The following is a 107,374-nucleotide window of genomic DNA, read 5'->3' as shown; positions in this document are numbered from 1 at the left end:
TGTCTTGTGGTCCCTGCAGGATCACTCATGGAGGCATAATGTATATAAGATGTTAAATAAGCTGTGCATTGAATGCAGTGGACAAGTTAGTTAAGCAGCTCAAGCACACTTGGAAGAAAGATGACCCTGACATCGTTTCCAAGGAGATTCAATGGAAGTTGCTCACTTTCAGTAAAAAGAATAAAAATAAATCTGTGTTTAAGTAGACTAGTAGATGAAATCTTCCACCCTCATATGCACGCACACAGTGGGGACATTGCTTCTATTCCTAGGCTGCAAATCATGTGTGTAAATCTTGCCAAGCTGTTCAGGATGAGGATTGAGGAGGTTTAGGCACCACTTGCCTGCATAAAGCCAACCTGCCAGGGTGTCCAAATGGTCTTTCCTAAATGGGGGTGGTGGAAGAGGGAAAGTAATAACAAAATCCTGGACCATGGCCCCTCCAAAGAAACCTTAAGGTTCAATTTGCGAGCTCTCCTGGCTCCTTGTAGGCACCACATGGCTCCTGGCATGGGAGGTTGGGTGTGGTGTGGGTTCAGGCAGCTGCCCTGGACTTGTTTTCTCCAAAATCAGCATCCAAAGCCTTGTGGTTAGGATTGACGTGTTGTTGTGTATTTGTATATTTGCATGAGCAAAGGTCAGGAACTGTCAGACCCTGGTAGCTTGTTTTATTTCTTATAATCAAAGATAAGCTTAAGAAACAAAGTATTTAGTTGATTTGGTGACACTTGACATTTAAGAAACACTTGAACTTGTGCAAAAGAGGTGCCCTGAGCTCCATATTTTAGTCATAAAAAAAAATTCTTATGGTGTTAGCAGTCAATTTGAGTCTATGGGAAAGATTACTCAAGAGAGACTTGAATATAACCACCACCAGCACCCACTGGAAAACTGCCCAAATATAACCAGCCCCACACCCTCCACCAGATTGTGGCTCTTTTCTGCCAGCCCAAAAGAAATGTGTACATGGACAGTGCTTCTCCAAAAAAAAAAAAATTTTAAAAATCTCAATTTGTTTCTATTAAAAATAAACAGAAAAAGTCACATTCTTTGTGTGGTTTTCTTTCCAGTTGTCATTGGGAATTGGTGATTTCAATTTACCCATGTCCTAAAACAAGAGCAAAAATAGCTTGAGATGTCATTGGGAATTGGTGATTTCAATTTACCCATGTCCTAAAAGAAGAGCAGAAATAGCTTGCCACCATTTCACCAGATAACAGGGACAAGCTCAAAATGTTGCAGGTTGAATTCTTTAAGAAAACAAATCACCCACCCATCCCCATCAAAGATGGAAAACTTTAGTGACAGGGTTTGTGCCTGGAAAAGAGCCTGATCCTGCTGGTAATGTTGGGCAATTGAATGGCAGACACAGCCTTTTTGTATTGCTGATGTGTCCTCGTTTGAAATAATCAGTAGAAGTATCAGAATTTAATTACCACGAGTTCAGGAGTAAAGTAAATTGAAGATCATTTTCAAGAGGCAAGTTTGGGAGGCTTGTTCCCTGTGGCTCTGCAGTGCACAGCAGAATGGTGCTGCTCACTTTCACATTTGCAGCACAGGGAAAACATGGCCTGACTTGAGGAATCAGAAGAAATAATGGGAAAAATAAAGCTACTAAAAAAAACAATAAAACTCAACAATGCTAAGAAGCTGTGCACATGCTGTGTGTGTGTGTGCATTTGTGGGGGAAGGCTTCAACCCTGTAGCACAAGGGAGCACGATACACACTGTTCCTAAATGTACCTGCTTCTGCAGCTGAGATGTTAGGAAGAGTTGAATTTGTTTTTCAATATATAAAGAAAAAAAAAAAAAGAAAAAAAAAAACAAAACAAAACAAACAAACAGTGGCAAAATTATGTTGAGAGGCTGATAAAACAAACAAAACCTGAGGGGGCAAGTTGAGTTAGTTCATGACCTGCTCCTGTCCTGGAAGCCAGCGCTGGTCTCTCAGCATCGCAGCATCCCAGTACTGTTCTGAAGTGCTCGTTGTTCAATAGGATGTTATTTTTCTCCAGTGTAATGTTGTGATTGTTACCTGATAATGTTGCCAGGGACTTCACATTGTAAGAGGTGATCCATCTTGTTTGATGTGTTTGGCTAAAAAACAGTGGTGTTTTTTTAATTATTTAAATTCCTAGCAACTGTGACTACAGTAATGTGATAATGAGTAGCACATGCAGCGAGGAGGCGAGGGCAATGATAGCCTCCTTAAAAATGTCATCTGAACTTTTTTAAAGAAAAAAAAACCTTAAAAATATTTTTAAAACATTTTAAAACATTTTTTGTGTGTTCCAAACCAGAATATTTGTATTTGAAAAAAACCCCTGGAGTGTAATTTAATCCTAAAACCCCCTAGCCTTTGTGTATATGGTAAATGTTTGTATTTTGCAGTTTCTGTTTTGCTTTTTAGATAAATAAAATGTATATGGATATTTTTAAGTCATCTTTGCTTTTTTAGATGAGTTTGTAATCACCTTATAACTGAAAATAAAACTTTCCTTTATAAACCAGCTGTGCTCTTGGATGGGTTTTTTTTTTGGTCTTTGAGTAGCTCAGTTTTTCCTTTAAACCTATTACTTATTTTGGGGTTGTTGGTGTGGGGGTTTTTTGCCCTTATAAAATACTATATATATATGAAACGTGTAATCACTGTATATATATGAAATATGTGTAATCACTATCTAACTTCACCCTGGTTGGCAGCAGAGCCCCACACACAGCCACTCACTCACCCCCTCATTCCATGGATGGGGAGAGAGTCAGAAGGGTAAAAGTGCAAAAATTCATGGGATACAAGTTAATAAGTAGCAAAGGAAAAAGGGGGTGTGGGAAAAAACCCACAACAAAATACATCAAAGAGATAAAAAACAAAATTAAAGAACCCAAGTGATGCAAAAGAAAGCCATTTCTCACCAGCCAGTGCCCAGCCCATGCATGGCACCACTACTGTGAGAGTCCAAACATGTCAGAAAAGCCCAATAGGAAGACAAAGAAAGGGAAAAAACCCACCCCAACATTTCTTTTTCTAGTGAATGGGACTGGTTATTTCGCTGACCTCTTGACCTCTTTGGCCTCTTCAGTCAAACAGATGGAGGTTAAACCAGTGTCTATTCCTGGAGTCCTGATTTGAGGTAGGGAAAGAAAAAACCATCCTGTAGGTGGCTACTCCTTGTGCAAATAAAACATTTGAGTATCACTGCTGGGCCTCCAGCAGCCCATGCCCAGGATCAGTCCCCAGGTGCCTTTGGTTGGGATTTTTTGGCTTGGTTATTTTGCCTGGGCTAAGCAGGCTCATAAGAGCACACACAGCAACTACAGCGTGTCTCAGGTTAAAATAAAATAAATAAAGAGGAAATTTAAAAAGTCACTAAGTGCCACAAGCTGCTGCTGAAGGGTTTTGGCTACCTGCCCTGGTGGCCATCACCTGCCCAGGGCTGCAGCTGCTCCCATCCGCCAAGGCCGCTGGGATGAGAAGGACATCAGCAGGGGGATGTGCTGCCCACTGAGGCACAGCCCAGGGAGCAGATCCATTCTAACCTTTTCCCTGGGACACACAGGAACCCCTGGACCCACACAGGAACTCCTGAACACACACAGAGCCCCGAGGGCCCTGTTCCATGGGTGCTCCTTCAGCCTCCTGCAGCCCCCGTGCCCCGGTTGGCTCCAGGTTTGGCAAGGCCTCGGTGCAGGGCCCTGTTCTGAAGTGTTCACCCCAGGAGGGCAGCCAGAGATGGCAGATAAGGGGTGTTTGTGTGGCAGTGTCTAAGGAGGAGCATTCCCATACCCTGCTCAGTCTCTGAAAATTCCTGCATTACCCACTTGGCCATGAAGGGTTGTAAACCCCAGCTCAGCCTCTCTGTGCTGGTGAGCAGAGATTCCCTATGGCCAGGGAACATTCCAGCCTGTGCTGCCCACACTGGGAGCATAGGGAACAAATCCTTGATGCATGGACACAAGAGCTGTGTTCTGGCTTCATGGCAGTCAGTTCTTGGGACGTCTAGTTTCAGAGGTGGGGTAATTTGGCGATGGGGGTGCAGATCCCCAAGAGAACAAGAGAACCCCCCAGCTAGAGCTGCAGGGTTCTGAGCACCAGATGGGACATCTCCTGCCAGCACATCATTCTCCAGGAGTTTTCTAACCCATCCCCAGGGATTAACCACAGCTTTGCAAATGCTGCCACTGTCACGGCTGCCACGTGCTTTGCTGCGTCAGTGTTTTGTCACGGAGCAGCCCAGCTTTAAGCCAAGATTCCCAGTGTGGAAAAGCTGCAAGCAGTGCTGGAACCACATGCGTGAGCATCTCCAGATCTTCCTGTTAACAGCTGCAGCAAAATTGTCTCTATGGGCACAGGGAAGGGAGCAACCCAAGTCCTGCTGCTTATGGTGGGTGGGAAGGGACGACACTGGTAGCGCTACAAACAGCCTCCGCCTTGTCCTGCAAGGTGTCTTACAAACAGCGTCCCCTGGCAAGTTAAATTGTTGCTGGAAGCAAAGCATTGCCTCACTATTATCCTCCAGAAGAAAGCAACACAAACCAAAATAAATGCATTTCATTTGCTTTTATTTAATTAAAAAAAAAGTCAAAGTCATTCCAATCCCATTTAAATACAGAGATTTACAAATAGGTCCAAAACAGGACTAAAATATTCTTTGAAATGCTGTACTTTTAAATATTGTGCTTTCATAGATACATAAGAAAATTAGCATATAAAAATACTTTACAAGGAATACACTCTAATATATGGATAAAAATACACATTTAAGTAATGCATTTCATCTTCATATCATTCAAAATGCATAGGAAGGGATACAAGGACCAAGTTTTTCTTCCTCTTTTTTTTTTTTTTTTTAAAGCCTTTAATAAAAGTCTTCATTAAAAACCTATGAGAAGCCCCAGTGAGCTTCCACTGCTCAGAATATTGCATATAAAAACACTTTCGGCTGCACTGTCAATGCTCCACAGTATCAATTATGGCACATTATCTAGCTGTGGCAGCAATGGTATGGGATATTGCATACTCAAAGAGAAAATGGCTACAACGACAAGGAGCTGGATGGGGCCGTGCCTGGGAGGAACACCCGGATACATTTGTGCTGTCACAGGGGCTGGAGGGGACAGACAGCGGCTCAGCAAAGCGACAGACGTGCTGCACACCCACCCAGCTCCCTCCACACAGCCCGGCGTGCAGGTGGGATGGAGGAGCTGGAAGGGCAAGCAGGGAACGGGGCAGGGGGCTCTGCAGCCGTGTCTGACCAAGGGAGCTCTTGGACTCCATGGCCAGGCCTTCCCAGGGAAAGCAAAGCTGCACGGCACCAGGACAGGGACATCATCATAAAGTGCTAACGTGGGAAACGGGGCAGGCAATGCAAACGCCACAGCCCCTCTGCACGCGGGGCCGGGGCTCTCGGGCAGGAGGGAGCAGCCACAGAGCTACAAGAGGCCAGCAGCAGGCAAAGGGGCACACACACCCAGCCCACAGGGACACAGGCCACCACCCCACCCAACCAAGGGCTCGTCATTGCCCTGCTTCAGGGGAGACAGCAAGTTTCATTGATCCAAACCATCAGGGACAGCCCTGGGAATTTTGCTACTCTGCTATTTGCTTCCAAGCACAGGCCAGGTTTGCAAGCAAGACATCTCTGTAAAGCTCAGACAAACAAGGGGGATTTAGGCAGGTACTCAGGGCCTTTAGCCTTGGGTATGGCCTCTACTCTGCAGTCACTACTGAGCACAGCTAACAACACTGCTCATGGGAATCAGCCACACAAGGTGCCTAATCCCACTATGGGGTGAGCCAGACCTAGGGGAGAGTGTGGATAGGGCTGGCAGGAGACAGCTGCAAATACCAATTTCTGCACAAGAATTGCATTTAGCCACTCTCAAGCACATTTTAAAGTGTTTTTTAACTGGCTCTCTCCACAGCCCTGCACTGGAAGTGCAAGGGGCTGCAGGAATTGATTTGCCAGGAGTGTTGAAAGGATGGAGCTGGGTGCAACATAAAAGGAAAGGCATTTCAGTCTCGCTGTATGTGATTAACTGAGCAAAGAAAGAACATAATAGCACCATGTGTGTTTGTAGGATGGCCAAGGCCTTTCAGGGTGAGAAGAATGTCGGAGGCAGGACCCTGCACACTCGATGGCAGAAGCACAGGGGGATGCCCTGCCATGGGGGATGGCTGTGGATGCTCCTTCCTCCTGTTGGCAGTTTGTCCTGCTGCCATCGCTGCCACAGCCCCAGATGCATACCCAGCTCTGACCTTCCCAGAAACAGTTGGCGGTCTACAGGATCAGTGAAGACCCACCTCCCCACTTGCAGGTTATGGTACACAGAGCATTTACAAATACCAGTGCAAAAAAACAGTAAAAACACCCCAAATACCACAAGAGCTCAGCAGAGGCATCATCTGCTCTGCTCCTGCTGCTCAGAGTGTCTGGACACTCGCCTTGACCTCGGCGCTGTGGGGCACCTGTGCTGGGAGCTCTCTGTTCCCCTCCGAGGGAGCATTGGCAGCCAGTGCCAAGGGGTTCCGGCTAATCACCAGGTCCAGCTTATCTCCAGCCTCTGAAATCAAGGGAACGGCCAGACAGCAGTCAAAGTCTCTCGTTCGGATGCGGTTTACCTGCCAGGATGGATTTAGGACATGCCATGGGAAGGAACAACAGAAAGATCATGTTTGTTAGTCAGCAAATGCAAGATTAGTGCTAAACCTCAGCTGGAAAAAATACACAACTCTTGGGGGTCCCTGATTCCAGGTTAACAGTGGAGAAGAGCAGAAGCACCCCTTCAGAATGAGCATCCATGCTTAGCTGAGGAACAATGCAGTGGCTGATAGAGGAAAGGGGAAAAAGTCTGGAATGAACCCTGTTACAAGTATCAAACACTGCAGGGCTCAAAACCAGTTCTCCTGTTCAAGCCAGTAGAAAAAAAGTTGCCATTTTCCATTTTTTAATCTTTTTTGCCATAATGGCTTTTACTGGCCTTAAATTTGTGGTGCCAAGTATCCAGCACATAGAAAACAAATAAAGGCCTGAGGCTTCTGGCAACCATTTTCCAGCTCAGCCAGAGGTAAACCCAGACTATACCAAACAATTTCTTCTTCCCCTCTCCTCATTTATATCCATCATTTCACAGAGTCTGGATGCATTTCATGTCAGCTCAGGAGGCAGCTGCAAATTCTCTCTGTAGGATTCAACAGTGAAAGCAGTTTCTGCTGGCTCTTGCAGACCTTCAAGCACATTTCTAGGCTGGGTCATCTGGAGAAACCACTCCAGCTCTCTCACCTACAGCTACCAGAACACTTGGGCTTGGTGCCATGACAGCTCTGGGACACAGCAGGCTGGCAAACGGGATGGGAAGTGGGGAAGGGGAAAAGCAATTTCCCATACACCTTTGGAGTGAACATAACCCCTGGGGCCAGGTGGTGCTTCCTTCTTTGGGTAAGGGCTGGGTATTTGGCTCCATACAACCCTTCCATGCCAAGCCCCTTCCCAGAATTAATGCATGCCCACAGTGCTGGGTCTGTGAAAGCAGCAGTGTCCCCCCACCCTAGCCAGTGTCTGCACGGAGACCCCAGTACTGCCCCTTACAGCAGGGGGACAATTTCTAGCCCGCTTGTGAACAAGGAGAGACAAACCACAAGCTTGCTCTGCCCCTGCTCTGTGCCAGCCAGGGAGCTGCAGTGCAGAAGTGCCACTAGAGCAATGCCATGCTCCAGTTAATCCATGCAGCCAAGAGGCAGAGGGTCTGTGACAGCAGGGACGAGGAGTTTCGCTGGCCTTCGGACACATCACCGTGCCCACAATCAGCAGCACTGTGCAGCATCCTCAGCAATGCAGCTCTGCACTTCTTGAAGGGAGTCACCTATAGCACATCTGCAATCCCTCATTCCCAACTCCACGTGACAACGTGACGGCAGCTGCCTCATGTGCCCGTAGGTGTGAGCTGTGTGGCACAGCATGTGGAAAAAGGGTGTCCAAAGTCTCCATGCCACTCTGTTTAGGATTTTGGGCACATCTCCCAGAGCACTTGGCACTTGCAAAAAGCAGCACATCCAACACTGAACAGAAAGGCAGCCCAGAGCCTAATTAGCTTCTTGTTCATTCTTGCACCATCTTTTATTTGAAGCTGAGAAGGAATAATTGTATAGCAGCCAACTGGCGAGAGACCATAACAAGCTTAAACAAGGTTCCCCACAGTGCTGCCAGTCCTCCAGTTACCTGATGTACATAAAGTATTGGCTTTAATCCGACTGCTAAGAACCCCCACCTAGAAATTAGTACAACTAAACATCTGAGTGTTTCCAAATATGGTGACAATATCTGCATTTCCAAATGGTAGCAATTTTTCCACAGAGGTTGCACTTCCTTCAGTTGCTGTTTGAGTTGTCTCAAAGCTAAAATAGTTGGTTTTCATTCACACAGAGCTTCTCTCCAATCTCCAAAACTCACCAGGTTTTTTCTGTCCCTCCAGAAGTTGATATGCCCAGGGCACATTTATTACAGACTGTGCTTTTGACCAGAGTTTTGATTCTGTTTCTGCATCGGCTATTTCAGATGAAGCATTTTTCAAAGAAAAATATCCATAAAAAATACCTTGCTTGAAGGATGTGTTTCCTAGAAAACTTTTCTAGTTGTCAAAGGCATGCACAGAACTTCATGAACTTCACTTAATTCCACAAGGGGCTTCACAGGAACACATATTGGTCAATACAGTCTGGTTCATCCAAAAACTACGAGTAGGATTGAGGGTGAGGAAAGGAAGCAACACAGCTTTTCACTTGTTTTGAGCCATCCAAGCTCAAAAAGGCCATTGCCAGAACAGGCTGTGCTCTGGACCAGTGTAACCCGGGAGTACCACCTGGGGTACCACCTGAAGGTACTACCTAGTGATTTCTCATGATAAAACACAGGTCCCATTGAGTGTTGGTGGCTAAGAGCCAACCTAGTTGGCTAACTATTACCTTTCATTAAAGTTAGTGCTGCCATGGATGGGTTTCACTTCTCTCTTCCTCTCAGCCACTCATTCACTCCGTCCCAGCCTCCAGAACTGCATTTTGCATTTATTACCTGAAGGACTCTGTCATATGGCTTGAGGCCACACTGATCTGCTGGCCCATCCGGACGGACCATATTTACATAGACACCTTTTTCTAACAGGCCATCCGACAAACTGAATCCAAAGTCTTCACTCTCTGGGTCTTTGTGGAGTGTCATCTGGAGAGGCAGAAAGAGAAGAAGCAGGTTTCAATGCAGCAAAGTAAGGAGGTGATGTACAGGGGTGCCAGGATGGGAGCAGCATGAGTAATGTGTGCAGACCTACAGCAATTCTGCTCTGGGTCTCCTGGGCAGGTTTTTCATAGCCTGGGCAGATAACACAGATTGAGCCTTATTTACCTGACACCATCATCACAAGAGAGTTACTTTGGTGACTGGCATAAAACCAACCCCATGACAGTCCCTCACTCTTGGATGTGGAAGGAAACCCAGGCAGTGTAATACAGACAGCACTCATGTTTCACCCAAAGAGCAGCAAACAAGTGTTTGTAAGAGAGCATTGCCTTCCCTGGCTCAGGTTATGCTGTGTATCCTCTGGGTGTGCCAGACCAGCACATGAAAAATCAACATATTTACTGGGAATTTTTGATGTAGTGAGTCAAATGTGAAGACAGCTCATTTTTAATACATCACTCAGCAGGAACAACTAAAATTATCCATATTATTTACAAGCTGTTTTTAGAAAATTCATATCAGTAAGTGCTGACACTCTGAGGACAAGAAATGGGCAACCTCATCATCCTTCTCTTGGGCACATTACATTTTGGCTTTGCCCAAAGGAGAATAGCACTGGTGGAAGTGTCTTACCATGGGGTAACACTGGGAACCAGGGACAACTGATTCCCCAAGACTAGCAAAATCTCCCATTGCCTCCCATGAGCTGGGAGTGAATCTCTACCATGACTGTGTCCCAGGCTGGGTGAGCCTCAGGGATCTGCAGTCCTGGGGAAGGACAATGCTCAGCATGACACACAGGAGCATCCCACCTGGCCTCAACCTCATTTCCAACCACAGCCAACACCAGATGCTCCAGCAGAATGAAGAGTCGCCCTATAACATGCCTAATTACATATCTCTTCTCCTTCAGGTACCAAGGAGTTTTATTTAAAGACACATTTGCCATGCCCTGAAGGACAAAAGCAGATCAAACATGAAAAAGTTGTTTTTTCCAGCTAGCACAACTGCAGGTTTCATTCTGAAGTCACATTAGGAAAGAAAAAGGCAATCAAATTTTTGAAACCTCTCCAGCTCCCTTCCCTGCTTGCATTCTACATCAGCAGCTTCTACAGTTAATTACTTTTCCTAATTACCATTGCCTTGCACAATGGTTAAACTGGCTACATTCAGCTGAATGCTAAAATCAAACCAGTACCCCATCACTGAAGTGGAGTGGAAGCAGAGGGGAGTAGTTTTTTTTATTTGAGAAGTGTTTTACTAAATGGAGTGTACCACAGGAAAAGAGCTGATGGGTCTCCAGGGGGCCATACTTGGAGCTCTCTCACTTTTATCTGTAGCACCAATTAACAAGTGCCAAAACACAAGGACCTGGAAATCTTACATATAAAGAGAAACAGCAAAGCCCAGGCTTGAACCCTGCTGAATGATGGCAGCTAAATCCCATTACTCTTCTGAAGGGGCTCCTTCATCTTAATGTGACTTTCTGGAAACCTTTGCTGCAGACCTTGGTGAGGGCCAGCTTTAACAAGGACCAATTTCTGGGGGTCTCTCTGAGCAAAGCAGATTTCTTACAAGGCTGCAAAGGTTCTACAGCTTTAACCACGGAGGTACTGCAGTGCCACAGTTACACCCACCCTTGGCGACACAAACCTTGTGAAACTCAAGGGGGGTCGGGGACATGATTTCCTGCATCTCCTTCTCCATTTTCTTCATGTCCAGGTTCCTCTCGTTCTTCTTGGCAGGGGAGCTGCTGCCCTCAGTCTGTCCATCGGTGCAGCTGGAGTTGGCTTTCCTCAGTGGGCTCATTCCCGAGGGGTTGACAGAGTCCAGGAGCAGCTTGCTGCCCTCCAAGCCCAGGTTGTGCACGCTCCCTGTCATGATGGACGCCTGCAGGGCGAAGGCACAATGTCACTGCCGAGTCAGCAGCAGGAAGAGGGGGACCAGGCGGCCACTAAAGCGCCGCAGACAACACGGCGGCACACTGCTCTCATTAATCAGAAAATGAGTACCAAGAAGCTCTTCCTGTTGGCTCTAAGAGGCGTTCCCAGACCTTGGGAGCTTGCTTCCAGGTCTACGGCTGAGCCACTTCGTGCTCTCCACCCCCAGCCCAACAGGGAGCTTAATCTCAGAAGGAAGCATTTGTGAAGCACTGCCTTATTTTTCCATGATCCTTTCTACACCAACTGGGCCAGGCAGGCCTCATTTTGTGCCTGAGCCATCTTGAGTCAAGGAGGATGAATACACCGTTCTCAGGGAGCTCCCAGAGGAGCCAGTGTCAGCCTGGTTCTCCAGCCTACCTCTGCAGGCTGCAGCTCCTCTGCAGCATCACACAGTGCTGGCATTCACCCAGGGAGTCAATGCCTTGGACTCCACTGAAGGCAATTCAGCACAAAAATTAGGATTTTATCTCTCAGTAAATAGGAGCTGTCACTGAGCAAAATTGAGTTAAAAATATGAAATTAAGTAGTATTTAAGCCTGGTCATCCTTGATAGCATCCATTAAAAGATGCCCCTAAGTAGACTCGACTCCATTTGGCAATGCTTTCCACTAATGAGATTATGTTGATCAAAGCTAACGAAGGAGTCAAAAATGCAGGCTGTGGAACCTCAGCTGGCTCCAGGTCATGGAGTCCACTTAAACAGTGTAATGAAACCTGTAATTCCAAAGTTCAAGTTCAAAGGGTCTGCAGTGCCAGTAAATGTCAAAAGGGAGAAGAAATTAAAGGAAAGGTATGGAGCAGAGCAAAATTCTTCAACACTAAATGTGGCAAGTCAAAGAGCAATTGCTCCTGTGCACAGGGGAAATGTCATCCAACTAAATCTCTAATCAAGACCCTCCAAGGTGGAACAAAGGCAAATAAAGTGAATTATGGTGGCAGTAGGAAAATGCCAGCACTACCCACATTATCCTAAAAAGGGTTGGATAAAATAAAGAAAACCTTTCATCTTTGCACTTTTCAGGTCTTCACACATGACTTGATCAGCTCAAGTTTGGGCAAAACTCAAATACCTGTTACGTGGAAGGACACTGACTTACCACATACTTGAAAGGTAGACTAACAAACAAGAGCACAGCCAGCCAGGGTACATTTGGTCACTGCCCTTGGGTAGCCTCTGCACCCAGGGTGTTGTGCTGTGCTGTCCCAGAACTGCAGAGCCAGGGAGAACAGAAAGGTCTGTGCATACCATGCCACTGCTCTCTCCCACAGGCCACAAATACCACAACCAACCAGGACCCAGCAGCACTGGACTCCTTTTCCATCTTCATGGCATTTAAATTTTCCTTGCAGCATCATAAGCAATTTCCTAAAGTTTTTCCATAAGCTTTAGGTTTAATGCAAACAGCAAAAAGGGCAATTCCAGACTTCTCCAGCCTGTGGCTGCTCTGCATTATTTTTCCCATGTTTTGGCTGCCTCAAAGCAAAGTAGAGACACACACTTTACTGGAAAAAGCCTGTTTCTTCTCATACTCATTGCCTGGATTTGGATTCCCACTGTGTGTGAACCTGTTTCTAGGCTATCATGGGTCACCTTGCATGACTCCTTATTTAAAAGCAAATTATGAAAGGACAATTTTTAAAAAAAAATACAGATGAATCCAATCTCTGATGGTCATAAAACCATGGGAAGCTGAATGTGGGGTAAGAAAGCTGCAATACAGCAAAGGACCCAGTGAGCTCTGCACATCCCACAGCACACTTAACAAAGGCTGAGCACATGGAGAGGGAGGAATGGATCAGTAGTATTTTGGATTTGATAAAAGGGGAGTTGAACCCAGCAGATTCCTGCTAAAAACAGAGCACTTCCCTTCTGTCCTCAAAATTTTCAAAATATTCTAGAAATATGCTTAATACACAGAAACCCTGGAGGTGGTCAGCTTTCAGTAAGATTCCTTTACAAGTTCAAAAACATTTATGTAACTGTCAAAACTCCAAACAGCATAAAACAACAATTGCACCACGGATCCCTGGAAAACAAATGAGAGTCCAACAAATCCCATCTTTTGCATTTAGATACCAGCAGAAAATAAATATTTATGCATCATTTTAGGAGGTACTCTCTCTCAAGCAGTCAACAACTGCTGTTTAGAAAGGTTGAGAACAGCTGCTGAAACTCGTTTCTAAATACATTCAGATCCAGGAAATAAGTGATCAAGGGAAAAAGTTATAGTCTGAGAGGGCTGGGGATTTGGGATTTTTGAGTATGTTGTGGGGTTTTTTAAGTCAGCATTTTCTTAAGCAGTTAAGATAATAAAAACAGCATTCCATGCTTCAGCACAATAAATTTAATTGAGATTTCCTCCTCCACTTACAGTTGCTAAGGATCAAGGAGGAAAGAACAATTAGCAAGTCCCTTATCACAAAACAAACCAAAACAGGGCTTTCCTCTTCGACCTTCAATTAGTCAGAAGTTGCCTTTTTTTCTCTGAAGCCTCCGCAACATGCAAGTGTACATAAAACCAGTCCCACTGGGAGTGATGGAGGGCATGACCCAGAGAGTTCTCCCCAGTCCTCTGCACCTGGAGGGCACAGGGAGAAATGGTCTTATGGGGTCCTCCTCCTTCCAGGCTGAGGAACTAGGGAAGGGAGCAGCACAGGCCCCATCCTGCCAGGCAGGTTTGCTTCCTGCTGCTCACAGTCTCAAGGGGGCCCTTTATTTGCATCCCATGACTTAGAAATCCAGGCTCCTCATCCTATAACCGGACACAATAACATGACCTCCAAAGCATTTTGGATAAAGAAAAGAGAAAGTGGTTTGTGAAGAGAGGAAACACCTTTATTTCTGCAGGAAGCAATTACTTTCTCAGATTTTTCCATGGGGAAGGCTGGCTGAAAAGCTTCCAATTACCTATTCCACTGAAAGAGTTTCCGGCAGAGTGACAGCTGAATGCAAGGTACGTGTGCCTGTCAGCACTTGAAGCAAGCCAAGGCTTCAGTCCCAGTGGGGGTCTGTGGTGCTCCTTTTGCTTGGCCTTCAAGTGCTTTGGACAGACAACATCTTTCCAAGCAGAGGGTTTACAACTGGATAGGGAAGGCTTGCCAAAAGTCATGTGAAGATTATTGGCCAGCAATGGTTCATGAAAAAGGCGTGGAGTTCCTGGCGCAAGACATGGGCTCAGGGAAAGAGCACATGCAAGCAGACCTCTAATGAGACAGAGTTACCCATTAGCACAAAGCCTGACAGGAATTAAACCCAAACCCTTCTTCACACTACCGGCAGCTCAGAGATGTTATGGGCAAGTAACATCTGGGGAAACGGTCTAACATTTATGGAGAGAGCAAAACAGTCAGGTCAGCAACAAATTCAGAAAGTGATTTACCTCAATCTCCCTCAAAAGTTCAGACTGGCCGCATGTTTCCAAATCCTCCAAAGCTTCTCCAAAAACACGCCAAAAATTGTCCTCATGAGTGGTCTCAAGGCCATTTTGGCGGTTGGGGTATCTGTTGTAACGTAGGAACCAAATATTGTCAGCACTCTTCTGCAGCGGGGTGAAAGCTGCAAGGCTACAGCAAGTGTCTCACCAGTAAAAGCAGACTTGAAGAATCTTCATATACAAAAGCAAACAATATGAACTTTTCAAACAAGAGTCCACATACGAGACCTCCATGCATTTACTAACGGGGCAAGTGTCCTTCAAAGGAAGCATTAAGTTGGTGTAGCAATGTCAAAGTTCAAAGGGTAAATTAAAAAGTGCCTGTAGGAAGATTGTAGGTTTAGGAAGACCTTTTGGTGAAATAGAGAAGTGAAAGAAAAAAGGATGCATTATGGGTAAACCAGGAGCCTCAGAGACTGTTAGTACAAAGGCTGATGGGATAGAGCTCAGATCTGAGACACAGAACACCTGAGAAGAGAGAGAAAAACACAGAGGGTAACAGACATGGTGAGAAAATGATAAATACATTAGGTCTCTATGAGAGTAAATAATGCAAAGATGTATATAAAATGACTGCCCTGGGCTGGACAAGCACACTACAGCCAGCAGTATCAACAGTGTCATGTACAACCCATACAAACCGAGTTTCATTTGCTTTGGGATGGCCAGGGAACTGAACTGCTACTTTCAGGAGGTCTCTCTTTTTTTTTTTTTTTTTGCTGTATAGCAGTCTTGGCACTTACAGCTGTGTAAAGTTTGCCACCAGTTCTGTCTACAACAGAGAGTAAGGTTAGAGAGAACCTCTCTCATGCTGGTACAAACACGCGTTAACATGACCACTGTGTGCTAGGGTTCTGCAATTCCCCACCTTGGCAGTTGCAGCACTTTTTATCTCAGACCACAAGCCAGGGTCAATTCTCATATCTCTAAATCAAACAGCAATTAAACATGGTGAAATCCTCTGAACAAAAAAGCAGGTGATGCTGGACACTGCTTTACTGAACACCAGACTGCAAAACTCAGACCAGCAGTGCTCTGTTTAACAGAAGCCTATTGAAGGAAACTCTGTAGTGTTAAATCAAGATCACAACAAACCCAATAAGGAGTCATGGGAAGAGCCCCAAGGGGACAGTGATATTGGAATGGCCCTAATGCATCTTATACATGTCTTATAAGGAGCTGCACGGATGATGCTCCAGCTCAGCACCATGTGGTAGTACCTTGCACAGTTTAATGGTCTCCAGCTCCACAGACAGGAAGGGACACTCATTCACCACAGCCACTCAGCAAAGTCAAAGCATTTTACTTGAGTACATGTCACAGAGAGCTAGGCCTCCATTAGATATATAATGACCCCTTGTCTTTTTCCAGATGTTTAACGACTGCAAAGTCTTTAGCACACACTTTCCCTTTGACCCACTGGTTTAAATGGGGTCTGCAGCAGGCAGAAACTCACTCACACACCCTTTTGCTCCTTGTGGGATCATGGACTTCCTGAAGAGAACAGTACATGACATGGCTTATTGTATTTTAAATTCACCCCCTATCTTTAATCAGCTTTTAAAGGACAGTAGCCTTTATGCCAGGCAGAAAGGTCAAATAAACACCCAGCAAGACTTTATAAAAACAAACCAAAATTTCCCCCAAAAAGGAATTTTTTTTTATTTTTTCCCCTTACTCATTTCCTTCCTCTGCTCCCAGGTTCCCAAAGAGGCAAATGTCCTTTCTAGTTACCAGTCTTGCCTCTCAGAGCAGCATTACACAAACACATCCAGGACACAGATGAATCAGAATGGGCTCCCACTTCACTGGGTCAGCAGGTTCTTCCAGGCTAAAGGCTGTCAGTGTTTGTTTTTCTCTTTAATAAAGAGGGCTCAGCAGCATGAACCATCTCACTTGCACTTTGACATCAGGGCTTGGAGTCCTCATTAGGGACACGGGGGTTTCGAGGGCTCAGATTTGCCAACTTCAGCTGCCAGCAGCCTCTCCGGGAGGGATCAGTGACCTCTGTGAGCTGGCTCTCACTGAGAGGCAAAACAAGAACAAAGTCTCCAGCGCTGCCAGCCTTCCTGCCAGCTTGATCATCTTTAAATAGGTGGAAATGGCCATGAGATGTTCTAAGGGTTTTGTTGGGACAAACAAAAGTTAAGGAAAAAAAAATAGGAGAAAAAAGAACCGACAGTAACAACACAACACACACAACTGTGGGGACTCTGGAGGATGTTGAGGGAAGGGAAGTTTTGAAGCAATGGGGCTTTTCCATTATGTGTAGCTCAAAGGAGGGCAGCCTGTGGCCAAGGCAGATCCAGCAGGATTTTCACCCAAAGCACGGGGCAGCTGCAGCTGCCTCCCTGGCCTCAGGAGGTGTCACAGCATTTTCCCCATGCTGACTGAGCTGGGGGATTCATTTCACATGTTCACACAGTGCAGCTTTGTTTGAGGTGTTGGAAGGGCCAAAGTGTGATGGAGAGAGAATCCAGCCACAGTTTTGGTAGATTTTAACATGAATATGCAACCTCACACTTGTCCTCCAAGAGTCTGGTTGGCCTCTTTTGCTTTGTGGCACTGAGCTGGTGTGAAGCTGCATCCTTACTCAAAAAAATCTGGCCAACACATACAGGGACAGTCCTGACCATATCTGTTTATTACACCTAAACTACAAAAATACTGCAGCCTTTACATGGCAGAAATAAGAAACGTGGTAGGAACATGTGGTCCATGCAGCTGAGACCACCCTAACTCCAGACACAAAATGTCACCTGGCCATGGCAGAGCTGTCACACAGCTACACTCAGAGTAACCTGGCAATGTGGAGGCAGCCCAACACAGCCAGTGCACTACCAGCATCCTTCCCCATGGCTGTCTGATGCCAAGTGGGACATTCCTGGCCACTCCATCATATTCCATTGCCCCCCTTGTCCCTGTGCCTTGACATCCGTACTTCTAAATACCTCCCTGCCTCCTCCCACCTCTCCGTACCTGCTGGGCTTGTCCCAGTCATCTTCACTGAAGCTTCCATCCATGTAGGGGTAGTTTTTCCTGGGGTCTGCTGGAGGGGTGCTGCTCTTCTGCCTGCTGTGTCTCCACTCATGTGGATGGAGGGCTATGCCAGCAGCCTGGGGTATGTACGTACCTAGGGAAGGCAAGAAGGAGTGGAAGAAGAGAGAGGGCAATACCTGGTCAGAAACCCTAAATGGAGCAGGACACGCAGAGCCAGGAGAGCCTCCTTCCCTAAGTCCCAAAAGTGAGGTCACATGGACTGCACACTTTCCATCTCAGTCACCCAAAAGCAGTTCTTCCAGTCTCTTCTGTCTTTAACCAAAGCAGCTTCTCAGGATGTTGACATGGGATGCCCCATTTCTCCTTTTCTCCCCTGCTTCTTGGTAGTTTTACGGTGTGGGTCTGGGATCCACAGACCTGGGAGTACACATACACACCGATGTAGATCCTGCCTCCAGCCAGTGCCAGCTGTGGTTAATAGCTCCTGTTTCCACACTGAACCCAGGAGAAATTATGTAGTTGAATCAGTCACCTTTCAATACAACAAGTTCTTCAAAGGGCAGATCCTGACAAGCTTCCCTCAGCGGTGGTAATGAGGAAAAATCAGCTCTTATCCTAAGAGCTGCCAGCCAGTGCTCCCAGAATTCCCAAGCCTTTGGGATCAACTGGTGCAGGTACAGGAAGCTGTGTCAGGGATGTGTGTGTGAAAGGCAAGGAATAGGATGGAAAGCTCTGCTGGCTTGAGAGCAGAGGAGGCTCATCTATATCACATTTGACAGGAGATCAATACAGACTGTTAGTATAAAATCAGACAAGTTTCACTACATCTGCCCCCATGGGCTTTTCCAAATTGCAGTGTCTTACTCCAGAAATGAAAATCCATCACTACCAAGTCACAAGATCCTCAAGTCTCATGAGAAGATGCCTAAACAGAAAACTTCCAAAACAGACCATTCCTCAGCAGTGGCAGTGTGCAGTAGAAATACATCTCCTGAGTCCCCTGCCCACCTCCTACTGCCCATTCAGTGTTTCAGAGAAATCCTCAGAGCCTTTCCAAGAAGCACCATATGCTCCCATCACATGCTGTGCCAAGCAAACAGGAAGAAGTAATGGAGAAACATGTAATTAAGGGAGACTTGACGTCCTAAACAGCTAAGAGCACTGGAAATACCCAAAGACAATGCCAACATTTTCTCTGAAAATGCCAAGGCCTGTTATTTCATTTAACGGATTGTTTCCTCTGTGTGTTTTTAAAGGTTAGACTTCTCTGGAGAAAGCCCCAGGAAAATTGCTTGCCAACATCTTACAGCAGTGGGAAGCACTCACTGCCTGCCAGAGCAGGACAAGGGCCCTGGATGCAGGTCCCTGCAGCGGGTGGGCAGCAGGTCTGGGCTGGGCACAGGGGCACGTGTCCAGAGCAGTCACTTGGAATCATTATAGATTCATCTCCTCCTTCCAGAGAGAAGGGTGGGATCCCTGGGATTCAGAGCCACCTGGTGGCATGTTCCCACGAGGCCCAGCACAGCTTCCCTGCCAAAATTCTTCCTTGAGCAATCTCCTACTGCTGTGAATGAACCTAAAACCTACAAGGCAGCAGAGCCTGATCTATAGTTCTCCATTTGGGGGGTAACCTCCAGTCTCCAGGCTCTTTGATTCACAGGTTTCCCTGCACCCTGCCTTCTGTGCCATCCCATGGGCAACCATCCATGCCCTTCTCCCTACCTTCCAGCACCCCCCTTCCCAACCAGCACCACTGCACCACCATGCAGCCAAATGCAATTACCAGGGAAGACAAGAGAGCCCCTGAAGCAAAGTTGCAGTGTGGGGATCTTGGGCAACTTGGCACCAGCCCCACTCCCTGGGGCGCTGTGCTCAATTACTTGTTCTCAATTTACTGGCAAAGCAATCACTTCCCAGTGTCCAACTTGTGTTAACATTCAATTAGATGGAGAAGGATTGCAGCATTATGAAGGCCAGGGGATTCCTCCTTAATGAAGCCTCCAGTCCCAACTGTGCTCCCAAATTAAGACTTCAGATGAACAGAGGCTGAAGGAAGATGCAGGGATGGGGAGTGCTGGGGCAGTGCTGTCCTTTGAACTCAGTCAGAGTGCAGTGAGCACAGCACACTCACACTTTGCAGCAGCACCCCTCCCTGGTTTCACATTCTGCCCTGGACAGGAGCCTTTCCACCAGTTTCCTGTTCCACGTTGCTTCAGGATTTTGGGTTGTTTCAACACTGGCTAATGCTAGCTTACATCACTAAATCTGAACTGGTATAACTATTTTCCAGGGCTTTTCTCCAAGTAAAAATATATTCCCATGACTAGAGTATCCTCCATTCCAGTTCCACATCTGCTACAAGCTACAGCTGAATAAACCTGACCTTGAAGATATGTGTTCATCTGATCACTCACTAGAGAGAGATACTTTCTTGTAGTATTACCTTAATTATTTTGTTAAGCAAGTGCTTCTAGTCACAAGACATTCTAGTGGATTTTAAAACATCCTGAAGAGGATTATTATGTCCTACAAGGCCTCTCTGGAGAAATAAAAGTAAGCTATGGATCAAATACTCTGTAAAACATATGGCCAGTGAATACTGTCTCTGATTATGAGAATTATAAAGTGCTGTAATGGTTTTGAAAATGATGAGAACAGTATGATGCCATATAAGCCAGAACAAATGTGCCAATAAAAGCCTAAACAGATACACCAACTCAAAGCACCACATGAGTGCATTCTAAAATATATTTTGTTCCCTTCTGGAAGCAAGAGGCCATACAAATGTGGTCAGGCCACAGGCTTTGGCTCATGCTCAGAGATAATACCCAGACAGAGCAGCAACCCCTAAGAAAACACAACTCTGGCTTACCTTGGCTTCCATACCCAGCATCAATGGCAGAGCCATCCCAGGACTCCACAGTATTGTCCACACTTGGAATTGTGGTGGAGTATATCTCAGAGAGCTTGCTAGTTTTCTGGGAGTCTGTCAGCTCATCTTCTGGGTCACTCACTTCGTTTATGCTCCCCGACTTCTTGGGGTAGGATTCTGCAACCAGAACATCCCGCTTTAGCAGGCAGGAAGAGCAAACCTCAGGGAAAAGCTTTTGCTGACATGGGAGCAAGCCCAGGTACTGTAAGTCTTTAAAGTACCTCTTTAGTGCTTCAAAAGTAGCTGAGAAAGGCAAGTGCAATGAAGCTGAAAGGATTTAATGCATTACTCTTATCTCAAGCTGAATCAAGAAAAAATGCCTTTCTGAGTTTTTAGCACATGGAATACAAGAAGCAGCCATGGGGATTTGAGGATTACCACATATGAGAGAGTTGGGACCTAATCTCAATTCACGAGCACATCTTCCTGTGCCTTTGGAAGCTTCCTCCAAACAGCCCTGCCCAGAGAAGTGTTGGCTCCTGCAAGCAATACCCTGTAGCTTCTCTGGACTCAGAGGGCTTCCTTTATACTCAGAGCAGCACCAGGGCAGCTGCTGGCTGCAAACTCAGCTACAAACAGGTGTTTTAATTAGACTCCAGTGACAACCACCACTGCTGAAGTTACAGCCCTCTTCCACAACTGTACAACCTCAGAAGAACTCCAAGGTAAACACCACCTCTCCAGAGTGTCCCATGCCATGTGACAACAGTGGAATTCCTGGGTGTGGTATTTTGAGGCAGAATTTCCCCTGATCAGTGATTGGAAAATGGGAGTTGAATGTGAATGGTGAAACTCAGACCTTCCCTTTCATTATTTTAGTGCTAACAGGCCCTTATTATCATTATATCAAATTTCCTTTCAGGCAAAAGCTATGCAAAGAATGGTTTCTCAGCACAAGCACTTCTTTGTACTGAATATTTTAAAGTCCTTGTTGATTAGATATCTTGTTAGCCATCCACACCCTGGATCTCTGACCTGAGGGATAAAAAGCCCTCTGAAAGTATGCATTTGTCAGTGAGGACAGATTATTTTACCAAACAAAGCCTGGTGTCCTGAAAGTCCCTATTTTCCAAGCCTTCAGAAGATTGCTCACCATGATTAACTCAAGATTACCTTGAAATTTCAATTACACCTGCTTCATTCTCAGAATGATTAACGAGTTTCCAACAGGCACTTGCATGTCAATTATTTCACCAAGTGCCTGTGACAATGCTAAGTGTCAGCAGGGGGAGAAAAGAGCATTTCAGACCAAAGACTATTTGGCTACAGGGGAAGAGACTGGGGCTTCTTGAAGAGGAATCAACTCCTCAGCTCTATCTCTATTTGCCATATCCCTACTCCCTGCCCAGTCTTCATCCATTTGTAAAACAGGTGCATTGCCACATATCTGCAAACTGCTTTGAGGTCTATAGAGGTTCTATGTTTAAGAGTGATACCACTTTTTCAGATGCAGGACAGGCATCCTAAGGGCTACAATTGCTTAGGAAAGGTTTATCTCTTGATTTCTTCTAATTCCCACAGCACTGTGGGCCATTGGCTGGGTAAGTCCAGCCAAATCCACAGACTGCAGAAGCATGGCACCAAAAAATAAAAGGAAAATACTGGGGGTAGGAGAGACTGGAATGAAGCCAGGCACCTGGTACTTTCTGAATTTAATGGAAAAGCCTCTCTTTGGCTGTGGTTATGCAGTCAGGGAGAAAAGTTTGCATGATCCCTCTTTTTTTTTCAATCACCCTTCTGTCCCCAAAAAACAGTGACCCACCAGTACTAAGTATGCTTCTGCTTTTTTATACTATGTCAACAACAGATTCAAAGCCACAGGGAGCTTGGCAGGGAAACCAGAAGGGGATCCCTAGAATGAAGCTAGATGCTTTGAAAGGTGATCTTAGAACCCCAAGTCAGGAAAAGAGGTGTAACACATTTATTGCAAATTGTTTTCAAAAAGTTGAATTAAAGACTGGGGGGGGAAATTCATGGATTCTACCAACTCAAAGTCTCCTTGCTCATTTAGCAGTGTTTTTTTTAAAAATCCCACATTCTTATACTTCTAAAAGTAACTTCAGCTTCACTTCTGCAGGAAATACCAACACAGACAGGGAATGGCAACAACAATACAAGTTGTCAATCTGAATTAAAAATTACTATTGCAAATAAACCTGCTGTTTCACGTCTTCCCATTACCACAGAGAGGCTTTGGGTTGCCTTTCTTTCATCTGTGAGTCTGAATTTCAAGAAACACACAGGTTTTCCCACTGTGCCCAGCCATGCCCATGACCACACTGCCTCATCCCACCTTCCAAAGGACAGGTACCCCCCAGCAGTGCCTGCTCCATGGCCTCAACTCACTCTCTGTCTGCTTCTTGATCTTGAGGGTGACGGTCTCTCCTGCCATCTGCAGCAGGTGAATGGCCTCGCTCAGCGGTTTGCCCTTGAGGCTCACGTTGTTGATCGCCAAGATCCGGTCCCCAACGTGGATGGCTCCAGTTCTGGAGGGAAAAGGCACTGTCAGAGAACTCCAGAGAAGCACTTCCTCTGGAGGACAGGACATTCGGCTCTTGCTGGAAGAAATTAACTCTCAGCACTTCAAAACATGTCTTTGTCCCCTCTTGGTACATTCTACAGCTGTGACTTCCCCTTCACCATGTACCAGGAATCCAGGTCCTCTCCAGCTTCCATGTGCACAGACATACAAACACGCAGGAACACATGACCTCCTCAAATCCCAAGCCCCTCAGGAACTGGGAATGCAGACCAGCTTAGAGACAAAACACTTCAATGCAATGGTGTTAAAAGCACAAGCATTTTCAGTATGTGCAGTCCAACACAGTCATCAAACATGGAACTGAAGGACATGATCACCCTGGTGGAAAGAAATAATGAGACAAACCTAGAAACCTATTGGAAAAAACCCAAACCAAAATAGCTCAAAAAATTGCTCATATATGTGCAAGCATGAGCTGAACCAGCTGCAGTTAAAGACATGCTTAAATCTCACCCTACTTAGCCACACCCCTGTGACTTTCTCCACCAGCTCAGGAAGAGGTTGTGTTTTATTGCTCTGCCACCTTCCAGCACTGGCTACTGCTCTCACCTAGACAAATCCTCAGGCTTCAGCAACAGGCCTGAGGAAACTAACAAGTCATGGCAATTCTCCCCCTTCTCCATCCTTCCCCTCTGTCACAGACAAAGGGAGCCCTTTACCTCTTCCCAGTAAAGCTCTGGGACGAGCAGGCAGGGCAGGATGTGTCCACTGCCACAGCCACTGCCAAGCCTGGAGCTCACACTCGCCACTGGCTGGACTGAGCTTCCCAAACTCACACTCCAGCTCCCAAATGCCAGCACACAAGAGCAGCAACCACCTCCTCCTCCAGTACTGTGGGAGGTTCTGCTATCAGGAGATGGAGTCAGGAGGAGACATAAATCTGGACTGCAATATCTTTTTGTCCTTTTTGGCTTTTTGGAAACTTGTCTCCCGCAAGTTGCATCTCCAAACGGGACTGCAGACACTTCCTGCAGAACTGGAATTTGATATATCAAGGCAGGCAAAACAGCTGCTTGGCTTTCCCCAAAACATCAAAGTTCTGTAGACACATTGCTGTGAAACTTCCACTATAAGTACATCAAATCAGGAAATGCAGCCAAGCAGCAGGCAGGACTGCTAAGGCTTCTGCTGCTGCTGAGGTACTCAGCAGTGCCATGATGGTCCCACCAGCCACTAGATGTCCGTCTTGTCCCACACAAATCAGCCTGGAAAAGCTGTCAGGGAAACAAATATTTCTGCATTCAAACAAATTACAGATGAAACTGGGACCAGAGGATTTGTCTTAAAAGTTTCATCTATTGCAGTCAAGAAAATCAAGCTGAACTGCTGACAGTTTACAGAAGATCCTTTTCTCACTGCAGTGCTTCAGCATTCAAGGGCTTCCTGCTGTTCTCTGAAGCCAGCATGGGGACACATCCATCCAAGACACCAGCCCAACCACCCAGCCCTGAACAACAGGATGTCCTGCAGTAACTGTGAAAGTCTCTCAGCAGGGAAAATACAGGAACAATTAAAGAGAAAGGTCACATTCAGCCAGGTATTTTTCTTCAAAGGGGAGAAAGCAAACCAAATTCCAGTCCTCTCAGGGTCCCCCCTCTGAGGCCATGCAGAGAGAAGCTGAGCAGGACTGACAGAGAAAGCAGTTTCCAGCTAGTGACTTCTCCATTCCTACCAACAGTCTTTAACTCACCTCAAACACAAAGCAGCCCAAGGAGCCATTGGCTGCATGTCAGGTCTTGCTCAGAGGGGACATGCAAGAACAGAATTGAGTAGCAGGTAAGTGGAAAGGTGTAAAAGGGGCTGATCAAATTTCTCAGCAAGCACTGGGGAAGAGGTGGGTGCATGCATGTTGTAGGGATTAATGTGGCATCTGGGCCGGGTCACCATCCTTTTTGCTCCCTGCCAACATGGCTTGGTGCTGGATACTCCTAGACCAAACTCTCCTACAGCTACCCCCATCTACTTGAGCAGGTGGCACTAAAGGAGCCTGGCACTTTAAAATGTCAGCAATAGCCAAAAATTGCTCTTGGAGAACCATTACACGTCAACCAGAGTTCAGTCTTCAGGAACCCTCCCCTTGGTCAAGAAGAAGGAAAACACAAGTCCTGTGGCACAGGCTTAAGCCATCTGCAGGCACTCAAGCAGGGGACACTGACAGTAACAAAAGAGAAAACCACAGCCACACCAATCTAACAGCCTAAGCTGCTTTTGTAGGTTTCTGTAAGATCAGACATGAGTAAAAAAAAAAGTTCAAGGTCAAGATAAAACCTAAATCATCTGACTCTGGAGCCTTTTTGACTTAGGCAGCCAGTCACCCACAGACAGATGTGTGACAGATCCTAGAGGACAACCTGCCTCCCCCACTGCCAGCAGCCCAAAATGCAGTGCAGACTTTCACTTGTGCCTCTACAAGAATGGCCTGTGGAATCCTGTTATCAGACACTGGGATCAGGTCCCAGTGTCAGTGCTGTTGAACCATGTCCTGGGCTCCAGTAAGAGCATGGATTTGGATTTAAGTCCCCATCCTTCAATCAGAGCCTAGCTAAGGGCATCTGTGGTAGAGACATCAGGAAAGGGACAATTTAGGATAGCACTAGGAGCACCCCTCTTCCCTTGACAAGGTCAAGTCATCTCCTTCTCTCACTCACAGGAGAAAAAAATGCACCTTTCCTGCAAGCAGCCTTCATCCCAACGCTGCTCGCTCTCCCCACAGGGAGCCAAGGTTACCCAGAGACATCCCTGTGCTGCCCTGTCTCCATGCTGTTACCTGCTACTCAGCCACAGTGAGCATGCTGAACAGCTCCATCACTCTTCTCACAAGGCTTTTCATTCCTCACTGGCTGCTCGCTCCTGATCAAAATTCAGTGGTACTGCAGCTCTCGCCTGCACTGCATTTCTGGACGCAGCAGTCACGGATGTGCATCCGAGTTCAAAGGAGGAGCAGCCATGGAATTGCAAAAGGAACTGAGATCAACAAAGGTACAATTCTGTCTTCTGACACCTGACAGCATTTGAGCTGGCTGTTCTTAACCTCTCTTGTGCTGGGTTGCAGGTAAGTACAGAAGTGCTACATAGAAAAACCTTGGATACTCTGTGGCTACTATTTTACAGGGAAGAAAACCAAACCCTACAGCGACAGGCAGTGACATAAAGTCCCCAGTGAGAAGAATCACTAATGACAAAGTCCATCTCCTTCCTTCTGAGGAGGCACAGACCTTCTGCATTCTGCACCAAAGGGAAGCAATGGAAATGCACAGCAGTGTGCTGAAAGCTCTGGGGACCCAATGCAGTAAAGGACATGGAGCTGTTTCACAGTCCAGCTAAGAGGGAGCATGGTCTTGAAACAGAAAAAAACAAAAGGCCAGATCTGCTGTCAAACATCCCCAAGGTCTTGCACTTTACAGCAGTTTGTTCAAGGTTTTCTTGTTGCTGTTCTGCCTGTCAGCAGCACAAAGTAAGAGACCCTCAGAGAAGCATGAGTCAAGGCTGCTGAAATGATATATTTACAAGTCACAGCTCCCATATAGAAAGATTAATTAAGATAGAGTGTATGACTCAGTCCCACCTTATATTCTCAGGAATGTCCTGATCCTTTAAAGCCCACACATCCACATATATTCAGACCCAGGCACACAGTAACCTCCCCGGAGCTGGAAGGTAAATCTGCTCCTACATTTATTCAGTATAAATGTCTGATGCTTGGCACGCCAGCCTGCACTGACATACCTCACATGTAACACAGTGAGCAACAAGCAAGGACAGGTCAGAGTACACCTGAGATCCCTGCTTTCAGCAGGACACACCAATCAATAGCCATAAGCCAGTTTAGCAACAGGGGGGTCCTGGACAAAGTCTACGGTGGTTTCACAGACAGGCTGGGCACTCTCCTGACACAAGGTATGCATGGCAAATCCCAGACCAGGAAGCACCTCTGTGGAAGAGGGGCAAATAAATATGTATTCCTGGCTGCAGAATTCACCTGACTCACTGGGTCTGACTTTTCCAGAAGTGTCTCTCTCATTGCCCCAGCAGCACAGCCTCCAACACCCTGCTTCATGTCACTTGGTACCTTCAGAGCAGAGTAAGACACCAAAGAAGAGTTTATGACAGCAGAGGAAACTTGGCATGGTTCAAGACCCCTTCTCAAATCAATTCAACTGTTCTCTCCCCAAACCTCACCTCTCTGCCAGCCCTCGTTTAGTCAAGCCTGAAATGACAATGGGATCAAAAGGTTCCTCTGTCCCAGAGATGGTTATTCCCAAGGGGCCTCCATATCGTTTCAGCTCCACTGTGTAGATAATAGCACCAGTTGTCTCCTGCTCATCTGAAAGAGAAAACAGGAATGCTGAATTCTTGTCACTTCCCAAAGAAAAGTAGTCATAGGAAAGACTTGCAGCCTCTAGAAGCAAAAAGCCAGAAGTCTTCAGTGACACTCATACCAAATAGGATTTTAACCTTCCAGGCATCACTTAAGGGCAGAATAACAAAAATAGACTATAATCAATTGGAAAGTGGTGACTGGATAGCAGCAGCCCTTATCTTTGCTAGTTTGCACTACCTATTGGGAAATGTCATTACAGTGGACAGGCACCAGTTTGCATCAGGATTTCTGTACCAGAGTTATCTTCATCCTTCCTAATCTTCAATTTGACCAGGTCTTCACACTGCCTTAAAATCTGCACAGCATCCTCCATTGAGCAGTTGTCGAGTCGGATGTTATCAATGGCTAACAGCTTGTCTCCCGGCTCCAAGGTGCCAGTTCTACATGGAGAGGAAAAGAAAACTAAGAGTACATTTGTATTTGCCTTTCAGATCCCACAACACATTCAGTTCTGCAGTGGAAATGACAATATTAACTTTTTACTGTCCTTGATCTTTTCTGGAAAACAACCATGACCTGAGTCTGGGACACCTGTAATTTTAAAGAGAGGAAATTCGTGTAGAGCATGTATCCAGACAGAACCAGCCAGGAAGGTTACATAAATATCCTGGGTAACCTATAACCCTGAAGATGCCTGATGTTTAACTGAGAGATATTCTACCCCTTATGGAAACTCCTGTGTGAGCACTCTTAGAAATAAGTAATACAGCCACACTAAATTCCTCTGAACGCCTTGCTATGAGATGTTGGGATCAGAGGGGAAGTCAATAAATCCTGAGTTATTTGCACAGTTCTCCACCAGTGCCCACAATTCACTCACTCTGTTCACCAAAGCAGGAGCTGAGACATGGCAAACTACCTGATGAGCCATAGCACCTCCTGGGATATATGAAACCCTTTACCACATGCTCTTAAATGCTAAACATCCATCTCCTAGAGACTCAGCAGACACCTAAACAAGTGCCCTGGTCATCTTCTTCATTAGCTCAACTCTATTCACTTCAATACAGACGATTTTTTATTGCAAACCCTACTGTGGTCAAAGAAAAACTTCTAATGCTGAGATCTCCTTGGATTCTAGAAATATCCAGACCCAAGTGCTACTGCTTGGGCTACATTCAGCTTCTCTAGTAGACATTCATGGAAGGCCATTTTGCAGTGGTTAGACAGATGGAAAATCCTGCACTCACCTGTGTGCTACACTCCCCTTCTTGATGTCAGAGATGATCAAAGGATCCCCAAGCTTTCTGCTTGCAGCTGCAAAAGAGACACATGGTACAAAGCCTGGTGGTGAGTTTACTGTGGGGGACAGGCATGGTAGATAGTTAATGGGGAGAGGCAGCCATAAGGAAAGGGGATTTATATTCCCATCACAAAGTGATGCTTCACAGCTGAATTCTGGAAGCCTCTCCAGAAAGAAAGCAAAAAACCCAGAACATAAATCTCTGCAGTTTGTTGGTTGCCCTTTGCCCAGGTCAGTTTCCTGGACTCCTGAAGGAGAGGACATGTGGTGTCCAGCAGCAAGAGGTGCCCAACAGGAAGAAGTGGCACTGCCAATCCCAGCACTGCTGAACACCCCTCACCACCCCTCACACACAAGAGAAGGGAGCCAAAGGCCATGGCTGCAGTCAGAATTAGCACTGCTGCCTGGAGAGCATCCAGCTCTGCCCCGTGCTCCATGCAAGCATTTCTGTGTTCTTCAAGTAAAGTGGGCTGTGAAATTTTCCAGGTGGAAAATAACCCAGGGAAAAAGCTCAGTTTTTCAGCTGGTTCAGCTCTCTAGGGCACTTAATCATACAACCAGATGAATCAGGGGTGGTTTGTGCTGGAGCTGGAAGGGGTGGGTGGTTTCCAACTCATATCTCCTGGCTGACCCTGATAACTTTTTCAGCCCACGAGATGTGAATACGCATCTCTGGGAGCATTTGCGTTTTCAGACTTGCCTGCAAGACCTGCTGCTCTCCTGAGATACCCAAAAGAGATTTATGACTCAAACTCCTCCTGACCTCCTTGTCATGCACACACCAAACATACACCAAGAAAGAGCATCCATTCCCCCCTGCATCCTTCCCTCCTGCCTTGCTATGGGAATTGCATTGCCTCATTTAAAGTTGACAGAGCTTCTCAGCTTCTCACAAAAACTGTGTGGGAAGAAAGAAACTCACAGCCTTTGAAGATATCAGGTGCAGGGCAGAGATTAAAATATCTGTGAGGCACGTGGCACCAAACACACAGAGATCCACCTGCCTGAACAGCAGTTAGAGAGCACCCACAAAGTCAGACATAGTAAGTGTTTACCAACCTCTCTGCCCTAGATTTTTCTGTTTTTATATTCATTTATGAGATTTAAAAACATATGTCTAACCCGACACCTTTAAGGATATCCTCTCCCAGAAATAACCAAACCTTCTGTACTAAAGAGAGCAAAAAGACAGCCAATCTCAGTCATGGCAGGGCTGAGAACCACAGTGAGGTCAGACAGCAAAAAGCAGACTGTGACTGATTTTGTAATAGTCACAGCAATGTGACTGCTGAATGGTACAGAGCCTGGAGGAATTCTTTTCCCCATGTGTTACTGGAGCCTGGTACCAGACAATTTTGGACTGGACACTCATGTTCTGCTTCTGTCTGCAGATCTAAGGGAGAAAGATATGTTGTGGAGATTCCCAGAGGGCTTGTACCTATATTCAGCCTGTCCACAGCATGGACCAGACTGCAGTCAGGACAAAAGACTCTGGCCAAAGCTGAGCAGTGGGAACAAGGGTGGGGTTCAGGCAAAAAAAAAAAATGCAGAAATCCCCACACTGACGGAGAAGGCCACACATCATGGACTAACAGCACAGGGATTGAGATGTACCACTCTGGTAATTATTACTGTTGCATTCCTTCTCAGTATAGGACATGTATTTGATGCTGACAGAGGTGTGCAGAGTGGTGTCTGAGCAGCAGTGAGGGCAGACCCTGTGAGCACACCCTAAGCCCTGGGTCAGGTGGCATTGCTGCATGTTTAATCACTCCCTAGCCTTGTTCTGTCAAAACAATCCAGGTTAGCAAAAATACTTTTCACTGCAAGGTTTGTTTACTAGTTTCAAAGCAGAGGCAATGTGACAGAAAGGGGTTAGGGAGGATCCTAACCTGTCTGGTGGTGGGCTGGAATGGCCATCTCTAACCTGACCAAGCTATAGCTGAACAACACGTCTGGAGAGCATGAACACCAAGAGAGCAAAGAGGGAGCGGAGAAAAAAAAAAGTCAAGCAAGCAATCACAGACAAAAACATGCCTCAAGCTCTGCAGGATTTATGTTTATCTCAGTGTCTGCCTTGCAAGTCCTGTGACATGTGGGGGGATCCTGCACAGAGTCAGTCTCTGAGCAGAGAACGAGACCTTGTCCTTCTGAAGCTCCACAGTCGGTGTCAGTACTGAACACAGCACGAGCTTCCCATGACAGAAGCAAGGGTAACAAACCACACAAGTGCTTTATCCATTAGAGAACAAAACAAGTTTTAAGGAAAAATCATTCTGGGTTTTGTTTGCAGACTTGTTCTAGAAGTTTTGCTCTCAGCACATATTTTCTTGAGACCTGAGTTAAATGGAAGAGTCATATACAACTGCATACAACTGTCCCTACCAACAGAGAACTCAAATTTTAATAAATGTAAAATGTAAATGCAAAACATTCTAAATATTCATCACAGAATCATTATAGAAACACTTGGATTGGAAGGGACCTTAAAGATCGTCTAGTTCTGCTCATGGAACAGGGACACCTTCCACTAGACCGGGTTGCTTAAAGTCCCACCCAACCTGTCCTTGAATACTTCCAGGGATGTGTTAAGAAATTACATCATTTCTTAATGCAAAATGCAAAGACTTTATAAAACCATCAAATCTGAATGGTAAGTTAGAGACACTTAATGAATAACCATGTTCTCTCAAGAGGCGTAAGATACAAGGTTAAGATAATGAAATCTCACAGCACAGAACAGAGGCTTGTTGTTCATTCTAAAAAACCTGTTACTGACTCTATTAATTAACCTTTGGCATCCCAAAGCCCTTCCTGGCACCACAGCAGAGTGTCCAGATGGGCTTTCCTGCCTGTCTGCCGGGATCAGGTTGCCCTGAGCACCCCTGAGAACCACAATTTTAACCATCCTGGGCCATTCACACAGGCCCAGACAATGTTTCTCCCTGCAACAGCTGCCTGTCTGACAGTGAGAGAGCTGCAATTTCACTGAAGGGGTGGCTCAGTAGAGGTCAGAGCCATTAGATACATGAATCCCTGGTGAGATTTGGAATAGACAATTTCCAATTTGCCTGCAATTAAAACAGCACCAACCTAAAGTACATCAGTATTAGGGCTGTGGTCTTTGGTATTAAGACATTTACACAAATGAATAAAGCCTCCTTATCCACTCATTTCTGCTGTTAATGCGGTTATATCTCTTCAAAGGACATTGTCTTGGGAACTCTGCTGCAGGAAGACACAGTTTGGACACTCAGCCTTGCCTCTGGGTTTTGCTCTCCTGTGTGTGAAATGGAGATGGCAGCAAAGGAAGCCAAGGGAAGAGATGGAGGCAGGAGCTGGAGTGCAGAAACCCATGCTCACTCCCAGCAGGCATCTTGGCTGTGGCCTCCATCTGCCAGGGCAAGCCACGTCAGGTGGAAACAGACCCTTTCTCAGACCCATTTGTATTTTTGGTGGATTTACCAGTACAAAAGATAGTTTAAGTCTGCTCCAGTGGCCCAGAGAAGGCTCCATAAATCAACAGCTGCTAAAGGTAGAAGCATGTGGTGGGGAAGCAACTCAAAATGAAAACACTGCTTGGCAGTGGTGACAGGGCAGTGATAAAAAGGTGAATTGATCAATACTGTTATTTACTTTTTATAAATTGCTTTCAGTCTCTCTGCTGGGATTGTGGCTAACTCAGTGTTTACACTGTGATGGATGACGAGGCCAGGAACACATGTCCAGTTTGTGTTTTTAATAGAATGCATAATGACTTGTACTGGTAAATTATTCCTCTCCAAGGAGCACCAGCACATATTTCACAGGCATCAACCCATTAAAAATGCCCTTTGTTATTGACCAAGCCAAAGCAACACTGCCAATGTGTAATTAAAGAAATTGTAATAATGCCATAAGAATGCATTTAAATAAGAAGCATTTTTAAATTGGAAATAACAAAATCAGAAACCAAATAATCTCAGGATAGCTAAGGAATGAGAAAAGGAAAAAAAGTGAATCAGAATTGATTACAAAGAGCAGCAGTGAAAATCAAATCCTCAGTACCCAACTTTTTCCTCTATCATTCATTAAGTTTAGCAGCAGGTGCATAAATTATCAGTGCCTCCAGCAGGATATCTGCCTCATCACAGATCCTTTTCCTTTCACAGTCTCCAGGTAGCAAAACCAGATCAGGATACCCCACCAGGATAAAAGCACTGGAGTGAATCAGCTGTAGTGTGAGTGAGGGGGCAGGACAGGTGGCTGCTGAGCCTGCCCCGCCTGCAGGCACACTCAGCTGGGCTGGTGGCAGGGCACAGGCTAATACAGAGCCAGCAAAACTAGATTTGCTTGGCTCAGAGATCCATCTTCTCACTAGGACAGTGATTACACTGCTTAAGCGACTTAATCAAAGTTATCTATCTACCCAAATTCCAGTTTTATCACCTGCAAGCAGATATACTGCCTACTCCTTATCTGCAGTACTTCACACCAAGGGCACAGGAATTGATTTGTTAAGATATATAAAGGTAATTTGATAAACAAGCTATATAAAGCATTAATGCATATCCAAAATTAATGGCACTTTCAGTATCTCTTTAAACAGCAACACCAACACACCTCTACCCCACAGTGAATGTCACAACGAGCCCTTGGAGAGGATATTTGAGACTGGAAAAAAATCCCAAACTCTCAATACAAAAGGTAGTCTTTTGTGTAATCAACTATCATTTTCCAGAGGGGAATAACAAATCTATACCTTATTTTAAGAGGAGAGGTATTGAACGTATTAGAACAGAATTACTATTAGCTTCTCACTGCTGGAGATTTTAATTTATAAGAGATTTACAGAAAACCTTCAAAGGTGTAACTGCATCATTGGAACTGGATGCAGCCAGCAAGATCAGAGCATGTGAGGCATGAGTTCTGCTAATGGAGATGGGTAGTTCAGGCTAACAGGAGTCAAATCTTCACGTCCCTGTGTCAAAACTCTTGGTTTACCAGTATTTGCATCCTCACCATTCTAGCCCAGAGGTTGCTGCAAACAGGTAAGCTTCAGAGCTCTTGGAGCAGAAAGGAGCATGGTCTGCTCTTCAGCAGAAAGGAGCATGATCTGCTCTTCAGCCAGAGTAGCTGCTCTACAAACAAATGCCCTTCTCTCTGGGGCAGAGGCTGAGGTACTGGAGCACAGAGAAAATGAGAGTTTAGTTGGCTTTGTGTCTCTTCACCTCTGGACAAAGTGCATGGAGCAGCACACACGTGGCAGCTTCAGTGTATGTTGTTTAGCATATTGAGGAGACTGAAATGAGGCTTGAGGGCACAGAGATCCCTCAGGATCAAAGCAGTGTCAGTGAGAGGCTCACCCCTTGGATTTTGTACTCATCCTTTGAGAAATGGAAAGGGAAATAGTGCTACATGGATGTATTTCCACCATGCATCTTGATTTGCTGTGTCACTTTGCCACACTGTGTTTGAGCAGGGGGAAGAAACCCATTCGTGCTCTCAGACCACAGCTGGAGACTCATCCAGCCCAAGCCTTCTCTTTCTGGAAAACCCTGAGATCTCTGAAAGATTAATGCCCTCAGCAAACATTTGCCCCTCACCAGGAACAAGTACAGCCCCTCTCTGTATGTTCATCCCAGAACCAGCAGCATCTGCCCTCCTTGTACACAAATCTCCTGGGTTTTCAACCATTTTATGAGCATTTCCAGCAGATTTATGAGTCCTCCTACAGCCAGCTCCATTACATGAAGTCTTCCAATGCATCCATCAAGAATCCTGCTCTCCCCCCACCCTTTACCTAGTCCATCTCCCAATTAGCTCTGAAAGCCAGAGCACAGTAAGAACTTGATCACATTTATTTCTGGAGTGCTCCTCTGATGAGGTTGTAACAATTTCTGCCCATTTAAGAAGGCAGAGGCAAACCTTCCCAGGCAGAGGAAGGAACTACAGAGAAGCCAGCTGAAGCCAAGAGGTAAAACTCAATGAAAGCAACTCATCTTACATCTGTAGTGCAGCTAGACTATAAAGTTCATGAATAAACCCAATTCTGTGGCCATGACAGTGCAGTGGATCTTCTTCTGACCCCTTCACCTTGTCATCTACTCAAGCTGCTCTGGTTTTACAAAGTAGGGAACAGGAATCCAATGCAAGAGGCCAGTAAACCAAGTCCTTTAGAACAGTAGTTATATACTTTTCCCTTTCAGAAGGAAAGCTGTAAAAGCTGTTTCTAGATCTACACAAACACTCAAGTCAGCAGAACTGAGAGGAAAGGAACTGAGCAAAACAGAGAAGGGTTATTTTTACCTCTTTTCTTTTGCTGCTTGCATCACATTCCTGCATGCACATCATGTCTCTGCAGGAAGTACTTAACATAAGGCTGCTTGCTTTGGTTTTAATGTTTGAAACTGGTATATTTATCTGCTTGGTCAGAGACAAAGTGAAAAAAATGATCTAATTTGCTAAGGATCATGTGGACATAGGTTTATATAGACTAATATATGAAAACAAAATAGGATTAATCTTGAATTTCATTCTTGCCACCATATTTTCTGGGTGCCTGACTTTTTCCTCCATTTATAAGTATATTTTTGGCTTTGACTCAGAAAACAAGTGCAATATATTTTAGGTTTATGCATGTGCATTACTTAAACAATGTCCTACAAACATGTTCAGCAATCAAAAAGATCAAATCAATTATAGCGTTAAAAAGCTGCTTTGTAGTTGAATAAATGGGCATCTATTTAAAACCCAGGGGTCAGTTCCCTTCTATTAGCAGTGATTTCAAAAAAGTGTGTGAAATCACTTCTTTTAACAAATTTGAAATGAAAACCTTTCTAACATAAAAATATGTTTGAAGTGTTAATGCACAACTGAAGCAGAGCCCGTTCAAATAAGACTTCACAAATAAAAACTTCTGTTCTTGCCAGCAGCTCCCAAGTTCATTTTACTCTAGACATAAACTAAATTTTGAAACTTAATAGGGCCTTGCTCGAGCCAGCATTTGCTACCATATCCATTATTCTGGGTTGCTCCCTGTGGCTGGAATGCCAAGGCAGTGGCAGGGCAGCAGGTTGGAGCCCAGCAGAGTCTACACCATGCACTGCTCCCCACCAGTGAAATGCCATTATAGACAGCCTGCTGCTTTCAGAAAGCACTTTGATGTCTTCAGACAATAACTGCTACCAAGCCAAATGTTAAATACTGTGATATTATTTCTCAGGATTGTCCTTGTGGCACAAATAGGGGAAGCTGAGAAGAGGGAGAAGAAATATCACTAGGTGCAAAGGCATCATCCTGTCAATGTTCCAGTCACTCCTGAGAATCATCCCAGTTAGACCAGAATACCTCCAATTAATTCTCTAACTAACACTGTAAATGTCAAGAGGTAATTACCATAGCTTCTCTTTTAATGAAACCAACTTTTCAAGTGTCCCTTGCAACTCCATTCCCCAGACACAGCAGGGTCCGTGCTCCTGAGGGCTTAGGAAAAAAATCCCATTACTGCAATCTCACAAACTGCTCTGCTTCAGATCAGAGGTGGCGGCAGTCTCTGGGCATGGCAAACCTCAGATAATTCAACCCACTTTACCCAGAAGTGAGAGAGGGATGAGTGATCTGAGACCTGCATGTGTTTTCCATACAGGAAAAATTCACTGACATAACAAGACCCCAGGTCAGCCAGAAATTTGGGACGGATCTGCCTAGATCATCCCCCTACAGCATCCTCTCCAAAGAGGCCAAAAGATCTTTAAATGAAAAAACTGTGTTCAGAAGGGAACAGAGTTAATTAATCAAGAGTGAGCAGAGAAGAGAGAAAAGAAGGAAAAAGGTTTATGGTCCCTTCTCTCAGTGCATACCAAGTCCTGGCACATGGCTCTCCTTCTGCATGGCTTGAGCTTGTAAATGAAACAATTCCTGGCAAACCCTGGAATTTAAAGTGCTTTCCCCAGTCTCTAAAACCAACCACCCTCTTCATGCTCCTCCTCTTGGCAGTTTCCCCTCTCTACCCTTCAAGCTGTGGAGTTCACCTCTTACTTGTTTTCCACCTTCACCTCTTTTTGCAAGGGTCCCACCAGACCCAGGCAATTCTTTTTAAAAAGAACATAATACAAGTGTGAGCAAGGAAATAAAAATAATTACTAAGAATAGAATAGAATTGAATTGAATTCTGCAACACGGATCAAGTGATCAGTTGAGACACATCCTTTGTCCCAGCCCTTCCTTCAGCTGCTTTTCTCTGCAGCTGCCACCTCATGGAGGCAGGAACCACACGTCTGATTCATTCTGGGATAAATCACGAGCACTGGAGTGCCACAGAAACCCCACATGATCTTAGCTCTCTGTTGAGTCCTCTAAAATGCCTGTGTGGAAAGCAGAGGCTCTTGCAACTGCTACTGCAAGTCTGAGCAATACTTACAGCTGATTGTAATTCCAAGCTCTACACCTCTTTTCTTGGGCAATTTAACGTGGAAAGTACCGCTGCTGGGTATGACAGACTCTATAAAGCAAAAAACAAACAAAAAAGGAGAAAAAAGAGAGTTTTCAATTGCATGGATGGTTTCTTTGGAAGCAAGAAAACAAGCACATGAAGCACTGCTTTACTGGTTCAGATAAGGTTATCTGAGGCCCTGTGGACTTCAGGTTGAAATTTGGATTCTCATTAAAAATACATGCTCTGAATATCAAGTTAAGTGCTCACATCACACTGTATTTCAAAACTGAAGCAGCTCTGTCAATGTAAATGGAAAAAAAAATCTTTTTTAATAAAAAAACTGCACTTTACCCCTAGCCTACATACAGGTTTGGCTCCCTCCTGGCTTCAAGGCCATAAATGAATATGAATATTATTCCTATTAATGAGCAAATATTTAAAGTGTGTCCTCTTCGTCTACTCCTTAGGCTTATCTCAGCCAAGCAATGAGCACAGAACATTTATGAAAGGATCAGAAGAACCCTCCACTTCAGTGCACATTAGAGAACAACGAGAAAGGGAGAAGGTCCTCACGGGGTTTCTCACTCTTCCCTCTGAGCCTGATGAATGTGCTCCCTCCTCTGGGTTAGCAAAGGCACTGGCAGAGTCCTACAGGCAGGAAGGAGCAGTTCCTTTGGGAACGTACCTGCAACATCGAACTCGATCTCGAGCACCACTTTGTTGGTGAGCGCCGCGTCCCGCAGGAGCTGGTTGGCCTCCTCCATGGTCCCGTCCTCCGTCGCGATGCCGTTGATGGAAAGGACTCTGTCTCCTACTTGCAGCAGCCCACACCTGCAGTTCACAGTGGGAAAAGAGGGAATGGGAACAAGAAGACAAGGAAAAAGAGGGAAGGAGGAAAAAAAAATCCCACAACCAGCCATGAGTTACTTGTGCCAGGCAAACCTGTTACAAGACACACAAAGTACTGACATATTCTGCAGAGGAGGCCCCAAAGAGAAAATAACTAGTTTTGCTGTGCCCATCACAGAGTCCCTGGAAGGACACAAGGAAGCAAACCTTTGTGGGTTTCTAAAGTTCAAACACACTTTGCTCCTAAATAACCATTTCTGGACACATTTTTTGCAACAACCAAGGTGGAGAAAAAGTAACCCTCACATTTCTAAAAATCAACACCATGGCTGAGAGATGAGAATGATAAACACAAGGGAATGTAAATTCCTTCCCTATCTAACCATAAACGGCTCTTCCCATGCACCTGCACTCTCTGGAACACAAACTAATTGCATTGAAAATTGCACAGATTCTTCTGCTTAGTTCATAGCAAATACTGAAGCTACAATCCAATAAACTCACTGAAATGTCTCAGCAAATCAGATAATCATTTATCCCTTCTAATTGCATTTCTGGAAGCCAAATGCACAGTGATACTTTTTAACTGCCTTGAAAGGCCAGTGTTATTCCAGTGTGATGGCCTGACAATATAACCACAACTGACCCTTGGGGCCTCTTGGTTTAGACCCACTTTGTCCACTTTTGTCCAGGAACAGAGATCAGCAGGATTTTTACTTTGGAAGGAGAACGTGATGGCAAGGCTATGTTGGAGATGTACTGCTACAGCACAGTTTGTCTCTTGGGACCCCCCTGCATTTATAAGCAAGGTGTTTTTCACACATTCCTACATTCAGTATCCACCCACACTCCATTTTTTTTTACATGTACTGCAACACCAGCAAGATGATCCTCCAAGTTATCTCCCACATTATCTCAGTCAGCTCCCACCTGGGATGGCCCATGGCTCTACAAAAACAAGACTGCAGTGTCCCTGCGACCATGGGAAATTGGTCATCTTCCTTCTCCTCTATCAGCTGTTTACTTTAACTAAATCTTTTTAGACTTTCCACTTATCACCTGGCTGTCGACTAGATCAGAGCTTGGGAAACCACTCTTCAATCATCACTAACATAAGCTACAGAGTGGTCTCCAGAAGAGGTTTAGGGTTATGGCATCAAGTCTAAGGTTCCCCTCAAAATGTGGAGTTATTTTACTACAAAGATTCTCCAAAAGACATTAGTTAACCTGTTTTAAGCCTTCTCCAGAGAATCTTTATTCTCTTCCTGTTTAATGATCAAACACATCTTTGTCTTCCCCTTTCTTTCACAGATACCTCACAGAAGACAGCTTGCTTTTTACTAAACCTTCCAGTCACTCCTCATCACTCACACCCAATTCAGTTGTAAGAAAACACAGCACCACAGCTTCCAGGCACACAAAGGCATCAAAGGCGACAGACACTTGACTGTATTATTCACGTCCAAACAACAGGATGTATATGAAAGGCCGAGTTATCAAGAAAAAGTACACACATCTGAATTCAAGAAAAATGAACAAGCACAACAGCTTGTGCCAGTGGCCCATCAAAAGCTGAGATATGAACAAGTTTGGAGAGAGCCCAGGGAGGTTATTTTACTGGTAGGAAGGTATATTCACACTTTTGCCTGAGTTCATGCCATCAATGGAAAAATGCTGGCTACTTTATGAGATGTACATTAGAGCTGTTTGTTCAAGGATTCTTGGATTAGGACAGACAACTCCATGATGTATAAATGAACCCACCCTTGTGAATAAATTACATCAAGTTTAATTACAGTCCTTTACTGGACTTGTGGCTATGCAGCCACATAGAAATATCAGCTTATAAATACAGAGATGGCACCGAGTACAACAGAGACGACTCCTCTGTCACCAAGAGGTCTCTTGCTATGGCAGCAGTGCACCTTTTGCAAAGGAGGGATCAACAGCTGCATCACTCAGACATCACTGTCATCTCGAACTCACACAGGGACACAATCCACTTTAGCACCACTCTTTCAGCCTCAAGGGCTGGGAGCTCATAGGATACTATTACACTGCATCAAAGCAAACGTTTGCTGCTTTTCCCACCAGAGCTGCCTTCTCCCAGAACAGCCATTTCTCATGGTTTTTCACTCAAGGTGTATTTGCCTGAGTCTTTTACAGCCAACAGCTCTGTTAGGTCAGAGGTATTTTATTTATTTTATTATTAGCCTCAGTTAATCGCAGTTGTTTAAGCCCTGGTCTTGCAGGTTTGTAAAAGATTGTGGTGTGATGCCACAACCTTCTAGCTTCCTCTGTCAAGTTACATCTCTTGTTAACCCTTCAGAATCATTCGAGACATCCATCTCCAGCTGTTATGAGTTCTTGCATTGGGAATGGAGCCTGGGGAGCCAAGGGTTTTACAGAGCTCTCCTTTGCTCTGCCATGGGATCCTACAAGAATCTTCAGACAGTTTTTCCAAATAGAAGGCATTTGTCTCAGAGACACTCAGTCTAACATCAGCACCTAAAAAGTGCTTTCAGACTATGGGAGCAGAAGTGTCTTAAAATCAGAAAGAATAGGAGAACAGCATCTCCTGGAGCAAAAGACAGCACCATGGATGTGCTGGAGTCCATGATGGGAAAAGCTCCCTGGGGTAGAACAGATTTGCATTTTGCCATGACTCATTCCTTGAGCTTAAAGACAGCAACAGAGCAGCGGAGGCGTCTTGTTTGATACAGAGCAGCACATATTCACGCCTTGGGCAGGATCTACACTGAAGAGCTCACTCAGCATCATCCACATCTGCATGGCCACTCCAGCAGTGGGGGGAGCAGCTGTGCCTGTGGCCACACTGCTGGATGCAGAAACTCATCCCTTGTGCCCTTACATTTCCCTGAGCTGGTCTGCACAGGTCAGACATGCACATCTGTGTGTGTGTGCACATCTGTGCCTGCACATTGGTAGGTGGGTCTCAGCCCCTAATGGATCAAAGCTCTGCTGACAGCTTCAGCCAGCTGCTAAACTTCACTTTTGCAAACTATTCATACTTGAAAGGCAGAAACACAATGATCAAACAACTGTGTCTGAGCAGAGCTACAAAACACGTAGCTCAGCAGGAAGCATTGATTTTGGATACCAGGATGGAGAAGTCAGATACTCTCCCTCTGCTGCCAATGACAGCTGTGGGAGGAAGGACACAAAAGCTGTGTGCTTCAAGGCAGCCAAGAGGGGATGTCAGGCTTCTTCCCCTTCTACCCTCCCTGCTGATAACAGGGGCCGAATCACTGTCTCATTCAGAACCCAAAGGCTTCATCATGCACCCTGGAAACAAAACAACAGGTGGGGAGGGAGGTCTATTAGAGGCTATTTGCAGTAAAACAAATCACAAGTCAGACAGGTGCGATTTTTTTCCATCAAACCTCTTGGCACAAGCTAGCACAAAGCAGACAATAAATGTGAGACAGCCCAACATCCCTGAAAAGAGGGTGATGTCATGCACCTCCCTGGTAGTATTCACTTGCTGGGCACCCCAGAGGCAGCTCCTCCACAACAATCCAGATGGACAAAGCCAGTGAGGATCACGTGCTTGTACAACAGCACATTCAGATCCACAGATTTTGCAGAATGTATGAACAACCAGGTCGGATCCAGGGTGCTAAACCTGATCCCTATATCCCCAAAGCTCACCTTTTTGGCAAAGAGCAAAAACTGCAGCACAAGAAAGAGCACAGCCCAGCCTCAGCTGGGAGCCCAGCCTGGTAAAGGGGGTGAAAAGGGCTCTAATGTCTTGGGCTGCAGCTACAGCAGAACCTCTGAAGAACAGGGAATAAGGTATCTTGAATGACAGAGCAAAGAGCTCTGTGAAAGAGCAAGAAACAAAAAATGAAATAAAAACATAAAACTGCCTTTTTCACTTCACTGCAAACCCAGTGCACTTATCACTTCAAGATGGGAAGGAAAGGCAGCACTTGCCTGCCAGCTAGGAAGAGCAGTATGGTTTAGGAAAGAATGAAATGCACAGCAGAGATTTAATCCCCAAATCAAATCCAGGCTGCAAATGCAGAGAGGATTGCTCCCAGTCTCCAGGAAGCAGCAGCCAGAAGAGCGTGAATGCTGCCGGGCGGGCAGCGCAAGGGCGAGCTCGGGTGTGACACATCAGAGCCAGGCAAGGCTGCACTGCCAGTCACTGCTTTTCCTCCAGGCTTGGCAAGAGGATAAAGCAAAGCCAGGCAGATTTCAGCACATCTCCCTCGTCCCCTGGGACAGCAGGCTTTGTTGCTGCCTGATTTATAAAAGGAGTTTGGTGCTTCGCAACATGAACCAAGTTCACCCACAACAGAGGATTAAAAAACCATAATGCCATCACCTTAATTTTTAAACCCTGTTTGGAAACAATCAAGCAAACAAAAGGCATAACAGGCTTTTAAAATCTCTCTTAACCTGCATCAAGACGGCTCTTTTTCCTGTGCCAGCCTCTTGTCATTGTCCTCCCACAGACATAAGCACCAGGTACTCCTGTTCCACCTTGCCTCTGCATTGGCTGAGCAGAAAGGCTACAACACTGGTCTGCACAGCAAGGACGAGCATTTCATTTTGCAGACACTTTCCCTGCCATGAGTCTACAACTCCCCCATGTGCTGTTTTTCTGGGCTGACTTGGAGACACCAAACCTTCAGCACATGCTAATGGGACCATCAGAGACTTCTCCAAGAAAGGCTCTGCAGCAGGCACTGTGTACTGCTACATTGCTGCACCTTTGGCACCCTTAGGGAGGACAGGCCACAGTGGTAATCAAAGGTGGGAAGAGAAATGAGCACAGGGACATTAAGTTCCAGCCTAAAGAAGAGAGAGAGATCAAGCCATGCTAGGACTTGACCTGTTTAGTAACAGAAGACACCTAGATTGTAGTGCACAGACGCTTGAGCAGACTCTAAATCCAGCCAGCAGCACTCTAAATCCAGCACTGGGAGCAACTGAACTCTAGGGCTGAGGCTCCACCACTGGAGGAGTCACTGCTCCCAGTGTCCTCAGGGTGATAGAGAGCAGTTAATGCCGCTACTCCCTTCTGCACTTTTCCCAGCCTTACACAGCCAAAAGCAAGAGGGATTAACTGCAGCACCTACCTGCTCCTCAACTAGAGCTCTATCTTTGTGGTTCAAAGCCTTGTCTTTATGGCCAGTTTATACAGCTGGGCTTTGCTACAACAAAATCAGTCAAAAAACATTTTGCAGGGGCCACTTATTTTGACCTTTCCCCTTTCTGCACCTATACAAAAGAGTTATCTTTCAAAGAGGAATTAAAAAAAAAAAAAAAAAACCAAAAGAAAGGGAATGGGAATGGCACTCTCACACAGACACACACTCCCTTCCTCCTCCTCCTCCCAGACCAGCCGCAGCCTGGTGCCAAGACGTTCACCTGGGGTGCGAGGGAGGCCGCGGTCAGCCGACGAGTGCAGAAATGGCAGTGACAGTAAACCATGCCCAGTGAAGAATGGGAGATATTACAAGGATGATAGTAAATATCTAAATGAGCCTCTGAGGAGAGAAAACAAACCAAACCATGAAATGTTCAGTAGCAGCACCATCAGCATCCAAGGGCAAGGTCTCTAACCTCTCTGCCGGGCTGTCAGGCTCAATAAAACGGACGAGAGGAGGGGAAGACAGAGTTTCCGTAGCAAAGATGCCTCCCTGGAGCTGAAGTCCAAAGCCATTCAGAGGGTCTCCCCTGAGGACCACCTCTGTCGTCTCCGTGTGGACTATCTGCCCGCCAGGACCCACCGTGCTGGAGGCCAGTGACACTGAGAGGATGAGAGAGACAGAAGGTCAGGGCAGCCAGAATAACCTGGTCAGCAGACCAGGTCAACAGAATAACCTGGGCCCAGACCTTGGTCTAGTGACCAAGGATGAGGGAGGCACTGATAGTGCTGAGATGAGCGGCTCTACCCCGGCTCTACCCCGTTGACAACAAGGATGGCAAGGCAAGCGTGCATGCCCCTCCAACCCAGCCTGGCCCAGGACTGCTCTTACGCGAGCTCTTGTGCTCCTTCTTCTTCTGCCTCCTCCTCAGCATGGTGGTGCGGGGGCTCATGGGGTGGGAGCTGCGAGGTAGCGTGTTGGAGTTCTGGCACGGGAATCCCTGCGCGTTCATGGTGGGAGACGAGAAGTTGGCAGCCACCAGAGCTGGGGACACACAGAGGGCGTTAGGGACGTGCACAGGGGGCTGCAGCAGTGGTTCACTCACTAACAGTGTCACCAAACACCTCATGGGTATGGAGCAGCTCCTCCTTTCCAGCTCCAGGGTGCAAGACTCAAGGAATGTTTGCTTCCAACAGTTTGGACACAGTGCAATGTGTCCTCTTCACTATCTTACAGCCACAAGGCAAGAAACCTGGAGCAGCACAGAGCCCACTCCTGACAAGAAGGTCATCTACAGATTTTGAAGTAGCCATAATCCTGCTGTTAACAAGCAGTATGGCACTAGGGCTGAGCTGGATGAGCTGCATCACACTCCTACACAACACCAGAGACATCCTTCCCTGTCCCACAGAAACTCATTTTTGCTGTATGAAACCAGGCATAAGCCCACCCAGGGAAGGTGGGGTTACAAGATGGGTGCATGGATCTGCCCAGCACACTGCTCTTGTCCCAGTTACCAGATCTGTGTGTGCTGGGCTGCAGATACTGATTTTGTACCTCAGCACTGGGCTGTGGAAGCAGAACTAGATGACTGAGGAGCAAACAAGTGACAAGCCACACTATGGGTCTGAATAGTAAGGAAATGGAGGGGCACAACAAGAACGAACACGGGCAGGATGAGGGCAATGCCATGCATTGAGGTTACATTTGCAGTAGTCCTGTCCAGATGTCTGGGTCCAAGTGGGTGTCTTGCAGTGTCCAGGGTGGTGGGTGTGACAGTAGTTGACACAGGGGTCCCAGCAGTGATGGTGGTCACTCTTCTGCACCTTGACTGATGGCATCCAGGGGAGCAGAAATTGCCACAGGCAGGAAGGAGAAATGAGAGAAAGAAAAGGTAAGAACCATAAGCCAGGAGATTGCAGAAAACAGCTTTATACTGACTCTGAACTAGTCAGGACCCAACCACGGCGTGTCAAGCAACAGCAGCAAAAATGCAACCCCACATAACCTCATGACACTTGATGCAAAGTGGCAGAAATCCACCCCTTTCCCACAATAAACTCTGCATCCAGTGCCACCAGCCTGACTCAGCCATGCTGGCAGTGCACACATGTCATTACCATTTGCAGTCTGTTGTGTGACGTGCAAAAGCTCCATCCAGCCAGGAGTTTCCTGCAGAGGCCATCAGCACTCTCTGACAGCATCAGGGAAACCTCCTTGTGCTGTTTCCCACCTCGCTGCCAGAGCTGCCCTCCCTGTGACAAGGCTCAATGCCTTCCCCATGTGCTGTGAGCACTTTGCTTGGCTTCAGCATTTGGTTGTTTAGCGGCTGCTCTTGCACAGGAATGCACACATGGATGAAAGAAAGGAGTAGCAGAGAGCCACCTCCAGCTCATCACAATAAAAGGGGGTTTATACACCACTGCTTAAATTAAGGAGGCCAGCAGCACAGGAAACATGCCAATGCTGTGGCAAACAGCAAGTGAAAGCATAACACCAACACGGCAGAGCCTGTTCAAGGGCACAGCACTGCTTTAACTTCAACCCTAACCCCAGCACATGCGGGCAAAATCTGTTGCAGTGTGACATCCATCATCTGGAAACCCTGTCCAGGAACTGCAGCTTTGCAACACCAAGTCACAAAGGCACAAGTCTCTTCTCAAGTGCTTCAAACAGTGCCCAGGCACAGGTCCCTGGTCTATTCTCACTGATGCTCCTTTTATTCCTGGGCAGCACAGGATCAGTTGGTTTTCCTTGTCCAACACCAGGTGTTCTGTTCCAAATCTCTGCACCATGCTGCCTGAACCTGTTTTCCTCCAAGAAGAATTTCTGGCTAACAAAGAAGATTTCAAGCTTTTTTATTCAGCTAAGCATGGAGAGCATCACCACATCCACACATTATCCCAGGGTTCTTCATCTCACATGCCACAATCTTCCCATGAAGGATGACATCTCCTCCTGCCTCTGGGTCCTCTGATCAGCAGGAAATGCCACCAGCACTGGCACTACCAGAACCTTCTTAGGGTGCAAACCTGGGAGAGGGACTTATTTTGTTTACTGAGCCCACCCAGAATCTCCTCTAAAGGTCATCTGTTAGTGCCTTGAACAGCAGAAATCCATTTTCTGTGTGTGTATCACAGGCATTACACCATTTAGGTCAGATTTTCTATACAATATAGTGATTATATTTAGTTTTTGCTAAACATTTAGTGAGTTTAGCACTTAGTCTATCAAGCTTTTAAAATACACTTCAATCTCTGGGGTTTCTATTTTGTATATTTCCAAAAGTGAATTTTGAGCCAGGCAGCTTTTAAAAACAAAAATCAAATTAGCTATAGCTAGACAAAAAGAAAAGTTCTTAATAAAATTAAACACTTTGAACATAGGGGACAGAGCTTATGGGCATGTGTACAAAATAATTTAATCCACTTATAATAACTAAAACTCTCCCATTTGTCTATTAATTCTTAGCTTACATTAACAACAGAAAAAATGTGCCTTTGAAACTCAGCTGCCAGCAAATTCGGGGAAAGAAGGCATTTTGGACAATTCTGTGAAAAAACCCCTACAACAGCTTTCCCCAGTCTTTCACACATCAACCCTGCCTGAGGAAACCCATCCATCCCAGCACTGCTGCTGGGCACCATCTGCCCCCATTGATCCTGTGAGCAGGGCATAATCCTCCCACAAACTCTCCAAGTGCCCCCAGAACCACAGAGAAAGCCAACTCAGTTTGACAAATCCCATGCTTCAGCATTAGGCCATATTTTTGCATGGTAAGTGATCCAGCATCAGATCCCTCTCCATCTCCTCCAACCAGAAGCTGATTGCACAAGAAACCACTTTAAAAAAATGTAATGATGAACACCATGCATTCACAGGCTGAAAGGACTCGGTAATGCAAGTGCTGAACAGGGATGGATCTGCATCATATCCTATGCTCAGTTTCTTTCCCTAGGCTCCACTCTCTTGCCAACCACAAGAGTTTGTTTTTGCAGGGTCCATGTTTCCTCACTCTCTCTGTTTGCTAAACTCAGAAAGAGCAGCCTGTGGAGTTTGCACAGCATCCTTCTCTATGATCCCTCGCGTGTTAAAGAGTTTAATCAAAAGGGGTTACATCCCTGAGTTTTCATACCCATGTGTTGCAGGTTGTCCTAAGTTTGTGTTCTGTATTTCTGCCACAGCAAACCCATCTGTGCATAGGGGTTTGGGTAAACAGGCTCTGACCACACCCAGCTGTCCTTCCACAGAGCCTCCTTCTCCTGAGCAGCTGCTCAATGCACATATTCTCAAGATTAGGAGCAGGGCACTAATGGAAGGAGGAGAATACTTCATTTTAACAGCCACTGAAAAAGTATTATAGCTTTCCTTTTTTTTGTGGGCACAAAGGTCAAGTCATCCATTCACTTTGTTAAACTGCTTCAATTCTGCACAATTTGGACTGGACATGTAAGGAATTTATTTCTAGACATGGAGATGGTTTTAGGTTTCACTGTATCAGTTTAAGAAAGGCCATAAGATATTTTCTTCCTTTCCCCAAACCTCCCTAGAAGAGAGTGGAAAGAGCAGATATGCCATGGGCTACTGTGCATCAATATTATTAAAATGCATGTCCCTGAGAGACAAGTGATTGAAAATGGTGGAAAAAGAGACTGGTACTGAACAGTCACACCCAAAACACCTGAATTACAAGACTACCAGTACAGAGTGTAACAAAACTTCAGGCAAGAGCTGCAACAAATACACTAATACTGAGGCCATGGTCATAATGAAATTTATAGGAGAACCTGAGACAGCTTCTCATATGGAGAGAGGAACAAACAGTGGGCAACAAGAATGCTCACCAGGGTGAATTCCTAATGACACTTTACAGGCATTTTTGGGCTTGATCTTACTGCAGCCAGAATTTACTTCCTTGGTATTTCTTTTGTATGAGTGATGGAAACCAGCAGCTACAGATAGGCTCACTCTACCCCTGGCTGCCCAGACACAGCTGCCTCTCAAGCAGGCTGGTCTGAAAGATGAACACTTGCATTCCAGCTTTGGAAGTTCATCAGGACCCTGTCCAGCTACTGAACTCATCCTTTACAAAGCCTTAACAGGAATCAGCAAATAAAAACTGAGCTTGGAAATCTATTTGCCAGCAGCAAGGTTGTTTTCCTCCCTCTTGATCAAAGTCTCTTATCTGAGGCACTAAGGAAGTGGCTTGCACAGTACACTGCAAAACCCTGGGATTCCCATCTCCAATTTCCCTATTCAAGCACAGATGTTCAGATGTTGCCTCTTTTCCTATTCACATCCTTGAAGAACATCATCTAATCACATACATTTCATCAAAACATACATTTTTTTTCCCTCTACAGATGTCTCTCTTTGGAATCTGTTGCCAGCACTCAAAAGCAAGAACCCTTAGTAGGGACCTAAAGTGAGTTTTGAGGGTGACCAACAGCATAGGCACAGAAGACACACCTGTTTCTGGAGGTTTCAAAGGCAGCCTGCTTTGGTGAACAGGTAATATCTCCAGCTTGACATTTTCAGAAGTGGCAGCTAAAAGCTGAGTTGCCTCTAATAAGGAGCAGTGCTCTGTGCTTGTGCCATCAATGGAGAGAATGTGGTCACCAACGTGCAATGCACCACATCTGCAAAGGGAACAGCAGGAGAGGGAATTACACATACAGACAAAATCCACATCCTTTCAGTAAGGGGAACACATACAAAATTCAACTGCAAATTAGTGGTCAAATTCTTGTTTATTTCTTTTCATATACATTTTTTTTCATTCCAATTTGAACCTCAGGTTCAAGCATTACCCAGCTAGGATGGTTGTCATGGTCTGACACTGGCCCAATGCCAGGCACCCACAACAGCTGCTCACTCACCCTCCCCTTCCAGAGCTGGGCAGAGGAGAGAAAAAAAATATTAAATAAAGGGTTCATGAGTTAAGATAAGGACTGGGAAAAAACACTTCTAGGGCAAAACAGGCTCAACTTCAAGGCACAAAGTGAGTTTATTACTAACAAAATCAGAGAATAATGAGAGGTAGAAGCCCTTAAAACACCTTTTCTTCCCCTAATCCCTCCCTCCTTCCCACTGACAATGCCTTCTCCACTGACCCTGCTGTCTCCATGTTGTTTCCCTCACATGTTTTCCCCTTCTCCTCTTCTCTAGCTGGAATTAGCACTGTACACAAAACTTCCTTTTGGTTTTCCTCTTAAGTACATTATGACAGAGGCCTTACCACCATCCCTACTTGGCCCAGTTTTGGCCAGCAGCAGGTCCATCTTTAGAGCCATCAGGGACTGGCTTTGCCAGACATGGTGGAAGCTTCCAGCAGCTTCTCACAGAAACCACCTCTGTGGCACCCCCTGCTACCAAAAACCAGACCACACAAAACCAACAAAACCATTCATGTTTGAGTCAGTGTTGTTGGTGGCCTTGCAAAAAGTCTTTTTAAGTTTGTAAGAGTGCCCCTCATAGCCAGTCTGGATGGCTAAGGGCTCACTCAGCAGTATAGTTAAGTCCTGGGAGCCAGGAGTTCAGCTCAGCAACACAGCTGAACACAGCTAGTGCTGCACAGCAGCCTGTCTGTGCATCCCCATGTAAAGGGTCTGGAAAAGGCTCCAGACAGAAGTTTCTGTAACAGGATTTAGCCCTTTCACAGCTCCAGCACAGTCAGACTTGAGGCTTTTAAAACTCAGCTTTCACATGCACTGAGTTGCCTGCATTCCTGCTGAGGAGTGTCCACTGCTGGAGCGTCAGATATTTTTAGCACAAACGGTGCTAAGAACATGTGGACATGAAAATTTCAAGGTAAGACTGAGAAGAATGGCTTGTAACTAAGAAGGGGGCAAAAAAGCAGCAAGAAAAGGAAAAGCAGAGCTAGGAACAGCCTGTTCAGATCTGTACCTGTCCACCACGCTGGCTGGCTTGATCTTGTCGATGACAATGACCTGCTTGTTCCGGTGCATGGCTGTGGTCAGTGTGATTCCCAGCGTGGACCCTGGAGTCTTTGCTATTTCAACTAGTAAAGGACCAGAAGCGTTTGCTACAGTATCTGAAAAACAAGAGAGCACCTGAAGACACTTCTCATACAGCCTTTTCCATCTCTAAATGCAGGGGGTTGGCCAACAATGCTGACTTGCCACATGAAGCAGCAAATCTTTACCTTGGACATCTATAGCCCATGACACATGGTAAATTAACAAAGAAGAACACTCAAGAAGTAAAATTGTCTCCGCACAAACCTACACAATAACGAAGAGTATTACAACAATTCACTCGTGGAAAGAACTCTCCTCTCTCTTTACTTTGGATTAAACAGCAATATTGAGGAAGAGATTGCTCAAAGGCTCTGCAAAAGTCACATCAATGGTATTACAAGCACAAAAAAGGAAGATCATAAGGACATCATTGTTATTGGCTTTTTCCCACACAAACCAAAACGAAAAGGCACAAGGACACAGGATCCCACTATCTGAAGTACTCAGAAGTTTCATGGCTGATGACAAGCCAGTCAACTCCTCTGTGCTTCAGCACCAGCTTCAAAATACCACCCCAACTGCTTGTTTGAGCTCCTCCAGTGTGACAGTGGGAGTAGACACAGCACTTGAACCCCCTGCTCACAACAGCCTCCTCTCCCATCAGACAATACAGGGGAAATTTTTAAAAGATGAATCTCTGCAATAAGCTTAATAGATGCTGCAAATGAGACTATGAAACTCCTACGAAATCACACCTGTTAGCATAAGCCTGCACCAAACCTATCCATCTCTTCTGAGGAAGGGGGAGGACAAAGAAAGCCTGTGTTTCTGGCTGATTAGACAGAAATTCCCTCCAGCTCTGTTACACACATTTGCTTCCAGATTACCTAAAGCCATCACAAAGAGGTGGGATTCACAAATGTATTATCACCTTCAGACATCCAATAACCAGCACCCCCCATGTGTCGGTGACAGCCCCCACAAAAGCACTCGTGAAGACCCAGCCATCACTTCAAAGGAAAGGCCAGCAGAGCCCTCTGAGCACCTGATGCCTCCTCAAACCTTAATTATTCATAGTAAGGCTTTTCCCTTCCAAAGATATGCTCCATTAAAAATGCTGATGCTACTTGGCTCCAAACCTGATCCATGGCTCATTTTTGCTCTCTTATAAATGGGAACTTTAATGCAGATCTGGGAAGCTAAGCTGCAGCAAGGTCTTTTCTGAGATTTGTTGAAGATACATAGTCTCTGGAGATAGAAATTTACCTTGGAAATTCCCCTTGGGGATCAGACAAGGGATACTCAGGCTCTGGTCTACTCACAGTGTCATTTTTCACAGGGGAGGAAGCAGGAGGAATGAGCCACGTTAAAGGTTATGCAGGCTTCACATAAAACACTGTTTATTCTCTGATGAAAAGACCACTGGGGAGATCTGCAAGCCTGGTAAAAAGCACAGTCCCAGTTTAATCAAAAGATACACAAAGCACCCAGCTAAAGCCTGCAGAAGATGCACTTAAGCATTTGTTAGCAAAGGAAGCACCAAGAGACTGAGGATCTCTTCCAACAGCAAACACCAGGTATATGTCAGTTTTGCAGCCAGATTTTTGTGTATGTCCAGCACATGTCCACTGAAGAAGGACATGGATTTATATCCCTCCACCTAGAGGGAAGAAGATAAGGAAAATAAAAAGACCTTGCTGGACCATCAGACCTTTCTTTGCAAGGAAAACACCTATTCCTCTCCAATTTATCCAGCATCCAAGCTGCTCAGCTTTGCCAAGTGCTTCCCAAGGAAGTCTCAGCATGATGGTGAGAAGAAAGAGCCCCAGGACCAGGGTTATTAGCAAGACTGTAGGAAACCACAGTTACGCCTCCAGCCCATGGTCACTCCTCCTGCCACACACAGCAGGGCCACACAGGGCCACCGTGCTGTCCCTTTTAATGCTCATCTCCATCACAGACCACAGACATCTCCTCCAAATCCATTTTATAGAGGCATTTATTGAGAAAATACCAGCCAAGCCTCTATTAATTATTCTAGGAGAAGATTTGCCTCCAATCAAAGGTCAGGAGTCAGCAATCCAGCAATATTTGTGAGGTGTGATTAACACAGAGCTATTACATCCGAGCCAATTTTAAAAGAAACACGGAAAGGCCATGCAATAACTTTACTGTAAGGAGTCAACTGGCATTGTTGCACTTGCACCAGGAGGTGTTTCTGCACCATCATGCCCAGCTACAGCCTCCCAGGAGGACACAAAGGACTGTGCAACCCCTGCTCACACCCATACGCTTGCGGGGTACTCAGCAATATTGTGATGGATACAAGGGAAAGGCCATGCAATAACTTTACTGTAAGGAGTCAACTGGCATTGTTGCAATATTGTGATGGATACAAGGGGAACAGAGCCTGCTCCAGGCTCTCGCTCACCCCAGTGCTGAAGATATGGGAAAGGTGATCACCCCAACACTCAAAACAGGGGGCTGGCAGGTGATTTCTAGAAGATCTTTCTCCCAGCAGCTTCTTTTGCAGGATGTACTGTGGGGGAGTTTTATTCTTGCACTAGGTTTCTGAGTCTCACTTGGTTTTGCTCACCTCTCTAAGGAGGAATACTCAAAACAGGGGGCTGGCAGGTGATTTCTAGAAGATCTTTCTCCCAGCAGCTTCTTTTGCAGGATGTACTGTGGGGGGGGTTTCATTCTTGCACTAGGTTTCTGAGCCTCACTTGGATTTGCTCACCTCTCTAAGGAGGAACGGCTCCTGTAACCAGCCTGGAAAGTGCAATTGCCTGGGGAATAAGCCAAGTGTAATGGTAGGGATCAATTTTTCCTGCTGTAATGCACTTTAAGAGAGAGGGGGGAATAGAAAATGAGAAGAAGGGAAATGGAAAAGGAAAGGGAAAATGAGAAGAAGGGAAAGGGGGAAGAGGAAACGGGAGTGGGGAAAGGGAAAAGGGAAAAGTGGAAATGGGAAGGGGGAAGGAAAGAGAAAGGGACATCTCTTCCAAATGCAAACAAAATAAACCAAAAACTCCTAGAAGAACCAAACTGGGGAGCTACCCCCTTCCTGATACAGCCCACCAGCTCTTGTCCCCTGCAGCTTTACAGGCTCATGGAGGCGTTTGACTTCCTGGGCCCCTCTTCAGGCTCTAGCCCCTGCCACTGCTCGGCAGACACTGACAAGTCACTCTCTTGTGGGACACTACCAGCCCTCCACTCAGTCAGCAGGAGAGCTCCACAGGCTTAAAAAACTTCAGCCTAAAACTGAATGGGTGGAGGGCAGCTAGGGAAGGGAGAGGAGGAAAAGGACACAGCAAACTGCTTTGCTCATCCGTCATCTCTGGCAGCAACCTTTCATGAGTCAACCCTAAAGGCTTGCAGCCCAGATCCTTGGTACATGGCACACACAGATTATTTACAAAGTAACTACTCAGATACCATTTTCTGGCTGGTCAGTTTACTTGAGGTGATTTTTTTTTTTTTTTTTTTTGCATTCTCCCCTGTTTTTCAAAAGGCCCATAAGATAAAGTGCAGCCATGGGAAAGCATCTGTTCATTGCAAAGATCATCTGGCATCAGCAAAGGGAAGAGATTTTCCCAATGCCCCTGGAGGTCCACATCCAGTTGGCACTCATTTAAAATTGAAATAGCAGATTATTTTAATTCCTTCAGTGACCTTGAGAAATCTTAGCCAACCTGACAAAAAGCCTGCCATGGTCCCAACCTAGGCCAGCCTCCCTGGTGAAATCCCTACAGGCAGGGGATGCCCGGTGGTGATGGCAGGCAGCTGCCACATCCCTCACACCAAGAGCAGGGCTGGCCCCATGCAGATCATCCCCAGTGCACAATTTTGGCTGGAAAACCACAGAGACAGCTGGGGAATGCCATGATTCAACACTCCCCCGCAGCAACCCTGGGCTCTCACCAAGGACAGATGCAGAAAAACAACTTTCCCTCCTCAAGGGTCAGCCCACACCACCCCAGCACATACAGCTGCAGCAGAGAGTGAGCACCATGTAAAAACCTCTTTTTTTCCTGAGGATGAACGGGATAAACACCACTTCATTGTGGTGTCCCCAGCCCCTTCAAAATGGGAATTAAGAGTCCTTCCTTTAGGCTGAAAATATCACCAGACTACATTCAGCACCAGCTCTTCCCTTCCCTCATCATCTTCCAGAGGCTGTAATAGTTGTGAACTGGGGATGATGTACTCATCTCCCACTGCAATTATTAGCTGCTGCCTGGCAAGACTGTCTGCAGAGATTGTTGTAAGTGACATGTTCTGTATCACCCTGCCTTAAAGAAAGCAGGACAAATATATTCCTTTACACGGCCATAGAGAGCACTCTCTAGGCAAAAATTATCTAAGAAAGGGACAGGTTTTATATTTTTGAGAAGTATGTAGGTCTGATCCACAAATTAGCAACACAAGAAGGAGAGCCATTACCTAAAACTCTGCTGTGCCTCCAAGTTCACTCAACCCTCACAGTTTTAGGTGAGAGTTACCCAAGAAGAAACACGTAGACACCAAATCACCTTCATGGCTATTATTGCTCCAAGTCAGGTTTTAAAACAAGAAGCTTTCTGTAACATAGACACCGTGGACTGCAAAAACAATAAACCCCCCAAAGGCCCATTTCCCATGCACAATTAATTGTTCACCATTGTTCAGACTTGACAGCTCCATGCAAAATCCCTCCTTACCTCCATTTCCCCCCCTCCCTGGAGCAGCCTGTAAGGAGAGGAATGGACATCCCTTACTGCCCAGTTACCCCAAAAAATCATAGAAAGGTAGAAAATAGGTTTTGGGTAGTTTCTGCTTCCCATGGATTAAGTGTGTCCTCTTTATCCTGAGCAGTTTCCAAAGAGAAGCTGCTCCTGTGGTGTGGCAGAAGCCAGGCAGTGTACAGGCAACTGCCAGGCATCAGCTTTTCCTTCCAGCTCTTCAATGGAGAACTTGTCTTTGTGGCACACAGTGCCCAGCTCTGGGCAGCCACTCCACCAGGGAAGAGCCTCTATGTCCATGCTTGTGGAGCTTCTACCAAACGAAGGGGAAGTTTGTGGTGAGGAGACTCAATGGGAAGCAGAAAGCTCTCGGGGCTGTCACAAGGAGCTCCCTTATCCTAGTGCACATTGCATGGGTGAGTTCTGGTGTTCTCAGCTCTCTTTCCTCAGGGGTGATGTGGCATCAAACTCTCTCAGCTTCAGATTCTTTTTATTTTCCTCCACACTGACAAATCAGAAAACAACCTAATATCACGGACTCCTGTTCCTCACTGAATCCTAGGCTCAGGCATGTTGGACTGGTTAGTGAGATCTGTGGAAAAGACTCCAACCTAGTCCAGCTCATGGCTCCAGGGAGGCAGAAACCCCTCTGGAGATGGATATGAAGCATCACAACCTACTACACAGCTCAACAAGCTTCCAGAACCAACACAGCTTCAAATTCTGTGGTAACCCTAAACTCATTAACTACGCTCCCCACAGCAACAGCTGTGTGTCACAAAACCAGCTCAAAATGACTTCACAGTAGCTAATAATAAATCCTTTCCCAGGGTTTGAAACTTAAAATCAAATTAAAAAATAACAACAACAAAAAACAAAACAAAAACCAAAAAAAAAAAAAAAACCCACACACACAAAAAAAAAGCAGCCACCAAACCCTCAAACTGTGTAAAATGATTTTTAGAAATACTCATCCTCTGCCCTCCAGTAATTCTGTCTTATTTGGGGTCAAGCATTTGACCACCCCTCATTTATTTCAGAAGAAGATCTGAAATAACATTTCTAAGAAAAGGAAGCTCCAGAATTAAGCAGGGTCAAAAATCAGATCCAAGGCCACAGCAAGTCTGCCTGCATGCAGCTCACTCCTCTGCTCACATTTAATAGTGCTATTTCCAGTGCTGGCAGAGCTCTGACTTCTCCTGTGCCCTCCCTGCCTACATTAGAAAATCCCCTTTTGCCCTCTCCTCTAGAGCCACTCATCATTCCTATCAAGACACATCACTGAATAAGGGCATTTCAAATGCATTTAACGAAGCCAGCGTTGAACTTTACCCCCTACATCCATGCTGGCAGCACATTGCTCAGCGATTTTTCCACTGAAACTGAGTATCCCAATTACTGTCTCTAGTCTCACATACTTTCCAGACAATCAGAGAAAAAAAAATCCCATCACAACCATCTTGTCCTTACCCATGATGGTCACATCATACTCAATCTGGAAAAGTGCCTCCTGGCTGCACTGCCGCAGGATGTTGAGGGCATCAGCGTGGGTCATGCTGTGCAGAGGAATCCCATCCACACTCAGCAGCCTGTCCCCAATTTTCAAGGACCCTTCCCTGTAAGAAGCCAAAGGCAATCCTCTTCTTTATGTATATATATATTTATTTATATTTAGATAAATAATCTGTATATCTTTATATAAATATCTATATTTATATTTGCTATATATCTATATTATCTATATGTAAATATATAAACATATTTTATTTGTGTGTGTACACATACGTATGTGTGTGTGTATATACATACACACACATATTAGGAAGTCAATTACTCTCATCCTGTAGGATGGAAGAACATTCCTTGGACAATAGTCTGGGTTATTTATAGTACCAGGCCCATCGTATTGAATTATCAGCACGAGAGCAGATAGACTGGCTCCTGCTTTCCAACACAGCACCAGCGATTCAAGGGCTAATGAAGGGTCTGCCTCTGCAGAAGCAGTTTCTGCCTTTAACTACAACATCTGCACTGGGCCAGCCTAGGAGCACCGTGCCCACCTCCCCTCACAGCACAGGCACCACACCACCACTGGCACTGCACACCACCAGCATGAGAAGCCACCAGAAGGAGGACAGGGAGGGCGCACATTCAGGGGACAGCTGCTGTGTGTCCTGTGAAGGCAGATGTGGAGGTGTGACACGAGCAGTACCTGTCTGCAGGGCCCCCTGGCCTCACGTAGGTGAGCACCAGCGGCCTGGACTTGTGCCAGTCTTCATGGGCTCCCCCTGCAATCAAACCAGGAAAGCCGTAAGTCACTGGAGATTTGAAAGTCTGAGCGAGAGCGCTGAGAAAGAGACATTTATCACATAACAGCTGACACAGCCTGCCAGCAAAATCACTGCCCTAGATGAGGCAGCCGGCGGTCCTTAGAGGCAGCGGGGGATCCTCGCCAGGACATGCACTGACTGCTTAGCTGAGGTTTTTGTCATTCACCTTCTTACTTTTCCCACTTTCCACCTCTGTTTCTGCTTTTCACTAGAGAAGCTACTAACCTCTCAGCACAAAGCCAAAGCTGTTGCCTTCCTTGTAGAGGGACACTTCAATGGTCTTGGGAATGATGCCAGCACTGCTTTCTGGCACTAAAAGGAAGAGAGAAAGACCCAGTTACCCCAGATAAACCTCTTCCAACCACAGTGCAAAACAGTATCAAAACTCATCTGAATAACACTGACATTAAAGTCCAGCCCAAAACCCATATTTTATTTTCCCTGCTCGGAAGCAAAAACAGCCCAGCCCGGACACATGCACCTTTATCAGAGCCAGCATCAGGTTTTAGGGTGATATCAGCAGCTCAGTGTTGTGCATCTCTCCTCAAATTTGTCTTGGTTAATACCCTGACATTCAAGTAAAACCATCTCGTTTATCAACTGGCTTTAATGCATTCAGTTTTTCTGAAAAGCTTCTGCCACAGATAGAAACTTATTAAAAAAAACAGCAGCAGCATAAGGAATCAAGTCACTAGCTGACCTTAAAGAAAATGAAAACCCCAAATCCTCAATGCATAAAGTTGGTTTCTTTCCCTTACCTCTCATACTTTGGATTTTAAAAAAGATTAAGTGAATCCTTTAAACTGATCCTAGGGGCAATTCAATATTTTTATGTTAAATACACAGTACTATTTGTACAAAATAAAAAAATGTACAAAGTAAAGAGAAAAAGAAAGAAATGGTTTCCATCTTTTGATGTCCCCTACTAGTTAATTATTTACTGCATTACTGCAGCGGACAGTTTCCCAGTCTTCTCCACCCAGTACTGCACATGACATTTCAGCATGGTCCACTCTGAAAATTCCTAATTTTCAAACCAAGTGCAATGAATGGCCACAGGAATAATCTGGGAAAAAAAGACCAAGAACTTGGAGATGAAGGGTGCCCTAGGAACTTCCACACTGCCATTTCCCTTGGCTCAGGAGGGGAGTTTCAAAGCAAATCTCCTCACTGTCCTCACTGACCACACTCATCCTTCCTGCCAAGCACCCTGAGGTTTTGCAGCCTGCAGCCAAATTAAGTTTAGCCCAGCCCTCAAGCTAACCCAAAAGACATGCAATGGAGGCATGGTACTGCCTGCAGGCAGACAGCCCTGGGGACCAGCTACAGTGAGGCCAAATAAACCTCCAAACATTGTCCCCACTTTGCTCCTACTGCTGCGCACAGAGAGCTAACAGGGGAACAGCCTAGAAATACTCCACAAGGGAATGCTCAGGGCAAGGCTCCCAGCCAAGGGGTGATACTCAAATACCAAGAAAAGGGTATAAAGTATCCACAAATGAGTTCAGAAGCTATCCAATTTCTGCCCTAAGCATTGAAGTATGACGTGCTGCAACAGCCTCTCATAAGATCAGTGGGAGCTGGGAAACCTAAGCCAGTGTTAACATAGGATTTGGTTTATTGAAGAAAGAGATGATAGGACACAGTAGCCTGAAAACTAGACTTGGACCTGCAAGATTTCTTTCAAAGCAGGAAATTACAGAGTGGGAAGAAAAAGTCAAACCCACAAACACAAACTATTGAATTGCATTGTATTTCTGCTCTTTGCCCAGGGAAAGACAGAGGTGGGGGGATGGTGAGCATACACAGCGATAACAAATACTCACAGCAGATAAAAAACCACAATGAATTGGAATCAGGCAATAATTGACAATTCCCTGTATTCTGCAGTGCTTCTTTGTTTGGACCATTCATAAACAGCCCCAACAATCTCACTGGAGAGAAGTCACTATCTCAGTGTGCTCTTCCTGCTCATTTAAAGCTGAGGACATCTTGCATTGCTGCTATTGATTGAGCTGGCACCACTCCTTGGCTGGCAAGTTCAGTTTATCAGATTCCTCATGAGGAATATAACAAAGAATAAGGAACACAATGAGAAAGGTTAAGAGTGGTCATCTCTAGGGAGCATGAGAACATGGAAGAGTTGAGGTACAGCTGGCTCTACCAGAGGTGTATGCAAAAGCTCACTAACATTTACAGCAGGAGAGGAACGATGGATACAGATTCATCTATTCCAGATTAGATTTTATTCTTTTGGGCTTTATACAGTCATTTCTATATTCAGTACTTTTTGTCTAAAGGCAGCAGCTACAGCAAAGCTCTGAAATGTAAAATATCTTCCTATCTGGGGCAAAATGTTAGATTTCATTAGTTTTGTTTTTCCTGTAATTTTATTTTTAGTTGTTCTATTTCTTCTGCCCAAGCATTGTCTGACTGATCTGGGTAAATGAATGAGTAATAACTGGGGGGGATTGTATTCACAATGGAAAGACTGTGATGAGAAACTGTATCGAGGAATTTGTTTTAACCAGAAACATCAATCATCAAAAAAATGGGGGCAAGAGTAATACAGTCTCCCATGACAGGACATTTGGACTTGGACTTGCCATCTTCTGCCAGGGCCCCTTAGCTGGAAAGCAGATTGCTTCAGTTTCCCTTCTAAAAACATGTAACACTTCAAAGAATCCTGAGGACTAGCAGCACTTGCCACAGTTCAGAAAAGGGCATCTGGCAATACATGTTTAAGACTGAATTAAACCTCTTGCAGCCACATTCCAAAAGGGAAAACGAGAAGCTGAAGCAGCATCAGGAGGCAGATTGGCCTGTGCTGTCGAGTCACTCCGAGGCAAGACAGACCTAATCAGCCATCCCCTGCCAGTGTGCATGAGCAGGCACCCACTGTGCTGGAAAAAGTGCTCTGCTCCGACTGCACGGAGCTCGGCAGCCTCCACCGCCCGCGCGAGCAGACGAGGGCAACGGCAAAAGGCCCCTGGACGCTGCCTTGGCCACGGCACCTCTGTACTAGCAAGTCCATCTGCACCCCAGGACAAAAAAGCAGCCAAGAAGAGAGAGCAGCATTGTCCGAGAGGCACCCACCGGCTGGAGGGAGCTCGTACTCGACTTCCAGCACCACCCTCTCGCCCACGTTCTTCAGCAGGCTGATGATCTCGTCGTGCCGCAGCTTGGTCAGGTTAATGCCGTTCACCGACTTGATGTAATCCCCCACGTTCAGCTGGTCACTCCTGCAAAGAAATAAAATAAAAAGCAGTGGTAGCACAAAGTCTCCAGCTGGCTGGTAACTGTAGGACTTTCTGAACAAGCCAGCAATGCTGGACTGATCTCTGCTGTCTGATTGCATGTGTCTGCTATCAGAGGGAAGTGCTAAAATTGAACCCATCTATCATTTTTGGTGGCAAGTGCTCAGATCTGTACATACAGCAACAATTGCAGTGTACGTATTCACAACCTCTCTGCTGTTGCTCTGTTCCTATTCATGTAGAGCAATCAGTCAAAGAAAAGCACACCAAGAGCTGTCTGAAAAAAATCCAGCAGGGAGAGAGAAAACATCTTTCTTTTTGCCTGTTTTCTGCAAAATTGTTCAATTACTCTTTCCTTTTTCCTGCTTCTTGGAGCCTTTCTTTGCCCATTCCTTTTCTGAGCCAATAATGTTACTTATACACTCAGTATTCAGAACAGATACAATATTAAACCACTTAGCTTGATCAAGATGTATTGTACCATGCAGCTCTCCTGACAAGGCTGCCTAATTTCACAGAACCACAAATATCCCTACAAAAATTTCAGAGCATAATTGCACAGAGCATAGGAAATAACTCAAAATAGAACATGTTCTACTTCCTGAAGCAACAACTTTGCATTCTGGGGCACTTGAAAAAAGGGTCTTGGGTGCCAACTACTTTAATTATAACTCTATTCATTCAGTAGCTGGAACATGCAACTATTCCTCTCCATTCCTGCTGTGCTCTCTGCACCCCATTTCCATTTCTCACCTTGCAGCCAGTCCCCCTGGCCTCAGATTGGAGACTCTTGGCTTTCCATCTTTGTCTGTGCCACCTGAAATGGTTAAACCAAGGGTGCTTCCTTCTTTCTTAATCAGCTCCACGATTGTGACCCCTCTGAACTCCTCTGAAAGATTGAGAATAAAGACAAACAACTCTAGTGGAAGGCACATTCCCTCAATCCCAAGGACACCCTTTTTCCTACAGAAAACTAGATTTGAACAACTAGCATGAAGGAAAAGCCTCTGTTTATTTGAAGTTAAGTTGTAAAACAGAAGTGTGTCCTGGAAGAGCCACAGCAATGTTTGCATGCAGGTCTGGCAGGACCAAGGATGACAAGGCAGAGCAATATGGGTTTATGAGAGAGCAAAAACCTTGTGTTTCAAGGTGCTGGAGGCAGTAGAAAAATTCAAAACCAGGGTGATGGGAGCTCAGCAATGGTCCAGGGAGACCACTTCAGGAACTATGTTTGATATTAGAGGGGGGAGGGCATTGACAGAGCTGTCAGGTGGTTACAGTTACACAGGAGGAGGATGCTCCTGCAGCCAGGTCCAGGAGATGTGGACCTGCAGGTAGCTGCCTGGATGGACCAAACAGAGCGGATCCTAAAATACCATGATTAAAAAAATTATCATAGGACATCAACATATTTGGGAGATACAGAACACAATGTGGAGAGGGGTGAGATCATGCCATCATCGGGGGGGTGGAGGGGGAGGCATGACCTTCACTCCCTCACAGCAGTTTACAGGTCCAGGGGACGCCCACCCCGCACCTGCTGCACCAGTACTGATTCTCTGGGTGCAGCAGGCAGTGCACATTTTACCTCTTCTAGTCCAAGACAACACTCCTGTCAGTCCAGCATCTACATATAAGCCCAACCGTGTTCTAGTTTTGATCCCATCACAAATCATGTCTGAGTTTTACAAAAACAGGTTTCCTAAATTATTCCAGCTTTTGGGTTTGGCATGGAAAGGGCAGTAACTGAGCAGGAGAATCAGTCCTGAACTAAGGAAAAGACCAAGAGCTCCAAAAGACTTGGCAAAAGGCAGCTTTGCAATACTGCATACAACAGACTCACACTCTGCTCAAAGGGGGACTAGCCCTGTGGCAAATAAGGACGACATCCGCACCTTGTAAGAGCCTCCTCTCAGAAGTTTTTACACAATTTGTCTATAGCATTATCCATCCACCTCCACTATCCCAATATACCGAAATCTTCCATGATTTTACAGGAGGAAACCAGTCACCCTCACACAGGGTGCCTTTCTCCAATGCTGTGAGGAGAAGGTGGTGACTGGCACTGGCAGCACACAACAAACAGCAGCCCCACAGATGTGGACAAAAACCCCATGTTGCAAATGGTCCAGGTGCTTGTTTACACAATAAACCTTACCAGGCTTAAATGAGATGCTCTGTTTGGAGAGGAAGCATTTGAAACCTCTTGCACACTGACTTCCAGAGCAAGGCAGGGCCCCTTAGAGAGCATATTGACACAGAAGATCTATGCTGGTGCAGGGCCTCCTCCACCCATCCAAAACACAGGGTCTATTGGCATTGTGGTGCCTCATCACCAGCACTTTGCTCCTGTTCAAAGCCACCAGGACACCAGAAATTGCAGCTCACTTAAGAGTCCTGCCATGCACTACCTGTTTTGTAAAGCACTTCCAAGAATAATCTGTGCACTTGATTAATGTAAGTAGGGAACCTCTTTGCAATCCAACTCCAATCTGGCAGGCGTTTAGGCACTGCTGGGCACCCATTTAATGTGGCACTGGCAGCTCCTTGTAAAAATGTCAGGTCCATAATACTTCTGCTCTTTAAACTCAGTTTTGATCCCTTGCCAACTGCAGTAAGTTAATTTTCAATTTACCAACCCAGGAGCCCAAGGGCTGCCAGAACCTTGGGAGAGCTCGCCACCGTGCTGGAAAGAACAACATCCAGCACCATCCTGCAAATTTCCTCTCAACTACAGACATGACTGATCAACACAAATGGTGCCACAAGGGGAGATTATTGGCTTTTCAACGAGGCTTAATTTTGATCCTTGATAAGTGTTTAAAATGAGAACTCCCAGAGTGCAATTACCCATTGTTAGGGTTCAAGGAGAAATTACTTCTCCAAAAAAGGCAGATCCCTGACATCAACCAATCAAGGTCAGCCATAAGGAATTTTGACCCATGCTTCTATAAATCTACTGCCACTGTCACAGACCCACACAGTGTAAAAGTGAGCTGGTTAAGAAGGATCTGGTCCTTCAAGACATAGTCTTTAAGCATCACATATGAGTAGATTTGGATTTCTTCTACTCGCATATATGATTGGATTTTGCATCCCAGGGCAGGAAGAGCACACCTGAATTTTTCCCTCCCTATTGAGATGCCTTGAGCTGGGGTTGCTGGATGCACTGGCTCTTGTGAGCCTTTCCCCACCAGGGCTGCACTACAGTGGTGTGTTGCAGTGGTGTGATGCAGTGATGTGATGCAGAATATCCTCTGGAACAAGTGCTGAATGACGAAGCAATAGCAGAAGGGCCCTGCCTCCTCCCCATTACCTAGAACACATTAAACCAACCCTGTGACCGGGTCATTAGCAACCAGAAGTTAAAACCAAGTCCCTGGCTTTCCTAGAAAGAAGATGAGTTGTCCAAGGCAGCCCATCCAGACCTGCTGGAGTGCTGCTGGGACGTGAAGCCCAGTGCCAGCAGAGGCAAATGAATTACCATTTCTCCGCTTCCTCTTCAGCCCCCGGGGTGTTTCTGCATGGGAAGGTTTATCTCACACAAAAATTTGCTGTGACTGACTAAATATCAAAATAAACTTAGTCAGATGTGGGAAATTTGAAGCTTGCCAGTTTCCCTCCCTGCTTGAGGAGCTCAGCTATGGCAGCATTTCTTCCCTCTCTCCTTTGCTGCTGTTTTCTTCTTTGTGTGTCAGTTCAGTGCAGGAATAAGCCCTTTCCCAGCTCCCTGTAACTACTGTCAACAGGCCCACACAAGACAGGGATTGTACCAGTAACACACCACTCACTGAGACCAGTTACCACCATCCATTTCCGTCTTCCAGCAAAAGCCTTGCTGATGGATGCACCAAAATTAGTATTTTGAGAGGTTTTACCCATTTTAGGGGTATCCAGGTAAACTGTAATGGATACCCCAATGTTTTGGAGCAGGAGCTGATCCCCTCCTTTACCTGGGATGCTTTGCCTCCTGGAGACCAGGGCTGCGTCCATCCCACCAGAGTCCTTGCTTCCCTTTGAGTAAGGGCCATCATCTGTGAGCAGAGCAAACACAGAAGCTGAAATTAGTACCAAAACCCACAAGCAACTGAACCAGAACACTTTAAGGAGTTGTCCTGGTGACACCAAAATTGGAATCCCATCTGTATCACAGACTGCAGGCAAGAAAAAACATTACCAGCCCCAGCTTTGCACTGCACCATGTGGACTCTCACCTTGTAGAGAGGGAAACGGGAAGGCAGTAACATTATCTGATTTATTCTTCTTGGAGCTAATCTGCTAGGAGAGAACAGAATTCCCTTACTCTTGTAATTATGTGGAACAGCTGAGGATAGAGAAAGCTGGGGCATTCGTATCACAAGTTTCAAGCCCGTCATTATGCTTGTGAAAAAACTTACGGTGTTTGGAAATGCAGTCATACATCAGGACACTAACAGGGCACTAAATCACTATACTTGAGTGAAATTGCCTATTCTTATAGATCCCATTATTTCAGAGTCACCTTTTCCAGCTGCTGTTCCAGCTTTTGTACAATATAGAGAGCACCTTCTTTTATATGATTAAAAGGAAAAAAAAAGTCAGAGTGAAGAGAGAATAGCATTATACACTGTAAATACACCATCCAGCATAAGCTAAAATATAAAGCATCTAAATATCTTTGTATTGTCCTATTGGAAGACTGCTACAGTGTTATCACAGAGTTTCTCTGCAGAGAAGGTAGCATGCTTTTTACAGATCTCATTTCCATCCATCTAAAATGTCTATTTTTATGGCATTTCATAAAAAGCTGGCACTTTTCCAATCAATAATTTCCAGTAACCATGTAGTACCAAATAACTCCCATTCTCAGTAACCACATTCTTGAATTTTTTAGTAGCTGTGAAGATTTAGAAGTTGTACATGATAGTATAAATATAGGTTACTGAAAACCTTATCCATTTATTCCTGCCCTCAGCCCTTAAATAAGTTACAATTAAGGTACAAAGAAGTTTTTGTTCCACTCCATACAAAGTGAACGAAAATTTTAATTCAGCCTCATTCAAGACAAGGGTCTGTACAGAGTGGACTCAACCCCAATGTTCAGTTTGTTGGCAGCCCACTTTCCCATAGCCAAAAGAAAGATGGTGCAAATCTTAGTCTCTCACCAGGAGGTTTTTCCTAATATCCTGGTTCTCTCTCACCAGGAGGTTTTCCCCAATATTCTGGTTTACCTTCTCTCTGTCACCTCATCCCTGGCAGAACTGTAGAGTCAGACAACAGGGATGGTTTGGGTGTATAAAGGAAGGTGGCAATTCCCAGGGGAGCAGCAGGACAAATCCAACTGCTCCCTGCCCACATTCCCAACAGCTACAATCACATTTATTTCTTTCCCAAATGCTGCAGCACATTGGAAGAGGAATCCAAAAGCTCAGGAAACCCAGCACAAAGCTCCTTTTTCAACACTGGAGGTAACTGTGCAAAAGGCACCTGCAAAATGCCCTGGGCCACCCTGGGCTGGAACTTTTTGCTGGCACTGGAAAATCAGTGTGCCTTTGGTGCCACAGGCCACTGCAGATGGCAAGGACCACCCCAGCATGCAGCTGCCCTCCACGGGAGAGCACTGCTACCAGCTCTGCCCCCAGATAACGTGCTCAAGGCAGTGAGGTTCTGCTGTGGATGGGATCCCTGCGTTCCTGGGAAACCACGCACGATGGTTCAAAGCCAGCTCCACAATCTGCTGGCAAACTGAAACACAGAACCATCTGTTTCACATAAACACACCACCCCAGACCAGAGAGGCACCAGCACCCTTCTGCGCTCCATTTCCCCATCACAACCCCCATCAGTGTGGATAGGAAACCCCAATTCGCTACTGGTTGCCCTCCCTACCCCAACAGCTGTTGGCAAACATGCCCTGGCTTCCCTTTGAGCAAGAAAGCAGGTTGCCTGTGCATTAACAACAGCTTCCAGCAGCAGCCAAGTGGCCAAGAGCAGTGACCCGAGCTACAGGCCCTGCCGGCAATCAGCAACGCCACCCTGTGCCACTGCTCCTGACAGCCACATCAGCCAGCAAATAATCAGCACCACAGCTACCCTTCTCCTATTGCTCCTCCCTTCCAAACTCAGTTGATTATGTGAAAAATGTTTGGGTTTTTCCCCTCATTATCTGACTAAAACGTTTGAACAGGAAAGGAGGCTGCCACACGCGGCCTGCTGAAATGGGAACTGGCATTTGCTTGCAGGAGCATCCCCACCGTGTGCACGGCTCTTTGTTCATTTGCAGCCAATTTCCTGCCCTGCCACTCAAGCTGGTAATAATGGAGTCACTTTTTATGAACTTTTTTGTTTGTGCAAGGGGTTACATTGGTTTTTTTTTTTAAATAAAGGAACTCCTTTTTGTGCTGTCAGTAATTTCTCCTGCCTAGCACAGCACTGGTTTGGGGGTGAGGCTGCTAACAAGCCTGATTGCTCAGTCGGCCAAAATTGCAGCAATAACCCAAGCACTGAAAATCTCCCTTCTCCTTAAAATTGGGAAAGTAAGTCTCTTTTTAAATCCTGTGCAGGTTCTTTTTGCAAGCAATCCATGCTGGAGCTATTAGAGTTGTATTTATCAAGCTTTTTCTCTCACACCAAGAGGGCCAGAAATCTTCCAAAAAAAGATTGTGTAATTGATGGTTTTCAAGCAGTGATAGTAATGTTAGCTCTAGACCTTTCAGAAAAGCTCACCAAGTGCAAAAGACCCTCAATAAAACTTAGATTGCAACACTTTCCATATACTGATCCCATGGGAATCTGTGGCAACATACAAAGTTCCTGTAAGTCTTTGACAACAGGTTTTACTCTTTACATAACACCAGAGAGAGAAGAACTGAGTCCCTACACTTTCACACAGAGCTTTAAACTCTCCTCCCCTGCAGAAGCAGTGCAGAACAGTGATACACATCAGTGTACAGTGTATCATGTCCAGTCACAGTAAATGAGAGAAAATCCCCATCTCATTCCTTCAAAAACAAGCCAAACAGATGAAGGAGCAGGAAAAATCTCCATGCTTCAGCTGGGGGACAGGAATAAAGGACACTCAGGGCAGACTCCACTGCCCCTGCAAGCACAGGCTCCAGGATCTCCTGAAATCAGTTAGCTGCCAAGACAAACTGCTGAAATGTGGGGGGGAAATGGCTTCCTTGGAAAGAGCACTGATTTAGGAGTTCATTATCCCTGCCTGTGGGGGGGAAAAGGAAAGTTTGGGGTTTTTTTCATTTGGAAGAGCTATTAGTCTCTATTATTAGCAGAGATCACTTCTTAATGAAAATGAGCATTGGCTAAATCAGATTCTGTGACAATTAGGCTGCTGTCTGCAAGTTGTTCAGATTCCTGGATCACTTTAAGACAGTTCATGCAGAGAAAGTGCATTAATCTTATGGGAAGACCAAGAGGTAAAACCTCCCATTTGTTTAATGGAAAAAAGACAGTTGGAGACGGTTATTTTGCTACAGGGTAATTGCATTCCTTGTTTAGGGAAATGAATACCAAACCAGCATTAAGAACCAAAAGCTGTTCACGCTAAGGCAAGCCGGTATTTTTTTGCTAAAATAAAAGCATGGGGCTGGAAGCAGAAATCCAAATGACTAAAACTAATTTCAATTTGATCCACTTTGAGGAGAGTTAATTCTGTAAGTCAAGGGAGGCATTTATCTGTAGTCAGGCAAAGAGCAGCAGAGGGTACACAAGCGTGGTCAGGCAACCAGTGATGATTCAAACAGTGGCTCTGGGAGCAAACCTCCAGTGTCTGGGATTTTAAAGATCTCTGAGTGCCTGAAGATGCAGACATGTACTTCAAAAACAGACTGTAATCATCTAGCTGCATCTTTAGGCATCTCATCACCTTTAAAAAGTTGATCTATTACCAGAAGGAGGGGAAGGAGAAAGTGGTATATCCATGCACACCCATTCTGAATCTGAAATTGGTTTTTAGCTCACATATGACTCAGTCCCCACTACAGCCTGGCCAGGGGCTGGACCATCATCAGAGAAGGACATAACACAATCCTTCCCACTCTCCCCAGGCTGGCACTCCAACATGGCAGCACAGCCAGAGGCATCTCATGCACCAGTGATGGATTTGGGCTGGATAGCAAGGCTGTACCCAACTGCCCCTCCAGCACAGCTCCCCAAGGACAGTTTGGGTTATTTCAGCACCACCACAGCAGGCTGGGGACAGCAGTGTCGGTGTCAGCTCTGCACAAGAGCAGCACAGTGGTGGCCTCCCATCTTCAAAGCACTTAGCCTTTAACATGGGAGACAGGAAGATCCAGAGAGCCCAGGACAGGAAAACAAAAAGCCCATTGAATACTGTTACAGACTGCATGATTTCCTGAAACTACTTAATTACAAAGTTCACTGCAGAGCAAGAGCTCCTCCCTTGTTTGCTTCAGACAAGGAGCTGTTTACATGAAGGATCCCACCTTCCCCAAGCCTTCCTCAGCAGGTGGCTTGAATTTTCTTCTGCCCATCTAAATCTACAGCTCCTCAGGCCCTTGGAAAATCTGTACATGAGTTCACCATGATCAGTACAGCTGCTCAGGTCCTTTCCCATCTCTAGAAATACAGTGCTTTGGCTCTGTATCATTAAACTTAAAGAAAATAAATAAATAGAACCTCAAGAAACCTTCTGTCAGTGATCTCTAGACTGCTTTTCCTGGAATACTGGAAAAGTTGAGCTAAAGCATAATCCTGCCCTACATAAAACTAATCCAAGCATGTAGCAACAAATACACTAAATCCTTAGACAAGATAGTCCATGCTCCTATGCTTAAAACAAGAAATCAGAAAGTCACTTTTGCTTTAGGATTCTGTACCACAATTTCATTTTCATCACACTGATTTTAGCTTGCTGCATTTAAAAAAAACAACAACAACAACAACAAAAAATACTACAAACAAAAATCCCAACCCAACCCTGAAAGGACTCAGCATTTTCTCACTTTTTATTCTTCAGAAGGTGGGGTGGGCTTGAAGAATGCCAGTGAAAAACCCAGTGCCCACCACAGCTCTACCCCTTCCCTCAGCCCAGGGCACCTTCCATGTGACTCTCCCACAGCACTAATCTAAAGTCAAGCAGTATTTTGACATGCTTTTCCCTTCCTTTGTGCCAGGAAGATTAAAAAAAAAATTCCCCTTAACCAGCGAGCTCAGGCTGGAACAGACCAAGTTATTTACAGAGCAGCTCCTCCCTAATTTCATAAATACATGTATCAACAAATCTGGTAAAAATTGCAGAGATTGCCTTTTGTGAAGAAGAGCCTCTTAATTATCCCTTTACTGGCAACAAATCCCCTCCCAGCTCATACTCAGGAGACAAATGAGAAGTTGAGGAAGTTTCCTCTTAACTTCTCTCATCACAAATTTCTGAGTGAACAGCCCAGGAAAACAGTCATGCTGTACAAGAACCACCTTTGCTGGAAATAAGGCTCTTGCCCCAAAAACAACAACTGAGTTTTATCCCATTTTCCCAGATAATTCTGGGGAAAAAAATTGTTCTCAACCTGCTGCCAGTCCCTGTGCCAGCCCTACTGCAATGACGCTGTGTCCCCAGCCCTGGCCTGGGAATGTGCTCCATCAACTGCATCTTCTTGTGCCACCAGAGGCTGCTGGGCCAGCTCTTCCATCCACTTGTGTAGTTGCTGCTCCTGCCTTCTGAGCCAGGAAGAACTTGTCCAAAATTCAAAGGTATTCCAAAAGGAAGCTGTACTTCTTAATTTCTTCTCCTCAATAGACACAGCAGGAAATTCGTCTCCCCACACCCTCCACATCTCTCCTTTTTTTCTTCTGTATTCATTCACCTACCAACCTTTCTCAGGCATGTACAATTTCATAACACCTGCTGCTGTATTCACAGAAATCAGTTCTAGGAAAATACAATAGCCTATTGTTCAAGAGAAACTCCATGCTTTGTTCTTCTCTGTTTTTTTTTTTAATTTTATTTTTAATAAGAAATCAAAATTACTTTTAAAGGAATAATTTGTTTCAAGCAATCATTTTCAACTGAAATGCTATAGATAATTATTTAGGCACAGCAGTGGCCTTTATGGGACCAAGATATGAGCCAGAACATGCCTCTGTTACCAAGCAGGTTGGCTTCCAAGGGATATAAGAACATATTTCTTACCCCCTGCAAGACTGTAGCAGATAACACTGATGAAAGATTCCTGCTTCACTTGAAGATGTGGGAAGAGTTTCTGCTTTTACTAAACAAATTTTGTGTGCACAAAACCCATTTAAGTTGGCTTTGCAGAAAAGCCAGGCTTTGGTAAGGTTTAACTCATATCAACTTTCACAGGATATTAAACACCTCTCAAGGACTGATCCAGGTCCCATCTGATAAGAATGAATGCTGGACTCAGCTTGCAGTGCCAACATCTGGTGCTCCTCATGTTTTCATTAAATATATTACATTCCAAAAAAAGAAAAAAAAAAAAAAAAAAAAAGAAAGAAAAAAGGAAGAAAGGAAAAAACCCCACAATTTTAAGAGTCTACAATCAACCTGCCATTACACTGATGTCTTTTCTATACCAGAGCCCTTCCTACAATGCTTTGTTTGTTCTCATTATTGCTTTGGAAGCCAACACAGAGTCACTTTATCTAATCAGCACATCCGAGGGACTCTGTGATAGAGAACCTGGAAGCAGTTCTTAATTTCCACTCAAGCTGTACTGAGAGATGGAAGACAAAATACTCGCAAAAGTAAAAATAATAATAATAATAATAATAATAATAATAATAATAATAATAATAATAATAATAAAACCAGCTCCTTTTTTTGTCTCTCCTGGTTTTGTATGAAAGTTAAATTCCCATGCTGTTCATCTGCTGTCCTCTCTACCTCTGGAATCCAGTGGCCAATATCCATCAACCTGGAGGGGAGAGAGAGAGAGCAGCCTGGAAGAGGTTTATAATCTTCTAACTTTCAATAAAAATGTGTTTTGAGTACAAAAGACTAAAGTTATTGCTCTCAGAAAAGCAAAGAGCTGTTGTGCAAACGAGATCTACAACACCACCACTCATTTTCCTCTGCATGGTAGGGAGGAAAGCAGGGAATAGTAGATGCAGAACTGCTGGAAATGAAGCATTCCTTTGCTCTTCTGTTCACAGAGGAGCTTATGTTGCTCTTCTGAAGTAGCCAGTGATTTTGTTTCTTTCATTAAAAAGTATCAGGGATGACTCTTTCCTAATTCTGGTGAGGATATGATCTTGTGCATTAATTTAGGCTTATTAAGAGCTGCTTGAAGGATTTCACAGGCTGGATCTTCAGCACAAATAGCTTTTCCCAAACAAAATGCAAGAATCTTCACTTTTATCCATCTCTTCCTAACAATGCTCTAACAACATCAACACCAAGAAGATCCCTCTTCACTCACTGAGCCCTCTCCTGTTCACTTTTCTTAAGCAGTCCCCAGCAAGATTTGCATTTCTAGTGTTAAAAAACAGAAAGAGAGAAATGGAGAGAGGCTTCCCTTCCTGCAATCCTTCTCATCCTCCCAGGCATTTTCAGACAGCTTCGTCAGTTTATATTTGTGGATGACCCAGGGGCAGAGGAAGCCCTGCAGTGCCTCACCCCCTTGCAGGGCGTTTGCACACACAGACGCACACAAAGCATCCACACTAATTCTGTGCACGAGAGACAAGAATAGTGCAAAAAACCAACTCCATGAGATTATTATTTCTCAATGGTTCTAGTGCCTGAAATGATGTTATTAAAGTTACATTTTCCAGTCAATTTGGCAATTTCTCTTATTAAGCAGCGTAGAGTGTACTGGGGAGAGTCCAACACTAAGCAAGAAAGATGAAATATTGCTGATATATTGATTGTGTTATCTGAAGAAACTAACTTTCAAGAGTAAAAATTCAAGAGGAATAAGATACATTTTCAGACTGCTCTTTCATGGAAATTATCCAAGTTAGCAATTGTAATATGGTGAGAAATTACCAATAAAGTCTAACATCATTCCCAAGGAAGAATGCCTCACTAGATACAACTGGATTTATTAATCTAAGCAGCAGGCAGCAGTCAATCCTAGCTGGCAAGGGAATCAATTCTCCCTATTAACTCCATGTAAGCTTCCAAACTCTTTCTTAAATATGGAGGTGGATAAGAAATACAGCCTGCCAAATCCTAACCCTGAGGACTTACCTTCTTTCAAGCTCCAAATACCATGCTAAGTGACTGTGGAGTAAAATCAAATAATAAAAGACAGCTCTATTGTGGGTTTTCAATCAAATGAAATTAAGTACTGTCAGTTTATTAGACTTCAGCATTCAAATCACTTGGTGCCATCTAAGTCTAGAGGCCACTATTACTTACTTCTTTAAAAACCCTGGAGTTAGTCAGAAAGGGAAAATGAGGTTTGCTTTAATGAAAACCATCATGAATGTTTTCACTGCACAGGGTTTGGCTCCAAGCTGCCTTCCACTGCCTTCCAACTAAGGTAGCTTGTCAAAAGGCTACACCTTAGCAGGCAAAAGCTTTATTTTTTTAATATATTAATAGTTGAAGCCAAAAACATTATCAATGTCCATATTAAAACATATTTCATCTTGGTGTCTTGTTGGGGTTTTTACTCTCTTACCTAATCCTGGGGTTGGACTTACAGAGGTCCAGGGAGACAAGACTCAAGGGCCATTGGCAGTGCCAAGAGCTGGGTACCCTCATGCACAGCCTGGGTGGGAACATGAAGCACAAAGCTACAGCTTGGGAGTGACAGAACAGGGAGAATTCAGGACTTCCATCTTCTGAAGTGGAGATCAGTTTGCTGCAGTGATAGTGATAGCAAATTCTTACACCTATTTTGCTTTTTACAAACTCTCCTTTGATCCTTATTATGATTGCTTTAAAAATGGTACTTGTTGTTTTTCATCCTCCAAGATCTTACAAAAGAACTGTTAAATCAAGAGGCTGTTAACTTTACAGGGAGCAAAGGAATTTAAGAAGTACAAGGTAGGGCTGTACTGAAGAGAAGGAAGAAGGCAATCTGGTCTGGTGTGTGAGCCTTGCAGGAGAGCTCAGAACTCTTCAGTGCAAAGCTGGGGAGCCAGAATTTGAGAAGGGAAGCTATAGATGCATCCTAGATGTTGGGACATGTACATGTCCTCTCCTTCCACTGAATGCAAAGAAGTAACCACCTCGACATTGTGTTACAGAGTGTCTTGGCATGATGGATGGACATCTTTCTCAGAAGCATTTGGCAGCCCTTAGGCAATTCAGAGGATGGTTCACAGGAGCTAAGCTCTTTGACCTGTATTATGCAGGGAGTGAGACTAGATGTTGAATGGCTCAGTCACAACCCACTCTTACAGAAAAACCCAAAACAAAACAGGTGAAGGTGCCATTTGGGATTAAATTGGCTGAAAAGAAATATCACAGTTCAGTGAAAAGGTAATTTTTGCCCACAATAAATCTTTTCTGCAGTTTTGACCAGCTCAAAGCTGAAGATCCCACCTTAAATGAAGCAGAAGGATACATCAATATTACTGCAGCAGAGACAAAAAGCGATGACTGACAGGGTTCCCTGAGCTACTTTTTAATGGTGAAAAGATGTTTAATTTCAAACAGAGGAAAACTGGAATACCCACTTCCCAATATATACCTGGATAGGAAGTAAAAAGACAGAGCATGAGTTCTGAAACAGAAGCAGGAGTAATGAAAACTATCATTGGATATCCTGGAGTTTGTAAATTAGGGGATTGAGACAACAGTTTTTAATGCTGAGCTTTGCTACAGACAGATAACTTTTCCCAATTCAGCAGGCAAATTGTCAAGAGCAAATCTCTTGTGGCAGGCAGTAGACAAAGCAAAGGAAAAACCACTTGATTCTTCACCAGACAGGGAAGATGAGGTGGCAAAAAGACATTGTGCCAACATTTAGCCTCATAATCCTTTACAAAGAGGGACTTAGCTACAGTTGTAATGTCTTTTTTTTCTTTTACTTCTATGGTACTTTAAAGAGTCCTTGTTACAAAAGTAAAGTATGTGCCTCAAAGAGCACATGCAAAATTTTAGCACCTCTAAACTTACAGCAGTCCATGTGCAGACCAAGTGAAGAGAGGTAAACCAAGCTTAAGGAAACCTTTTAGAAAACACAGCTCCTTAGATGAGTTGGGAAAAGCCCCTTCTTTTTGCTTCTGGAAAAGCAAATCACATCTTGCTTCCCTGGTGATCTCATAAATTGGACATAAGCAACACTTGTACCAGCAAGATATAACAAGGGGTGGGCAAGTCCAGGAGGGCTTTTTCAAGGAAGGTCGCCCTACCACATATCCAGGTTAGCACCCTCTCTCTGCTCCCAATTACAAGCCTGCTCTGACTCACAGGAAAGGCACATAAAATTAAATGAAGGATCAAATCTGGGAGATTTACAGTGCCAGTTCAAGAGGTGGCTAAGATTGATACAGGTCCATGTGTGGTATGCATCAATCTCAGTGCCAAAAGCAGTAAGAAAACCCTTGCAAACCACAGGAAAACAAAACCAGCAGAACAAAACAAAACAAAATTAAAACCACTGGCAAATCAGGCAACAGAAGAGGTGCATTTCAGTGCAGTAATGTTTAATAAAAGCATGAGTCTGGGGTCAAAGTGTGAAATGAGCAAATAGATTCAGGTAAAACTTCTCTCCAACAGCTTTTTGCATCATCCCATGGGCCAGTGCACTAAGGCATCTCACAGCCAGGTTTGTCAGCAATAGGGTGTGCCTCAGCTGGAGCCCCCAGCCCACAGTGCAGCCCCCAGGGTTTGGGAACCTATTTTAGCACTGCAAAGACAGCTGGTGCTGCAGGAAGGTGATATCATAAAGGAAGACATTTAATGCAGTAGGTGGCAAATCAGGTGCTTTATCCCAGATTTGCACTGCATTTTGATGCAAAGTGCTTAAAAGCCAGTGGGAGTGAAAAAAATAAGGAAGAAACTCCAGACAGCATTAACTATTTTAAAAGAAAGATTTCTGGCACCCCATTTAGACTTGTTTCCAGCTTATCCACGAAGCTCTGCTAAACCTTACTAAGACTTAATTCCCACAAATGTGATTCTCCCTCAGTGTTCAGCTAAGTAGCAATGTTTCAAAAAAAGTAAATACCAAATCGTGGGAGTTGGATTATTCATTCATGTGGTAAAAGCCATTATATATTAATACATACAGATGTTTCCACTTCAGGACTGATCTAAACATATGTAGATTTTAGACTCTGACACACAAACCATCTCTTATGCAATGGCCCATGTATGAGCCCGGGCTGATTTATCCTAGACTGTGTCAGGAGGATTCACAGGAGCTGTGTGAGAGATGGAATAAACTTATAGCTAAATGACTAGAGAAAGTATAAGCAAGAGCCTCACTTAAAATGAAAGGAAGGAGGGAGAAGGAAAGAAATCGAAGAGTCAGGGAATCTCAGATTTAGCAGGACAACAAGATAAAATATGAACATTCCAAAGCTCCAAGTTATTTGATGTTGGAACTGGTGCAGCCTGATCTCATCAAACCAGCTGTTAGAAATTTGCCTGAATTGCCCATTAAATCTTGCTTCCAACAAGCTCAGCTCCTGTGTTTGCCCACTTCTTGCTTCCCATTAAACCTTGACTTGGCTTCAGACTCTGCCAACCTCCCAGCCTCCAAAACAGGCTGATGTCAAAGGTCAGCACAGCACCACTTTGATGAAAGCAAACATCTGTTCAGTATGAAAGATGAATGAGACCCTGCTCCAGCAGAGTTATTAATGTATTCCAGCTGTTTTCCATGGCTGCCTTGATGCAAACTGCTGTGCTGGTTTCCAGTTGCTTTATATCACACAGGTGAAACAAAACAGGTGGAGAACCCAGTGTCAACTTCAGCCAGTACAAGAATTTACAAAAGACATGTAAATTCCTGGTGAAATTCAGAACAAAATGCTGCAAGCTGTGCTGTGCTCTGTGACCCTCTGAAAAGCTCACAAAGATGTTTCTTGTGAGTACCTGTAAGCCAAGACAACACTGAGATTTTCACAGGGAAATCCTGCTCTGTGAAGAACTCACACCCCATAGTTCTGTGGGTCAATTTTCCCTTGGACTTTTTTGAAACACAAAACCACAGCAATCAAAGGATCAGCCAGGAGCAAGGTATGGCCACAAGGAGCCTCAGGCTAGGACATAGGAACACTGGTTAAAACAGCACTTGCAATTTGGTGAGAGTCCCAGCTCTCCTGACCATCACAAACGCCAGAGGGACTGGCAGACTCACCTTAGGACTGAGGAAAAGTCAGTTTTGCATTGCCCCAGGCAGACACCAGCTCCCCTTTGAACAAGGGAGGGGAACCTCGATAAGAAGGGAATACAGGCAGCAGCTCTCCTGGGGCTGGGATCAGCAGATCCAGCAGCACAGCTCCACCTGCACCCCAAACCTGCCCTCTCCCCACATACCACTACCCAAGGCCAGGCAGGTGTGCAGCAGAATGAGACCATACCTCTGAAAAGATGCAACACACACCTGAAGGGTTGTAGCTGGGAGTTTTACAGCTTATAGATGATAGGAAGTAGCAATGAACTCAGGAAAATTCAGGTGTAGCTAAAGACTGCAGAGTCTTGGGAAGAGAGAAGGTGCATGTGACAGCCTTTCTCCAGGCAGGAACACAGACCATTAAATGTAATGCTTCACATTATGCTTCCAAATACCCACTTAATTTTGATTGAACAAGGCACTTGTGCTAATAAAAATTAAAACCAGCAGATTCTGTAGAGTGTGTAATGGATGTGTGATAGAGCTGCATGCACAGGTATATCTAAAATTAACTATGAATACTAAACCTGACTACTTTCCAAGTCTGGAGAAGTGGATGTCAGTGGACTGGATGCCAGTCCTCAGCAGAGTGCTGTGCAAGTGCCTATCCAGCCCCTCACCTCCTCAGCATTGTGGGGGGACATCCCTGCAGCAGTTATCTCCCATTCCCACCTCTCTAACCTCCAGATGGAGTCTGGATTCTCAAAAAGCAAATACTGCCAAAAGTTTACCTCTTGCCACTTCATGCCAGAACCAAAGGCAGCTGCTGATGATACATTTCCACCAGTTTCAGCATGGATGTCTGTGCATCCACACTGCTGCAGGAGAGCTGAGTGTGTGCTCAGGGAGGCAAGGGGGAAGAGATTGTCTCAGTGAACGTCAGATAAAGCAGGTCCATTTAATGACTAAACACACATGACTGTTTGCTTATAAAGCACAGTGTCACATAAATCTGCTAGGAGCTAATTGCCTATTATAGCTCATGACGCTGCTGGAGTCAGCTGCTGAATTATAAAGGGTCCTTTACAAAGGAGGGAAAGCCAGTGGAGCTCTGCTCACCCGCCTCCACCACAGTTTCCAAACATCTTGTTTTCCAGTTCCTGCAAGGTGAATGCTTATCCCCCCTCTAAGTGATGTGGCCCCTCTGCCATGCTTGCTTGAGTGAAAATATTTAGGATAAATTGAAATACAAGGGGGAAGAGGAGTTTCTTTGATTCTTTTTTGAAATTAATAATAATAATTTTAAAAACATTTTCTCTGTTGTCTCAAACCTCTTGTCCAGCCTCACAAATCACAGCACCTATCTCTCAACTGCAGCCATCCTGGAGCTGGTGGTATTGGCCACCACCTTGATGGCAGCAGTCACCTCCCATGGCCTGGCTACAGCAGCAAGGAGCAAGGAATGGCAAGGAAAAGATCCACATGCTGCACAGCAAGGACAGGCAAGGGAGCAATGGACCCCAGAGTGACATCTGGGTTTGGAGGAAAATAGGAAGCAGTGAATGAATGAAGCAATGAGCACCCTCTGTCTCTGAGCTTTTCTAACTTCACTCTAATTTTAACTCCAGAGGTATAAGGTTTACAAGTCACCTGGGCAGTCTCATCCAGATCTGCCCATACTTGAGCATCTTCCCACTGATTCCAGACATACCTCTGTGGCTCTATCCCAGGACCCCATATAGTCCATTCCTACCTCAGACTCACATCCCCGTGATTCCCCTGCATGGCTTCACTGCTACAGAGGCATCAGCTGAGGCTGAACCTGCAGAGATGATGCCCCAAGATCCCCCACTGCTCCTGGGGGCTGCTGGGCTGCAGATTGGAGGCATTCTGGGAGCAGGAGCAGCAGAGCACAGTGTCTCATGGCAGGAAGGAACAGGATCTGTCTGCACAGTGGGTTGTATGGGAAATGTATTACATTATTAAAAAAAAAAAAAAACACCCTTAGCAAAACACATACCTTCATCTGATGCCAAGAGTTTAATCCTACCCAAATGGCACCACATTCCATAAAGAAATTATCCTCTATAAATCACTGGACAGGAGCAGGCCACTTCCCTCACATTTCAGAGTGAAGGATTCATTGCAGTAAGCACCTGTATGGATCAGCCATCATGCCCAAGGGGAAAGGAGAGGATCCCTGCTGAAGTCTTATGGAGAAGCAGATTTATTGCTGCAACATCCCCCCCACGTGGGCTGGTGGCACAACAGTGGGGACTGCTGGAGGTCTGACTCAGACCCTCATCATCTGTATGGTCATGCATGTGGTTGCTCAAAGACCAAGGAGCAGATCCATACTGAAGCCTGCTATTTGGCCAGAAAAGCAGACCTCAGGAGCCATGCCATCCCACCCTCAGCCTCAGGTGAGAGCTCCCATAGGGCAGGGGCTGAGGGTGCTGGACCTCTGGGCTCCCCACGTACTGAGAGGGCTCTGAGGAGGTATAGAACTTGGGAGGGAAGAATTATTTGGAGTCTCAAACAGGTTAGTTTACTCAATCTCTGCAAACAACTTGGCACATAACCTCCAAAACAGAAGCACACACCAGATCAGGGACCTACATCCCTCCTTTGGAAAGAAGAAGATGCAATGATGCAGAAGAGTGCAACAAATCCTGTTTTCATCCACACACCTGGCAGCAGGGAGTCAGATCATACTCTTTCCAGCACAAGTTCTTGCCTCCCAGGACAAAAGCATGTCAAAAGCTTTTGAAACTGCTCCCCAGACCTTCTTACCAATGCTGTTCTCCCCAGACCTGAGCCAGTTCCTACCTCAAAGCTTCATTATGATAAAACACACAAGTGTTGATTATACATAAAGACTGGAAGTTGGAATACTGCTGGGAAGAAAACCACAATGCCTTCACCTTTCTAAGATGAACCTGCACAGTAAGAAACAGATCAGTTTGTGAGGAATGATGAAGTGGATCATCTCTTCATCTCTCAGCTACACTAAATAATTTACAGGGCTGTTTTGGGACTGACATGCAAAGCAATTTAACAATGATTTAACAAAAAAGTATGAGATTCCATCTTTTCATGGTTTCCAGGTGTTGAGATCAATTTACTTCACAGCAATTTTAATTTCTGGGCCTTTCTTTTCCCTCCTCCCCACAAAACCTGCAGCTGCCAACTATGCTGGCATCTACAGCAGCTAGGAAACAAATTTCCCTGTGAAGCAAATTCTTCCAGGATGAATTGAATGAAGGCAGAGCTCATAATTGCACATTACTGAAAACATTTCTGATAAAAAATGGGAGATATTTTTATCCACATCTCCAGTTGAAAATTGCTGGGAAAGATGCTTTTGAAAAGCCATCATCTCCAAGCATGTAATTATCAGATCCTTGAACAAAAACACACGGTCAAAGGAAAAAAAAAAAATACTTCCATTGAAATAAAAAAATCGGGGGTGGCAATTGTTAGGAATGGAGGGAGAGAACTTCATCCTGTGTGATTTTGCACATTTCAAGTTACTAGACTGATTTGTAAATCTACAAATTAATAAACTTGGCAGCTAAGAAAATCAAGCTCAGTATTTTTTTTTGTTATGAACAGAATAATAATAATAATATTATAAGGAAAAAAAAAATCAGACGCAGACTAGCAGTCAGACTGTCACAGACCCAGAATTTCCTAACGCCCACACAAGCACGTTTGTCTTGAAACTAAGTTCTGCCACCTTGAATAGACAGGCGTACAATGACCTGGGGGCCCCATCCTATCAAGGCTTAAGACCATGCCTACCCTGATGGGATTACTCACATGCTAAAATTTATGCAGTAGCTGAACCGACAGCTGAAAAGAGCCTTAAATGTTCTTATCCCTGGTAGCATTTCATTGTCAATTGATGAACATTGCTAAATTTTTTTTTTTGCTCTACTTTTTCCTCTCCAGCTCTGCATTAGCACATTTTTCTCATTATTATTACTAGCTAGATTTAATTGTTTCTTTTATTTGCAACACCTACACATGCCTACACACAAAAGCAGAGGTGCCCTTCCCTCCAAGTTGCCCAATACCTTTTTCTAACTTTCTGGGTAAAATTCCATTATTTCCATCCTTGAGTTAGGTGGATAATATCACAAGCAATAAACATTGACATCCGCACACAATCAATTTTAACAGTCCATTTTCAAAAGAATCAAATCCTACATGCCCTAACATATGCAAACACTTTGGCAGTGCAGTTACCATTGGCTTCCATGGATTAATAAAATAATCCTACATGCCCTAACATATGCAAACACTTTGGCAGTGCAATCATTGGCTTCCATGGATTAATAAAACAGAACAAACATTACAAAGAACAATGATCTTAGATATAAAGCCAAAAGCAAGACTTGACACACCACATGAAACTCAGTCCCCTTCTATGGGTCACTCTAAGCCAGAGTGAACCTCTTCCAGTTGCAATGAAATTTTCTTAAGCAGGGTAGCAGGGAGGTTAATGCCTGGGCTGGAAACTGGGCTCCAACATTTAACACTGGAGAAAAAACCTCTATAGCAGTTGTTCAACTGACACTGTGGACCAACATTTGTATCAAATCTCCCTGGTCTTTGCACTGGAAAACATCCTTCTCTTAACAAATCTGTAGTAATAAGATGTGCTTGACCACAAGCATTTGAGAGAAAAACTCAGTAACCTCCATACTGGAAGAGAAAAACGGAATTTAAAAAATTGTTTCTATAGGCCATGAAAAGCTGTAGGATATTACTTTCATCTGTTTTCTTCTATAAAAGAGCAATTTCAGTAGAATGGGTAATGTCTAAAAAAGAGCAAGAATTTGTTTTGACAGCCCTGATCAGCTCATTTACACTTAAAAGTTTAGTCAGCAAAACTTTGGAGACCTGGTCACCAAAGTCCTAAAGCCATCAGGAGGTATCCATAAGTACCTAAGGAGGAGGGGTAAGACATCACAAGGCTGAAGAATAAAATGCAATGTTCAGTCAAAAAAAACAAACCAAAACAACATGCTACCAGAGTGGGGGCGAGAGAATGACAAATCCATCACCCTCTCTTTCAGTTCCTAGAGCTGACTATCTGTGTGTGAGCTGTTAACACCAAATGAGGAGGACTTACTGCAAACGTGGATCTACCACAAATATGTCATGCCCACTCAATTGCTTTCCATATGAGAGTAACATTTCTGGATAGACAGAAAATGCAAATTGCTATATCTCGATTTTAGAAATGCTTCTGACACTGTTTCACATGCTATTTTTGTAAGTATGTTTGGGAAGCAGGATACAGATGATTATGAAGTGTATGCAAAACTGATTGGAAAACCACACACTGAGAAAATTCATCAGTTGTTCACAATCAGGAAGGAAAGATGTATTAAATGAAGTTCTGAGAGGACCCTCCACCAGCCCGGTATGGCTCCAAGTTTTCACTAAATGACCTGGATGGTTGCAGAGATTTTATTAAGTTTGCTGACAGCCACAAGGCATGAGGGACTGGAAGCAGGCTGGGAAGTAAATTTTGAACCCAGAATGACTCATACATGAAAGGACAGATCTACAATTTGGTAGAGGGGCATGCAAGCTACCAGACCCAGGCATCTAATGAATGAAGGATGGGGAAAAACTATCAAAGTGACAGCAAGGACTCTTCAGATACTGTGGGCTGCAAACCAAATGTAAATCCACAGTGCCATATCATATGAAAGAACAGCTAACACCCTGCTACAAGCAAGGTGGGTATAGTCTATAAATATGTGAAATCATCCTTTTATTTTACTCAGCACTGATAAAAGCCTTGGCTTGAATACAGTCCCCAGGCTTGGGTACCACAGCTCAACAACGATGTGGCCCAGCTGGAGTTCATTCAGGTTGAATTGGTGCAGGATGGTCAGACATCTCAAAGACCACAACTTCTGAGGGTGGGGGGAGAGATGAGTTGCCCATGCTAAAAAGAAGAGAGGGAGGAGGAAAAAAAGTATTATTACTCTCTTCAGATATTAGGACGTGATGCACAGAGGAAAAGGAGTAATCTGTCATCTGTGTTAGGATGGAATACAAAGGCACTAAAATTACAAATAAGCAAAGCTTTTCCTTAATATTTCAGAGTACTGAATTAATTTGAGGTGATGCAGTGTTCCTAGATTGGATATATTCAAATGCAATGTGGATGGATGATATCACAGGTATGGCTGATACTATCTCAAGACAGAGGAAGAGCACAAACTCTCTCTGCCCAGATTTGGCTCAAGGAAATTAACATCAATGATTCAGACCCAGAGATGTTTGTCTTGGTACACACACCCCAGTTAGTTTTTCTCTTAATCTTTCATTTGGCTGCAACTGAGGCAAAGCTGACAAGTGACGTAAGCAGCCTGATGAGCAGGACTTATATTAAATAGCACTATTGTGATGAATTCTTTAATAACAAAGATAAAATCTTTCTTCCTAGGAGATTTATCTGTGAAGATTCCCTCCTGTCTTATTCTAGCTCCTCACATTAGTTTTCTATCCCTTTCAGGCATGTTTTTTTTCTATTCTTTCCCCTGCTTATTTGGGAAGCAGAGAGAGAACAGGGGAGCTGTTCTCTTGAAAACTGAGAGCAGCAAGGGGCAGAGATCTATTAACAGGTCTCTTTTTCTGGCCATTCCCACCCTGCAGTAAAAGGTGCAGTTTGCCAGTCTGGAAAAATGACAGGAAATTCTGCTCTCCTTGGTGAGCAGAGAGTCCATCTCATGCTAAAAGCACGACTTCTATTGGCAACAAAAAACCCCACACCTAAAACCAAACAACAAACCCAAACAGAAAAGCATTGAACACCCTCACTCATCTACTATCTTTATTCTTCCTTTGCCTTCTATACAAACTGTATTTTAAAAAAATCAAAAATATATAAGTCACCCAAATGGATACATCTAAAAGACAAATGGTCTTCTGAAATTGTCTGTGCTGTCCTCAATTAACATTTGACATGGGCTGGTTTGGGATGGGATCTTCAATGGGTCACCTGGAGCAGCACAAAGGAGATTCAGTGAGTTCTGTTGCTCTGCCCATTTCTGCAGTGATCCTGCAGTAAGGACTAAATGAATGTGGAGTTTGCTAGAGCAAAACATAGAGGATGTTTCTGGACTTCAGAGAAGTTATAAAGGATTTCAGGTAAGTCCTCCAACAGCAGGATTTCACAGGCTGTTGTGGAAACACAATGACCCTGCTAGCAGCAGAACTACTCACTCTGAATAGAAAATAAACACCACCTCCCATAAAACACCACTGCTACTTTGCGTTTTCTGACCCTTCCATTCTGAAGGACACACAAAATCTCTCTATTATTAAAATGTCCCATCAAAAAATGTCTGAAAGCAACTGACAGAAAGAAATCACCAATACCTGAATGGTGGTAGGCCCAAAAATGAAATGTTTGGGTGCTTCTTTGAAACAATCCATTTGGTTTTGCCTATTCCATTTAAAATGCTAAAATGAGTGGTAAGATTGCAAATCCCTTAATTGCTTCCATTCTAGATTTCCAGAAAGCATTCCCGTGAAAGCCATGGTGTTGGTGCTCAGGAGCATCACAAGCATAAGCTGTGAGGGTCTGACACCAGGGTAAAAAGGCTTCCTTACCCACCCAGTGACTGCACCATTCCCTTGTACATGACACAACATTGGTCCAAGATACTCGAGAAGTGTTTGGGGCTGACATCAGGAAGATTTCTCATTTGTCACCCAGAATCCAGACAACATCACCATTTGCAACAACACAGCCATCTTGAAGCACCAAATGTGTCTGGTGTCACATTGGAAGGGCTTCACAAATGACCCCCTCTGTGGCTGGTGGCATCAAGGAGACCCCTCCAGCACACTCAGTGTCAGCCACCTCCAAACCAGGGCCCAGGTCCTGGCTCAACGCCAAGAGCAGTGTGAGATTCTGCCAAGTTGTCTTTTGCTCTTTCCATGGAACAAGCACATTCCTGCCAAGTCACACACCCAGACTCCCTGAGCCTATCAGGACTCATCAACGTGTCTCTGGCAGCTTCAAATTAAGCCCCAAAAATGCTTCTTGCTGCGCTGGTACAGTAGGTGGACACTGCCTCCAGTCATTCTCCGTGGGATTAGGCAACACAGCCAGGCTAAGATGCTTTCCACCTGGTTCATCTTACCCGCAGATTTAGGGAGGGAAAACAATTTTCTAAAGTTAGGTTCATGCTTTAGGGCTTCTTGATGCCAAGGAGAGGATGAAGTCAGTCTCACTACATCACTTCAGGCAGTGCAAAATTATTCAGAAACCATAAGTTACCTCTGTACTTCCAACTCCAACGTCTTTGCTTTCAGAAGGGAAATGATTGCAACAGAGAGGAAGACAAGCTCCATGCAGCACATTCAGCTTCAACAAGCAGAGCTACAGCATGCAACAAAGTACCTGAATACTGCACTCTGTTAGAAATAGAAGAGCCTGTTCATCCTGGAAAGACTCGGGCTGGAATTTGATGCCTGCCCTTCGTAAAGGTGCCCTTCTACACTCATATACCTACTCTTTTGCAGAAATTAAATGGATTTTTTTTATACTCCACAGTAACAGTGAACTCGTATCTAAAGCAGGGGTTAGCAGCTCATTGAAATGGCAGATTTCTAGCAGGAGCTGAAATATTTATTAGACAAGGTAATAGTGAATTATACAGGAGGGGGGGCAATGGCAGTGATCCCGACACATTCAGCAGAGTCCCTTCTCCCCTCTTCCTTCCCAGCCCCCTAATCACTATTGCTGAATGCCCAGACCATTCACATACTGAATCTGGAAAATAAGGAGCTACATTTAGATTTTGTTTTTTAAAAAGACAAAACAGCTATAAAGGCTCCACAATATCTGAGGTGCCATAAGAACAGCCCCTGTGACTGCCAATCTTCCAGGTGGAGAAGGAGAAGGCAGCCTGAAGGGTACTCTCCAGTGGTCACAGGGAGAAATTCTTTACAAAGAAGCCAAGAAATATTTCACAAATCAAAGCAATTAAGTTTGCATGCAGTGGTTTGGATTTGTAAAACCACTTTGAAAGTAACATGTGAAACTGTTCATGATAATAAATAAATAAAGAAAATTAGATTAAACAAAAGTAAACTAATGGACAAGGGCAGAAAAAAAATACAGACAAGGCTCACTCACCAAAGTCTGACTGCAAATCCTTTTTCAGTCCACAAAGCATGTCTGCTGTTATCTATCAAATCATTCAACTAATTGCAAGAGCCGCTCCGTTTTCTGTCCCTGCCTGCGCTGGAATCGCTCCCCGGGCAGCCCGGGCTGCCTCCCACCGCCGAGCGCGGCTGCAGCGCACACGCGGCTCCCGCACCGCCCGGCAGCGAGATCGAGCACGGATCGTCCGGGGCTCTCCACTTTGCGAGGACTCAGAAATGTGGCAATCCTTTAGGAAGAAATATCTTTACACGGCTGTTTAACGTGCGGCTCGCCAGTCCTGTGTAGAAATAGGAAAATTAAGGGTATGGGGTTTTTTTTAATGAGGTCCTAAAAATCCGCTGCTAGTTCTCTCGGCTCCACTGTCCATCAGGCATTGCCAAGCAAAAGTTGGAAGCGCAGTGATTAACCGGAACAGCTGGTTGAAGGGGAGGCAGCCACTGAACCCTGACGCTCCGGCAGATGCAGCAAATGTCGAGCGAGCACTTCATTCCCGGCGGAATTCCACCCCGCGCCCCGCCGGCGGAGAGCGGGCATCATCCCACGGAGATGTGCTGGCCCCTTCCTGCCCGAGCCCCTCCGAGGCTTTCATGGGCATTTCAGGCGGGGGGTGGGGGAATAAAAAAAGGCATAGACGGGAGGAGGGCGGGCAGGCGGTGCTGCGGCGGAGGCAGCGCTGCCCCCGCGCCGCGCTCCGCGCCAGAACTTGGCCGGCAGCGGAGCCGCGCAGCAGCCCCGAGTTGCAGTTGCAGCAGCAGTTACAGCAGCAGTTGCAGCAGCGGGGCTGAGCACAAGAAAAGGCTGCGACTGCAGTGTTGCCTGACACACTTTCCTCTCCCCCACCCCCTCTTGGCAAGTGCTTGCAGAGCCTCCAGCACCTTTCCAGGCAATGTCAAGCTGCTGTCAAAGCATTACAGTGCCTCCCAAACACACACACACACGGTGCTCGTAAGGGAATATGAGGCTGCAGCCTTGTGTCCTCCCTACAGCGTTTGCTGAAAACTCGGTTTAACCCTTCCTTAAGAAGGTCGGAGGAATCAGCACAGGCAAAAGGCATGCAAGTCCTGTGTTGAGATCTTGGCGAGAGGAGGCTTTGAGGGCAGCGCCGGGACCCAGCTGGCCACGGAGAGTTTGGCCCTCCAGGACAAGAAGCTGCTGGCCCTGCACTGTGGGTAGGGAAAGGGGACTGGCCTAGGAAGAAAGGGTTGCAGTAAACCAGTGTCTCCTTCCTTTACTATTAAAATGGAAAAGTTGGCTGAGTTGTGTTGAAGATCCAGATCATGCAGGGTATGCCAGCGCCCTGCCCACGGGGCTATAAGGCTGTGCACAGGGTCAGATCCTGCCTCCAGCACTGTGCAGGTCCCCTTCTCAGCCAAGCTGTGAGATGCAAACTGTGCTAACCAGCTCATTGGAGCATTCTCCGTAGTCACCCTATTCCCTTGAGATCTACTGTCATCTATAACAGCAAGATTATACCCACAAACACTGAAGAGAGATCAAGATGAGCATGGACTAAGGCACAAAAGTCATCTATGTATATGGGGGCCCAGTCATGGTTGAGACTGCTCCTAGATTTGTCTGAAAGTCGCCAAGAGGTCACAGATTTAGAAGGAAGCAAGTGTTGAGCTCATGGAAAGGCAGCAAGGTTAAGCCTTATTTCCTTAGGAAAGAAATCAGGATAAATCAAGAGGAACTAAACACATCTGAATGTGCCAGCAGGAAATTTTTACAGACCTGGAGGCCCTACTCTGTTTGGAGGAGGATAACTGGATTTCAGCCTAATGCCAGAGCTCTTGTTCAGATTGAAATGCAGCAGCATCTCTATTGTGGTTCAAATTCAGCTGTTTCATCAGAGGATAACTTAAACAAAAGCAATAAAATCACTAAGTAATAAAAAAAACTACTTACAAAAGAGATATTTTGGTCCATAATTTCTTTAAAATAAGTTGTTCAGTCTGACAATAGACTTAATTAGTAATTGAGGCAAAATTTGTAATTAGAAATCTTTTCACACAGCTATTAATGCTTTTGCTGCAGAGAAATTTCATCTTAAAGGAAAAAACATTATCAGTTGCACCACAAATATAAGAAGCTGCTAATTTGAGTACAGCCAATTGCTTTGGATGCCATGAAATGGATGTCTCCAAAATGGTGTTTTAAAGAAAATTTTAAAATAATTGTGTGTTTACACCATCATAAAATTCTTCCCAGGTTATATGCTGCACGAAGAAAGTGTGTGAGAGCACAAGTCTAATACCCAGTTGAAGCTGCTTGTTTTTGTGGATGAGAACTGGCTGGAGCTGCCCCATTCCTGTGCTCTTGGTGAAGAAGGAAGACGTGTTTGGGCATTTCAAGCCCAGAATTGCTGGTGGCATTTGTTGAGCTGCTTGGCAAGACACCAGAGCACCAGGAGCCTGCAGAGGACAGAGATGTTTACTCTATGGTTTCTGGCCAAAATCCACAAACACAACACTTTCTTCATGTTTCAGGTGGCACTATATTAAAACTGGTTGAAGTGAACAGCTTGAGTTTCTAATGGGGAAGGGAAAGGATACACCACACACCCCAACAAAACAAGGCAGGGCAAAAACATGGTATGGCATCAAAATATGTAGGTGTCATAAAAGAGCGTGAGGCATCGACCTAAGCTATGGTGACAAACTCAAGGAACAGTACGTAGAGTTTTGATGTTTCAGGAACAGTCTGCGTATTGTCCTGTACCTTCTTGACATAAACTTTAAGTTTGTGTGCTCAGAATTACCAGCTTTCCAAAAATGCTCTGGCAATGTCAACTACATACAAGCCTCACCTATGAATGTATGGTTTTTAAAATAAGTTAATTTTGTGGAGGTGGGATGTTAAAAAAGTTTTTTCAAGGGAAAAAAAAGAAAACAAAAAAAAATCTCCGTTCTGTTTTTTTGGCATATTCTGATCTCCTATTACCATTCCAGGAGGAAAGAGGGTTTAGGGAATGCTTTCTTGCACCTCCACTTCAGTACAAAATGCTCAAGGAGAAAGACAGCACAGGTTGAGGACAGTCCATGGCTAGAGACCTTCTGGGTGGTCCTTACTGGAAACATCCATCCATGTAGGTGCGTGGCTCTCACCCATACAGCTGAAGTGGTGATGCCAGAGAAGCACCCACTCTACAGAAATGGGCATTTACTTTTCTCAGGAACAGGCTGCCCTTCAAGTAAAGTTCATTTGTTGTAAGTAAGGAGCATCTACCCTTACATGTACAGACAGGTACTAGTGCTTGGTTTAGCATTTCCTGTACCCACCACATCCTGTCCTGCTCGTGAACCTCATACATATTTCACCAGAGTTGCCTTACAAATCCTCCCAGGACCTCAGTGGGAGTGATGCTGCAAACCTTACATGGCCCAAATTGGCCGGGATAACATTTACAGAATACACTTTTATTCAAACAAGACAAGGAGGACAGCAGAGGGAAGATCACAGGCTATTCAGAATGTCCATTATTTAGTCCAGTGTTTGATGGGTATTTGTAACCATTACTTCTTTAATCACATCCAAAAGGATCCTTGTCAGAAGTCACAGGACTGTGGCACATTCACACAAGATCCTGATATGAACCATTTAGCACTGAACATGCTCTGAGCTGTGGAGAACACGGAGAGAATCTTACATCACTCCACATCAAGAAGTCTCAGGAGACTCTCTGAAGACAGCTGAATGAACATAATGAACAGTGAGCCACAAGAAGATGATGAGGAAAAACCCCCAACCACATGCACTTAGCGCAGAGAAACGCCGACGTTCCAACCGCATATAAAATGATATTAATAGCAACAGAAATTGCTTTGGGTTAGGGAAGGTTCAGAAGAGACTGACACAGATGCTTTCTACTTTTTTTTAGTTCAGATGTTCAATTAAGATTTTCCGTTGCCATCTCCTTCTTCTCATCCTACTTCTTCCATTTAATAATACACGCCTGCACATCAGGGACCCCTGGGACTGGGGACTCATCTTCCTGCTCATCCACCCTCTCAAGGCTTGTTTCTGGCACAGCAGACTCAGTGCTTCTAGTTGTCTTACTGGGAAAGACAGTTTTTACTGGGAATTCTATGGATTTCTGCACAAAATCAAGAAGTTTGGAGAGCCTATACCCTTCTTTGATTGATTTTTGGTTGCAACACCAAAAGGAAGAGGAAGGAGAAGGAAGGACAAGAAGACCCATCACCCTCTTGGTGGAAGAGACTTCACAGCTGATTACCCAGCTACCCACTGGCTGCACATTTGCTCCATTTCATCTGCTCCAATTTTACATAGTTGTGCTTATTTAGAAACCCCAGACAACTGCATATCAGCCTCAGGCTTCATCTCTGGTCTAAGCAGATGCCCTGATTTTTAATACAGCCCCAAAATGCAATGCACTGTTTCATCAATATATTTTCATGGCAAATGGAGAAGGGACTTGGAAAGAAAAAAATCTTTAAGGGTACTTAAACAGCTTAATAATGGAGCCAGAGGAAGAAGTCCTTGATTGTTCTTTTCTCCAAGTGCAAATTCCACCAGCCAGTCCTAAACATGAATTTATTATGGGTAATGAACACTGAAAGATAAATTGACCCATCCAGTAGGGAATTAGAACCCATGCTGCACGCACACACGCAGAGCACTGAGACAGAGTACTTCCTTTACACAGCAAAGGTACTTCCAAGACACCCATCCATTCCCTCCACCACCAGAGCACAATAAAATGGTTCCTGCACATTTTTCTGGGTAATCAGAGTAGGACACACTGGGGGTGGAGACCCCAGTGCTGATAAGAGAAACAGTGGAATACAAATAGGCTGCAGGAAAGTACAAGGTCCTTTATTCCCCAGCCAGCTCTAATGATACAAAAGAGCTTGTTGAGGGACCTTGTTAGCAAAGGTCATCCCAACAAAAGTGAATCTTGGCTTCACAATGATTTTTTTAAGCCAAATGGAGATGAGTTTGACAAGACACAGCAATAAGAAATACAGCAGGAGGTTAAAGATACAACAACAACTAGCAGCCATGCCAGGGCTAGGTTGGAGTTTATGACCTGGTCCAAAAGGAGCAGAGCTCTGGAAGTTGCATGCACAACATCTGAAAGCAGGTTCAACACTTTCAGGTAGACAGAGCATATTTCTCCCATTTGCCTCTACTTCTGTGGCTTTACGTACAGAACAAGTACTTTTTCTAGGCAAAATAAACACTCTTCCCCCCTCCCCTTTAAAGATTATCTTAATTGGCTTTACTTTTTACCCCCCCTTAAATCTTTCATAGCAATAAAGCTGGCTGGTATCCCACAGCCTTGTGACGCTGGTAAAATCCTCAAGCATGTGTGTGATTGGAGGAACCATGCAGACACAGGAAGCAAGAGCAGCACCATACCACTAGAGGAAACAAAATACCTACTTCCCAGCTTTTAGTGATCCGTGCACTGGAATAACAGCAATGTGTTGACAGGAAAAAACAAAATAAAAACAAAAACAAAAAACAAAAACAAACAAAAAAAACCCCACAAAAAAACTGGAGGGCAAGTAAGCATCTAAACTTTTCAATGATGGGACTGATTTCCAGTTTTAAGGTCATTAAATCACTCCAATCCACAGAAAGTGCATGGCAGCTGCACTTGGCACTTCAATATCTGCACCAGTGGCTGCCCTGAAAGGGCCTGTTGGTGATCTCTGCTTCAGCAAAAATGCTGTTTCTTCTTTGTATTTTTTTCATGTCACCAAGAATGAAAAGAGTGATGGGTCTTTTAGCAGCTGGCCTGCATCCACCTTCCTTCCACATTATGGGTGAGCAATTTAGGTGAAACAAGCTCTTACACAAAGTACAGATGAGAGAAAACATATTCTGCTATAGACCTTTGGCTATAGAGAGAAAATGGGAAACAGGCACTGCAGCCCTACAAGAATAGGACACAACCTTAGAGCTCAATCAGCCCAAAGGATGGCAGAGAGCAGAGGTGTGAGCATGTGGATGGGGCTGCAAAGCACATCAGCATCCCTAAACCCCTTACTATGTTACATGACACAAGAGCTCAGGTCTTTGCAGTAGTAGGGACTGAAGACTTCTTCCTCTTGATCCAAAAGGATGCAGTGCTTGAGCCCAGAGGACCCTTCTAGTAGCAGGGATGTGGCCATGCCCCATCTCACCCCAAAAGCCAGATTAAGAGGCAATGCTGCAACCTGTAGGATAGGTCTTTAGTCAGCATCCAGCTCCACTCCTGACTGTGGGAAGAAAAACCTCTGCATCTTCCCCTTAAACGATTCATCTTGGCACTGGTCTCTGCAGAGGCAATGCTGCCAATGCAGATGGAAAAATAAGCAAGTGGGTCATCAGTCTTACCCGTTGTCACACAGTTTCTTTTCAATGAGTAGCAGTGTAACAATGCATTAACAATAAATGAAATGCCATGTTAACACTAATTTGCATAGTACAGAGCCACATTGCTCTGCTGCCTCTATTCTCTTTCCTAACTCTCCTGACCTGCATAGGAAACAAGATGAAATTTAATTGCTGGGGCATTCAGTAGAATCACTGAATTCCTGCTTAATGAGCCTTCATTTGTACTCTGTTGCATCAGACACCTTCTCTCCAAGGTGCTGTATTAACTAGCTCAGATATAAAATATTTTCCAAGGCACATTTTCATATGTGTTTCAACAAATAAATAGCAGGAAAAGCGCTGACTGCAAAAGACAATATTAGTATCAGCAGCATGATAAGGCCAGTGAAATCCCAAGAGCACCAAGACGTATTCCTCCACCAAAAAAAAAGCTTTAATGGCTTTTATATATGCTCTAGCATGCTACTATGCAGCATCTATGCTGTGCAACTCTTCTAGAAGAGACAAGGCAAAGCTAGGTGAGACCTGGCCAAGGTCTATATGGGAGACAGCCAAGAACCAGAAGCAATACCAATAATTTTGGTGACTCAGAAAAAGCACAGCCCACGTTGCACCCAGGAGTCAGAGCTCTGGATGGTTTTGCATTCAGATATCTCAGTGAGCTCACCTCATTCAGAAGTCCTTGGCTGAGGAGGTACCTCATGTGAGGTATGGCCAGGCGGCTCCCTGAAAGGTCAGCCGTCCTCCTCGGCTTTTGCTCAGCCATAGCACAGCCACTACCAGCAGCACACAGCTGTGCTTCAGAGTCTCACGTGTGAGAAATGAAACCCTGGAGACGGGAGCTCTTTTTCAGAGTGGTAACTGCTAGTTGATGTTGACGAAGTTGATAGGGTCTTAATTTGAAGTGTTGGTCTGTTGTTGAATATTGAATGTTAGAGTTCAGGGACTTGCCTTTGGTTGCCACTGTTAAGTGTTACTATCTTATCCTGTATTTGTATCTCTTTCCGTGGGGTCGGGAACCACTTCCCCTGCCCCCAGAAGGACTTGTACCCAGATTGAATTTAATGAGGGACTGTTAGTACTATATGGACCCTCACATAAAACAAACCAGCACATAAACTATGATTTTAACCTGACAGAACCACAGGGAATCACCCATCATTGATTAGAGCTGGATTCTGTCCTGACACCATAACTTGAAGAGTACTCAGTCTGGATGACACCCCTAAACTACGAGCCAACACTTTCTCAGCATCGTCCTGTGGGAGCAGCAGCGGTGTGCACAACCCCTCGCGTTCCCCACCCAGAGCTGTTCTTAAAAAAGGCCTTTTTAAAGGAGCTGGTCTCCTGGCCCTTGTCTATTACACATGTAGGGACCAAAGGTACCAAAGCAGGCGACATTAACTCGCGGTAGCAGGGGCTACAGGGCAGCGCAGACAGGGGTGCCCAGCTGAGCGGGCACAGCGCTGGGAGGCCGCGGCCCGGGGCCGGCCCCAGCCCTCAGCTGGGGCAGTGCCGCACCCCGCGGTGGCAGCAGGAGCGCAGAGGGACCGACCACAGAAAGCAGACAGACGTGACCCAAAAGGCACTGCCACACCACAGGGAGCAGCTTCCCAACGCGGGGTGGAACCAGATCAGGCTGCCCTGCTGCCTCAGGCGGGCTCCCGGCTCTTCCCAGCCACCCCGGGGGATGCGGCGCTGGAACTCGCGGCCGCCCTCGGACCGGGCTGGTGCAGCCGCGTGTGCCGGGCGAGGCGAGGCCTTCCCAGCTGCCGGCTCCCGCTCCAGCTTGTCAAGTTTTACCTCCCAAGCTGGGGCAAGGCAGAGCCACACACAGCTCCGGGTAACCCCCAAGTGCTGAGAGCGGTGATTTATGAAGTATTTTGGCTTCAGAGCGTGCGGAGCTCCCTGAGGGACTGCACATTGCTTGTTAGTGCAGGTTTGCAGGATGGGAGCAGCCTCCCTGCTCCCATCCGGTCTCCCCGGGAGCAGTTCCAGCACGCTCCCAGCAGCCTGTGAAGGTTTCTCCTTTCACTGGTGTGTTCCAGTCACCTGTAAAACACTGCTCAGGTTCATCCCCAGCGTGGCTCCGGACAACACCAGTGGATCCATGGCAGCTGCAGCAGGCCAAGAGACCAACCACAAAGTCATCTTCCCGTTTGCGTTGTGAGGAGAAAGAGTGGGGATCAGGGTATGGTGTGAGGCACTACTAATTATCCCAGGGTAGCTAATTATAAAGGACGCAAATTGGCAGAAATAAAACCACATGGTCAATAATAGTATTTTTTTTAAGCTGGAAATTTTAGCCCATTATCTTTCCAGCTGAAAAGCTTTAATTGAAAATGGCTAATCTTCCAGTGGGTTCAGGAAGGGTTTACAAGCTAATTGCTCTCTTTTCTTCAGGATTAACACTTTGTTCTGTGAATAGAGGTGGAGGGCAGCAGATGTGCAGCCTTTACTCTCTTTAATCCAAATACCCCACTGCCACAGATGCTCCCAATGCTGTGTGGTGGCATAATGGAATCTCTTTCTTGCACATAAAGTGCTTGTTCTGAAATGAAATTACAGCTATCTATTAGGAAGGGAACAATAAATTTCCTCCACCACACATCCCCATCATGAAAGACACAGCATTGGGCTGTAAAAATCCCTGATGGAAGTAAATCTTGCAGGGGAGAGAGCAGCTAACAGATGAATTTACCATGTTCCTTTTGTAACTGGTAGTCAGTGTCATTTGGAAACGGGCAGAAAAGTCATTATCCCACAAAAGTCAGAACACGATCCCACAAACCTCAGGGTGGCTGGGACCTGGCTGCTAAGCTCTAGGCTGGGAGAAGATTTAAAGAAGCCAGTTGGGAGAACAACTGCCTTCCATTTAAAAAGAGAAAAATTAATTCTGCTAACCACAGTGACAGCTACGACCTCTTGCTCTCACAGACTGCCCATAAAGCTCGTTGGCAATCTTGACTACCTGGACTAGATGGGATTTGTATTACATGAGAAAAAGGGGTTGGCTTGATCCTGTGATCTCTCTGGGAGAGATGTACTTAAAGGAGAGGAGAATCCCTAACAGCAAAGGTAGAGTGAAGCTTGGTTCTCAGAAAGAGGGGAAGGTACATTCAAAGACATCTTAAATGAACAAAATGAGGTCGTGGCCATTCAGCTCTTGCTGCTGCAGGGCAAGGAAGACCAAGTCCTTCTTCACCTGAAATCTGCACTCCTGCTGTTCAGAAAACCTGTCTGACACCCCTTGCGAGATCCTGATTACCAGCCCCAAAGAGTGACACACCTGGTAGCAAAGCAACTCTTCCTATTCCCCATGATCAGACCAGGGAAGGCAGCATCATTAGAAGTAACAGTGTGCCAGCCCACCCTGCCCAGACTGGAGATCACAAAAGCAACAGAGCACTTGGGCCCAGAAGGTATGGGGAGAAGCAGGAAGCATTTAGTGTTTGAATGAACAAGTCAAGCTAATGTTTTGTGTCATAGTGTCTCAGCAGTGCTGCTGAGGAAGGCACTAGGGAAGGGATCCAGCCCCACCTGTATGAGCTGTCTAACAGCATCTCCAGGGCTTCCCCTAGGATGGCCAAGGAGAAGGACATGCTTCCTAGAGAACAGGTCATCTCAAGTCCCTTGAATCAATTTCCTAACTTTGGCAAACTGTAAACTAGAGAGAAGATTAATCCCTTTTGACAGACAGCAAATACAGCTCAGTAACTGCTTCCCCTATTCCTCCTCTCCCTAAAACCTAGAATTTTCTGCTGAATCACTATCAAAAAGAACATACTCAAACCCAGGAAGGAAGCAGTGCAAACACTACCCATACAAGAGTGTCTCAGTCAAACCCATGGAAGCAGAAGACACAAGAGTCTAGGGAATGGCTACCATACTCAGAAATTTCAAAAGCTCAGCTAGTTTTTGAAAACTGAATTTGCGTGAAGTACAGCTCAATATTGCCTTTTCAAACCCTTCCTGGAACAGTCACGATGTTGCTATCCTAATTCAAGCCTTTCATTAGCTGGTGAATTGGAATATTTAGTGTTCAAATGAAGATGAATTGTTGCCAGTCACAGCATCATCCTGCATTCAGCAGTGATCTTAATCTTGCAAAGTATTTCCTCAACTAAGGGAGAAAATCCTCAGAACAAGCAGATGACAGACACACATATCATGAGCATATGACCATATTAAAATCTAGATGGATGCTGAGATACTAGAGGCATGGGTTAGGAGGGAATACTTTCAGAACTCTCTTAACCCAGTGACCCAGTTTATGGGAAAGATGCTTTATCATTTGTACCTTTAGATTACACATGAGAAGAGGCAGCAAGTGCACACTCTGCTACCCCAGCAGCTGTTCACATGCTGAAAAGTGGTAGTTATTTGTGCAAAAAGGCATTAAAAGTTAGAGATTTGTTCATTATTGCCTTCCTGGGTGTTGTTTCTGGTACTCAAAGGCACAAAAATCCTGCAGAACCTGACTCGAGCTACACTCCAAGAGTGCATTTCTGTGCAAGAGCCACTGGGAACAATACTGAAAGCCTTATCACTCCACAAAGATGAACACACAGAATCCAAGCCAGCATCAACACTGGATAAACTATGGCCAAGAAAACCAAGTTTTAAAGCTGCATATTTGGCAAAAAGATGCTTTGACTGTCTTCTTCTTTTCAAAGGAAGACAAAAGAGCACAGAGAAAATTATTTCCTGAAAGCTGTAACAAGCACTGTGAAGACCTAGATTTGCAGTTTTGTGATCATCCACCTTCACATTAGCTGACATCCCTGACATGCAGTTACAGACCTACTGCAGAACTGAACTACCATTCCAGAAGAGCTTCCTAGAAAAGCTTTTGTAATAGAAATATTTTGTCCAATTATTTACAGAGGGATCACTTAAGGATATTTATTCTCCAAAATATACTGTACTATAAACCCCATTTACTCAACTATTAATTCATTTCTGAGAAGCAGCACAAGGCTTAGTAGGATGTGGAGATTGGAGTGAAAATTTTGGGATTGCTTTCTTTGTAGCTGAGAATTGATGTGCATATGTCAGGGGACAGACAACAGGAACAAACAGGTCTTGATCAAAACATTCAGACAGAGGACTGAAGCCTACAGAGGCTCTGAACCAACAAGCAACACCTGAGGGGCAGGTCACAATGGGGACATTAAAGCTTCCTTGCAAGATTTCAGGCGCACCCCTGCAGTAACCACACACTCCTGGAGGCCATTGCATGTAGATGGTGCCCAGGCATAGCTGACTAACAATTACTTACATTTTATGTGGTGTTCCAAAGTAATTAAAAACTGGATTCCTTTAGAAATAGCATTGCCTCAAGCCCATCAGGATGTTTTTTAGGCAGTAGTCTCACCATTACAAAGGGTATTTGTGATCTGAATTGCAGCTACATTAAACACATTATTAAATATACAAAGCATCATGCAGCTGTAGTTATCCCCAGAATGACTCACTCCTGGTGTACAGTGATTTAGCCAGAGGAGAAGGGTATTGGAGGAGGAAGGTGCAAATGTTCTTCACAGGTCATTACTGTAGCAGCCACACCAATCCTCTCTGCAAGCCACTCTCTCCTTTCCCTTCTTCATGGAATCACTTGGGTTGGAAGGAGCCTCTCTGGAAACACTGCCATTAAAGAACTCCATGGACAAATAAAAACGTTCCCCTTACTTGGGAAGCTTCCAACAACATAAATGTTTGCACTGGAATCACATGGGTGAGGGAAGGTGGGTGTACCTGCTGTCCCCTGCGAAAAGGGACATGGCAGAGCCACTCCAGCAGCATCCACACCTGCTGATCCTGCCCAGGGCAGGAGCCGTGGCCTCGTGGCCGGGATTCTCCTCTCTGCAGAGAGCAACCCGAGTGCACCAGCCTCCCTCACTCTAAGAAGGCATTTGGCAGGATTTGACAGCCGAGCATAATTCCAGATGAAACGCGCCAGATTGAAGGATTTCTGCATAATTAGGGATATAATACTGTATTTAAGAATCTCCCAAATACCCGCAGTTAACAGAGGGCAGCATACTCGGCGGAAACCCATCTCCTGTCACCAGGGAATAAAGCTGGCACTAAGTGGATGCAGATCTTCACTTTCTTTAATACCTCAGCAGCCCAAATGCAGCAGCCAAAAAAAGTCCTTTCCAGAATGGGCCTAAGTCCACAGGAGATCTCCTGGACTGGATGCCCCCAGCTTAGAGGCATCCAGTGTTCCCAAAACAGCAAAGTGGCTGTGCCGGTATCCAGGCTGTGGGAAAGTTTCTATAGCAACAGGACACAAAGAAAATTTAGGTGTTTACATGGCACAGCTGATTTACGCCATCACAGCTGTGTTTAAGTCATTGAGGCCGAGGAAAAAGCCTGAAAAAGTAAGATCAATTTCTCCTCAGAGGAGTTTTTCCCTTTATTTCATCCCCCTGACAGTTTTTAAGTCTCAGATTTTGTGTTGATGAGTCACTTTTCTGTTACCTCTTCCAAGGCCCATCCCTGTGTAGGTGCTTGCTTAATACCCCAGCTGTTGAAAGGCCATAGAATACCAAATTTTCCAGTTTTCAGAAAGACCTAGTCCAGACAGTACTGCAAGATACACTCTACTCAAAGCAGCAGGTGCAAATATATTGGTTGATTACTGTGCATTGTCATTTCATTTGGAGAAGAACAGGACAGCTATACATGCACATTTTCTAAGTACACATCCAGATTTTCTGCAAAGCTGCCAGGCAGCAGTGGACAGCACCATCATCAGCTCTTCCTCCATGGGCCACCATGGTACATGGGGAGCTGCAGAGTGGGCAAACCTCTGCACTGAGAGCAGGAACACACTGAACAGCAGCTCTGTGCCATGAGGTCACAGATTTAAGGCTGGTAGGGACCTTCCTGTGTGTTTTCTTGCCAGCCTACAGACACATCCCTGCAATGAGCTCATCCTCACACCACTGCAGAGGACACAGCTCCCATGCGTAGCAGAAACCCCAGGACAGAAGCGTCACCTCAACAGGCTGATCACAATGCTCAGAATAAATGCAAAACCTTCCTGCCACTCCAGTCCCATGCTGCAGCAGCCACTCCTCAGCATGTTATTGCTCCCTCTGCCTCTGGATTGGCAGCCTCTGCTTTTCCAGAGGGATGAGTGCACAGGAGTGTGCTGCCCTCACACAACATACCACCACTATGGAAACCCTGTCTGGGGTGAAATCTGAGGCTCTGCTGTCACTGATGTTTGCAGCCCTGCAGGTTCCTGCCCCAGCACACTGCCTGTCCCCTGTCCCCTGGCCCTGGGGTGACAGAGTAGATTTATGGGCTCAGAAATGTGATGCTCATCTGTGTCACGGGATGGAGAAAATGGCAGCTGCAAAGTTCAGTGTGCCATTAGGACTGCTATGGCTTTTCCCGAGACAATATTGCTGCCCAGCTGCTCTCACAGCTTCTCTCCCTATGCTTTCACATTCCTTGGACTTCGGCAAATTAGGAGTTTCACTTCAGTTTTGAACTAGTAAAAGTTTCAAAGCAAATGAGAGGTGACCATTCAGTGTTTTCTCTCACCTTTCTTACAGGTGAAGAGCTCCTGAAGGACAGTGCCACAAAGCCTTCCTCCCACAGCAGCCTCACACCCTCTCCCTGAAAACACTTGCTGGAAGGCAGTTAAAACTTAAAAAAAAAAAATTAAATGGTGAAAAGGACAGGCAAGGAAGGGGAAGCATGGGGATTGAGCAGACAGCAGATTAATAGCCTGGCATTTATGGCAGTTTAATAGTAGAGCTGTCACAATAGGAGAGATTTACTAATTGCAGAGTCATTTGCCATGGATTCCCATCAAGCTGCCATTTAAATCGCTGTGCAGTTTTTAAGATGGCTTTTGAAACTGAGGAAGGGGACAAGAGACAACACCCACAGTCTTTATGAAGCTAAATTTAGGGAAGTATTGTGTTTTCACAGAGATGACCAAGTCAATAAGTAAGCAAGGAAGGAGCCAGCAGTACTGTGAGCCCCAAGGAGCTGGGGAGGAAGGGGGTAGGTATTTGTGTCTGAGTCCTGCCATGCAATAAGCAGGTCTTACCTCTGGGGACAAGGGTCTGACCTCAAACTAAGCCCTGGAGAGTTTTACATAGGTTTAACCAGTGACCTACTAATACGTCCAACATCTCCCCAGGCATTGAGCTATAGTTCCAACATGGCTTTTTTCAGAATTAGTCAGCACTGGGTTTAGGGACAAAAGAAGAGTAGTAATCTCTTGGGTCTGTCAGCACGGAGGATCAAGTTGGTCCTTCTACTGACTTCAAAGTGAGCAGTAAGCTCCTAATTCAAACATTCTCATCACACAGAGCCTCAACCTGAGGCATGCACAGCTATTTTTGTCAGGGCAACCTGGTGACAGCCTGCTGCAGTGCTCTGCATGCCACCCCCATAACTTGGCTCTTCTCCATTGAGTCCCTGAGGCCACCAGTGCCAGGCCAGGGAGTGATTCACAGAGCTGTGAGTCCTACTAGACTCACAACACCAGGTTTGTAGGAAAATTAAACAGGTTGAGAATTTTTCCCAGCTAAATCCTAAAGTGACAGTTGTTACCTGGTGAAAATACCTCATTCCAGTCAAACCTGATGTTCCTCAGCCTTGACCAGGAAGTTTCCAGCACAGCCTGGAAATCAACCCAAGTGCAAGCAAGAGACCTGGTGAATGGATGATGAATGAAGACGGTGCTCAATCAGGAAATAGAGCCTAGGAGCTTTATATACTAGAAGGGCACCCTTACCTTTTGGGAAAGAAAAAGGGTTCTCAGCACTATCAGGGACTGTTCTGCATCCAGAGTCCTTTGCCCCACAATTCCACCCTCCCCAGCATCACTCTCTTGACTTGTTTTCCCCAGAATAAAAGGGGGCAGCTGCCCTTTGCACCTTAGTCCTTTCACCTGCAGAGGCACAGGACACTACCACCATCACCAGGGTGCCAAGAGAACTTCAGGTCACTCAGGTGGGCTCTGGTTGGTGCCACAGGAGAGGTGGGGGAGAAGCTTTTTGGGGGCCCAGGGCAGTGATGCCACCCCCTCTCAACCAGCAGCACAAGGGAGGCCATGCCTTCTGTATCATACATGTTCTCACAGCTCAGCTGAGAGGCTAGAAAAAAAGGCTGGTTTACTCTTCTTCTCCTTTAGGGAAATAGAGCACTCTTAGAAGTTCAGCCAGGGCTTTGCAGATCATCAACAATTAGCAGCCTACAAGGGTGCATGGTTGAGGCTTTTGAGGCATTTCAATTCTGCTGTCATTTAATAACCACCCATGACTCAGGCTTTCCTCCCACATGCTATGGCCCAGCACTCCTGATCTTTTTCATCCATTTGGATCCACTGGTACAGAAGATTAAAATGGTTAAACAAGACTGCTTTGCCATTGCACCTGCAACTAATGACACCCCAAGAGCATGATTTGATCAGGTATTACATCTTGTCCTGGTCTCCAGACTGTTGTTCAAATGCATTTGCAGAAAGGATGCTGTATTAAGGTAGCATAGAGCTTTTCCTATACTTTCTGTGAGGACAGGACAAGGCAGCACCAGCCCCAGCATCCAGCTCTCACTGCAGCTGCTTCTAAATGGTTTTGGCCTACCAGGAACACATTTAGACACAGATGAGAAGTGTTACAAGGAGTTTTCTTCTCAGAGGCACAATCAATTCCCATTTTACATTTAGCAGAGATAAGATGGCTGAAGCATAATTGATTTTATTTTATGAGATGCTATACAATGAGCATCCTTAAACAGAACTCAGTTATAATGAACATACAGTACAAGATGAGTCTTCACTGAGGCAAATGTCATTGCCTAGGGACAAGTTCAGATCTAAGTAACATCAGATTCATTACTTTGCATCTTAGACGAGACTCTTCAGTCATGTTAAGTCAAATGTACCAACATTTACGTTCCCTATGCATTCCCATCAAGATGAGAACATTTACCACCAGTTCCCTTGCTAATTCAGTGTCTCCCACTGTGCCTGTTTCACTTTGGAAAGTCCTTTTCCTTCTGTGTCTTCCTGTCAACTCATCTGTGGTTCTTGGGAACTCTCTCCTCAGGCTTCGCAGTGACATTTGGATCAGTGGGAGAAATTAGGGCCACTTCTCTTTGTTTCTGCCCATCACACTGAAGAGCCAGCCCAGTGCCCAGGTTTTGGGGTCCTTCTCATACTGCTCCAGTTTGGAGGCCACAGCTGCCAGCCCAACCACTCCTACATCACCACAGACACCCACCTGCCCTAGAGGGGAGCTTTTGCTTGTTCAGACAGGTGCACCCCACCACCCTTGGCCCCAGGATCTGGCTCTGCTCCAGGAGCTATGGGAACACATCTTCCTACTCCCACTACTACAGCCCACCAAGCACTGCCTTGTCTGCCACCATACACCACCCTCTCTATGGACTACATGCACACCCACCTGCCCTAGAGGGGAGCTTTTGCTTGTTCAGACAGGTGCACCCCACCACCCTTGGCCCCAGGATCTGGCTCTGCTCCAGGAGCTATGGGAACACATCTTCCTACCCCCACTAGTACAGCCCACCAAGCACTGCCTTGTCTGCCACCACACATCACCTCTCTATGGACTACATGTCCAAGGAGTTAAGTCACCCAGCCAGCAAGCTGGAGAGTAAACACAATCAACCACTAAAAGAAGCTTTTTTTTTCTCCCCTTGTGAAAATTCTGGGCTCAGGTAAGGACAAAAGAGGATTAAAGAAGTGTTTGAACAAACTGAGTGGTGGGGTGCAAATTTGGAAAGTCCCATTGAAAGCAACTCCCAAGACTGATGAGGCAAAAATTAAGAGGCAAAGAAGGAAAGAAGAAAAATGTAGAAAATTACTAAGTGTAGATGTAGAAAAATGTAGAAAATTCCACACACAAAAACTGAGAGGTTTTTGCAGTGTGCTTTTTCTTTGATGTTAGTTTTAGTTTTCTGCCCCTACTCCCTCTCCAACCCTTCTTCCAAGTCTGAGATTCAAGCTTACTTTCTTTGTACATGGAGCAGGGGAATGAGGGAAGAAAAAAGAGGAGGCTGCTCTGGAGTCTGTAGAGCCTAAGATGCTCCAGCAACACTCTACTGAGTTCAGCCATCACATATTAATACAAGCTGCGTCTGATCAGAAAGTGAGTAATTAGAACAGCCTGGAAGGTTAATGGCATGCACCACCTACCATCACCTCATTAGAGGAGAATCCAGACACCAGTATTGCACCTGCTTAGTGCAGACTCACAGAGTGATAGATGGCAAAGCTGACTCTGAACCCTGACACAGCTGCACATGGGAGCTGCTCCCCAGTCACAGAAGAGATTGCCAGCATGGCTTGGGTGATGGCATGGCTCTGCCTTCAGTTTTACAACTCCAATTTTTCTTTCCAGGAAAGACTTGGAGGAGAGAGCCAAAAATGCCACGCTATTCCCATACCCCAGGAGAAATTCCAGAGAATGTAGAGTTGTTCATTCATCATAACTTTACTGCTGGACTTCGTGGCATCAATGAAACTCAGAAAACTGAAGTGAAGATTGTGTGGAATCTTACCTAAAAATTGCACAGGTTGCACTTGTATTGATTGCCACACTTCAAAATGTTCAGTAGAGTTGTGCCATGGATTTCAATTTTGATACAAACCAGCCTAAATAACACCCATTAAAGATTTCCTCCTGATAACTCCTTATCCAGAACATCAAGCACAGCACAAAGCAAAAACCCTCCCCAGTGCAGCAAGTACCTGTGCAGTAAGTACACTATAGTTTAGCTACATTTCAGAAGGATAATACTGCTTCCAAACAGTTCCTCATGTTCAAGATTGAAGAGAAGAGAAGAGAAGAGAAGAGAAGAGAAGAGAAGAGAAGAGAAGAGAAGTCCAACTCCACTAAGTATGATATATTGGTACTGGTTGTTTCCCACTAAGTTAGTCCACTGATGAAATGAGGAACTGAGAAACCTGTGTTTCCTTAGCATGGAGACTAAAACAGCCAAGAGGAAAAGTTGTTGACAAGAAAATGGTTTTGGATTGCACCTTTCAGCTGGGAGGAAAGCAGGAGGAAAGCTGAAGTAAAGCAATCCAGCCCTGCCAGTTGTTTCTCTGCCATGCAGCTTTGAAAATCCTCCAAGTTTAAAGAAAACTGAAAAATCCCTTGAGGAAGAGAAGCTCGCAAGATACAGAAGGGCAAAGGCAGAATGACTCAGCCACTAATCTCCCAAGGACAAGATGTTTCTGCCGTGCTTCAGCTGCCTTTTGGAACTTTGATCTAATTGGACTTTCAGTGTGGGAAGCAGAGACTGCCTTCCACCATGGTGCTGCTCGGCCCTGGGACTCTGGCTAACCACACCTTTCCCTGTGGCAAGGTGAAAACCAGCTGAAGTGAGCAGCATACTTTCCTTTGTCCTGGGGACAGTCTACAAATCCCCTCATCTTGAGGCTGAGGGCAGCAGACAGCTTGGATGGCATCTCTTACCTGTTGATGATTCCTCTCCGTGTGTGGAGACACGAGGCTTGACTCCATTTCAGAAGGCTGATTTATTATGTTAGATATTATATTAAAATGCTACATTAAGACTATACTAAAAGAACAGAGAGATCAGAAGGCTCAACAAGAATAGAACAGAACAGAATAACAAAATCCTGTGACTGCTCACAGCCTTGGCACAGGTGGCTGTGATTGGTCATCAATGGAAAACAATCCACATTGACGAATCACAGATGCACCTGTTGCATTCCACAGCAGCAGATAGTAATTGTTTACATTTCTCTCCTGAGGCTTCTCAGCTTCTCAGGAGAGGAAAAATCCCAGCAAAGGATTTTCCATAATATCATGGCTACACTTACCTCCACAGACCCTTCTTAAGAAGCACTTGGGAGCCTGGATGCCAATCCACATGTCAGCTGTAGCTGTGCACTGAGAGTGATGGCAATGCAGGCAGGGAAAACCTGTGGGTTTTCTTCAGACAGACAATATGCTCAGAGACATGAGAGAGCCTTGGGCTATTTCAAATTTTCAGTTTTAAATTACTTCATGGCTCTGATGAACTTGCTTCAGCATCCAGGCTGTGTTTGCAGCCCAGATACTCAGCACAGACTTTGTCTCCAGTCTAGGATCAGGGACCTCAGTGTCTTCTCTGTGGGCACTCATGTTTTAAATCTGCTCTTGATCAGATGAAGCTACAACAAAAGTCTCTCCCATCCCAGGATACTCTACAGGGAGCGAGAGCAGTTCAGAGGGAGACAAGAGGCTCAATCTCAGCCAGAAGGACTTTCAAAAAGTACCTGCACTGTGTCACACTTCAGCCTCTAGGCAGGATCCCAGAGGGAGTGGCTGAACTTCTCCAAGTCATTATTTTCCACTGAAACTGAAAGAGATGCTACAAGATTTTCTCCTCCCATCACTCTAAATCTAGAATTTCTTTAAAAGCCTTAAACTCTGCATTTCTGCATTATTTGAAAGTGCAAAGAGCAACTACCAACAGGTGACCAGGAGGCAGTCTCCCACCATATCATTCCAGTTCCTTCCAGGCAATGTCACAAAAGATAGGTTCAAAATATGTCAGTATTATTGACCTGCTCATTGTCTGCTCAGAAAATGTGTTCATTAGCAATGGCACCTCTACTATTTTAACTTCAAACAGGACCTGTGATCTGCATTTATGCTATTTGCAGAGTTCAGAGCAATGCTAGTGAAGCTGCCTCTATGCATTATTACCAGCACTGCTCGAGCCACAGCGCAGCTGCTAATTAGCAATCAATTTATGTTTTCAATTCTAACATCAATATTAATATGAAGCTTTTATTCACGTCACAGAGAGACCACCCACAAGTGTAGCACAGATACTGCTGACCTTTCAAAGCAACTAGAGAAGGGTCACAAGAGACATTCGTGTCTCAGCTATATATCCCCCCAGGTAACACTGGTGCTGAAGGGCACGTTCAGCGGGATGGAGCCACATTTGTGCCGACAGCCCAGCAACTGCTCAGGCTGCCCTGGGGCCAAGGGCAAGGCCAGCCCCGCTGGCCCGTGCTGGGGCCATGAGCTGGAGGAGCTCTCGAGCCGTGAGCCAACTCTGCCCTCTTGCGATCACAGCCAGGCTGCCAACCTCTCCCCCCGCCCCGAACACAGGAAATCACCTCATTCGGGCACACACGTTAAATTTATCATTTATCTAGTGAATTTTCCAAGGGACAGAAGCTGCTGGATGACTGTAGGATTTAGCAGATTCCTCAACAGAGGAGGCACGCAGGGCAATTCCTCCTCCTGTGTGGGAACGTCCCGGACCTCAGGTTTGCTCCGTGCTTTGCCGGAGGGATTTGGCCCCGTCTTTGGCAGTGCCCAGAACTCTGCCTTTGCCTCAGGCTGCAGCACTGCAGGCTCACACAGGGCTGCTGTGGGAGCACGCTGGATATGCATGCAAACCTCTAATATCCTGGGTATGTATACAGGCTCTTCAGCTCGACTAATCTCTAAAAAAGGCTGGAGAAACCTGTCCCTACCATCGTGTCCTCATCCTTCCTTACCGCCCACCAAAGCCAAGCCAGGTCTACAACGTATTCCTTCCTGCATGTTCCATCCCAAGGCAGGGGCTGGCTGGAAAATAAAGACAGGAAAGCCATTCATCTCATCACCTGTAAAATCTCCTTTTCCCTTCCAGAAAGAAGCATCAGTCGTTTCAGAGCTGAGCCTAAGGCTGCAAGGCAGAGCAGCGCTGTGCTCCAGCCTCGCCTGCAATGCGTGGAGCTCCACGAGAGAGCAGCATGTCCCTGCACTTGGACTCCACACCTCCTTTTAAAATGGCTAACGAGAGCTGCAGGAGGACAACGGGGACAGAAAGGAATGCAGGTTAATCATTTTGTTCTTACACGCACGTATATACAGGGTCCCTTTTCTTCCAGCAAGAAAGAAGGTGCTGCTGTGATGCACAGTTGATTTATTTTCTTGCTTTGTTGCTTGTATAAGCTGACCTACCATAGTAAATAACTGCTAGACAGTTTAAAAATAAATTATTTTAAAAGCCCAAACAACAAAAACAAACACCACCCCAAAACCAAACAAAACCACCAGATGTCAGGGGGAATTAGGCTTCAGAACAGGTTTCAACCCAGTTACACCAGGCTTTTCAGGATTCACAAGTCAGGTATTGAAGCCAGGAGGGCCTGACTTGGCCATCATAGTAACTTGCTGATAATACAGTCCAGTGCATCAAAAGCACGGGATACCCTTTA

The 107,374-nt window shown here is 45.2% G+C and overlaps 1 protein-coding gene across 1 annotated transcript; it reads right to left on the bottom strand.

Moving 5' to 3' along the window:
- Positions 1–4,825: 4,825 nt before the first annotated feature.
- On the bottom strand, positions 4,826–85,888 carry GRIP2 (glutamate receptor interacting protein 2). The gene is made up of 24 exons (XM_041426076.1): positions 85,768–85,888; positions 64,332–64,412; positions 61,132–61,267; positions 60,218–60,363; positions 57,347–57,433; positions 57,004–57,079; positions 56,262–56,407; positions 49,994–50,141; positions 48,557–48,726; positions 44,793–44,918; positions 43,979–44,131; positions 43,563–43,749; positions 37,804–37,949; positions 37,104–37,184; positions 28,650–28,716; positions 27,694–27,839; positions 27,258–27,402; positions 22,883–23,022; positions 20,477–20,653; positions 17,584–17,737; positions 14,551–14,671; positions 10,881–11,117; positions 9,066–9,212; positions 4,826–6,619 (listed from the first exon to the last, which is right to left on the bottom strand). Exons 1-24 carry the CDS (start codon positions 85,805–85,807, stop codon positions 6,422–6,424), a joined length of 3,255 nt encoding a protein of 1,084 aa, XP_041282010.1. The 5' UTR covers positions 85,808–85,888; the 3' UTR covers positions 4,826–6,421.
- Positions 85,889–107,374: the final 21,486 nt, after the last annotated feature.

This window comes from Onychostruthus taczanowskii, unplaced genomic scaffold, assembly GCF_017590055.1.
Source record: "Onychostruthus taczanowskii isolate IOZ18803 unplaced genomic scaffold, ASM1759005v1 scaffold9, whole genome shotgun sequence".
Classification (NCBI taxonomy): Eukaryota; Metazoa; Chordata; class Aves; order Passeriformes; family Passeridae; genus Onychostruthus; species Onychostruthus taczanowskii.
The sequence above is the reverse complement of the archived record's forward strand: the minus strand, read 5'-3'. Positions and strand labels throughout refer to the sequence as shown.

Bases quoted from the DNA above. Each gene is read 5' to 3' on its own strand.
- GRIP2 (XM_041426076.1), bottom strand. From the start codon at position 85,807: ATGCTTTGTGGACTGAAAAAGGATTTGCAGTCAGACTTTG. The intron at 60,364-61,131 runs GTGAGAAATGGA...ATTTCTTTGCAG, and splicing joins CCAGGGGGACTGGCTGCAAG to GAGTGACCAGCTGAACGTGG. The intron at 48,727-49,993 runs GTACAGATCTGA...TTCCCTTTGCAG, and splicing joins CCAGCCAGCGTGGTGGACAG to ATGTGGTGCATTGCACGTTG.